General features: G+C 47.8%; 1 protein-coding gene across 2 annotated transcripts; it reads right to left on the reverse strand.

The window, feature by feature from the left end:
* Positions 1-3,045: 3,045 nt before the first annotated feature.
* LOC104015363 (gamma-aminobutyric acid type A receptor subunit theta) lies at positions 3,046-77,422 on the reverse strand. 2 transcript variants are annotated; one of them, XM_009468095.2, is made up of 9 exons: positions 76,487-77,422; positions 72,631-72,719; positions 49,528-49,595; positions 26,020-26,240; positions 12,859-12,941; positions 8,859-8,996; positions 7,095-7,247; positions 4,087-4,331; positions 3,046-3,589 (listed from the first exon to the last, which is right to left on the reverse strand). In XM_009468095.2, the coding sequence occupies exons 1-9, from the start codon at positions 76,564-76,566 to the stop codon at positions 3,212-3,214; spliced, it is 1,455 nt and encodes a 484-aa protein (XP_009466370.1). In that variant the 5' UTR covers positions 76,567-77,422; the 3' UTR covers positions 3,046-3,211. The 2 variants fall into 2 exon arrangements, with proteins under 2 accessions (XP_009466370.1, XP_009466369.1); XM_009468094.2 differs by having other exon boundaries at positions 4,075-4,331.
* Between the last annotated feature and the right edge of the window lie 41,722 nt (positions 77,423-119,144).

Consider the following 119,144-nt stretch of genomic DNA (forward strand, 5'->3'; position numbering starts at 1 on the left):
TCCTACCACACATTTGTCAGGCTTTTACTACAACTATCAAATTACTGGAGTTCCTGAGTCATCTCCCTCAGCTTCATAATTTCTTACCACATGGCCATTTGTTCTCCCTCCAGTCTTAATAGGCTTCTTATAACTGCATGTTTTTTTCCCTTCTATTGTTCTGACCATCCTTTACATTGCAATCACATATATAAAGGGTAAGTTCTTAGATATTTTATTTAATCATCAATCAGCTGGTTAGACTCCCCTTAAAAACTGAACCTGTTGATAGGCAGCCTCCATCTGGGAACTGCAGTCATCTGACATGCATATCTACCTACATTATACTGCTGATGTCATAAAGCACAAATTTATGACTTCCATTAAAACATTTAAAAGCCATTTCCAAATAGAATCCCTCTGGAAAGCGTAACTTTCTCCATTGCCCAAGCTTTAACTTCCCTCATATCAGGTAGACAAAACTACCCAATCCAACCCTAGCCCAGCTCCAGTCCAGCTCCATTCACTCTTCAGAGTCTTATTCCTATACAGACACAGCCAGACTGTAAGGTGCAAAAACATTGGGAATACCCATTTTCAACAGTATCGCTCTTGAATGTGGAAGCCAGCAAGAGACTATTCTGCAGGGCAGCTGGGAATCTAAGTCTGATTTAACAATTGTGCTAAAACCTTGGTGAGTCCAGGGAAGCCTGGACCAAATGTGTGCATGCATGAGCATGAGAGAGGGAGACAGAGATTGGGGGCAATTGAGAATGATGGATTCTCTATTTTATGCTTAGGATTCTATTAATGGAAGATGCATAAGACACATTACTGATATGAAAATAACAATACTTATTACTCTTATGAGCCCTGATCCTGCTTCATCCAAGTCAAGGTAAAACTTTCCATGACTTCAGTGTTACTAGGACAGGCCTATAGTGATTCACATTTTCATAGCACTGTACAGACATAAATTAGTGAATTAAAACATATGCATTAGACGCATCTGTCATCTGAAAACCAGGAGTTTCCCTGGTCTCAGAGGACCAATCTGCTCTCCTAAAGAATGGGAATCAAGGAAAAAGGAAGAGAATACTATCAGGAAAATAAAGGGATGGTTGGATTCAAGGCAGTGTATGCCTGTGTGTCTGGCATGTAAAAACCTCCATCAGGTAAAAACAAGATTCTCATCATTACTCCAGGAATGACAGAATGACCCTAGGGTTAAAGTTTTGCACTTGTGAATTTATTATTTTCATGGCTTTTATTAATATTATAAGGGAGATTATCAATCATCAGTGATTGCCAAAGTGGCCAATAATTCAGCGATTTTCCTGAAAGTCACTGGCTCCTTTGGAAAAAGTTGACCTTGCTGTGCAAGGCCAAGTTACCCTTCTGTACCTTTATAATGAGTGCATGTGGATGGAAGCTGCTACAGACTTAGGGGCTTCCACAAGCACTGACAAGCTCAGCATTTTCATTGCAACCTTCACCCTGCCCAGTCTCACCCATCCCATCTTCCAGCGGGATGATGCTTCATGGAACTCTACCGCATTGTTAGTTACATCTTCTGCAAGAAGGGACACAGGGTGCTCTTCTCTACACTCTACATGTATTAACAGACATAAAGCAAGGACTGATAGAAGCAGTACAGCTCAGAGGGTGCCAGCCCACCATTTGCTTCTGAACTTCTTAGGAAAGGGGATAGTTTTCATTTCCATATTTTTTTGTTCTGAAGCACAACAAAGTTAAATGACATCTACCCTTTCCTGCACCTTGCTGTAGGCTATGGTCACTCAGTGGGCTGGAGTGTGAAGTCCCTTGTCTGGCACAAGAAACAGGTAGAGGGTGGGAAGGGTTGAGTTTTCAGAGTCCTGCAACTGCTTTTCTCCTCAAACTCAGTAAGAAAGATGCAGGGTGGGAATGATTAGGAACAACCTCTCCTTTCAGGACTGAATCAGCTCAGTCTACTGGAGATCAGATGCCAGCGGTGAACAGCAGTACTGTCCCACTGCTGATCCCAAAGCTGTCTCTTTCCTCAGCAAGTATATATTTGCACAATGTACCTCTCCAGCTCTGTCTCTCTAATACAAGCTGGGAGTCCGACCTCCAACCTCACAAAGTTGCAATGAGCAAACAAAACCCTGCTATTCCCCCCCAAAACACTGCCAGTTAAATGTCATCTGTGTTCTCTTTCTACAAAAGACGTTACAAAACCCCCCTCCCCAGCTCCCCTCCCCAGAAAACATGCTTGCGCACACACATCCATATCTACATACATGCGCACATACACACACACAGATGCGTCGCGCACACACACACACACACACACACACACATTCATACAAGAAAAACAGCTTGCAAACTCCTGAAGGTGGAAAAAGGCAACTTGCAAATGTGCCTTTGTTTTTGATAAGCTCCCTCCTCCCCCCCCCATAACCCTACATTGCCCCTTCCCTCCCAAATAATTGCCTTGTCCTCCCCCCTTCCCAGCTCTTCCAAAATAAATATTCTTTTTATTTGTTGGTTTAAAAGATTCTTTTAGGCTTGTAAGCAAGAGAGAGGGAGAGAGAAAAAGAAAAGAGAAATCTCATAGCATGAGAATGAAACCCCACCATCTCCTGAATCCATGAAAGAATAAACATGAAGGGGTTAAGAGCAGCGACAGAAGAAAGATTAAAAAAATATAATAGTACTGAGAAGAGAAAGATGAAATTCAGTAGTGAAATGGAAGTGAGGATAGCGCATTAGTGAGCACAGCCAAAGATAACCTATCCCCCCACCAGTTTTTGACTCAATTTCTTTAAATCTCCCTCCCCCCCTTTTTCTAAACTTGTGGTTTTTTTGTTGGGTTTTTTGTGGTTTTTTTTTCTTTTTTTCTGCATTTTTTCTTTTTTTTTTCCTTTCTTTTTTTGGTTTTTGGTGGTTTTTGGTTTTTTTTTTTTACAATGGTTTAAGTCCTTCAGCAGGAAACCAAAATTGAGACAAACACATCCCTCCCTGAAACCAAACCCCCCTCCCGTATACCCTTCTCTCCCTTACCCGCCCCCCACACTCCGTGGTTCTACATGTGCTGAAAAGAGAAGAGTAAGCTTAGAATAAATCTAATGAATCAAAGGAATAAATGATAATGATAGTAAAGAGTAAAACCCAAACCCAAAAGACCACAACACTCCTGTGTTGTCATTGTCTGAGTGTCTGTCCCTATCTCTCTCGGAGGCTGCAGGCATCAATTTACATAGTACAACCAGTAAACAAGGTTGAAGAATCCAAAGGTGATTGGAAAAATGATTCGTGACCACTTGTCAATGGTGCTGACGTCTGTCAGGTCTGGGATTTTGAGCTTCAGCTTAGATGACCGCCGGCGGAGACGGCAGTTGGCACGGTTGCGGGCCGCGGCGTGGTGGGTCAGCGGGACATGGCGGTCCAGGGTTGGGTGGTGACCAAATCCATCCCGAGAGGCCAGCTGCTTGCGGAACTGGATTCCTGAACCTTCAAAGGACATGACAGAGTTTCGAGAGTCACCAACACTGCTCATCATGTCCGTGGCCAGCAGCTCGTTGTTCATCTCCAGAGTGCTGAGGAGGATGTTACCATAAGGGTCAACCTAGAACAGGGAAGACAGAGAGAAAGGTAGCAGGAATGTCCTGTGCACAACGCATACAGGGCCACACCATCAGGGATGATTTGAACTGTATTCTGTGTAATAATACCACTGATTGGGTTGTTTGTGAGCTCTGAACCTGGACTTCTGTATTTGAAAATGTTGTCCACTGATGCTAGAGTTGAAGGACTAGCCACATGTGCTTACAGCAAAATTTTGGGCGGGGTAGCGTGATTCTGCCAACACCCTAGGACCAAAAGCCACAGGGGTACTTTTGGGTACACCTGCCCCATGCAAGAGGATGGTCCTGATGAGACTGGCTTGAGGATGATGACAAAATGATCAAGGAGAAAAAATTCCCATTAATCACCAGACAGGGGAACTGGAGTTCACCTCTCATGGAGAAAGGCTGCTCCACAGCTCACCCAGGACTGAATGAACAGTGGATAGTCTGAATTCTCCTGCCACAATGAAAGAAGGGGACAAACCTGCTCTCTCACCCTCTTCTCCTCATAACGGTGGCGCTCATTATTGGCCTTGCTGATCCGTTCACTCTGTTTCTTTTGCTGCCGCGGGCCTCGCCCAAAGAATATGTAGTTGACAAAAGCATATTCCAGGAGCGCCAGGAACACGAAGACAAAGCAGCCCATAAGATAAACATCAATAGCCTTGACGTAAGGGATCTTGGGGAGAGTCTCCCGCAGATGGGTGTTGATGGTAGTCATTGTAAGTACCGTGGTGACCCCTGTAAGGAGAGGGTAGGTGCTCTGTTACCAAGGTGGGATGGTTTCCTGAAATGCCACTCTCATCTTCCCCATCCCTCCTCCCAGCTGGACAACCTCAAGGAGGGATGGGAGCAGTGCAACTGGGAAGAAAATTGTTGTTATTCTAAGCCCAGCTGCCCAGTACAAATTGCTGCAGAAAATAAACCAGCCGCCAACAGTGGGAGAAACTGTCAAAGCTGAGTATCATCAGGACGATGGGGGCCAATATCCTCTGGACCTTGGTTCTTTAAGTTCTCCCTGATCCTCCTTTTTTCCCTCAGTGTGGTAGGAAACATTCAGTTTTGCTCTCAGTCTCTCAGCCTCTTCTCCTCCCTTTTTTCCACTTCATGAACTCATCAGGCTTCCCTGGGCACTACTGAATGCCTCAGTATCCGTTACATGAATTTATAACCTGCTGTGTCTTTCCAGTGCCATGAATAGGAGGAAGACTGAAGAGATTCCCTCTTCATGGCACGCTCTTTTTTTGCCTGCCTCATAGGCTTTTGTCTACATCCTTGACCCCATCAATTCCACCTTCCTCTCACCAACTTTACCACTCACTACTTCAATTATCACCTGTACACACTCTTCCCATGGTTCTCACGCTCTCCTTTTTAGGCCTACTCATATTTCCTGCATCTTAAATAAACATTTCTTGGCCTCATTGAACACTTTTTTCTCCATTTGCTCAGACTCCAAGAGCCTGGTGCACCATGATTACTCTCACAGCTTCAGTCCTCTTCGGTTTCTTCTCAGCCTCTTCCCTTCTCTGGACTGTTAGAGTGGCCTCAGATCTGTCTCTTTGACAGTCTTTTGCCAGCTTCAAAAAGATGGCAGTGAACCTTCATGCTTCTTTTGGGGGCAGTAGCTTTTCCTTTTCAACCTAGTCTTTTTTTCCTGCTTCTCTAGCTCAGCTGTCCTGCTCTTCTTACTACCTCACTGAGCTCCTTTTCTTCTAGTGTCACTCCTCCTCATTTCTCTGTTGGCAGCTCTCATAGTCTCCATGACCCTAATTTGCTCCTGTGGTTTCAGCCCTACCTCTACAGTGACGCCTCTCAAACTTCTCTATGCATCCTGGACCTGCTTGTCCTGTTTCCCCTTCACACTCGTCATGTCTTTAGTGTCAGTCCTGATAAAAGATTTAAAGAACTAATAGTCTTCAGTTCACAGAACAGTAAACAGAAGGGAAACATATTTATATACATACAATATATTATATTGTCTGTATTTAGACAGTAGTCTAAATATTCAGAAATCTGGGGCAAAGAAAGGGGGAATAGAATGTTCTCCACGTCTCCATTAAGAACTGGACAAATTGCAATGGAGACTTAGGACAGAGGCAAAGAAGAGTTTTTTGACTGTATGAGCAGGTAAATCTGGAGATAAAGTGCCCAGAGGAGGCTGTGGAGTCTCCTTCTTTGGAACTTTTAAGGATAAGTTAGATAGAGAGCTGTCAGGAATAGTTTAGGAAGAGCTGTTCCAGTTTTGATCTACAATGTTTTTCTTCTGTCTTCTCCTTTGAATCCAGATGTCAGCAGAAATTCAACAGCTGTGCATCTCATGTCCACCCTTCTGCTTGTACTTTCACTGTGCCAGCAATGTCTGCTATGGTCTCTTTTTCTTCTCTCACTGATTATACTCTTGTCAATGCAACTTACCTTCTTAATTTACCATGTTCTTCTAGTTACCCCTCTGTCTTCCTATGCCAGCCTCTCCAAGCAAGCACAGCCAAATCATCTATTTTGTATCTTTGTACAAACCATCCCTCCTCTGAGTCTTCTCAAACTCTGTCTTCTCCTAGAGCTAATTTAAGCCTCCAACCTTTTCTGTAAGACCCAGCCTCTACCTGTGCTCCATTGCCTCTCTGAGCCTTTTCCCACTCACAGATGAAATCCTGCTCCCTCCTTGGCTCTCCTATTTCCTCTGAACTTTCTATCATGTTGCACAGCCCCATTCTCATATGCCAGCCATCCCCCCTTTCTCCTGTTCTTTCTTCAAAATCCTCATCTGCAATCCACCCCCACTTCCCTTCTGTTGCTTAAAAGACCTCATTTTTTTCCTCTTATAGGAAAACATTCCTATTTAGGGGAGCATGTGCTTAAGAAGAACTTGGACTTTAACTGCTGTCCCACATTTGCCTTGGTTATGACAGTCTTCAGCTACAAAAAGTGTCTGTGTGAGGCCTAAACTATCATTGTGTAATGTCGCTTCCTTTATTTTTTTCATCTTTTCAGCCATTCACTCATCATTCTTACTACTTTTTGGCCACCCACCCTCAGCATTTATCATCCAGCTAACCAGTCCTGGCACATCTGTTGACCAAGAGGTGCCCAGATGTCTCTTCTTAAGAAAACAAGTACAAACCAGAGTGAAGGAACTGGTGGGCTTGTGGCATGTCAGAGTCTCACATGTCTGCAAAGCTGTGACCATTTATGCTTTTGTTATAGAGTTTAAACTTGCACCCACAGAAATCTGTGGTAGAACTTTTACTGATTCAAATAATACAGACTCAAGCTTGGGAAGTACTGATACTCTGAACAAAAAAAGTAGTTCTTCCGGCTGAAAATTTGAAGTTTGTTCTCAGAAAAAAAGTCCTTCATTTGGGACAGCAAGTTTGACAGACCTGTGTGGCTTGCTTAGCTGCTACCTCATAAAGAAAAAGGTACATTTTCTTTCTTACAGCTGTCCTAGATGATCTCCCTCAAATGAACACCTTCTTCAACATATAATGAAAAGGTACATACCCAGCGCCACTCGTGCAGCAGAAGCATCGTAATTGATCCAGAAGGAGACCCAGGACAGGATAGTGATGAGAATAGATGGCATGTAAGTCTGCAGGATGAAGTAACCAATGTTCCTCTTAATCCGGAAACTCAAGGATAAGCGCAGGTATGAACCTGTCAATGAGATATTAAAAGGAGATGTTGTTTGAGAGGAGGGAAAGGCTGTATTTATGGTAAGAGCTTAGGTGAGGAATTGAAATTTTATTTGGAAAATGTTCTCAAGAGGCAGGGATAATGAGAAATCTCTCTTTTTTTTTCATTTGGTTTTGCAGACTCATCAGTTTTTGGAGGGGAGCTCTTCAGAGTCTGCTCAGCTGGCTCAGAATATTAAGGAGAAAGGAAACTCTATATAAGTTACGTTATTATATCAGACATCACAGGAGAATGTCTGTGCAGTGCTGAAATTGCTATTATGGTATGTGCCAATTTGAGACAGGCTTACACAGGAGACTTTAACCCTATATCTGGATGCAGTGAGATGATTTTCCAATTTTTTCATGTGCTAGCTTTTTCACCAAACAGCAATGAAGATCTGAATCATATTTTTCCCATGCTGTTCTAAAAATGGGTTATGGTCAGACTGGGCAAATTCATATGCAAATAGAGTACTGTTAGTTAATCTGTATGTCTTTTTTTTTTTTTTCAAGTTGTCGCAACTTCCTCCTAATCTTTAGCAAACCAAATGGGGATAGTGACGACAATAAGTGCTTTTACAGTCCTTCCACTGGAGCAGGGTCATTTTGACCGGGACAAAGCAGGGCCTTTCTCATTGCTGTGAAACAAAGTCCAAGTATTTCCTCCTTCCCACCTCCATCCCTTAGGCAACATAGCAGCCTGAAATATGGGTGTAATTGTGGGTTGGCAGCCAAATAACAAGAGAACAACAATCTTTAATGATGAAGGAGGTAGACTGGGAAAAAGGTGGTTATGTTCTCTCACCATTATGTGCCATTTGAGTAGCTTGAACAGACTACTTCACCAGTCTTTTTTTGAAGGTCTTACCTATTTAGACTGCAAACTTCTTTTGGAGGAATATTGCCTCTTGTTGTGGGTCTCTAGATTACCATTGCAATGGGACCCTGCTCCCAGCATGCCCCCGAGGCACAATTGTAACAACATCACCATCTGCCACCACCTCTGATAGACTCAGGCTGTGATTTCATGGCATTTCGAGAATTGTCCTATATAACAGGCGTGTGGCATGCTGTTTTGGCAGTGAACTCCATGCCAGATCAAAGTGAAGACAGCAACCAAAATCCAAACCCCTCCAACTTTCCAACTGTTAGTATCTGAATCGTCCCAAGGTATTCTCTCCAGATCTTTTTATTGCCGTGTACAGATGGGTTTGCATCATTTCATAGACCACTTGCTTTTCAACTGATATATACTTCTGCTTACTACTGCACCTACATTAACTTCGAGAGCCAGTTGCAAACCACGTAAAAATAAAGTAAAGGCTGAGAACCTTCTAAAGAGGTTCTGTTTTGAGCTCAGTTGGTGTTTTGACTAAGAAATGAAAACAACTGCAGCAAAAAAAATGATCCCATAAGTCTCTGAAGAGAAGCAGACAAAAAAAGCACTCGGTGGGCACAGAAGATGCCTCTTTCCAAAGGAACAGGACCCTAAGTTGAAGTGCCTCAGCATCTGAATCAGAGGAATAACCACACTGACATTGATCAGCAGAAGGTTCGCACATTCCATTGCATCCCTTCAGCAGAGACTCACCGGTGGTGAAGACCACTTCCCTGCTGACGAGCCTCTGCTCGATAATGGTGAACTGGGGCAGTTCTAGCACCTCCATCCCTGTGACAGCAGAATCATTTCCTTGCCAGAAGAAGACAATGTCATCTACTGTGTAACCGTCTGCAGAGATGAAGAAGAACAGAGAGAGAATTAAGCTGACAAGAAGGAGCAGATGACACCCCCATTTTCACTAAGGTGGAAGAGGATCCAAAGGAAAGCCCACACCATCAGATAGCAAGCATAGCCCCTCCCTGCTGACGTACTTTTCTTCTTCAGCTGAGCTTGGCAGTACAGTCCTCAGGAGAAGAGGAAAAAATTGGTCAGAACTCCCACTTCTGGCTAGAATTCAGGAGAAAATGGTGAGAAGTGGTCTGTCAAGCCTTGACTTGCGCTACATAATCTCCATGGTTGACATGACAAGGACTTGTGCATCAGAAGCCTCTCTCAAATGCACCAAACACGGCATTTTGCTTTTCAAAAACTGCCTCCTTTTACCAGAAGGGGGAGACCACACAATACATTCTGGTGGGGACTAGGTAAACACAGCAACTAAGTATTAAAAATTCCCAGAGAAAAAAAAAGATTTACAACAGCAGTTGAAAGAAATTTGAGCATCAGAGTATCTCTCTCTTCTAAGTACTCTCAGTCAAAATTTGGAGCCGGGAAGTGGACAGCTTCTCTGAGATTGAGGGCTGCTTTTACCAAGTGCTGGCTGAAAAGAGCAGTAATGGGAGAAGGGAGGAGAGGGAGTCAGGTTGGTAACAAATATTCATCCTTTGTGCTTCAGGGTAATGGATTTGTTAACTCAGCCAAGGGTACAGCCTCTTACTTTAATCCCAAACTATACATGCCAGACAGGGCTGCATAGGCTAGAAGTGCTGAGAAGTCCAAAGCCACAGTCCCAGGAGAAAGACTCCCCACATGCTCTGGACTTATGGGTAATGAGGCCCAGGGAACAAAATCGTGCAGCTCCCCTCCCATCAGTGAGATGTTCACAGCCCTGCCTGTTGCCCTTGTGGGCAAGGATTCATTTCCACTTGAAAATTAATGCTGCTTGTGGCAAGCTGGGTTTTGAAGCACTGTGGCTGTTGCTACACAAGGGGTGGCCTCTTATTCTAAGCAAAGTGCAGAGCTGCATGGGAGAACCTCTGTGTAAGGCTTTGCTACGGCATGGTGCAGGACTTCTTTTACAGCATGAGCTTCAACTATGCCCACAGACAGCTTTTATTCACAACCTGCACTGCAGCACAATAGCCTGCCTTGTCCACAAGCCCTCGCAGCAGGGGCAGTTGGCTAGCAATACCCAGCAGGGCTAACATCCACTGCCACCAAAACCAGCACCAGTGTATGAGTGGGATCAGGGGAATGAAGAGCTGTTGAATGTACCATGGAGGAGAAATTCTTCTACCTAGCCTTAGGGGCCAAGGGTTACCCCAGATCACAGCTGAACCTTTGAGGATAGTGTCATCCTGCAGCTCCCGAGTGGACAAAAAGCTGAGCAACCTGGTCTCATCTCATAGTTGACCCTGCTTTGAGCTGGGGGCTGGACTAGACACACCCTGAGGTCTCTTCCCAAACTGAATTATTTGATGACTGTGTAGTTTCCAAGTCCACATCCTGTGGATGGAAATTTTACATTTTAATTCATCTGGCTCAGACTTTCAGACTCTGGTGGTTATTCTGAATTTTTTGAGGAGGTTACCAAGCCCTTTCCACCCAGTGCTCCCCCTCTGCAGAGGTGCATCCAGCCTGTAAACAAGTCACCTCTCCACATCCTTTGCAGTAAACAAACCAGATTGAGCTATTTAGGTTTCTTACTGCAAAACATCTTCTCTAGCCCTTGAACCGCTTTTTAGCATCTTTTCCTAACCTCTTCTGATTTCTCAACTTCCTTTCTAAATTTTGGAAACCAAATATAGACAGAATCCCTTTCCCCGTCTCACCAGCGACACATTCAGAGGCCAATCAATTCCCTGCTCTGACTCATGGCTCCCCTGGTTTATATAACCAAGGCTCATTCCAGCCCTTTCTGTCAGAGCCCTGCTATGAAACCTCCAGCAGCGGTGCTCGGGGCTGCCATCCCTTCATTTCCCCTGGTTGATACCCATGCGGGTATGAGTCCCTCAGTCTGGCAGCCTTGCCCGCGCTCCCACACCCAGGCACAGACCTCCGCATTTAGCTATATTCAAATGCATTCTGGATGTATTCAAATTGGGAGGTATTCAAACGTGCAGCGAGCAAGCCACGCAGACTGCTATATCTTCATCATCCACAAATTTAACAGCAGTGACTTCAAATTTACTTCCTGATCAGCAATGAAAATGTCAAATTACAGTAACTAATTTTAGGAGATCTCACAGTTAACTAGCTCTATTCCATTTATTCTATGACCTGCTGGTATTGGGTACCAATTTTTGTATTTTTTTTTTTATTATGGCATTATGCAATATGAAAGCAAACATGTTTATTGGGAAGCCATTTTTTAAAGTGATTCTAAAGGGAAAGGTTGTTCAGTCTAAAAAGAAATGCTTCACTTTGATTTCTAGCTTTAAAAAGAAAACCAAATTTCTGTTTTACTTTTAAAAAGTAAAAGAACTTTCACAAAGACAAGTAATTTCAACCTGAAATATCATAAAGTATTGATACGACGTCTTAAAACATCAGATTAACAGCCTGTTTGCTGCCTGCCTCATCAGGTTTTCAGTGAATCCTGGCACACAGCTAGGCAGGGGTATGCACAGTGAGGGCTATTTTCGGGATGGAAGGATGGGATCAACAGGCAGTGCCAGCACTGGCTTATCTCCTGCAGGTAGGTGCCCCGAGCTGCTGTAAGGAAGGAGACCCCAGCTGCCTGCTGCTGCTTTACAAACCCAGCACCCCTGCACCACAAAAGGGCTATTATGGTGGTTTGTTTTAGGGGTTTTTTTATATACTTTGTTTTTTAAGCCAGCCATGAAAGGACTGTTATTCCAGAGTTGTGTGGACTTGGAAGCAGTGGACTTGGAAGCAAACAAAATGGAGCCCTGCAGATTTCAAACGTGCAAGTGTTTGAAAGACAAAAGCTCTGAGGAAAGAAATGATTGAATCTCTTCATCTCTGCATGGATCTTAGAAATATCGTAAGGAAATGTAGCTTCGACTAACAAATTGGCTTGACATGTCCCATTAAAAACAAAATTGCAACATGGGGAACTGTGGGTAATTCTCTGCCTTCTGTTTTCTTGGTTGTACCGTAAACTATTCTCAAAATGTTAAGGAGTGCCAGAAATGACATGTCATTAGTGTCTCCAGCAGGACCTAATTTACATCCCATTACCCGCCACACCAAGCGCTGCGATGGCTGCGCATCCCAAGCAGTGAGCGAGAAGGGGGCTCCCAGGCGCAGGCAGGGCTGGGAAGGCGGCACGGCGCCTTCCAACTATGGATGCTGTGGGACCTCTTTTATGAAAAAAGCAATTCTCTGATAATCACCACTGAAGCTGCATTATCATTACTGTGAGATCTGCTGCTCTGGACCGCTGCTGCGGGGATACTGCGGTGCATTTTTATGAGGGAGAGCCGGACCTCCTCCACCAGCGCGGTCAGGAGAGGCTTTCCATAGGAGTCAAGGGAAGATCCGGGTGGGGAGGAACTGCAGGAGGGCTCAGGTCCCACCTCCCGTGCAGAGCGGGGCCAGCCGCAAGTGAGGGCAGGCTCCCAGGACTTTCTTAGGGCTAAAGGAGGCTTCCACCACCCTTCTGAGGGTGAGAGTGATTTTAATGCCTAGCCTGCTGTTAGAGCTCCATTTTCCTGGGCATTTCACCCACGAGGTCCCCTCAGGATGGAGTTTGGATGAGGGAGCCTGGTCCTGCCACAGGGGACATCCTCCAGGAGGCGTAGCCCATAACACCCCTGGGAGGCATCCCATGAGCGGGAAGCTGCGGTTGGGGTGGGTGGCATCAGGTGGCACCGTGTGGCAGAGGACGGGTGTGAGGCATACGCACAGCTCTCGATCTCCAGCGTGCAGTTCTGCTGGTCCAGGGGGTACCTCCGCAGGTCCATCATGCAAGCGGCTGTGGTGGTGATTCTGAAAGGGGAAGGGAGAAAAAAAATCAGTTGTATGTTTTTTCTTCCTAAAAAAAAAAAGGAGAAATGAAAGGCAGACATGAAAGTCAGGCAGCATTTGGGGCCGCTGTTTCCCTGGAAACCAGGGAGATCCGTGGTGGGAGGTGTGAGGGGCGGGGGGCTGGATGCAGCTTACCCTCAACTGCACGGCTTAAACCCTTCGTGACTCACATCAGCAAGGCAGTATCTCTATTAACAGGGTGGGGAGGGATTTGTGTTCCTCCTCTGTCTCTCCCTTGAGAGAGACAAAGGAACCAGGAGTAGGCAGAGCTATGGGCAGGTGATGAAGAGGCATGTCAGTTCCTAAGAGGGAGACAGCTGACACGTGTCTGTAAAACCTATGGAGAAGAATAGCTGACCACAATATCGCCCCCCTTTCCTCCAGAGTTGCCCCAATGACCCTACTAGCAGCTCCCCACCCACCCATGCCCCCTCCATTGCACCCACTTTGGCACTGCCAAATCAAAAAGCCTAGACCCCACCAATGGGGCCCTTCCACTCCTGTGGGCTCATGGCTCTGGTAACAGAGTCACTCTTGCGCAACTGACTACATGATCAAGATTCATGAAAGACGTGTGTGTGTGTGTGTGTGTGTGTGCATCCCCCTGAAAAATAAATATGGGGAGAGAATGAGGGTCGGTGTTGCTTTGGGGGTGTCAGAGCACGGGGTGGGGGCAGAGCGGCACGGTGTCTGCAGTGGGGTTCACTTGAGGGTGCAAGGAGGGTTTGTGTGTGTTACACATTGTATATGAAGGAGCATCGCTCTCTGGGATGGGGAATTTTGGGGTGGGATAGAAGAAGGAAGAGGGCAGGAAGCAGGGACAGAGCAAATCAACAGCTAAATCCCCAATCTGGCAACACCGCCCTGGAGTTAACAGGCTGCCCCTCTTTTTCAAATATATTGCTCCCCTCACCCTTTAATGCAGTTTTCTTCCTGTGCAGTGTATGTGTGCAGAGTGCTGAAGAGGGGGGAGAGATTGGTGCATTCCCCCCTCTTTTTTTCAATTAACCATCTGGAAGGCATTAATCAAGCTACACATTTTTTACTATGTAGGCATAACCAGTGAACTGTTAACAAGAAAGCTTTATCTTCTGAGCCCTGTGGCCTGGGAGAGAGAGAAAAGAGACGAAGAAAAGAAAAACAAGAAAGCAGAGAGGATGAGATGGCGAACCAGCAAAAAAAAGAAGGAAAAAACAGAAAAAACATCAATGAAAGAAAAAGAGACAAGAAAGGGGTAGAGAATGGGTGAAGCTGGACAGAAAATTGGGAAGGGGGGGAGAAGGAGGGTGTAAGCACCTGCAGGACAGGGCTGCCCCAGTGCAGGTATGAGGGTGGGGGCTGCAGCAGGGCAGGCGAGCAGCCCCGCAGAGCTGCTGGCTCTTTAAGAAATCTCGTGTGCTAAATTTATCTCTCTGCTGTCTGTGAAGACTGTTTGTAGGAGATGAAGCCTTGAGGAGAGCCTTTGCCACTGCCTGCCGTGCTATAAATAGAACCGAAGAGACGGAGAGAATTTATATATATCCTCACTGGGTCTAGATACAACATTGTAACTGCCCTCTCTCCGAGCAGGGGGCCCAAGTGAGCTCTTAACCCTTTTATCTGTAATGTGGTTGGGGTGGAGGAGAAAGCTCAGAGGGGGAGAAGGATAACAGGACAGGAGCCACTTAAAAATTATCACCATAGCTTTGGGATTGCATGTATTGCTTTTACAGCTTCCCAGCTTGGCATCTCTAGGAGGGCTGCTGGAAACTCAATGCGTCTCCCACCCTAATCCTCCTGGACCAGGGTAGATGGGCACAGGAGACCATGGTGGAGGAGCAGATCCGAAGCACACCTGGGGGCAGCTGCTCCTTGCCAGGAAAGCCCAAAGTGGCAGGTGCAGAGTCCATCCTGGCCAGGCACTGAGACCAAAGAGTCACGAATGGGTATGACTCATCCCCCTATGCCGCACACGGCGTATACTGTATATATTATACTGCACCCGTGGGAAATAGCAGTTACAAATGCGTTCTCCTGTTTTCCCTAAAGTGTGAGATGCAAAAATGTATTAAATGAAAATTTTCCACCCCATTTGTGGGACCCTGTGGGCTAAAACCTTTCCACAGTGTCCGTCCCAAAACTGCAGCCTGGCTGGCTCACTTGGCCACACAAAGGACATCCAGGGGAAGCCTTTTCTGGTTTGAGAGGGACCCTCTCGCCTCTTGACAGGATTTGCTTATCACCTGCAGTGCTGGCTGGAAATGCAGAGCACGACACAGTGAGCTATGGCTACCACACTCCATGCGCCAAATCCTGCTCACACTAACAGCCGGCGTAAATCCAGAGCCACTCCAATGATTTTTGCAAGATCGCACCAATTTATATCAGCAGAGGTTTACAGCAGGGAATAATTTAGCCCTGTTGATTCAAAAAGAAGAGCACCTCAGGACAGGCAGGACAGAAAGGAGAAAAACAAGATTAAGAGGGCATCTGTCCTCAAAAGTCAGATAATTTCTCTTTCCTTCTAATTAAAGGATGGGTGTATCCACACTGTATAGTTCAGCATCCTGCAGAGATACCCCAGTTGGCTGCAGGTCCCAAACCCCTGGTGATCTGCCCATGTAACGCTGCTCAGGCAGGTGAGAAGTGGGACCATGTAGGGTGAAGGTTTTGTTCTGTTTTCAGAGTAGAGGTAGCACAGCCGCACATGGCTGTCCTGGGCTGTAGCCACCTGCTCATCTGGAGCATTCACAGCTGCAGTGCTGTACCTATGGTGAGGTCGCCCAGCAAGCCCAGGGACACCAGCACCACAGGATCACCTAGATGTGGGGCTCCTGCAGCACGACAAGATGTGAGGGGCAGCTGGCTTGGGGCACCAGGTTCAGCTCAGGTACTGCCTCTGGGCTTCCTCAACCCTGATAAACCAGCCCTACTTGGGATAAAGCAAGTGGTATCCCAGAGAAGAAGCGGGTGTTTAATTCTTTAGACTTCAGATCTCAAAAAGCATCCTGGACACCAACTTCCTTTTGCCATACCCTGCTTGAAGTCCATGGGTGACCCACAGCATCACAACCCTGTTATTGCTTTATAGATCACCTGTCACTGTTGGTGAAATGTCCACCTATGACCTCTGTGACTGAGTCAACATTCACTTGCTCCTAGAGAGGCCAACAAGAGATTTCTCTAGCTCCTTTGGTGGCTGTGTACCATGGGCAGGTGGGACTCATAAAGGGATGAGAGGCTCCACTCATGTCTCGCAGCCAAAGGGGAATGGGAGCAAAACTCAGGCACCCCAGCAACCTTGGGAGGGTCACAGCACATGCCATCTCTGGTCCAGAAGGCCACAGAACCAATCTCTGCCTCATGGTTTGATGGGTATAAATATATTACCTTGATATGCTCTGAGCTGTTGTGTGAAGAGATGTGTTTGCTTGGCACATAGAAGACAGCATGGGGAGGACTGGATGGAGAGATAGATGGAGGGATTGACATTAAGGAGTTCCTGTGTGTCTCAACAAGGTTAACAGGCAATAAAGGTGGAAGGAAAGTAAGAGGGGGAAAAATGAGGAGAGGATCAGAGTGATGATGGCATGAGCACTGATGGGGGAGGCAAGAGTGGAGATGAGAGATAGGAGAGCAGATAGTGCAGGACAGGAGGCCACTAGGGTATGGGAACAGAGGAGACGGATCAGGGGAAGCAAGCGGTAAAGCAGCCTGGGGAAGGAGAGCTGGAGAAGAACGAGAGGTGAAAAGACAGAAAGCAGAGGAGGAATAGATACTCACTCTGTGAAAAAGGAGATGAGAAGACAGAGAACAAACCATTGCCCTGTAAACAGCTCTAGACAGAGCGCACTGCGCCTCCAGGAGACCGACCAAAGTGAAAGGGAGCAGGGAGCGCGGGGGCTGGAGGGAATGCCGGGGAAGGATGCCACCTTCCCCGTGGCGTTAGCAAGAGGCGCTGGCTCCCAGCCAGGCTGCGTCTTCTCCCTCCCCCTCCTCCTCTCCCGCTTCTCTACCCACCTCCCTCCCCTTTTAAATTCAAAAATTTGTGTGGTGTGAAATTTCATCTGCTTTGACGGCGATTCACAGAGACACTGCCCATCGGAGGGGAGAGGCTCGCCTGCGCTTTGCAAGATGTGCTCAATGAAGCGGTCCTGCTCCCTCCAGCTGTGGAGCCCGGCCACCACCACCATGTCTCCAGCTCCCCCTTCCTCCCTCAATCTCTGCCCACCCCGTGGGCCTCCAGGTCAGCACCCTCACATGTCACAACCTTTACACCTCCTTCCCCACAAAAAAGACATTCATGCCCTTGCCCTAATTGTCTCTCCTGAGGTCTGTAGGCAGTCGTGTTATCAAGCAGCAAAGTCCTCACTGCCCTGCTACTCCACTGCACAGCTGGCAGGTGAACACAGTTCATCTGGGGGGAGACAGGTCTGTGGAGAAACCACCATACATCTCAAAAAAAAGGAAAAAAGGGACACGCATTCTTGAGATGTCTAGAAGCTCTGGCAGGCTGTGGGCTGATGGAGATCTCCTTTCTTTGCCAGCACCCAGTGGATCCAAGCAGAAGCCAAAGTAGCATGGATACCTTGCTCTGGAGGGCATCCTTCACCCCAGGAGAGGTACACACTATCTCTAGAAAAGCAGCCATGAAGCTCTAAGTCACACAGGGTGAGTGCTAGGTCTCTATTTGTTACAGTGCAGAAAGTTCTGCCCACCTGAAGCTTGTATTAACAAAGCAGATGCTGGCACAGAAAGGGTAATGCAACCACACCCTGCTGTCCCTCCACTGCTGCCTGCTCAGCAAGCTGAATCCGGCAGCAGCAGAGGGCTGTCCTACCACAGCTGCAGCTCAGAAGGGAATGCTCAAGTTTCTGCAAACCATCAGTCCTCCACAAATATTTCAGTTCTCTGACATGAACACCACCAGCCATTTCATTCCCTCTCTGATCCTCCTCATCGCTGTTTACTTATTAATGGCTTCTTCTGTCTTATTTAGAATGATTATATAAGTTCACAGACACAAAGCAGCATAGAGCTCCAACCTGCTATTAAAACCTGCCGCAGCTGAATATCTTCTTTCCATCTCCTCCTTATCCTGCTGCTGGCCGCCTCCAAGGTAGCTGCCCTTTCAGTTCCTGCTCCAGTCAGATCTCCCTCTACCAAACTTCAGCTCTGAAGGCTCTCAGCTATCCATTCATCCTCTAGATCATCTCCAGTGTGTTGGGAGAACCAAATTCACCAGCTAAAAGTGTAAGGGAGAAAAATAATTTCCCCCCAATACCATCGGATTTCAGAAGGAACAAGTCCAGACTCTCTAAGGAGGACTGGGTGGGAGAGAGGGGAAGACTATTACTTTTGAGGGGTTTCTAAAGCAAGTGGGGTCCCTTTCCCCTTAAGCTCATCCTTACAAAATAAACCAGTGCACTGTCTGCATCATAACGGTGTCTGTAACAGCAAACTAAACATGCCTGGCATTGGTTTCTGGGACCACTGTCAATTGGTATGGAACAGTCTGTCTATACTTAAATTCTTACCCTCCAGAAAAAGGGTCTGGCTGCATGCAAAATGCCTGTTGAGAATGGTCACCAGCCTCTGCTTTGCTCTAACTGGGAAACACCCAAGAGACTGTTCATGGATACAGACCAAAACCAGGAAACAAATTGACTATGCGGGCCACTGGTATCCACTGCCCAGGAATGTTCCCTGATACCTTTGGCTTTGAAAAGATACTGCCTAAAATTCAGTACAGATCAGAATAGGAGGAGTATAACACAAATACTCCCATCATTGCCTTCCTAATTCAAGGGGAGACAGAGCCAGCAGTTCAGGCACTTACTATTTTGCAGGTATGGATTAAGTGTCATTATGCAGGGACTAATACAAACACTCTCACAGCAAAAGATAAACATTTTTTTAAATTCCTTGTTGCAACTTTTTGGATTTCAGATCTCCCAAGAAGCTGAAGATACTCCTTTCCCCCTGGGATACAGACTCCCAAAGCTCACAGCAGTTTGCAGCAATAAGGAGAATGGATGGAAGCAGCTTGGCTTTCACAGGACTTGTGCAGGCTCACCCCATGGGGCAAGTTAGATTCATAAGGGAATTCTGGTGACTAAGAGTAGAGAGAGAGACAAAATTGCTGTTTTGCTGAACACGGGAAAAAAAAATTGAATTTTTACTCTGTACATTCTCAAAGTCAGTCATAAAAACATGCTGGCAAATGTCACCTTCTGCCTGGCAGTAAGCACAAACTTCGAAGGGCCTGGAGGGATTTATAAACCCGTGGTGAATTTTGCCATTCTTTTAACACAGTCTGATCTTTGAAAACTCCTGGAGGTCATGTTAGAACCAAGAGCAAGGCAAGGGTATGGAATATTTTCCCCTTGTGTCTGTTTGCCTAAAACTGACTCCATAAGGCTTGGCACAATCCTGCTAAGGTCACTCTGTTTCCAAAAGCATCTGTGCTTGCATAGGCATCCTTTGATAAATAACAGTGTGCACTGCACTCAGATGGGGGAGAAAAAAAAAGCTCTTCTAAACTAGTACTCAGGGTACCAGTCATCTAAATCAACTGTTTTTCCACCCTGGGAGTGTACAAAGCAGAGTTGCCTTGGCTGCAAGGTTTTGCTTTTCTGCCTCTTTATTCTATTCCAAATGCTCTGTCTGGCAAGTTGTCAACTGGATTGGGGGACAAGAGAGACCCAAGTGGAACATGTTTAGAGATTCATTTGTTACGGTTGCTTCAGACACCAGTGACCTGCACTTAATGGTGGTGTCTTCCTTCACCAACATCAGGCTGGGATGAAGTTGAATTAATAAAACAGTAAGCCATAACTTAAACCTGTGGGATTTGGCGAAGAATAGACAGGGTCTAGGGATGGGCTCAGACTGGTGGCTGGGATAGGATAAGCAGGAAGACTAAGAGGTACTGCCAGGGTGACCCAGGGGTTCAGGGCACACAAGCTGTTTCAGTGATCTGTGAGGACACAGTGGGAATCAGCTGTTTGTGGATACTCCTTGACCTCTATTTTTGCTAATAAACAAGTCAGACTTATAGGAGATGTAGCACAGACAACAATTCCAGCCCGGCCCTGATGATGCTTGCCTCTGTTCTTGCAACCTTAAGGATGGAGAAGCAGCTCTGGCTTGCTGCTTTATCCTGTTTTAGTGAGCTCCAATTTCTTCCACAGCTTCTAAGATTATTCCGAAATTCCATATTATTAAACTTCCTTCCAGTGTTCCCAGCTAAGTCCCTCATCCTGACCCTAAGAGGCAAAAATGCAGAAGGGGATCTGTCCTTAACCACCACTGGGGAGCTGAGCTCCTAATTAAATTCTCATTTCCCCTCACTCAGCTAATGAACTCTTCTGCCACTCCCACATCTTTGTGCTAAGGAGCTAGCCCAAAGTGGTGGGAGCAGTACAAGTCTGCAGGACTAGCTCCAAGGGGCCAGCTGGATGGACGTAAGCCCAAGTCTTTGCACACAAGCTGCCAAAGGAGAGATTTCTGTTGCCTTTGCCTAACCTGCGGAGGGAGCAGGCAGAGCTACTAGAGACAGGGCAGAGCCTGAATCATCTCTCACATTTCCAGAGAAACCTCTCTCGGAGGGAAGAGGAACCAAAAATCACAAATTTCTTCCCTTCTGGCCTGTGAGATGGGAGAAGAAAATTGCTCAGTGGTCTCAGTACAGAAAAAACTCCTCTGTCTTAACACATCAGGCCATCTTCTCTGCAGGAAATCAAATAACACTCATGGAGAGAACAAGGACATGGCTGAAAACAGCAGGCTTCAAGTGAGACAGGAGCAGGAGAAACCTTTCTACCAGCTGGAGAACCTAATAACCCCAGTCTGGGACCTGGGGAATGTAATACAGACAGGGTTGGGTCCTGATCAAGAGGCAGGCTGGAGATGGGAGCTATGAAGAAGTCCCCAAGATGAGCTCCAGCAGAGCCCCAGCCTTGGGGAGCAGGCAGGGTAGCCCTGGAGGCACCGCACAGCAGGGTGGCATGGTGGGTTCTAACAGCATACCTGGTGTTGGATGAGCAAGCGGGTGGGATGCTTGACATACGTCTATTAACCTGCGTTGCTTCCGTATGTAAGGTAAGCTAGAAGTGGTGCTCTAGCTGCTGCCTTGCCCAGGAACAAGGTCTGGTCCACAACTGGGTCAGCAGTAGCTTGCTGCAATGTGAGGGCTGACATCCCCCAGGAGGCGCTACCTTGCAGGGAGCAGCTGATTGATGGGAACTTACCCCCGTGAAAAGCAGAAATTAAGTGCTGCCAAAGCAGATATGGACAGCTTCTTTCAGTTTAAAACTGCCAGTTTTGAGTTGTTTGAAGTATGACAATTCTTTCCCCCTTGCTTTAAGCACTGAATAGGTATTTACACTAATGAGGTTAGCAAGGGTCTGCTTCCCCAGGAGAGCACTCACTGGGCTCAGAGCCCCGCTATGTCTTGGCACCTTTGCATGCATCCAAACTGCCTCATCTCTGAAATACACCTCATTGCAGTGACTACCATAGACAGGAATAAAAAACCCACAAAACACATGCACATGCTCCCCACCACCACTATCACCTTTGCAGGAGGAGATCCCTTATTCTTTCTACACAGTATTTAGTCTCCATCATCAAATTCCTCTGCAGTTTTTCAGTTGCTCAGTTTACATTGCCTGGGCTCCTTGCCAGCCAGGCATTGCATCTCGCTTGCTGTCCACCCAGCTTCACACCTGCTTCCCAGCATCCCAGCCTGCCCGCTCTCCCTGTGAGCTCAGGGATGCAGCCTGGGCTCCTCAAAGCACCTGTTTTGCTGGAATCCAGTTTTGTCCCTAGTTACAAAGAAATCAAATAGCTTCAAGATTTCCCTGAAGTATGTTTTAAAGCTGGTTTCAAATATGATTTCAAATTACCATATGAGAATTTCAGCATTGTTAGAGTTGTTTCTATTTTTAGGTCTCTGAAAACCGATAGCGAAATACTGATGACATCAGCATTTGACAAGTGTCAACTCGTTTCACTACCAGCTGGATGCTACATGGTCTAGAAAAAGAAATAAAAATCTCAGACTGTAATGTATAGCTTGTATGTGTGATAATGTAAAGCTTATTGAATATTGTGGCAGGGGTGGACTAGACAGTCTCTAGAGGTCCAGAGAAAGCCTTTGATGGTTCTCCGTGTTACTCTCAAATGTCAGTAGTGGTAGTAAAGCAGCTTGAAATAATGAGGGAAATATTGACATAAGTGAAAAATTCTCTACATAAAATTGGGAGTGAAACATCAACATTCTCTGAAATGCTTTTTCTTAAATGAAAAATTTCTCCCTATTTTTTTATTTAAAACTTGATGAAACCAAAGCAATTTCTGACAAAAATCCATTAGGAGGAAAAAATATATTGAATTCAGCCAGTGCTATCCAGCTCTTCCTCACTATTTTATTTGCCTCCATCCACTACCCAATAGCTGATTGCTTTCTCTTTGTGGGTAGCTCCTTTAAGCCTCCCTTCATATTGCAGACTTTCCACATCATTTTAGCACTTTCCTACTGCGTGCCACAGGTGACCAGCTCTCCTGTGCTTCACATGCACTTAAATTCTGCAAGGTGTTTGGGGGCCAGGCAAGTTCAGGCACCATCATACCGGGTTACACCTCCTAAAAACCCTGTTAACTCTGCCAGTTTGCATCTTCCCACTGCAGACCACACATCCCGCTTTATGTTTGCAGAGATAAGAGTACCCTCTGGGCTGGATCTGGGCTCCAGGCCCCTATTTGGCCTTCTGGGATTTATGCCATATGCTAACTCATTGAGGAAGAGGGTAGGGAACACCAGTCCCGACTCCAGCCCCGCAGCAGCCCAGCATTGCCACCCCGGCGCAGCCCACTGCTGTTTATGCATTCCTTTTGTTGGAGACCTGGCAACCAGCTTTTAATCCAAGCCCAGTGTGAATCAATTCTGGAGTAAGCTTTTGTACCAAACGCTTTCCTAAGATGTAGCTATATTACATCTGCTGCACTGCCTTCATCCACTAATTTGCTAATTCTACCAAAAACAAGCATATGCTTTTCTGACACACAACTTTCATGATGGAGTGGAACAGAGGAATAAAGGGCTTCATTTACTCATGCAAACAAGTTATCTGAAGCCTGATCTTGTTCTCACTGAAGTCGGAAACAAAATACCCATTGACTCCCGTGTGAGCTAACTTGGACCTTGGAGTCTGATCCAGCACTTGAGCCTGATCCTGCCGGTTGCTTGAACACTTGCTGAAGGCAGGGGCCTGCCAGGGTGTCATCCTCCCCAGTCTCTGACATCAGAGACTGCTGGAAAGAAAAATGACTGTTGTACCACAAATAGCACGATTGAGTCACTTTGCTACAGGATCAGCTCAAAGGAGGGGGAAGTGACTGGTGAGAAGGTAGCAGGAGATGGAGCAGAGCTGTGGTATCTCGCTCGGGGAAAAAGAAACAGGCAAACAAAGGAAAAGAAACAGAAATTGCCTCCGTTGGCCTTCCTCCATCAGGGCAACTCCATTTTATGAATCCTTCTGAAAAATGCAGGAAAAGACAAGAACACAGGGAGGACCTGCACTTTTCTTCCTGTTTGCAGGACAAGCATGGGTGCATTTTTACAAAGATAAAGGGAACACAGGTGAATATTCGATGACTGTTTTAGTACCTGCTTACATCTGCTGTGCACGTGACTATGTATTTTTGAATAGGATCACAGTTATTTGCACCTGCAAAACTGCACCTAGCACTTCCATTGTCAGCAAAATTGCAGGTGTAGGAGTCAGTACAGAAAGCAGCCCTAAAGAAAACATTGCCCATACCACTATGAAGAAAGCTACAGGGACTTCAAGTATTCAGGGCACCTGGCTTGTCCCCCAAAACCTCAGTGCTTTCAGGATAGCAAAAGCCAGCCATCCTGACCTGAGGTACAGTTCAGGAACAGGAGCCACAGTTGCTCAGTGCTTCATTTTTGGAACTGCCATTTTCTCCAGGGGCACGAGAGCAGCTCCCAGGAAAACCAGCCAGAAGTTAAAACAACACAGGCAGCTCTTACTATGGCCCTGGAAATAACAGGGGCAAACAGCTGTCATTTTCTTTCTTTTGGCCTGGGTGCAATTTTACTCATCTCACCCATTTACACAGGTCACGCAAGGGAGCTGAGCTCCCTTTCCCACACTGCTGGGCCCCGCCGGAGGGGAAGAGAAGGGACAGTGCAGGAGGTGCTTGCGCAGTGTCCCAGCCTGATCCAGCTCGAATGCAAACCCTCCAAGGACTTCCACTGGCTGTCACCTGTGCTGCAGCGTTCATACTGCTCATTATTTGAGCTGACTAAATGGCAGCTGATAAAAATATACTAGCATTTCTGCTTCTTTTGTCGTGCAGGTGTGTGCAAAGATTTCCCACCAGCCTGGGGGAGGCACCTATACACTCAGGTGGGCTGGCTCAGCAGCAAAGAGCAGCCTCAGCTTAACAGCACTCTTTGCCTCCTCCTTCCCAACAGGCTGAATTTATGCTCCTACCTACCCCAAATCAAAGCATCTTCTTGCCTAGCCTGCACTCTTCTTTTAACACAACGAAGAAATTTGAGGTAGTCAGCTGTGGGAAGGCTGCATTCCTTCTGGTGGGTCAGTAAAGCTGGCTCAGGGCTCCCTGGCGGTATCAGCTAAACAACATCAGTGGCCCAAGGTAGAGAGATGGATGTACCTGTTCTGGGAAGGGAGAGGCAGAACTGGGACAGAGTCACACAGTTGGGCTTGTTGCACCTTTTGCTGTTTCTGGGCCTGGAGCAAGAGGTATCCACTAACTGGAAGGAAAAAGTAGTATATACATCACCCCATGTACCACAGCCTGTCCCTCAGCACCAGCAGTGACTGCTTCTCTTTCAGCTTCCCAGGGCTCTGCCATAGGGAAAGCACTGGGCATAGCCACCTTGCTGCCCTGGCAGGACAATGTCCTGGGCAGCCTCCTACTTTGCTATGCCTATATTCAACCCCCCCCCAAAACACCCCTGCTACTTAAAGAGGAGGAAAAAAAATCATAAAAAGTCAAACTTTGCCACAAAACACGAAGCAGCAGGGAGCTGATACTGTAAATGGGAAGGGTGGGTGTACCCTCTTTGAAGGAGAAAGGTCTTTCCTCCTCCTTTGCTGCACTGGGACGTAAGCCCAGAGCTGCTATCGCAATCATTTGTGAATGTGGAGGCAGGTCTAAAAAGCCAGCTGTGAATTTCGGTAGTCGAAAAGGAAAAAAAAAAAACGGGAGAAAAGCTCAAAGCAGACAAATACAGGATTGGGAAAATCATTGCCTAGATTTCAGCTACATCATCCAAAACCTGCACTCTTACCTATAGCTGCAAACTCCCCTTTTAGCCCTCTGCCCCCTCCATTTGCCTTTCTTACCTACCCTGGCATCTCCACGTATCCAGATAATACAGTAAGACCAACTTTTGCCACCTCCACCGCACACAAATACAGCACTTTCAAAGGCTGTGGACTTGCCTGCGTTAATTTATTCCAGACACCACAAAAAGTCTCCTCGCTGAGGACCATTCCCCTACTAGATATCAACTTTCAAGCCCCAATCTTCAGAATCGCTCTGGTAAAGAGAAAATTTTTTAACAGTACAAAAACATGTCTCCTATCTCATACTCAAAAATGACTAAAGTGATTTGACTCAAATGCTACAGAAATTCAGCCTTAGATACGAGAGTAACTAAGTCTCATCTCCATAGGCCAAACTTGCAGAAAATTATAAGCAACTGAAAAAGAGTGTTTCAAATGGAAGTGTTATGCAACATGAATGACAGTGACCTGAAACGCTCAGAGCAGACTATTCCCATCTCCAACATTTGTCTATATGTACAGGAAACTTTGGAGACCTGAAGGAAACAACCATTTCCAGCTTGGAGAAAGAACAGATACCTAACACTGTGCAACACTTGAGTACCTTTTGGGCTTTTGGGTCCTTGCCTTACCAGAATATCTTCGGAAATGGGGGAAGTTTAGATGAGACGTCCTTCTTGACCGCAACCAACAAACATTCCCCTTAGACTTACCTCAGGCCATAGAGGACAGTCCCATCAGGATGGAGCCGAATCATGCGATTCTTCACTGTCACCCCATGCAGAAAGGACTTCTTGTCATTCAGGAAATAGGTGTCAGGAAGCCACAACTGGTCAGCCACCCGGTTGTCCAGGGTCAGGTTGAGAGGAAGGTCGTTATACGCGAGGCGTTTGTCCCGCCAGCTCTGCTGGAAGTACATGGTGATGGTATAGTCCTGAGAGAGAAACATGCAAACGTCAGCCTGGCTCCAGGGTAACTTAGACCCTTCACTACTGCCTCTGCCGAGACCTTTGGTGGGTCTCCAAATTCCTTGGCACCCAAATGTTTGTGTCCACACCTCCACTACTGGGGAGACTGTGCTTTGTTCTCAGAAAATGGAAACAAGCCTGAGCTTTGTAGGGGACAAAATGACATTACATGACTCCAATCAAACAAAACTGCATCCCTCTCATGTTGTCCCAGCCTGCTTAGAGTTTGGCTGCAAAACTAGTAGTAGTTAGGACTATGGTAGCACTAAAGGATGTCAACCAATAGTGAGCTACACTGCACCAAAAATTTCAAGGACTGATCTCCCAATAAAGTCACATAAAGGTATCTGGACACAATGCAGTCACGCTCAGCCACTGCTTGCTACCACACAGTTGGTAAAAGCCAATTTTATTTTGAGCAGAAACTCAGGAGATTCCCAAGGGCAAGCAGAGAATCTCACCTCGAGGCCAAGGTTTCAAAGTCAACCCAGGCCAGCCGTGACAAGCTATTAGCACTTGCCTTGTTATATGAGCTAAGTTGAGATTACATTGTGATTCTCAGGAAGGGACATATGTGGAAGAAATCTGTCACTAGTGGAGCATGATCCACTATTAAGGGGCAGTTCCCTAACCATCCCCAGTTAGCATAATGTCATACATGTCTCCCGTTCCTCTCCTGTTCAATAACAAAAAGTTGACACTTAAAAACTGCTGCTAAGACAAGAATTTTATAGAAGGCAGGGAGAGTTTTAGCTTTAGCTAGCAGCTTTAGCTCTGCAGAAACCATACTAGTTGCTGGACAGTAGCAGCACATCCAGGGGAGATCCAGAGGCCCCAGATCAGCTTGTTCAGAGTCACAGTATTGTGGCCCCATAGTAGAAGAACAATTATTTCTTCTCAGGTAAACAAATAGTACAGGAAGAGGTCTTGTACACACTAATGACAGAAAACATTCTCACAACAGGTCTTAAATACACTAGGAGCCAAGATTTTTTGAGGGTAAACCAGCTAGCATTAAAATAACAGGATGTTAATTAGGAAGTGTGCACAAGTGACCTTACAGAAGTCAGTGTTTTTTCACAAGTCCTTAAATAGAAAACATTTTTGCAAATGCATGCAAATGATCTAGAAGAGGTGGGGCCAGAGACGCATTGTCTCTTCCCAAGCAGATACCTACCGTGCCACAGGAATCCTCCTGACCACACAGGATGCATGACAGCCGTTTCTGCTCTGCAAATTCCAGCTCTATGCAAGGGGCTGGTGAGGACCTTGCTCATGCACTAACATCTGGGCTGAGCACAGAGGCATCCTGCCTGCCTGTCTTCTCCTGCTGACTTCACTCAAAGCCAGGTTTGATTAGCACCTCTGAAAACAAGCTCAAATAATCCCACATTATGGGTATGCCAGCTTTTGGGTATCTAACTATGATTCAGAAATCTAGACCCACATGCATATCTGAAAGGTCACAGAGTAAATCTGTGGTGTAGACTGGATACAAAAGCTATATCCGTCACTTTCTGTGTTATATTGAAAAGAACAAAAACACAGTGACAGTTTTCTGGCCAAGAAACTGTTTTGCTTTGCTTTTTAAAGGACTGCTAAACTCCTGCCTCAAAAGCCTCACAGTCCATCTCTCAGGGGCACATTTTCATTGTGGTCAAGACCTTGCAAAAGAAAATGTTCTCCCTGGTATCCCTCCCAGGGTGTTTGGACCTGCATTGCAATGAGAGCACAGAGGAGCAGAGCATCTGAGTTCCTGGAACCTCTTACCTCTTGGTAACAAACACACTCTTTCCCTGCTTGTGGGAAACGCAGCTACAGAGGCATCGTTTCCATTCTCCCCCTTTGAGAACTTCACCCGCACATCTTGGCAAGCTGCTTCCCTGACCTGCATTTTCCTAATCCTTGATAGAGTCTTGCAACACCTCACCCCTAACCAGGCCACCCTGCTGTCATTGCAGGCTCCTGCCAGCCTTCAAGGAGCAGCAGGCAAGAGGTGGCATTGATCTCCAGAAGTCAAAAAGGGCAAGCTGCTTACAGAGTGAACAGTCATTAGCACCTAAGAGATACACCTTCTAAACATATCTTCTCTATTTCCAAGATTGCTGGGAACAAACTCAGAAGGGTGCAGAAATAAAAGCCTTACACCCTAGCTATCAGGCTTATGATGTTCTTCAGGAGCAGAGACCTTTCTCTGGTCAGGGCTGAGCTCTATTCTTCAATCTTCCTGGGCTTCTTGGCACAATAGATTTCTTTGGGCAGCATCATGGAAGTCTAGAGCACTTGATAATCATGGTTCATCTAGTGCCTGAGGTTTCCCTCATCCCCTCTCTCTGCTGATTCCTGTGCTCCACTTCTTGTTCTGTTCTCCCTACCCCACCACATCGTTGAACAGTGGGCAGGATTTCTGGACAGAAGGAAAAGAGCAGGACAAGTGTCCACACCACAGAGGTCGGTCCTCCCTGGGAAGACAGGTGCTGCTGACATACGGATGAGCACAGCACCAAACTATGCGGAAGAGGGATGGTCTGCCTCCAGGCCCCTTGGAGAGGGCAGGGCACAGACCAGGGGGCTGGAGGAAGCACTGATATGGCCCACTACAGCAAGTGAGAGGGACCAATACTCAGGAGAGAAAGTAGTGAGCTTGCTCCCCTTTATACCCCATAATCTGGTCAGGCAATTATGAAGTACCTGCGTGACACCCTAGCATCACCACCTGGCCAGGCTCCAGAGCTGATGAGATCTTAATCATAGCCTTCCCTTCAGAGACAGATAAAATAATGACCAAGGGTGATATCGTTCTGCAGAAGCAGATTGGCCAGATGGAGCCAATGCATGCAGTGGTTCATAAGTTCAGGAGTCAGAGGTAATGAGCCTGATTTTCCTCCAAGTCTTGAACGACAATCCCTTTGTTGTAGGCTTTCCCAAACCTCCCAGTAACCAGTGACATTCACAAGCCTACTGATGCCACAGATATACCACAAGCTGGGTTTCCCAGCAGCACCAGCAGATAGACAGTTGGCCCATTTACCAGGCTCAATTAAGAGCTTCAGAACCAAACACACCTGGAGCCCATGCACCCCTCCAGCTCTTCCTCCCAGCTCACCACTGAAGCACTTTAGTGGGACCAAACAGCTGAATTTCCCTGCCACCTGTGCTAGGGATAAGTGAGGGGGCTTTCTCTGTGCATGTGTAGCCAGTAAGCAGCTTTCTCCATGGCTGCTGCTGCTGGAGGAGGAAGCAGGTGGTGCAGGCAAATACGACTTTCCACTTGCCTCTAAACTAGCAGCCTAGACCATCTCCACACTGCACCAGTGCAGCTCCAGTAGCAACAAAAATGCTTCCAATTTTCCTGTCATGGATTCCACTGGGTTTTTCTGGAGGACTATAAAATGTTCAGGCAGGGACAGAGTCTGGCCAAGGCCAGTCACTACTGTGGCAAGGATGGGAGAACTTTGCAGAGAGCTCCCAGCTCACCCTGCCAGGTACACCTACTGCACCGTTGAGAAAAGGCAGGACCCATGTTGGAGGGAGCATGCATGTGCCAGGCCACCCTGTGCAACCTCCTGCTTCGTCTGGTGGCTACTGGGGGAGGAGACGCAAGCATGGAGGAAGGGAGATACCACTCCTCATCAGAAACTCCATGCAGGTTGCTCTGCAAAGACCTTTGAAAATTGTTCAGTGTGAACTTAGATTTCAGTTTTTAAAAAACACAGGCTGGGACAAGGGAAAAGGAGCTTCTTGAAGGGTGGACATGACCAGAAGTTATGTGCCTCCACCTGGTCCTCTGTTTTCCACCCCCAGGAAAAACAAGCTTTCCAAAGGTACCTGCAAACTTTCTCTAGCTAGGCTTTGCTACTGTAGCTTAATGGGCCATGTCAGCCTGTATCTACCCTGACAAGCATCCCACTGCGGGAACCTGAAACACTGTAGTCAACATCACCGGCAAGGGGAAAACCTGTTTCAAACCCAGATGAGCCCTGCCGAGTCTCACTGAACTACAAATCATATGCCCCTTATGCCAGAAGAGCTTGTGTGTTTCAAAACAAGCTGTTCCTCTCTCCTCCATCTCTACTAGCCCAACGGTGGCCAGATCCCTTGGTTTGTCCCGGAAGTCCAGTACCCAGTAGCTCACAAGTTGCACAGTTCCAATGCTGCTTCCAGCCCTTTTATTTACTGCGGTGCTCCTGCACTGCCCTCCCTGCCTTGCAAGGCAGACCTCGTGGCCCAGCTGCGTGCAGGACTGCACTCAGCACTACAGCTCCCCTTCAGCCCCTCACAAAGCTGATATGGCACCTGAGCCTGCTGGAAAGTTGCTCAGCATGACCGTCCCGGTGGGACCCCCCTCCACATGCCTCCATTCGGTCTGCTCTGCTGAGCAGCTCCTTGCGAGCTGTCAGTCCCAGCCCCCCTCGCCTCCTCCGCTCCCAGGTTTTGCAAAGGCTTTGCTCTCTTTTTCTCTTCTCCTTGCTGCGTGTGACGCACACAAAACAGAGGCGAGAGCAACACGTGGAGCCGGCAGACACTCGTGTTGCAGAGGTGCCTCCCTGTGAGAAGAGAGGACAGCTCACTTAGAGGTCCACAAAAGCCCCAGAGAAGGAAGAGGAGCTTATTTGGGGGCCCCACAGGCTGAAATGACAGTGCATCCTACCAGATACTGAGGACATGGCTGCTAGCATCCATCTCCAGACAAGAGAAGGAGACTGATAATTACAGCCTTTCCTGAAACTCAGCAGAGCCCCCAAACCAAAGATGATGTAAGAGGACTGAACAGTGAAAGGCTGAAATGTTGACACAAGAGGGGCATGGATGGAGGAAGGTATTTCCTGCAAAACCCCAGAGGCAACAAATTCAGTCAAGCATGCACAGGGATTCTCCAGTTTCTCAGAGGACAGGGCAGATAAGTCTAAGGGAACAGCAGCTGGGGCACAGCAAGAAAGGAAATAAGCTGGCACCATTAGTATGAATCCAAGAATGAATTTCCACTGGCTCATATTCCAAACACCTTTATTAGCATCTACTATATAAGCCCCTCTACCTCCATCTCACAGAGCCCCTTCGGGAGTGCAATGCTCACCTATCCTTAGAAAGCAAACCTGGACTCACCGTGGACCCTTCCCCACTTGCGCTGGCTCTGTGCAGTCTGGGAGCAGAAATAAGCCCACCATCACAGGAGACCACAGCTGCCTCTTGGAGCAGAAGTGCCCCAGGAAGAGGATGCCAGATCTGAGCCTAATAGGAACAAACCCACTCGGGCAGAGGAAGGCCAAGTTTAAGGAGGCCAAGTCAGTGGGAGGACATGTGGGTCCAGGAAAGGGGACTAACACAGGAGAGTGGGTCGTTCTTGGTGCTGTGAGCACAGGTTGGTTGTCACCGAAGCACTGACAAACTGGAGGGCAGGAGGAAGCTGGAGCACTTGGGGGTAGCAGATACTATGTGAAGCCACCACAACCCAGTTGAGGACATGGGCATGTGGCCAGTTGCTTGTGAGCCAGCCAAGTGCATTGAGCAGCATGCAGGGATGCACCCAGACCACCAAGGGACACAACACTTCCAGGAGTCAGTTCAGGGTGGGAACGTGAACTTCTTTGTCTACAGACCAAAGAACAGCATGGGGTAGAGCAGGACCAGTTAAGACACCTCAGTAACAAGGGGAGCACTCTGCAGAGAGCAGCTTCAGTCTTTAACTGGAAAGCTACCTGAGGCACTCCTCCTTTGCACGCAGTGGCCCACTGTTAGAGTCCCTAGGCTCAAGGATGCCCCTTTGGAGGACAGCATTGTGTGTACCTTTCTGCTCACTGCAGTGAGAGAAGGGGTCCAAAATTAAGGAGCCCCTCTTTCCCAGAAAGAGCTGCCCTTCTCCTGCATAGTCTCATGTCAGGATGAAGAACACAAACATGGTATATGTCCCAAGTAGTATTCTTACGAGTGTGCTTGTGCTGGTTTTGGAGACACAGTTGTACTGTGTCAGACTAAAAGTCCATCTGTATTAGTACTCTGTCTTCAGTAACAGTAAAGAGAATAGCAGGGAGGAATATAAGCAAAACAGGGTCTCTGTTGTGATACTTAATTCTCCAGCTATTTGAGGCTTAAGGATCTCCTGAGCCAGAGCTGGTACCTTAATTGAAGATACTCTGTTTCTCTTCTGAGAGTTTGTGTTATCTCTCAGAATATTCAGCCTTTGGCATCTGCAACCCTGTGGTAGTGAGTTCCACAGTTTAGGTCTCTACTGCATTTACATCACTTTAAAACAAGTACAAATCAGTCTTACTCTCTTCTGATTCCCTGTAGTGCTTGCATTAAGTCAGTAAATAATCATAACCCTATGGTACTCAAGCTTACAGGGTCCCACCCCCTTTTAAATACTTAAGGGTTACTGAGCAGAACACAAATAACTACATGCACTATCAAAAGTAGTAGAGGAGGGGAGAGGAGGGCAGCAAGGTGGGGGAGAACTGTTGCAGGGGTTAAACACAGAACAGAGCTGTATGATGAGAGTATCTGACGTTCTGCAATGGGTTGTTGCACAAGAACAGACTGAAGGAAAGGTAATGGAAATAACTTGCCACAGAGCCTGTGGAATTTGCTGTTACAAAAACATGAAGTCTGGAGCTTAATAGTATTTTGGAAGGTCCAGGCGTTAATGTGGAAAATACAGTCCAAGTCATAAAAGGAAGGGACTAACAGGAAAGAATAGCCCAAGGATGCAGAGCCTCCTGCTGCAAGACAGAAGCTCCATCTTCCAACAGAAAGTCACCAGAAGCACCCCTCCTGGGCAGGCTGCTTCATAAACCCTCAGCACAGCTCCTGGGAGACGTGGATCATTGGCAGGTTGGGGCAGATCATTTTCCTTTGTGCTATGACCTATAGAGTCCCTAGTACTAACTCATCCAGAGGCAGAATTGTGCATGCTCATTGGAAGCTACACTAGACTCAGAAGCCAGGATTAGAAATGGAAGGAATAATGTATGTGAAAGGGTCAAATCTTTCCTCAGAATACAGTATTTCTGGCAACGTGGATGTCTCCTGTGCCTAGTCCATTTTTGTGGATGACAAATGACTCGGATACCTTTTGGAGGGGCTTTGAAAGTGAAGGTGACTATTCCAGGCTGCTAGTGGAGGTTCTGTTTCACCAAGCACTTGTAAGGTACTGGAAGCAATAACATTTCTGCAGGGGAGAGTGCACACTGTTCTGCTGCTGCTGCTGCCTGACTTTGGGCATGAGAGATAAAGGATGTTTTGCAACTTGCCTCTAGCGCTAGCTGTGCCACTTGACTTTTTTCCCCCATTTCCCCTCCACACCAACTTTGATAAAGCACCTCCTTTTGGAGAAGTGACCAAATAACTGTCCTTCCCCATATAAGCAAATGACATATGGTCTCCTTGTCCAAGATCACAAAAGAACATTAGGAAAGCCAAGATGCTCCAGAAAGAGGGAGAAAAATGGAACATCTGACTTAGTAAAAACCAAGCTGCCACTGCCAGAGACTAATGAACAGTTTGTTGGCTTCAACTTCTTTGATGATTAAACACCAGCTCCTGTTCCCGTCATTCTTGGGAGGAAAATTAAAGGACAAAGTAGTCTTCAAGTATGTTTCATTTTAAAGAGGGGGTAGGGGAAATAAGAGGAATTATTTTTAAGGGGAGCAGACAGGATGTGCCTGCAATCAGTTGCAAAGAATTGGAGCAGCGTAAAACATACAGGAGAATACATGAAGGACGGAGCAAGACAGCCACGGTTCTTCCCTAGCAAGCTTGTTTAAGAAAACTACTTTGCCCTCATAAGGGATTGTCCATTTCCATGCAGATAAATCAATGGGTCCCAGACCTTAATGAGCACCAGTTAATCTGACATAAGTAAACACCTGATAGCAGTCTTTCTAGCTCTAAGACAGCACAAGGTCTGTTCTGACCCTCACCTTTGCTTAGGGCAGGAGGCAGCAGCTCTTGTACTTACTGTACTTTTCATGAGGAGAGTATTCTGCCAAAATGCTGCTTTTAATTTCTCTTTTGGTGAAAGCCAGTGCCCAGTTTACAAGTCAGAAGTTCTGCGTGACAACTGTTCTACATAAAGTGACAACTATTTTAGATACTGCCCTTCTCCCTGCGTTTCAGCTTAGCAGGTGAGAAAGACACAATCTCTTTCCACCTCCCCTATTTTTGAATAACCAGATGTCAGCACTGGCTTGGGCATCAGGAAAAGCACCTTCCACCTGCAGTCTCCCTGCCAGTAATGTAAGGGGACAGGAATGTTTTGGCTTCTAGGATATGCCCTATGCCCTTCTGTGCTGCAGGTCTTTGTGCTCTTGAACTCATTTTCTTTAGGACCTGAGAAGTACTTTGCATGGAGATGTTCCCCTCACTAATCTGATCTACTTTTGTAGTAATTTGCATGTGTTTAATTGCTGAATGCATCTCCAGAAACTGGGACGGATATCAGCTATATCCTCAACTAGGGGTGTGCAAGTGTCACTTTGTTGCCCTATTTCTCTCCTGCCATGCCATATCTCTGCAGCACCTGGATTAGTGCTGGTCCTGCAGGTGTAAGACAGAGGACATACCTAGCTGGGTCCTGAGCCAAAAGGGCATTGACCTGCCCATGACAAGGCTTTCAGACTTCTGAGCCTGTATATCAATGCCCTATCTGAGCAGGAGGCAGCTCCATATGTCATCTGCTTAATAGCCCCAGTCATGTTGGAAGCAGAGGTCAAGAGGAGAAAGCCAGAACTGATGGGCACAGGGATGAATATCATCTGCTCTGTGAGCACATGCAAAACAGCAACCTTGTTCAGTGTTACAGGCAGCAATCCTCAAATCACCACCTGCAGCATGATATCTTCCTCAAGCAATCTCTTAGAAAACAACACCAGGCAGTTTCTATTCTTAAGCCATAAAATCTGTGAGCTACTGCATACCATTTCTGCTGGTCCGGTCTCCTCACTCAGTTTCCCATGAACTAGTAGCTGAGCAAAACCTGGAGCCCATTCTACCCCCAAAAGCAGGATTGTTTGACTTTCCCATTTCTGCATCACCAGCTAGCTTTCACTCCAAACCTCATCGTAACTTGACAAACCGTCTTTGCCACAGATGAACCACTTAATGAGAAATGGTCAAACTCATTTTCAGTTCCTATACCGTCTCATGCCAAATTAGCACAGGAGGGCATGGTTTGTCCATAGAGCCAACTAAGGCCAGAGAAGCAAGGGCATACATTAAGTTCAGAAAAAGGTGATGCATTAATTTGACCAGTTTTTAGGCAGAAAGTCAAAGGTATGGTGCTTACCCTATCTTCTCACTGATAGATGGGCTGGGAACTGGTAAGGACTCATTGTAGTACCAGGAGAGCTAAAAACAGGTAAGATGCTCACTTAAACAAGGAGGGAGCTCAGGCAGCAGGTCCCCAGCTGAGTAATTTCTTACAGGAAAATGGCAAGTTAGAGGGGTGACTGGCTTGAGATAGTGCAAGGAGGGCAGCAAGCTGACACACACCCCACCACCACCCCCCCCACCATGAGAAGTATGATGTATGTTTTCCCAAGTGAAGTCTGTCCCAGAAATTACATGGGTCCCAGACAGTGCAGGTAACGTGGGTTCTTCCCCCTCCTGGAGATCCTTAAAGGCTTATTGCTTACATCTATATTCTGCTAGTGCATCAGATGTCTCCAAATGGCTTCACCAAGTCTTCCCAAATCCCTTCTTTCTCTTACCATATTTTCTTAAGGCAAAATCTTAACTTAGCCCCTTTTGTTGATTCTCTTAACCTTTGTCTAGGTACACACAAGGTCACTCATTACCAAAGTGTGAGACACACAAGCATTAATGCATTATCTCTGTGGAGTCTCAGAGAAGTGTTATGATCATGTATTGCATAGCTGGGAAAGGGAGTCTGAGGGCATGCTTATATTACAACAAGCTTTCTGGTTTGAAGTACTTGGTCATTTAAAACAGATTATGCTGCCATAGGCTTCTGCTGACCCATGACATGAAAACATGGTCCTTTCAGAAAGGCCAACTTTACCTTCCACTTTTTGCCTGCACTAATCTAGTATGCTACACAACTGCCTTCTGCACACCTACAAGCCATGGGACAGTGCTGGTGCCTGTATCTCACCTCTTCTCCCCTCTCCCACCTAGCTTCTCCCAACTCATCTTTTTGTACTTTCCCAGCACTACCCTTACTGCCTTACAGCATGTGTTGCCAGTGCCCTCCTGCATACACGGGCATATTTAATATACAGCCATTAAAGCTCAAAAATGTTTTTAATAATCACTTTGTATTTAATTAAACATGCAAGAACTAGCCTATTAGAGTCAATTAAATTAGAGTGAGACATTTGAACAGTGACTAGTGAAGATATCAGTTTCTAAAGCCCACGGAAGGATGGGGGAAGAAAGCTGGATTATGCCAAGGGAAAGGTGATGCTGGAAGACCAGACCTTTTCAAAGCAGTTTCACAGCCTCTGCATGTATCCTTATAGAATTTTCACCTTGTAGTGACTTTCTTACCTCTTGCTTGCTGAGAGATGCTCACTTCAAGTGGTTAAAACTCAATAGGTTTTCTAGCAGGAGCAACCTGGTAAAGGAAAAATGTAATTTCTCCAAAACATTGCCAGAACTCTTCACTCCTCTGTACCTTTTTTATATTTAAATGAAACATCCGCTTCACCTTGTCAAAAGTTTTATTGGACACCAATCCAGTCAGATGCTACCCCAAGCAGGAGAGGTTCTGCAGCCCTCCACATAGACACTGACTAGTAGAGATCACGGGGAAAAAAGGCTGGGGGAATGCAGAATTGAAGCAGCTAAGGGTCTTAGTAGCCCATTGGAATTAGGTACTCTAGAAAACACCTCTGGGTATCAAATTCAGCTCACTCAATGATAATTCCGTAGGAGACTTTGGACACTTTCACCTATGCCTCATTTTTTCTTAGCTGTAAAAAAAAGACACTGATGCTAACTTGCCTTCATGCTGCAGTTTGGGATCCCTGCATTTCTAGGCAAGTGCCAAGTGTGTAATGAACAGAAATGACGACTTCTCCCTGGGGAAAAAAAAAAATTAAATAGAGCTTGTGGCAGTCAAGACCACCAATGCAGTTTGGGGCTGCATAGGCAGGGAATCACGTTATGAATGAACCAATATTAGTACTTTGCACGGCAGAATAAAATGCTGTATATACAGCTCTGAGCACTGAAACCATGAGACTCTCTGCTGCGATATCAAGGCACACGTTGCTGCAAAGACACTGTTTTAACTTAGAAAAGGAAAATCTGATATTCCAGGTTCTGAAAACTGCCACAAAGATGCCATTTCCCTGGAGGTAGCCAGAGGCAAACAGATCCTTTAAATGATGTAAGATGACTAAGATGTCCTGGGTGGAACAATCACCTCAACTAGGCTGGCACAGATTGGCTTGACCAAAAGGTTAGAATAGTGTTTATTTCCTACAGGAAGCAAAGTTTGATCATGTAGGAAGAATAATTGGGAGTAAACAGATAAGATGGTGAAATGCAGAAGAGCAGAACATATTTCTGGTTCAGTTAGGTCAAGGGAGTCTCCTAAGGGTAGAGGACAGTAGTCCCGTGGTTTGAAAAAACAAGGCCTACTTTTCAACAAGCCCAAGCAAACTGGATGCAAACTACTGCACTTGAAAAACCCCCAAGACTCCTGCACACAGAGACCCAGTTTTGTATCTGGGGTGACTGCTTCTACATATGGATATTATGCATAGCCGTATCTGTGGCCCCTAAGTCAATAAACTCATTAAGATCGAGTTATTGTTAGAGAAAAGGGCTAGCAATCAACTGTCTCAACTGTGGTGTGAACAGAGCACTCTATAGTCATGCTGGGACAACAAAAAAGTACAGGAGTATCAACTGATCCGTTCTAGGAAACAATTTCTACTGTCAAGGGTACTGACCAGATAATGTATCATCATGGATTTAGTCTACTTCTGCCTCCATCCATGGGTTAGTCTGCCCTTGGTTATGCCAGGGTAAAGCCAAGGGAACCAATCCAGGCTGACACCAGCAGCAGTGCACACAATATGGCCTACGCTATCGTTCTTCCACTTTAGCAATCCAAGTCTTGGCTGCAGAACCATAAACCTGATGGATGGGTGCAGTGTAGTTAACTGACAATAGCATTCAAAATGCAGCTGTATGAAACACTCCTGATTCTGCTGAACAAGTCAAGCTTATTACAGGATGCATGAAGAAAAAGGAGATTTCAGCAGACTGTGGAGGTCCACAAGCAAGCAGACTTTGACTTCACGGCCAACTGGATGGCAGAGAACAAGCTGCAGTCTCTGTCCATGCTGAGTGAGTGCTCTCTGCAGTACCAGGACCAACAGTCCTGGAGCCAAGGAGCTCTATTTGCAGAGCTGGCTGAAAGTTATTGGCAGGGAGCCCATGTGAGCTCGGTAAATAAAGTATCCAGATAATAAAAATACCCAAAGGCACGGTTTAATTTTTCTGAGGGTTCTGATACAGCCAGTAATATTGAGAGGGAACAGAAATCTTGCAGACAGGAAGAGGAGCACAGGGCAAAGCCATCCTTCCAGAAGACTGGACCACAAGGCACCTGGTAGGTCTGATGGCTTACAGCCTGTACAGCTAAATACCCGACACTCATTTATGGGGGGAACAGCTGAAAAGGAAGCAGGTTTGTATTCAGGAACTAGACTGGGACTTAGCAAAACTAGGCTCAGACAGGAGCTTGTGTATTGTAAAACCTCACATCCCCTTGAACCTTAGCTGCAAACTCTTGATGGATAAAAGGGTCAATACTTCGTGTATCCATGACCTAGAAATGCATCAAAGGGGATGGACAGGGAGATACAAGCCACAGGCTGCCTTCCCCTGCAGTCACCCTGAAGTTGAAGGAGATACTGTGGTAGCAGGTTGCTGCAGTGGAAAAGGGAGATGAGGTCCAATCTATAAGCAATGAGTATGTTTTGGGTTTGCTTCCCTCTTCAGTAGAGCCTCGGATGGGAGCTCATTGTATCCTGCAAAAAGTGGGCAAAGGATGTATAAGAGGGCATACTCCTGCCTGGTGACCCGCTGCACACTGGCACAGACCGTAGCAGGCCAGCTGTGCACACCTTGCAAGCAGTGACGTGGAAGGGGCCAGTGGATCTTGCCTTTTACACTGTCCTCTGCCATTTTTCTGGCTAGAGCTGGCCTGAGACTCCACTTGTGTCAGGGCAGCAGGGACTGCTCACATTTCATCCCACGTGCATGCACACCCTCCTTCCCCAGTATGATCCCTTTCATCTGACCAGAGGACCTTTCTGGATATCCAAACAGCTCAGTAGATCCTCTTCCTTTTACCATCCCTTTTCCTTGAATGTTCATTTTTCTCTGTAGCCTAGCAACTCAGCACAGACTCAGAATATTAACAACTCCTGTCCCCACACATGATCTTCTCCAGAGGCCTGAAAAATGTGATAGCAGAAAGGCTGAGGGGGGTAGGAGCAAGCACGAGAGATGTAGGGAGCATGCAGGGAGCCTCTACCAGCATTGAGAAACAGCAAAGCTATTCAGCTGTCATATCTACCACCTTCACTTAACATGTACATAACATATAGAGCTATATATAGCCCCATTTATTTACATATTCAAATAGCAACATGACACGCACATGCTTGTATTTGGATCTAGGTTCTATATTGAGGTGCTGGCACTCTTGCGCACATGCACTCTCTATTGCTAGATGCTTTAAACATATATATGACAGGATGTCAGAAGGTCAGATTCTCAAGATCTAATTTGGTTTTCAATCAAACCAGATGAAGCTTTCACTTGTGGGAAGGTACTTTAGCATTCTGCAGTAATCTTCTCCAATGCTGCAGCATTGCTATTGAAACAGGTGGCAGTTTGGAACATTGCTCTCAACTACAGACAGCTTTTTAAATATATAGATATAAAAAAAATATATATAAAGGCTGTGGGAGTTCTGCCTATGTAAAAACCTGAATAAAAACTTAAGCAGGAAAAAAAAAAAAGACATTTTTATCCCAGGCAAAGTTTTCTGCAGTAGCAATTCTAACTACTACAGGAATGCTGGGGTGCAAGCTGAAGTGGTTCATACCACCACCATACAACACTGACATGTTCAGATCTAAAGATAACTTGGCTTATACAGGAACAGATGGAGCACTGCAATACATAGCACTGTTCAGCTGAAAGTATGCTGCAAACTATATAGCCATGGACTCTTATCCTCTCCAACATGACTTCTCTCCTGACGTGCGGCGGAGTCACCTACGAAATGCAGAGTGAACTTAGCCTCTTCAGTGAGAGCACAGAAATGTTCTCATTTGGGAAATCGCCTAGTGAGCAAAACATGTGAACTCTTTCTCAGTACTGGAGCAGCATTGACTCAGCCCTCCTGAGGCTTGAACTTGTGATACTGGAGGACTTGCAGAGCTGCTCATTAGGGATAACAGCATCATGGAAAGATGCACAGGGGGAATCATTTGCAACAAGCATTGCCACCACATTTTATTCATGCTGCAAACCCCAAGGTCTAGGCTAGGAATCAGCCAGTCTACCCAACAGCTTTCCCATAACCAAGAATTTTCATTTATGCAGACAAAGAGTTTACAGAAAACTCCCCCATTAAGATATCATGTGAATGCTACAGGATCCCTAGAAAGAAACCAGCACGGTAGAATAGAAAGCCTCAGAGGCAGAGAGTCATTCTCTAGTCCAGCAGTTCAGTTGTTCTTCCACTGAGAGCTTGTTTCAACAAGGTTTCCACAGTTCACCATTTACTGATCTTTGTACGTGGCAAAATCATGCAATTCAGCCGACAAAAATATTTCATTCAAGGACATGATTAATGTTCAAAACATCAGAGTCCTTCAGCACAAGCATAGGAGACCCCTTTATAGGGGAAGCCATGAAGCTCTCTCACATAAGGACACCTCCAGGCAGTACAGTGGCAGGGACCTGGCAGGACTGCTGCTTTACCAGGCTGCTCTCTGCTACACATGCTGAGTCCTTGGGACCTCTGTCTCAGGAGGAATTGCTGGTGCTTTGTGCAGATCCTAGCTTCCAGCTGGCCACAGCATTTGAAGAGACTGTATAGTGATCTTTGGGTTGTTACCTAGCAACTTGACTCTGAGATGTAGTGAATTTACTGGGCTGTCTCTGCAGTCAAGCAACACCAGGACCAAGGGCATAGGGAGAATTTTGTCATGGGAATGGGATAATCTGTGAAATATTATGGAAGACAGATAAGATTTTTCCCTTCTACAAGTTGCCATAAATGCAGTAAATATTGACATCTGAGTCACACTGACCTATTTTCTAGTTTTTAAGCCGGGACAATCTTTTTGCAACCAATTTCAGAACCAATGAATGGGGAATACTTCAGGCCCCTTCACAAGTTTGCTTTATTCTTAACTATTTTGTGCAAGAACCCTACCCTTTTGTGGAATGACCATTCCTGTCTTTCAGGCAGAACGGAGACCACTGCTTGTTTAAACTTGAGCATCCACCCCCCCATACATTCATACTGCAGAGCACCCCTGAGGCCTAATGCTTTCCTTGTCCTCACGCACTGCCTTAGTTCAACGGATCTTTCAGCACAATCAATCAGTGGTATTTCTGTTAAAGAAAAGCATAATGCGGCATGAGCAGATATCCACATCTGACTCTTGACTTTTTAGACTGTATCAGTGCTAATGAAAGTCACCCTGAGCCTCAGCAGTCACAGGATGTCACCACTGCAAGGATAGACAAAGTAACCTCAAATCTAGAAATGGCAAATAAGATGGGTCCCTGACATTTGCTTTGTTGCAAAGGTGTTTCTAGGAGTTCAGTAGATTTCTACTCTTACTATCCATCTAGATGAGCCACAGAACAGGCAGTTGTAGCTCTTGCCTGTAAAAGAGACCAGCTCAAAGCTACTATGTCTAGAGTGATTTGGAGGTTACTCTCCACTCCACTACAACCATCTTTTATTTCTCCAAATATCCTTCTAGCAGAAGGAAAAAACATCAAGATGCTGTTGCTTTACTTCAGCTAGCAAGGTAGTTATGTGTTTATGCACAAGCTACTTCCTATTGCTGGAGAAGCAGAGACATGAGAAGGTCACCGAGGTGACTCTATGTAACTGATGGCAGTGTGCACAGGACACTGCACACAACCGTTGTGCAGGACTGCCCTTTGCATCCCCTGGTAACTCTCCCCTTCAGGAAAATGCTGTTTCACATGTACAGAACTGCCACTGTTTGATTTCCCAAGCAAACAGCTATCCAATGCATTGCAGCCCTGCACACCAGGACTTGAAGTGACAATAGCTGCATGACCTAAGTTGTACTGAAGCAATCATCAGCAGAGGAGAGCGCAGACATGTGCCAGCTCTGAAGAAACCTTCCATCTCAGCTGCATGTTTGCAATACCTTAGCTTAAGTCACAGCACACAGAAGCCCCTAGCATGTGAACAAAGCACATAACCCCTACCTGTCTGTGCCAGCACAGAGCCTGGGGATATCTCACCCCAAGTCAGAGCTGTGCCATTCTTACCGTGCCACACTGGTAGGATCTGACCCTTCTCCAGCACCAAGGCCCCACAGAGTCCTCTGCTACCTGCAACACTACCATCTCAGGAGCCTACAGGACTACGGCCCCTGCGGTACCATTACAGCACACCATCATTAGCTCAGCACCAAAGCTGCCTCTTAGTTTTACCATATTTTGGCAGTCTTCAATATTCAGCAGCCTTAAATACCAAGCTGTAATGTGCACACATGCTCTCAGTTTAGATACCACAGTGTCACAGGGCTGGAGATAGATACCCTAGGCTACAGGGAAACATTTACAACACTGGAGTGTCATGTCATATTTGTATCTCATAGCAGGTAACTCCAGAAACCTCTGACTGTGGGATTTTAATGCTTTAACCTTTGCTTTTTTAAAACCTTTGGATATCCAGGGACATAGAATAGACTGACTGGGGAATATCTGTATGTCATTTCTCCATTGCAAAGCGATGGCAACAAACCAGAACACTTTCAGTTAAGAATAAGAAAAATGCTGATATATTTGAAGAGGATCTATGGTAGTATAAGGTACAGAATAATAGTAGAAAACTCTTCTTAAAAATCTTGTTTTGTAAAGCTCAAGACATCTATACCAATGGAAAATCCTTTTCAGGGCATATTGCAGCAAAGTAGTTTCTGTCCATTAGTGCAGGCACACAGAGGATCTGGTGAAGGTCCTCAAAGGCTACTGCCAAAGCTGCATCAGCCCTGAGGAAAACAGGGTTTTGCATACGTAATTTCACTGTCAGAACAGTTCGAGAATGGATTGGACATCATGCATCCAGATCAGCAATCCCACATGGATATACATTTTCCTGCCTTTCCCTTCCCTGAAAGGGCCCAAAGGTCAAGAGCTCTGACCAGGAGAATGTACAGCCTAAGAGGCTGCTGTGTTGTGTACCAAAGAAAGCCTCTTATACAGAGCCTAGCCATCCACACCGCCTTCTTTCATCAACTACACCCAGCATACAGCAGAGTCAGGCACATATATTACTGTGCATGGGTTACACTGAAATCGAGATTCAACTAGTCAGTGCATATTCATACTCCAGTGAAAACAGAACTGCAAAGCCTGATAAGGACAGATGTCACTACAAAGGCTATTTTAAACATGCCTAATAGATGGAAAATTTGATGTAGTGAGAAGAGTGATGCCCCACTGATGGTGACATAACAGGTTGTAATATGAACTGTCCTGGTCAAGAACACCCTAACACACAACCTAATCCACTTTATTTTGGGTTAAAAGCCAATTTAAAACCCTTGCAGCTCATTGCTGTCTTGGGACATGCCTTACGTTAATGCCTTTCCCTCATGAACAGGGAAAACTTCTTTGCCAAACAAGACAGCTTGTTTTTCAAGCAAGCTTCGGGAAGTTGGGAAAGAGCAGACATGATGCTTTCTTCCATAACCCCCAATAGATCCAGTGCAGTATGTCAACGCGAGCGCAGCCAGTCCGACAAGACAGCAGTGTGACAACAGGTGATACAGGAGTAGACAGCAGGAGGCAATGAAGCGAAGCATCAAGGTCAGCTTTGCCAAGCATCCTGCACCAACCTCTAACCTATCTGCACTGCAGACTGTCCCGCAGCAAAAGGTATTGCCAATCCCACAGGCATCGTTCCTTTAGCACATATATTCCTGCAAACATTTCTATTTGGAAGCCTTGTTTCTTACACTAGCCCTCTACAACAATCCTCTTGTAACTTTTCAACTTGTCACCAGGTTTATAAAACTTTAAAGCTAGTGCTATAACAAACTGAAACAATGTTATTGCAGATGTAGGAGAGCATCTTGGGATAAATAAATTATAGGACCCACAAAGAAATCACAGTTATAACGGCTGGATGCTCCGAGCTCTCTACAGTGTGCAGATACACAGGAGGGAGCAGGTTTAGGACTGCACAGATCATAGGGCAGGAAAATTGAAGCGTTATGAAGGGTAACCACCTCTTATTTCAAATACATACAAAACTTCTGGTTGTTTTCCTTATTGAAATAGTTCACTAATGCTTGAAGGGAGTCTGAACTGTCTGGTACTAAAAAAATATGTCCCCAAAGATTACCCAGAGAGAAAGAAGACTACAGTTGGGAGTATTAGCCTCTAGTCCCACCATGCAGCAAGTACAATATACCCTGAACAGGCCAGTCCTCAGCTGTCTGTTGAAAGGACATGCAGGAGTGGGGGAAGATTTCCAGCTCCTTCTGAAGCCATTGGTACTGGATAACATCAGAATTGGATCCACCAAAGCAGGTTGGTTGAACCAGACCATTAAACTGATAGTGACTTTGGGCAGCATTCAGTCCACGTACCACAAGGACAGAAACCTGCATGCTGCTTCAGCCGCAGAGTGACTTGAGCTCCACGCTGCCAGTGCTCTTCATTCTTCCAGGTCTGAAGCACTGCTAGACTCCTCAATACCTATGGGTACCATACCAAGAGGTCTGAACATAGCACTGTCCAAGTACCACTATACACCAACAAGCATCTATAAATACCTGCATGTTGTTCCATTCTTACTGCAATTCAGCCACCTGTAGCAAAATGGCATTTACCAGGTAACTTATCCAGCCCATTTCCTTTAAGGAGAACTAGGAGATACCATCCTTCCATTCTTTACAGGTCATCTGAGCTACTGAACAACATTATGAAGACATTCCTTCTTTCAGCCTGCCTTTAAATCTCCAACTTGCAAATTCATACAGGATATGAAAAGACTCCAGCTAGGCCTTTCATTTTCATGGATCAGCACTTCCCAGAGGGTCTGCCAGTCAAATGTGCCCTCCCCAATACCTATTTGGCCTGGCCCCTGGCATCCTTACCCAGGCATTTCAATTGATGTCACTGATCTTGGCTCAGCAAATAATCCTTCTAATCACTGACAAGAACAGAGGCTGCAGCTCAGCGTTGCTTAGCAGGGCTAAGAGGAGTACACAGTAATAAAGCATTACTCTAGCAAGTGAGCTTGAAGACACGGCTGACCACACACAGGCAGCAGCTGCAATGAACAAGGTACCTTTTTTTTTTTTTTTTCTAAATAAGAACTGTAGTTTTGGTCCCTCATCATTGGGACATCATTACAAAGCCAGCACTGTACAAATGAACATCCTGCACTCTGGCATGACTCCATCTTCTGAGCTGTGCCATGGCACAGTATCTGGGCATGGCCCCCAAGAAGATGGAGATGCATCGCCTTTGTATAGCACCAGGAAACACATAGCATATACAAGCAGCTGCAAAGCATTCTGTACATCAGAGTGTCTGGGAACTTCCAGCATAAAGACATAACTGTGTTGCCTTTGCAGAGAGCCCTGTATCCTCCAGGATTGAAATGTCACCACATCATCATTTTAGGAATACAGTTCCCATGGGAGTGAAGGCAAGGAGTGCTCCTTAGATCACGGGTGGAGCTGTATTCTTCCACAGCACCACATCCAGCTGGACTCCTGTGGAAAACAACTTTTTGAATCATGCAATGGCTAGTCACTGACAACACTTGTTCCCTGCCATCACACAGCCTGCAGATGCCAAGAGTCCCAGGGAAAGGCATGGGAGAGCTGGGGGCTCTCCTCAGCCTGCCCAGCCCCAGCACCAGGGCCATTGTTCCCAAAAGGATGTCTGAGGATTAATTAATTATCCTACAAGGGGCAGTAAGTAATAACACTCCTTGTGGAACAATAGAAGCTATTTGGTTGCCATGGCAACCCAGCTTCACTTGTGTGCCTTTAATTTATTCATTGCACAGTCCCTTTCCCAATCACACATGATGCCAAAAATTGCCTTGTTTTTCTTGCCAGTATCCATGTCCAGAGCAGGGGTAAGACACAGCCCTTTCTGTGGGGCATCTGTCACACAGAAGAATGATGCACATAAAATCCCTTCAGCCTGGAAATTTACATCACATGATAACTCTTCTGCTCCCTAAATGTTTGTTCTTTAAGACGATTCTGATTTTTTAACCCCTTTTTGAAACTGCCTCACCATGGCACTTATAGATCTTGATCTTGAGTACGTTCTCACATTTAGCCACTTTGTCCCCCATTCCCCCCCACCCTGCCCCAGCATATGTAGGAAGGATGGACAGGAGATTATGCTTGTCAAGTCAAAGAGAGAGCCAGGAGGGATAATCAAAAGCCCAGAAGTGACATGCCTTTGCAGTATCAACAGGAGTGTGGCTTGGACAGTGCCTGGTGCCCAGCCTGATTATAGCCATGCCACAACCATCAAAGCACTCAATGTCCATCAATAGTGCTGCCCAAATTCTGCAAGATCCAGAGCAGCATGTGGATGAAGGTCCATGCCAGGAAACCTGCTCTCCCATGCGCCCCACAGATATTATTGTCGCTGTTTCTGCCCAGCCCTGAGCATACACATTTGCCCCAGCCATCCTGCGGCAGAGGGAAGCAGGTGTTCATTGGAGAGGGGAGACCATCACATTCACATGACAAGGGTTGAAAAGTATTGCTAAAAGAATGGCTACTAGCCTAGGACACAGCATGCCTGGCCACAGCTGCTCACAACAGGTGTATGACAAAGGACTTGATCAACCTTTATAGTCTATGGACACATCTCCAGCAAGAGGTTCATCCTGAACCAGCCTCTGCAGTGCTCAGCTATCTTCTCAGGTCTACAGAGGAAGAACAGGGCAGTTGTTACAGGTAAGCTGAGAACCAAATCCCTCACTCCTTCCCAGTTATGTTTGTGTCAGCTGGGGTCTTAAGCTACAGGCCCAGACCCCAGATTGTTCATGCTGGCTCTAGCAAGGAAGGTGACAGCTGGTTCACCACATCATAGGAAAATTCAGGTCGAAGTTGAGATCGGGGGAGGAGATGACTCAAAGTTGAGCTCTGTCCTCACAGGCAAGATAGATGGAGCTAGGTTAAGCCATCTGGCTCTTCTAAGTTGAGCCTAACCTCAAGCACAGCTATGCAATGCAATGGGGACATAGGTCTGTACCTGAATTTCTGATTGTACACACTGCCCAGCGTCACTGTTACTAGACTGAGAGGTAACGTGACATGCAGATAATTATGGTAATGGTGGGATAACAGCAGAGAGTCTGCAAAAGAAACTGTTCCATATGAGAACCTGAAGGTTCATGGTTGGCCCTTCACCCTGGGTCATATCAACATATGCATTCAGGATTTTCAAGCAGCTTGGAAACCAAAATGACTAGTCAGATTGTCTCACTTCCCCTCCTCCCCCCATGCAACAGCAGAATAGCTGGTGGGCCAGAGAAACAGGGCAGGAGAGTCCAGAAACAGATAAATAGGACAGGAGCATTGGGAGACCAAGGTTTTAATTGACTTGAACAGCAAGAGCTCTAAATTGGCCTAGGATTTTCTTGCATGGGTCAGGAACTGAGGAACAGGATAGCTGCTGCCAGGAGGTCCCCACCAGCCTTCCACTCCACTCAGCCTCTTGGAAAGAAGAGGTGTTTGGAGGAAAAGCCTCTGGGCAGGAGGGAGGAAGGCAAGGTTAGGCAATGATCAGTGCAATCCATGTCCTCTGCTGAGTGCTAAGGGCTTCTGAGACACAATAGCACAGGCCTGGATGTGTACCCAACACATGACCAAAACAATTAACAAATTTCACCTCAAACCATTGGTATCTGAGCAGATAAATTTTTTCTTCTCAGTGGTATGAAAAGCTCCAGCCTATAAATGCCACCCAAAACCAGATCTCCATTAGATGCCTCCCTTTCCAGTACAGGTCGCCAAAGAAATGGCAAATTACCACCAGCAAGCATGAAAAGCCAATGACTGTTTTTCAACTTGACAGGCACAGGCTGACTGTAAAGCCACCACTGCCTTTTTGTCAATTGAAAAATACAACTCGTGTCTACTCTTTTAAGGCATAAGCATTAACGGCTCAAAGAGGTGACTGTGCAACCAGCACAGAACGATAAGGGATGAGAATCTACTCTGGATAAGATGTCACTAGTTCCAGAGATGCCAGCAGAGATCCTCCATCCACATGTTCACAAATAACACCAGGGACACTTCAGTGTGCTGGTATAGACACTCACTAACCCTACTAGAATTTACCCCACATTAGGAAGTGAACTACAGTTTTTCAGCATGTTCAGCCACATCACAAGTACCATCAGCAGGGGTAGGCGTGTACCACAGAGGTCCCACATGCCAGTCCTGTCTTGCAAGTGTTGTTTCAGTGAGTTCAGGATTGTTTCAGCCTGGGACTGGGCTGAGGCTGTGGGGACAACTGACAGGCAGTCCCAGTGACACAGACCACTCAGCAGGTGGAAGGAGCAAGGTGCAGACTGAAACCAGTATGCTGAGAAAGAAATTTGGGGAAAAAAAAAAGTCATTTTCTACAGCCCAGTTAAGTGTTTGATTTTCGTTTTCATCACAGAGACATCATCCTTGAATTCCTTATGCTTTAGTGAGGAAGAATTCTGTCTTATATCAGAGTTCCCATCACCTCTCAAAAGTCTGTGTCCAAAGCAGAAGAAAAAAAATACTTCTTCAGTACCAGGCAAATATCCCTCTTCCTCCAACAACTTCCCAGCTGCAGGGAAGATCTGTAGTAGGAGGCAAAGGAAGCAGGGGTGTGACTACCCTGCTTTTCAGAAGTGTACCCTGAGATCTCAGGTGGCTCCAAGGAGCCATTGTCTTGGAAGCACATCTCAACCAGAAAATGGAAGAACAATTTATTAGGCTTCTCCCCTCCCCTCAAACTTACCATGTTGACTTCAGAGATCTGGTCAATGCTGGAGATATGGATGCTCATTCCCACTGTGACAGGGTTACCTGAAACACAAATGGACTGGGTTAGGACCGTATTCAAGCCCTCCTCCCTTATCTCCTATTAAAGAATTGCCTAGAAATGCATGGATATGATTTGCAGCAGCCTTACATTCCCCATGTATCAAGGATTTCCAAGTCACATGTGCTCAAATGATTAGAGAAGAATAGATTTTTCTAACTCCCATCCTTACAGACTCACCCCTAGGAGCAGTGCAGCCTAAGCTTGATTCTTTAATTCCTGGAAGTTAATTACCCCCTAGTTATACAATTATCTCTGGTTATGCCAAATAATGCCTTCAGAGACCATCAGTAGGCTCCCAGTGGACTTGCATAAGGTGTTACTGATTGACCATACCAAGAACATAGCAATCAAGCCCATGCAACACATGGGCAGGAAAGATACTCCAGCTCACTCCTCCATCACTCTGTCAGCTCTGAGTGCTCAGTCTGAAAACCCCAAGTGAATTTTAATACCCAAGATACCAGACAAGTAGAGGGACCAGATCTATGAAGTGAGAAAGCAGCATTTGTATATTGGCTTTTCAGAGCAGAGCAGCGCTTAGATTAAAGAACAGATTCCCCATTTTACCATGGGCATCAGGGCACACGTCACCCCACATTCTCTTGCCTGCAGCCATGGAGCTGTGGTAGACATCCATGCACACGTTTGCTGGGAAATTCAGGTATTCCCTTGCCCAGTGACCAAGCTACCCTCATGCATCAGTGCCACTAACTTCAGCATGCAAGATGAACTTGTGAAGAAACACCACACGAGCAGTCACATCCAGACCTATTGCCCTCTCTTGCCCAAGTGCAGTAAAAGCTGTATTACCACTTCCCACAAACCTGTAGAATCAGGGCAGAAATGAGCCATTTCAGCCAATTCTTCCAGATGTGTGGGTATCCCAGCTAGATCCAGACTCATACCCAGTTCTACCCAAGGCCCTCTGACTAGCAGCTCCCACAGCCAGGCAACAGGACAGCCCTTTCAGTGGGATTTAAGCCACATAAAACAATTTGCAGAGATACACATCCACTACCAAAACCAGCAAAAAAACTCCTGGAGCTTGAGATGGAGTTTGAGTGCTACCCCTCTCCTGTCATCCCCACAGCCAGAGCACAAATCCATTCTCACCACAAGCAAAGCCCCTCTTCTTGCACATGCAAGGTGGAAAATGATTCCTTGCAATGCAGCACTAGAAAGGGAATGGCAAGCAGTTATGCCACTCAAGGTATTAACTCTTCCATGGACTCATTAGTAGAACTAAGTGCTGAAATATTTACAGATAATCATGAAATGGCTTAGAAAGTAATTAGGAGATTGGGGGAGAGGGGAGAACCACACAACTGGAAATGAAGTGATTTTTTAATTATGTGTTACCAGAAGTAGGGAAGTAGTGTCATTAGGGCTGCCTTGTGATTGGGTGTACTGTTAACCGAGACCCTCTGCTGCAAATTAAGCGGCATTATCCTTTAATGGAATATGAACAACACTGAAAACATCAGAATCAACAACTGTAATTAGGCCCTGCTATGTAAATCTCCTTAAAGAGGCAGTGCTCTTCTCCAGCACTCCTGGCTCGCTGTCAGGGGTGCCGGAGGCAGGGGTGCTCAGGAGACCTTGCAGAGCCTCTGAAAATCCCTACACAAGCACACTCCTAGCCACATCTTTGCTGTACTGCTACGTTCATCTTTCACAAGGGAACCAGGTGGGAAAATAACCAAGAGTCACTCAGGGGAGAGCCAATTCCCCTGCATCCTCCCTTGCACCAGAGGCTGACAGTGGCACAGGAAACTTTTTAAGGAAGTCTCAGTTTGGTAGCTTGTCTTTTTCTGACACCAGGGGCTTGTGATAGAAGCCGTAGCAGGAGGAGGAAGTCACTGCTGCCCTGAGGATCTTACAAACTAATTGGTTACAGGAGGAAAGACGGGACCATGAGCAGGGCTGCAGCAGAGGTGGGGAGAAGCCAGTCCCTGACCCCTGAGCCTTTCTGCCATGCAGTGTTGTTTCCTCCAAGAGTTGCCCTACTACCTGCTTTGCTTCCAGTCTGTCACCACCAGTAATTATGTCACTGTGGTTATGTGTCCCCTCCTTCCTCAGTGCAAAAAGTGGTTCTTTGCCCCTGCTGTGTAGGAGACCCACTAAAACCACGAGGCTGGGTGGTTGTAGCAGGGGAGCACTGACAGTGGTCATATACAAATATTTGTCAAATACAGAGCCTATCCAATCTAATCTGTCTGTCTAGACATTTGTGCTGTGTTCATCACCATGGTATCTGAGTGCCTGAGGTCATGCAGTGACTCAGTGTCAGCTGTGGATAAGATCCAGACCTCCCGACTCCCAGCTCCAAGACGAACACTGGAGTGGAGATCAGCCACACTGCTCCCCGTCAGCCTGGGTTCAGCTGCACCCAGCTCCCATGCGCAGTCAGCAATGTTCCTCTTGGCCACCCTGGGCACTGCCAAGACCTCTACACCCCATCTATCATGGCAGGTGGGAGGCTCCACTGCCTGCTTGCAGCCCCTGAGGTGTGTGCCTATCAACCCACAGGCAGAAGCGTGTGATTGTCAAACAAACACTCCAAAGATGAAGGTATGCGAAGTCCTGCCTTTACTGGACCTACTCTTAGCTTGATCACAGTGAAGCCACTTCACCTTCTCCATCCCTGTTGTGAAGACTGGCTCACAGACTCCTCAGGACAGGGATGCAAGAGAACATACACAGCCAACAGGAAGAGCATGCCCTACCTCTTACTGCAGCCCAACAAAAAACTAGACCGGCTGGTGTCCAACATTCAGGCTGTAAGTAGTACACAAATAAACAAAGGACATCAATTCTGCCAATGTTAATAGCTTCAGGCAAGAGGGATACAAAAGTAGGGTATTTAAAATATGCGATAACGTCATCTGTAAATTTGTCCAAAAGGCAGAACTCTGCATTTGTGGATCTAAGACAAGGCAAAGGAAGCAAACCTGCTATTAAAGGTCCATGCTTTTATCTGTGCCTTGCCAATGGGTGCAAAAAACTAGACCTTCTGCCCTTAAAAAAAAAGCTTATGCCTAGAAAAGATTTGGAGGCAAGATCACGAGTGAGGGAATGTGAGAAATTCTGCCACTTTCACCAGTGAATGGCACCCTCACACGTCCCCGTTTCTCACCACCACTGGAGAAATCACCAGCATTTTGTCCTGAAAGTAGTTTGATGCCTGTGAAAAATGTACTCAGGAAGTTGGAAGGGAAGCAGACAAAAGAGTTATAATAAAACCTGTGCTTTTTCTGCAAGTGATACTTGTCAAATATAAAAACAGTCAAGGTAGAGAACAAGTTGTCCTAATCTGCAATATTTTCCCAGCAACCAGTTATTACTTTCATATTTTATTTTATAATGCTTAAAAGCCCCAGAACCTAGAATCGTGTTGCTACAGAAGTAATTCCTATGGCACAACTGCAGAGGAAAAGTCCTGTATCCAAGCCTGTGTCTGCCTGCACTACAGCCAGAGGTGATGGCAGCCTGGATCAGGACATCTCTTCCAAATCTCAGCCTGGTACCTGGGCTGCAGAGAGCAGCAAAGACAATAGCATGAAATTCAGTGTAACAGGTCTCCAGACAGTGGATGCTTACTTGGGCAACTGCCCTGTACTAAGGTCCAAGCTGCCTTCTCTTCACTCCTACCCAAGAAAGTTAGACTAGAGCAAGCTTGGGTTTCTCTGCCATCAGATCTCCAACTGCAATACAGACACAGCCAAAAAGACTCAGAAACAGTGGGCAGAGAAGCAGAGCTTACTTTATATTATTATCCACTGAAGCCACACCATTTTTATGAACTACAGCCGATGCTTTGAGGAGTCTGGTTCATGCATTTCTGACCACATGAACTTGGCAATGCTGGCAGAGCCAAGGCTTGTGGTTGCTAAGGGACAGGCATCAGCCTCAAACCTACCCTTTAGCCTAAACTACAGGAACAAAGGCACTAACAGGGATCTTGGGAGGTTGCACAGTCCATATCTTTCATGGAAATGGACCACAGTTTCTTTAAACCACCAGTGTCAGAAATTCCACAGTTCCCCTGGACAATCTCTTCCTGCATTTCACTGCACTGAAGGTTTTTCCTAAATATCCAAACTAAACCTTCTCTGCAGTGTAAAGGTAGTTTTGCCTCATCATTTCCCCCCAACAATAGCAAAAGAATAAATAAATCATCCTTCCTTAACAACAGATTTTATGTACTGAGAACCCAATTACATCCCTCTCCCTCCCCCACCAATGCTGTCTTGCCTAGATTAAATGCACCTGATTTCTTCAACCTCTCCTCAGAGGTCATGTTTTCTAATGCTCTGACAATTAGTGCTGCTCTCCTCTGGCCTTTTGCCAATTTGTCTACATCTGTATTTTAAAGCATGGTATCAAGAAACCAGCCACTGAGGCAAAGATAACATGTCACGAGTACAGAAAAAAGAAAAAGCAACCTCCCATGTACAGCATTCTCATAAAACCACAGAAGCCTCTCCAAACCCACTGCACCCATCCTGGGAGCTGCTCACTTTATGTAGGAGGTTAGAGATGTTATAGGGGCAGCCTAGCTCTTGCCATTACAGTGCATCATGCATGCAGGAGGAGGGAGTGCAGCACTGTCTCTTTAGGACAAGAGGGAAGATTATTCAAGACAGCTTTGTGCATAAGCCCCACCATTCCCTGCTTGCGCTCTGCCTGTGGCATCAGCGGTCCAAGATCCCTGCAGCAGCAGGAAAGCTGCTTTAAGGTCTTCTACTGGGTAAACAAAGCCAACCAGAGAACATTAGAGGTTTCAGCCACTAAACCTACATATAGAACAGGTCTGTGCCTTACCCTGCAATGGTAAATACCCACGTGCATAAGACTCCATCCATGCAAAACCCAACTCTCCAGAAGCCAGAGGACAGCAGTGGCACTACAGCCCAGAAACAGCAAGTCCCAGACAAGGTTGCCCTGCACTGGCTGGCAGAACTGTTTCTGCAAACACAGGGCAACACAGGCAGGCATGAAGAGGGCAAGATTTGCTGATACATGTAGCTACAGGACTGCAGTGACTTACTTACATTTTCAATGACCCCCACACCAAACAGGATCAGCAGTTAGGATATTCTCAGGCTTGCCAAAGGCATGGCCAGCACACAGATTGTAATTTCACTCCCAGGACTTTTTCCTTCAGTCTTATCCCCACTTTTCTGAAAAAAGGAGAACTGTTCAGTATCCACTTGCTCTTTCTGCACAAAATGGTTTGCCCAACCCGCTGCCTCTGCTTTGTTCACAGCACTGAACCTCAGGGCACCCTGGCTTTATGTTTACAACTTAAAACCACAACCTACGTCACTGCTACGTGCAGCGATGAGTTGGTTACACAAGGGCTGACAGACGTGGTTAGTTAGGAGGCAAGAGCTCCCAGGTAATCAGAGGTGCAGAAGGCGGCACATTCAGCGCGAGGCCTGTCACTAGCTGAGGAGCTGCTGCCTGGATGTAACCATACAATCTCTTAAGAAATCCCACTCTGTCCCTCCCAAAACAGATAGCCTTAAACAATTTTCAGCTGATGGACTAATTAGTCCTGGGCCATAGTTTTTTAAACCCACCCAAAAGATAACTCAGAGGCCAGCCGACTATCAGGACACCCAAATTCACTGTGGAGGAGTCTATACCTACCCTCCAGGACAGGGAGAATGGAAGTGCTCCTGGGTTTTCACCATATAGGAGGGCTGTAAGAGGAGTTCACAGATTGCCACCTGCATAATAGCTCTGCTTACAGATCAAGGCTGAGGCTCTGCTACAGCAGTTAGCAGAAGAATGCCTAAAAGGTGCAATCCCAGCAAGCTACACAAGCCAAATCACAAAAAAATTTCCCCAACACTAATTTTTCTCTTCCTCTCCTTTTTTTTAGCTTAGGTACAGCATCAAGCACAAACTCAGTAAGTGTTAACATTGCTTCAGGAGCAAGAAAAGCTGACCATGTATCTTGAAAGCAGAAGTGTTTTGGGAACCACTTTCATCCAGCATCTCTGATTTGCAGTGACATCTAGAAATGCCAAGTTCAGCAGTGTCTCTTAAGAACCTACTTAATTTTTTCCAACAAAATCTAGGTATAAATACCCATTAAACACTCTTCAACCCTTTTTCCCCTTGGTTTTTTACTCTTATTTCTATGACCTCTCCCCCACTCGCAGCCAATGCTGTGCACTAAGCTTGCCAGGCTCAGCACAACAGCCAGGAACAAACACATTCAGAGGCTGATATCAAAGCTTTCCCCCTACTCTTAGCAGGTTACTCCATGATATCCATTGGATTTAAAAGAGCAAAGCATACCATGACATCATGCATTTGGCCACTGCTGTACATTACCAGAAAGAGAGATGGTCTCATGGCAAGTCAGCAAATACGACATTGCATTCTTGTCTCTGGGGGAACAGGGAGTATGAGAGACTTGCTGCTGCTGAGGAATCTCTTCCACATGAAGCAAGCATGGTATTTTGGAGCTGAAAGACAGGGCCCTGGTCTCCAGAATATCTGGGGCTGTCAATGCCTGCTACTTCCCCACAGACTCATTGTTCTGCAGGGGCAGGAGGGGTATCTGCCATCACTGATTCTCATGGAGATTGAAGCTAGTCTCCAAGTAGGTCTGGCAGAAAACAGTTTCTTCTGCCTGACAGGTTTCCTGCATTTTGCCATACTTCTTTAGGGAGTGCTCAGCACTTTTTAAGCTGCTGAGCCTGAGCACAGAACGAGATTGTGCCTAACCTTGCTAGGCTTCCCATCCATCCACATCAGAGCAGACACAGCAATACCCTGTGCAAGGACGCTAATGAGGATTTCCAGCCTGTATCATTCTGCTCTCCTGGCAGCCTGGTTTTTCACCTCATCCAGTCAGATGACTGAGTTTGCACTACTCATTTAAGAAAGGGGAATACTAGGGACTTCCCAAGAGAAAGGCGAAGTTAGAGCAAGCTCTCACCAAGATGGAGATATCAAGGGCAGCACACAGGTGTGATGGAACAAAGAGGGTACAACCATAGCATAGCTTTTGAGCAGACCTTTGGAATATCCAAACACTGAACAAATCAAGAGCTTCAGTAAGAGACAGCCTTTCTTCCAAGCAAGCAATGAGGCCAATTCTTCAGCAAGGAGCCAAGAGACACAGCACTTGCAGAGCAGGCAGTACTGCTATCCTGTGATGCTCTTTGCAAACACACAGGTTAACCCTGATAATGGCAGCCACATTTTCAGCATGTTGTCAAATGAAGCTGTCCCTGTAGATCCGAATAGATAAAGAGGATTTTCTCAAGCAAGCTGTGCCTGCTTGTGAACCAGTGCTGAGGGACCCTTTTGGAGGAACAATGCTTTCCTGATGCAGATGTAGCACTCATTCTGTGACTGTTTTAGGGAAAGCAGAGAGCTAAGAAGCACAACCTGTGAGGCACAGTGGATTACCTAATCTATCTCATGGCTATTTTTAATGGATTAGTAGGTATTAGAGTGGGATATTGCAAATATCCCATGGAAATTTGAAAGTGAGAGAGAACAATCAACTGGCTGCAAAAACAGTGTAAAGGTTGTCCCTGAGGTATTGAAGGATTACGGAGGAAGCTAAATCAAGGTTGATTTTAAAAGGTGTTGGTAGACAGCTACCCAAGCTGAATAAAAACAAGGTCTCAAATGTATAGGCTTAAAAATGGAACAAGAGAGTAGACACCAACCCTGTACTACTGGTAGACTCGGTTCAGCAAAGCACCTGTACATACACTCAGGGCTTTCAGCATTAAGAAAAATCACTGACTATTCAGAATACCATCTGTTCTTAGGAGAGGCCTAGGTTAATATTCAGGAGACAGATTTTTAAAGCTGTTTCATCCTCAGTGATGAAGATCGTCTTCCAAAGCCTTCCATATGCATATCTCTCAGCTGGGTGATGCACACTTGGTAAGGTTACAGCAAAGCTAGGGGAAAATAAGTTCCCAGGTTTGTCAAACTGCATATTTGCCCTCATTTACAGACATACACAACTGTATTACCTTACCAGACCTGATCATTATCAACCTGGCACCACTGGTGGATCCCAAGCAATCATCTCTTAACAAGTGACGTTGTCAGGAACACCAATTCCCAACTACCATCCATCCCTTTAAGTAAGCAACACCTAGCTCAGACCACAGACAGTTTGCTTTCCAGGGGTGCCACAGCCATCAGTTTTTTTGTCAGAGCAGGGTGGCTGCAGAAGGCAGATCCAGATCTGACCATCAGGAGATGAAGGCAATGCCCTGACGTCCTGGTGCACTGTGCTGCTAGAGCAAGGATTGGTTACCTGCCCTCCCCTTCCAGGGACATTCCTCCCCGCATCCTCCAGGGCTTCCACGCAGACCAGCTCCCTGGCTTTGCAATCTGCAGGGCACACACTTTGTGTTTTCATTTACATACCTCCCTGAAGAGCAGGGCATTTCTATGAAACATTACATTTCCCTGTGGTTACACTAAGCCAACTCCGGGAAAAGCAGAGCCACTGAGCATCCCAGATCCCTTCAGCTCTTACTCTCCACCAAGAGTAGCAGCAGGAGGACAACAAGGCTTCCCAAGCAAGCGTATATTGTAGACTGACAGCAGATCAACACAAGCCAGGCATTTTTTTCCCAGCAGCAATGTGAAGCATCAGACCCACACTGATCTGCCACCCCCACATTTCTCCACCTGAGAAGACTTCCCTCCTACCTCTCTGTCAGGATCCTGGCAGGCAAGTGCATCTCCCCTGTGGGCCCTGCCAGGGCAGCTGTGGGGGACAGCTCTGCCTGCCTGGAAAGCTGTGGTGGACTCAGGAGGACTCCAGCCCTTTTGATTTTACTCAGGCCCTCAGAGCTCACATTTGCTCCATCTCCTCACAGCCAACCTGGGCACTTGTCTGCACTCGCAGAGCCATCATCACCCTCCTGCTCCCAGAGCTACCACTCCCCCAGCTCAGGCAGGCTTAGAAGCCTTTGGCACCCTGCTGTTCCTCATTTCCTAGCCCACTGCCTGTTACCCTGTTTTTCAAGGCACACAAAAGGGGACAAATCTTCAGAAAGAATTGTGCAAAGACACTGAGTATTTTGAACCCCATAGATAAATATGCAAAAGGGAGCAGGGTATTTAACCATCTGCCTACAGCTTTCCACCAGAGCAGACTCACCGCCAGCCTCAGCACAGGCAGCTGCCCCCTCCTGCCTCATCTCCAGCTCACCAGGTTAGTCTCAGAGAAGACACACTCCAAGGGCTCCCTCGGAGCCTGGAAAACACTTTTTACAACACAAAATGCTGGATTCCTGCACAAGCTCCAGTGCTACAAGGTCCACAAACACACACAGATTTTTAAGCAGGATTAGGACTGAACCCCAAGTGCCAGGACCCTCACAGCACCACAACCCTCCTGCAGCAGCCCAGCAGGTAGCAGTGCAGCTAGGGAAACCACAGCACCATTCCCCTACTCACAGCAAAACAGGTCCCAGTGACAGGAGTGGTACTGTATGTGGGACATCCCATCCCACCTCATCCTATCCCAGTGCTTGCTGGGGACTAATAGAGGACCCTCCACCCACCTCACGGTGCCAGGATGGCACACAGATGAGGCCATTTAGCAATTTTTCCTGCATACCAGCTGGCAGTTGTGGAAATTTCTCCCATGTTGCCCATCAGCCTGTCTCACTTCTCATCTGCCCACTCAGGGCACAAAGGTCCTGGCCCACCTTTTCAGTGCTGGGCTTTTCTGGCACATTACCAATAAATGTCTGCTACATGGAGGAGCCTCTCTCTGATGTGCACTGGAAATATCATCCCTCAAACAACTGCAGACCTGGCCTGTACTTGAGTATGTGACCTGTCTGGGAAAACACTCTCACACATTACCAAATCCTGAAACATCTAATTCCCTTAGCTGAAAATGAGCCAAACCAAATTAATTTAAATGGGTTAATACAAGCTTCTCTGTTCATATCAAATCCATTACTTCGTCTTGGAAGTATTTGTAACAACAACAACTGGACTTGTCATTTTTATCAAAGTGACAACAAGAAGGTGTTTTCCTTTTTTTCCCCGTTTTCAATTTTTAATGAGTTAGTCACACCTCCTCATCACTGTTTACGGACTCTTGTCTTTAAAGGGTACCACGGCATCTAACTCCTGGATTTAATCCAGTCGGACATGCGCAGCATGTGGGGAAAAAAGAAAAGAAACAAGATGGCCAGGTCAGGACATGCCAAACTTGCACAAATAGAGAAATCAGGGCTGGGACATCCAGGAGCATCAGGGGACAGCCCTGCTATGGCTCCCTTGCCATACTTCCATGAGGTGATTTTTTGACAGTCCTTCATCCCCCAACACAGCGCAAGGTCAATGGCTGGGGTCTCCAAGGGAGAGAAGGTCACTCCTTTCTTGTTACCTCTGTCAAGTCCTTTGTGGAGATATAGCCCTTTCCCAGTGCCCACCTTATCCTTCCCCATAAAGCCTGCTATTAGGGCTTTTGTTAATGCTGACTTCAGATGCCTCCCACCACCACCTCCCCATACTGCGCACCCTGTCCTTTCCTTATCCTACGAAGGGCACGTGGCCCTTTGGCTCAGCTTGGAATCAGAGCTTTGGGGTCGCATAGCGCCCAAGGCTTATACTCAGTGACAGTCAGGACAATTTACAGTGCAAGTATTGAAGAAAAGGAGTGAGTCAGGCCTGAAAATATCATGACATTCACATTAAAAGCATGAGTCTGAGTTAGAAATCATGAGAAGCAAAGCACACACACAAACAAGCCTTTCCAAATTTTATACACGGGATTATATGTTTTCATCTCCCAGTTTCTGAGTCTCTTGGATGTGCCTTCTTCAGGTTGTTCTGCTTTTTCTCCACAGTTTCAAGACAGAGGAAATCTTACAAAATTAATTGATGACTGAGAATTGCAAGAATTTTGTAGGAAGAAGAATTCAAGTTTGTAAGTTGGTCACTTATGAAAGACTGACCCCTGTGCTGGGGTTTCCATCATTTCAATAATGATCAGTTTGCAAAAGTGTCCTGGAAATTCAGCAGGACAAAAGTTACCAAGTTACCTTTTACACCAGCACCTCTTATTAAGGGATAGAACTAACTGCTATTTGTTCACCAAAATAATTGCTTTCACTCAGGATGCATGGATGAGCGAATCTTGCAGAGCTTTTACATATATATTCATCTCCAGCAATTCATCAACATAATAATCACACATTATTAACTTGAGTACTCATCAATTTTTTTCTCCAGCTTCAAATACTAGCAAGGAGCTAGTGTGCAATAGGGAAGAAAAACATGTAGGGGAACTTGTGATGAATGTTCTATTTTTGCTATGAAAGAAGGATAAGAAGAAAAATTCAGCTCATAGCCTACCCTCTCCCTCACTTCCAAAAAATTCCTACCAAGCTGAGACCCTTCCCCAGAGGCCAGCAGACTGGGCTTTCCTGCAGACCTTCTCCCTAGCTGGAGGAGTTTTCTTTCTTCAGGTGACAATGTCCCACCAGTAAGCTCCCACCCATAACCTGGGTGGTCTCCTCTCCTGGTGTGACAGCCTCTGAGGGGTGTGACACCCAGAGCTTTGCCATCTGCAATGGGGAGCCCCTTTCTTTAGGCATGCCCTCTTGAACTGCCCGGTGCAGGCCCTGAACATGGCCTTTCCCATGGCACAAGTTTCCCCCAACCTGGAGGAGTCACCTGCTGTGGTCTCTCTCACTAACACAAAGCTCCTTAAAGAAAGAAGCCTGCAGGTGGATTATCTTACTGTGGCCAACGTGTAAGAGAAGAGCAAGAAGAACACCAGGAAGCTACCTGGTAGCTGAGATGCGTTTGGAAAGATCTCCTGATCAGAAAACCCATCCTGGTTCTGTGGCGCAGCTGCCGTTACAGCCTGTGGAAGAGGAAGGGGCAGTTTGGTGTTCTCACTTCTCAGCTGACTGATGAGCCTTGGTCCCAAACTCAAGCACAGGATGATAAACTGTCATAGGAACCAAGGAAGGCATACTACTTCTGGGTCATTGTTCTTGGTAGGAGTTGGTCTGCGTAGCAGGTAAAAGCCTACCATGGCTTTTAGTGGCTGAAATTACTCTGTGGGCTCAGAGAGAGGAGTCTCACACTGGGACAGGGAAGGCTCTGGTGTCCCTTCTTGCTAACAGCCCATGATGAGATTCATTACAGAAGCACAAGAAGAGTGAAGGTTGGAACTAGTGCAATAGCCAGGACACCCTTCCCACTTTTTCTGCTGTATGACATGCTCATACATAGTGAGTATATTATCTGCCACATAAAATTTTTTTAAATATTCAGCCAATGATCAAATTTTCAAAATTTCAGTATTTCTGAAAAGGACAGTGGGGAATGCTCTCCTGCTCCGTCCACCAGAAGGCAACTATTTGTGAACAAAATTAATGCCCATTGCCTGTGAGAGGCTATACCTCTTCCATTTCTCTGCAGCAAGAAGTGGGCCCACCTGCCTGTTCCCTTTGGAGATTTCACAGGTTACTGCAGTCGAAGGAAAGGTCACGGTTTGGTGACCAAGCAGTGGACCAGAGCACCAAAGGTGCTCAGGTCTGTTCTCATGAATGAAGAGCAATGGCAGGAAGCAAAACTTCCCAGTGCTATTCCTTACGCTGCCACGGGTTTTCTGTGTCATCCACAACAAGCTGCCCCCTTTTGGTGTCCCCTAGATGTAAAATGGACCTAGTGGTGGCCCATCATCCCACAGGTAGTGGGGAAGACTTGTTAGTCAATGTTTGTACAGCACAGGAGCCTTGCTGCTATCTGTCACACAGAGCCTGTAATACTATCTGAGAACAAATTATATTCGTGCATAATCAAAATCACATCCAGCTCAGTCCTGATTCGAGAATCCTTTTTGGCTGGTGATGATGTCCAGAGTAGAGAGAGCACAGCTTGATTTCCAGAGCCCAGGCTGAGCTGGCAGAGCTGGCAGGTAGAAATATCTTGTTTTGACTGGTAAACTGAGCAAATTTGACATGGAAACCACTGAGGGAGAATAAATATGGAACAACAAGATGTAATTTTTACAGAGGCTCTTTTCCAACTATAGCTGTACTCAGAGCCATCCCAGACTTGAACTAAGAGGTCCTGAGGTCTGGGAGGGAAATTCAAGCCATGGTAGGTTTGGCTGAGGCTGAACCCTGTGACAAGCACAGACATCTATAAGTGCACAATTACTTAGCAGCCACTATTCCTGCAGGACTGCAAAGAGCAGGAGAAACAGGAAGGGGAGGGGGGAAAGATCAGAAAAGAAAATGAGTTTTTAGCTCTGACACAGAACCAAGGATAAATGCCAAAACCAGAAGAACAGCCTATAGGAACTGCATGATCACTGTTCCCCAAACCAGCCTCAAAATTCATACCCTGCTCGAAGCAAACAGCGGCGCTCCTACAGCCTGGGAGGAAGGGCTGACTGAGAAGAGCTATGTTTCTTTCCATTTAATGGGAACAGGATCAATCACTGGATCTCCAGAATACCTGTTTATTTGACCAATCTGTTCGTGCAATAGGGCTCCACTGTCCAACATTTCTCTTTTTCATATGTGATGTGAATTCCTTTAATGGGCTTTATGCCATCATTAAGCACATCATTTGTCTTGCCCATGTTTCTAGTCATGTTTTAACAAGTGCATAATATTTCACATGAAATATGAAGATATAAATAGACACTTAACAAACCCCACCAAGGGCTATCTGCAAGAACGGATCTTACAGACTTCTGCACCAAATGCTGTCACTACTGGTGAAGAACCATCTTACATCAGTTCAGCCTGACACTTTAGTAGCCTCCAACTTTTTTTCTTTGAACCAGACATAGGTGAGAAAAGTGACATGCACACACAGTCTGTCTTTCATGTAGCAGTAAAACTACAGCATATTCCTTGGCTTTTATATTTTGTGCTATGTGGGTTACAAACATTTTTCTGCCTAACTGGGATATTGGGAGTCTTAGGAAATGAACGATGCAGATATGTAAAGCTGCTCTGATGAACAGCTCTAGGGCTGTGGGAATATATTTGGAGTAATCAAAAGGACTTGTACTAATGGGTTTTACACTCTTTTTACATTTTGCTTTCAGTGGCAGTCCCTTGAAGGCAAGTTTACCAGCAGGAATAATCTCAGAAATGGTGAGTGTTATGTAGATGTTAGTCAAGGAGGAAGATGGGTCCAGGTGAGGTGGCAAACATCCTCCAGGGTGGCTATAAACAACAATCTTCTTTTAATCAGTTAATTAATTAATAAGTATTGGAATTATTATACTAATCAATAACTTGAATGCATTGCATTCGGTCACAAAAAATCTATGACTAAGAAAAGAGGCAAAATTCATGGAATAAATGCTTTGTTAAAATTATTATGATACCTTTCTTTTAGAGAGGTATCTCAGAGCCCCTTGCTAGCCATGGTGCACTACGGTGGACTAGCTCCAGCAGCACTGGAAAGCAGCTGTGTCAAGGGTCAAGCGGAGCTGCAGGGAAAGACTGCACCAGCCAAGGGTGAAAAGGAAGGGGGAGGGCAACCGGCTGCAATTATCCGACATGGGCTTTGGCACAAACATGAGAATCAACATCTCCTCCAGTTCCTGTGGAAGTATACTGGCTTAATGGATGACAGCAAGACTTCATGTCCTCCACCGGATACCAAATCCAGAAAACAATGCTTGGTACTACCAAGCACAGCTCTAGGGCAGGCACACAGATTGTTCAGAAACCCAAGTCCAGTTTAACTCTGGGCTGAGACTCAGGGGAACTCATCTTCATTGCTGTCTTTGTCACGCTACCCAGAACTCCCTCCACTGCTCTGTGTCAGAGCTTTCTGTCTCTGAAGGAGGATAATAAGGATCTTGTGGGGCCACAGATGAATGCACAAATATGTTCAACATGCAGCAAGAAGTTCACAAGCTCTGTCATACTGGAAGAAGAGTTTAATATTCTAAAATATTATTGCACTCAAAAAAAATGCATGAGAAAACAAAATGGATGAAAGTTAGGTGGAAGGATGCCCACTGCTGAATGGATGTTATGGAGCCAGTTCTTAATTAAACAGTCCACAGGATCCCTGTTCATTCCTTTTCTTTGTTTGATAGAGGATGGATTTGCTCTGAGGATGATGCAGGATTATATACTGGAGGATAGCGCTGACAGTGGGGTCCCTGCCTGATTTGCTGAAAAAAGCTGATAGCCATGCAGTGAGTGAGAGGGAGGCCTCCAGGAAAGGAAAGAAGATGTTTGTGTAGCTGAGTCCTGTTCTCCAGGACTGGATGTGTCACAGGGGTTCCTACATGCTCCTTCCTATGCAAGTCACCTTAACCTCACAGGTTTTCGTGAACTCTGTGTGTCTCCCTCTTGGGGCACTGTGGCTGAGCACTCACAGCTGTGGCTGAAATCAATAGGAGCTGTGCTTCAAACATGCAGTGTGCTGACTACAATGCTGCTAAGTATTCTGGAAAATCAGGTGTTTTGACTGGGCCCCCCACAGCAGGGGATACCTTTAACTCCTCAGAGGGGAGGTGTGAACATGTTCATGCCGTACTGATGTGCTTGACAACAGTTATAAAACCAACTAATTCTGTGTTGTGAGCAGGTCTGAATACAGAGCAGTCAAGAAAGCATGAGTCCAAGATGGTCTTTGCCTGCTCAGTCCCAGGCTTTGCATCAGATACGCATCTCACTCAAGTCTGGCTCAACCTGTCCTAATCACTTGCTGTGACCACTGTCATGCTCCCAGCCTGTCCCACTCTTGAATGAAGGGAACAAGAACGATCAGCCCCATGTGTAAATGAAATCTCTTGTGTGCTCTGTAGAGGTGTTCAGGAGGAAGCGACTGTTGGACCTTGCCTCCTGATGTACCCTCACAAGGGCACCAAATATAGATCCAGGGAGAAACCCCACTTCTGGCTTTTCCAAAGTCCTGAGTGTCTGACTTTACAGCCTCAAAGTCCTTTTCACAGCATGTATTTCCTATAAAAAGAGCAAAGTGAAAAAAATAGAAATTCCATCATGTGGCAATGTGTTAACATCCACATATGTCCCAAGAAGGACTGGATCCTTTCATTTCCTGCCACTTCAGTTAATGAAGTAAGACACAACAGCAGGAGGTTGTCATCTTCCTTCTGGATTAGCCCTAGAGAGGATGTGACCCATGGTCTGGAGCCAGAAGTCACGTAAATGGGGGAGGAAGTGAGGGCTGCACAGCTGCAGCCAGTTTTAGTGATCAAGAACATCCTTTTCTTAACACCCTTTTCTCAGGCAGGAAAGCGGGACTACTGGCAGCCCTGGTAGCATATCCACCTTTTCTTTGGCCTCGGGTGACACTGAGGTTTGTAGACTTCCCCAGACAGCTCCGGCCTCTCCTTCCTCAATTTACTCTTTTCCCCAATCTGATGCATATTCACCCCTCTGCTTTTAAATCCAGAGCTACTCCTTTGCCCTGCTGGGGTATAAGGAAGGAAGGGTGATCTTTCCCACTGTAGTAAGGCTCTGTGAAGTGCAGCATTTCAGGTTAACCATGTGTCCAGCTTTGGGCAATTTCTTTTATGGGCAGGGAAGGAGATGGCCCTGGGGGGAGGAGTGCCTTCCTGCTAAGTTTCAATTTCCTGCCCCAAAGCATGCAAAAGACTTGACTCAAGGCATCTCAGAAGCGTAGGGAAAATTGAATCTGTCTGCTCTGAGATTTAAACATTTCTGCCACAGAAGTGGAGGGGAAGAGAGATGGAGAGCTGAGGACTAAGCCCTAGACAGGCAGGTTTGCAGCTCCTACTGCCCCCAGGACAGGCAGCCCAGTACCAGCACCCACCACCCCTGCTGGGCTGCCCCCTTCCCAGCCCCACACCCTGGTCCTCCTGCAGCACCACCACCATGCTGGGATGCTGCACCAGCACTGGAGGTGGTGGGGCCACAATGCTTGTGCCAGCCGGGTCACTGGCGGCCCCGGACATGTGCCTGCTACACATGCACCTGGGCCAGCCCTGCTGGAGGTGCTGCCAGTTTCAACCCCCAACATTTTAGGAGAGGAAAAAAACCCAGTATGCACATGCCTCGGCTTATCCTCAGAAATGTCTGCATCATTTTGCCTAAATTTCCCCCCTCCCCTTCGAAAAGTCAAAGCAAGGTAGCTGCATGGAAAAAACACATCCACTGTGGCTGAATCTTATACGCAGTGGAAAACAGGGACATTTTTAGGAAGTCTTAATAATGTGCAATACCACCAGCCTTGACTACATAAGAAACCAAATTCCCATTCCTTCCAGTACAGGACGACTAAGACCAGCTGTTTCCCAGCCACACAGGGTTGGTGGGCCAGGGCTTGGGCCCCCCTCCACCTCCTGCCGCATTTGTGCCAGCCAACGCAGCCGCTCAGCCTGCCAGCCCCGCCAGTTTCGGAGCCCTGAACTACTGACGATGCTTCACTGCAACACTTTATGCATCAGCAATCATTTATTTTTACAATTCTGGGTTTCAAGTGATGCTGTTACGCAGGGAAGGGCTGAGGATTTCATCCCCAGGTCCACTGAATTTGCAGTGGCCTTTGAAGGAGAAACGCTGGGGAACAAGCAGGAGGTGGGGGCAGGCTGGGTCCCCAAGAGGGTGCAGGTGTGATGGAGCAGAGAGGGGCTGAGGGCAGGAGGGGCAGGGGAGAGAAAGGAGGGAGGCCAAGATATTCCAGCTAAGGAGGGGTTTGGGTGTCAAAGGAGAGGGGTGAGACTGAGAGAGGGTGACGAGAGCTGGGAAGCCAGGTCCATGCCGCAGAGCAGATGAGGAGCAGGCTCATTTCAGTCCAAGACCCCCTAAGTGCTAATTCTCCTTAGGGAAATTTGAATTAAAAATGGGGCAGGGAAAGCTGCTGGATCCACAGGCATGGAAACATGAGATTTACTGTGTAATCCCCAGGGCTTCCCAGTCATTCCTTTTTCACCAGGCATTTTCAGACACTGTGCACACCACCCAAGAGAAACCTGGGAACCCTGCACTCTAGCTGGGCTGGGGGCAAGGAGCAGAGAATGCCCTCACCTTGCTTTTGGCTAACAAGATCTGTAAATGATGCTGGGAAACCATAAAGGGTCCCCTTTCCATCCACTCCTGGGAAGGAGAGCCATCTGCTTGAAACTCTTGCAAAGTTTTGGGCTGGAAATGTTGCACCAACAGAGAGCAGCTGAGTCACTGAGCGCAAGTGGGATCCTCCTGCCATTCCTTCATTGACTTCTCTACCCTGGGGCAATACAATCTTCATTTGCTTCCTTTTTTTTTTTTTTCCCTTTCTTTTTTTTTTTTTCCTCCTGTAAAACTAATGCTTCTGAAAGTGAGTGCCTAAGAGCACTTACAAGAACCAGGGTGCTGCTCTGAAAGCTCCCCACCCGTGGCCCTGCAATGCTTCCCAGACCTGATCTGCATCATGCCCTGCTCATCCAGTCCTAAATCATGAGCATCCTGCTTGCCTTACTGTGGTCTGGCTTGCAACATACCGACCAAATATTGCCCCCCATACTGCCCATCTCTCCTAGGCCAGGGCCAGCTGGATGACACCGACCTGCAATTTGATCTCCCTGTGAGATATGCTGCCCTCCTCCTGCAGAGCTGAGCAGGCTTCCCAGCACACCCTGCCAAAAGACCTCACTGCATCTTGCTGATCTTGCAGTACCAGGACAGAGATCTCCCTCTTCAGCAGACCAAGAGCCCTGGCTGGATCTTCCTCCTACCCTGCAGATCCTTCCTCCAAGGCTGTTCCTGATCCCCACCACAATCCTGGCCAAACCCCTTAGACCCACTTTGCAATGACCCCCTGCCCTTTCAGTTCCAGACCATCTCCTTGCTCAGTCTATGAAAATCGGGCTTTGTGGTCCCTACATGTCCCACCCTGCCACTGTCCCGCATCAATCCAACCTGGTGTGCTACTCTAGGGCCTGGGGGACTGTGGCTGAGAAGTAAGAGGGGACTGTCCAGGGCTCCCCAGGCTGGAAGCGTTTATCACCTCCACCCCAAGAACTGATGTACCTGCCCTTCAATACGACCCCCTCCACTCCACCTCACCTGGTGTCTGACCCCCTTGGCCTGCCCCCACTGAGCCAGGATGGCTCTCTGGAGGAGTTGCTCCCACATTTTTCCATCACTCCCACATGGCTCCAACTCCCTCCCTTTCTCCCATGTGTCCCCCCATTCAGCCCAGCTCCCCAGATGAGCACGTCACACTCATTGCAACAGCACCACCCCTGAGAGCCGACCTGCTCATCGGCCTAATGGGTTTCCAGGGGGGTGGGGGAGAGGGGAGGAGAGCCAGTGGCTGATGCTTCTCAGCCACTCAGCTTGGCCCAGAGCTAACGAGGCATCTCAAAATTAAAAAGTGAACTGCAATCCCCAGCAGGCCTGTCCTCCTTTTGGCATTAGTCGGAGTTCTCTTTCTCTCTCAAAAAAGAGGACTGGGGAGCCGTGAGTTGCCTTTGGAGCCATTGAAGCACTGCATCCCAGGGATGGTGGGGGTGCTGCGATGAGGAGGGCAGCCTGGGGCTGCTGTGCCATGGAAGCACTGGCTCTCTTAGAAAGGTTGAGAAGCGGAAGATCTGCCTCACCATGGCAAGGAGAACAAATGGTATATAGGAGCATGCTCTTCCAGTGCCTCTATACCCAAAGGTCCCCAGCTCCCTCCCGCTCTGCAGGCAGCAACTGTGGGTGCATGGAGGAGTCCCAGGATGCAGAGGTGGTACCCTGCCCGCAGGGCTGAGCGAGTGGGGGACAGTGCAGGGGTGATTGCCACCAGGCGCTAATGTGGGGGAAGGATGGCAAGCAGGAAACAACACTCCTGTAGGATGAAGCAATGGGGAAAGTGAGCAGGGAAAGAGCAGAGAAGGGAGAAAGGGGTGGCAGCCTGGTTTATTGCTTTTGTGTGGATTACATTTCTCACATGGGAATCTGTCTGGGAAGGGTCTTTTCTGTCTACACCTCTGGGGTGCCCAGCACCAGCTGCTCTGATCTTCCTGCCCCCAATGCCCTCATCCTTGAGCTGCGAAGGGCTAAGGGCTCTGGCTTGTAGAGGTGCTCTCTGGCGCAGCTCAGCCTGGCTCACAGGAAACTGAGTGGTAGCTGCTTGGCTCCAGTCCTGTCCACTCCTCCTGCAGGCAGCTGCCTGTCCAGCCAGACCCCTTGGTCACCGCTGGGCCAGCCCAGAGACAGCCCCATGCTACTCCTCTGGGGCAGATGGCTCTAAGCAGGACCTGCCACCCCTCCAAGATGCTGTCTCAGGCATTTGCAGCCCACCCTGACTGATCTTCCTAGGGCAAGAGCACAAGTGGGTGAAGAGTGATCGCCTCCCCCAGGAGAGATGGCTTACACCCATCTTGCCCAGCTGGAAGGCAGCCGAGGGGTGCCAGGACAGTCTAAGTGGAGCACGAGGGGGGCTGCGGGGCAGTCTCCTGGGGAACAGCCCAGTCCTCAGGGTGCTGGGACTGGGGTTCAGTCCAGTCCCACACATCCTTGAGAGATGGCAGGTCTGCCTACACACACCTTCCAGGACTTTTCCCAAAATGTGCCTTTCCCAGCTGCACACAATTTATTGGGGGGAACTTTGCCGTCTCCACAGCAGGGCTGTGGATGAACTAGAAGCCACAAAGGGCACAAAGCCATGCATCCTGGCATGATCCCACTGGATTTCTCCTAGGAATGGATTTAGCCCAAAATCTCAGAGAACTGGTGAGCTCTGGGGACAGCAGTGGTGCAAGGAAGCTTGCATCCCTTTCCCCTGGGCTTGTAAGGCTAATGATCTCCAGCTTTCAGACTCACCTCTCAGCCAACTCTTCCCTCATCTGTAAATGCTGCAGGGGCAATTTTGTCCAGATAAGCTTATCCTCAGGGGGAGGGGGCCAGACATGCTGAGAGCTAGAGCACCCCTGCATACTGAGCACCAAAGGCACCATCACTGGTGCTGCCAGCCGGGACTTTGCACTCACGAGCAGAGGGAAGGACAAGAAAGGGTGAAAGGCACAGTGAAATGAGTGCAGGAAAGAGGGTTACCATCGTCTTTCTATTTCTCTGCTTGAGTGAAGGAAAATGCAGTTTACACTTTGGGAATTCAGAGTAAAATCAAATGAAATGCAATGGTTGCCCAAAAACATCCATTTTACAGTCAGGAAGGACGCAGTGCCTGCTGAGCCCAGCCTGTGCACCACACAGACCTGGCAGGGTCAGCAGCACCGCCTGCACCAAGCCCCGTGCTGCCTTGCCAAGGCTGAAGGAAGGGGTGGTCTGTGTCCTGGGGACACGGTAGGATGCCTGGGGACCTGGCATCAGAGTACACAGGCTGTGAAATGGACCTGGGCTCCTGGACCTCCAGCCCCACGGCTCCCCACTGTACCCCTCTGCTCTGTGCCTCCCTGGAGCCAGATCACCTACTGTTTTACTGTATCATAATCATCTCAATGGCTTACAGGACAGTTTCCTTGCAGTTTTTATGTCATATCTGCAGTTCTCACCCTCATAAAATGTGACTGCACCAATTCCTGTGATTGGGGCTGGTCAGCTAATAGGGGCATTTCATGTTTCCCAGACATGTCCCATGTTCCCAGAAGTCCCATGTTCCCAGAAGTCCCATGTTCAAAGGAGAGGAGGGAGAGGGGGAACCCCTGTTTCCTTGCAGAGCACTGCAAGCCTCCCTGAAGCGTTCCCCACTGCATTGAAGTGACCTCCCAGATGCCCCCTGTGCACTATGGAGGGATGAGCATCTCCCCCACCCCACAGTCCTCCATGAGGCCAGGGCCCAGCAGCCCTTGGCACTGCTGCCTAAAAGCCCCTGCTCCACCCTGGGGAAGAGTGTGGTGGTGAGGGCAGTGGGAATGGTGTGCGTGGGGAGGGAAGGCAGTCTCTGCCAAAGGGTAAGGGGCAGTGAGTGGATGGGGGCAGTTTTGGGTGAAACCAGAGGTTTCAGGGAGAGACAGGTTCATTCATGGGGTCACGGGAAACTGGAATACACTGAGGTGACTTCAAAACCTGATGTAATCAGTGGGGATATTCCCCCATCTCCAGCTTCAAGGAATTCTGGATGAGGCTCTTTGGGAGAAAACTCCTCCCTTGTATCACTATGGACTCAGCCCTGGCAGCTCTCCCCCTTGACAGCACAAGTATGAATGTGCTTCCCAGCAGTCATCTGGAGAAGGACATCTTGATGTGGTTCCTGTCCTCCTGCAGGCTGAAGATCCACCAATCCTACACATCTCCTCGTGCAGAGGAAATAGCATTGCCCAGAAAAGACAGAAAACAGCCAAGCTCAGCAGGCTGAAGCCACAAGCTCTCCAAATCTCCCTCCCCGTGTGGTCAGCTGTGGTTCTCCACTGCCTTCTCCCCTCCAACAAATGGCCCTCAACTGTACCCTGGAGTACGACGGTACCCAAGGATTATTTCATGTTTCATCTCCACCAGGACAACAAAGAGAAAGCTCTTCCCATTCTCCTTTTTGCTCACAGGACGCAAGAGAGGAATTGCAGATCCTTGTATGTCCTACTGAATAAGCAGCGAGGCCACCAGTTCCCCATGGAATATTTTATCCCATATTGTTGCTGAGAGGGCAGCCTGTCAGACCAACTGACAGCCCTGCCAACGGACACCCCAACCCTCTGCAGGAAAAAGAGCTAAAAACTCTGTCATTAGGAACAGAAGTGGAGGAGTGTGACCTGTTGTCTGTGATGAAGGAAAGTCTGGAATAGAGGAAAAGCAGAGTGTCTCTGTCCCAGCAAAATGTCCCCAGAAACATTACACCATGGACAATGCCCAGCTGCCTGCAGAAATTGGTTATGGCAGGCGGAGAGGAGCTGGTGAGAGGAGGAGGGAAACCGGGAGGCAAGAAAGAAATGTGAGGGAGAAGGCAAGAAGGAGACGGGGCTAGCAAACAGTGGCAGGGGGAGAAGTCAGGTGGGAGTGTTTTGCGAGGTCAGTGCATGTTGTGAGCAGCCGAGCCAGCAGCACAGATACACAACGGCCCCTGTGCTCTGCTCCCCACGACCGGCCATCGCCATACCTCCAAAGTCAGGCCTGAGGCGGACGTCATAGCCCTTCAGCAGCTTGTCCACAATCTCTTTCACCACAGAAATATTCCCAGTGGATGGGCTGAAAGACAAAAGAAGAGAGTCCTTGTCATCCCATGTGCCACCGGCCCCACGGGAGGGGATCCTGGCTGGGCAGCACCACCAGAGCATCCCTCGTGCCCCACAGCACCAAAGCGCCTGGGTGTGCTACAGACGCCCACACATGGGCGCAGCCTCCCCATTTCTTTTCTCGTTTGTGTTTTCTGTCCCTAGTGCAGCTCTTGGCCCCCAGCCTGCACACGAGCCCCGCGGGTCTGCCAGGGGTCCTAAGCTGTCCTTGGGGGTGGCACAGGAGTCTCAGCAGGTACTTTGGCTCCTCTTCTGTGGCTCACCCTGACTCCTGGGTACTCCAAACTCCATCACCCCATGCTCCCACCTAGTGCATGCCTGCATCCCAGTGGTCCCGCCGGGCTGGTAGCCCCTTCAACGCGGGCACTGCTCACCACGCACACCCTCTCCCTGGCCACTGACCTGCACACTCGGGACGCCTTGCTGCGCCCTGCCCATAGGTGGGTGCACATCCGCACACACGCAGGCAGAAATTATCCTTTCTGTTCCACCAAGGCATGCACAGGGTGGCTGCAGCTTCTCTCTTGCAGGGCTCGTTCCTCTTCTCCTGCCACGCTGGGCATTTGCTCCAGGTCTCACACCGCACTGCACTGAGGTCCCTGCTACACAAGTCCTCCCTCCAGCAGGCGCCCTGCACTGTAACACATCCCAGTGCAACCCCTGCTTCTCAGTGCACTCAAGTATTTCTTCATATTATTGAAGTAAAGGAAAAAAACAATACCCCTTTTTTCCTATGGCCTCAACATACAGCTGATCTTTGGCATGCAAAAATTCATTTTCTGTCACTCAGCATCACTGTGACTTCTTAGACACACAAATCAGGAGACAGAGACAGGGAAGGAGAGTCCATGTTTCGCTCTCTGTGCCAGGGCAGTGATCCTTTCCCTTCCAACCCTCTGGCCTGCACGCATGGGTAGCAGCTGTCCTCCCTAACATTGATCCAGCTCCTCCAGCCATTTCAGCAAGAAGGGAGCTCCCTCTAATAACAGCCCAAGAGCCAAAGCAAAACTGAAGGAGGGAAACCAGAAAGCAGAGGATGCTAAAAATATTGAACCTATTCAGTGCTGCGGGGTATATAGGTTTTCTGCCTGAAAACCCAGCCTCTGTGCCACCCTCGTCCCCTGCTTTGCATGAGAATAGAGACCCTGCCGCCGGTGACAACTGCTGCTCTTTGCAGTCACCCACCAGAACAGCATGTCTCCCTGTCAACACCGCCTCCCACATCCATCCAAGTCAAGCTGGAAAGCTGCACCATAGCACTACCTCTGCCAGCCAGCCCCGTGCCTCACTGGACACGGGGGTTTGCAGTGACATGTCCTTGTGTCTGCACACACACACACACACACACACACAGACATGCAGGCTCTCCTGACTGTATAGAGGATGTATGGACTCCCTGCCTGTGCACACAGGCATGCAGACACATGAAAGCGCTGGAGCTCAGGGGTACAGCTGTGAAACATGCACAAACACGTGTGTGCGTGTGTGACCACATGCAAGTCTGTATGGAGGTGACTATGGGTGCAGATCTTGCTCCAACAGCTTATGACAAGACACTGGGCTATGGACACATTTTATCCAGGAGCACAGAAACAGGCATTTGTAGGTGCCTGAGACTGGGTTCCCCGGTGCCCAGATTCTCTGTATAGGTGTGGGTGGAGGCATGTGGGACCACTGGGGAGTCTGGGCATGCGTTAAGGCTCTCGATGCACAGGCTGTGTATGTGCAGGGATTTCTCAACCGAACAGGGATGTGCAAATGTGAGACAGCAGACTTCCCAGGCCCAGCTTTGGTGCATGGGCAAACCGTTCAGCACTTGTGCTGGGGGGGAAGTGTCTGAGCTGTGCTCCTGAGCATGCACCTTACACGGGTACAGCTCTTCATTGCATTGCTTTATTCACTGTAAAAAGGCCAGAGAGGTGTGCACAGGTGGACATTTTCACAACACTGTGCTGAGGCTTGCAAGGTCTGCTTGCACCAGTGGATTTCTATGCAGGTATGTGAGGTTTTGCAAGATGCTTATGTATATATGCTCACCGTAGATTGATAGTGTGCACCAGCATTTGTTCATCCTAGACAGTCATTCCTAGGTACATAGATTTCCATATTCATGGATTTCCATATTCATAATATAGACACTATGTATTTCTCAAGGGATTTAGACACTTCTGTTTAGCTTTAAAGCTTTACTTAGGACATAAGCTCAGGAAGCAGTGTTACTTCCTGAATATAGGCAAGGAAGTTGAGGCAGTGACAGTAACGGATGGGCCAGGGACCCTGACTCTGTGTGGGTGTCCATGTGTTTTGCATATACATGTACACTTGCAGCCAAACATCTACATCTATGCGCATCATGCTGCTGGCTGGGATGTGTGGGAGTAGCTGAAGGCATGTGCACATGGGAGAGTGTTTTGTCTCTGAGGTGTGCACAGATATACATGCAGACTATAGGTGAATATCATTCCGGGACATAAGCAGATATAAACACACATGCAAGGATACATCTGAGCAAAGGCTTTTGATATGGGCATTGCTCTTTACACATTCGCTTGGACACTGCCTCTAAGCCTGCCTGAATATGTGTCCATACACAGTGGAACCATGCATGAATAGTCTGGGTAAGGTAGGCATGAATCTGCGCATGTGCATGTTTATAACTATGGGAACATAAATCTTTATATATACAGATCTGCAAGCCTGTGCAGGGACCTGCATGTGTGCATCGGGAACGCACTGCTCAGTGTGCGTGGCTGAGCGAGGAAATGCCACAGCTCCCTCCCCAGCAGACTTCATGCACGCCGTCAGCACAGAGGTACAAACCCACCTGCCTGCATGTGTGAGAAGGGAGGGTGAGGAGGAGTAGGCAGAGCTACTCCTGTGTGTGAAGGCAGAGGATAAACGCCTGTCGGAGCAAACAGGTGTGCTCAGTACACCTTGTCCAGGCTAGATGGGTGCCTGCACCTCTGGTTGCTTGGATCACTCGGAGTGCCCAAGGCATATACCAGGAACAGCTGCAGCTTGAGTATGCAGGGTTTTAGTGCAAACATTTACATGGCTACACACAGAGCAGGTAAAGCCTGCTGTGCTCTGTAGGTGTGTTGTGTACACGTGTGTGCACCCAAATGGGCATGGATGAATGTGCACATGCAGGGAGGTATCTGAACGGATCGCACCCACAGATGATTATGTTGCATGCCATAAATCTGCGTGGAGGCACAGACGTAGGCATTGAATCCCGTACACCGCAGAGTCAGGGCTTTGGTACAGGCACAGCACGCTTGGATGTGAGTGTGGCTGCCTGTGTACTGTGTGTGTGCAGACACAGGCATGATCAAGGCAGCCTTGTGCCGGGGTGTGTATGCACACAGCTCGGTGCCATGCACTCCATCGGCTCCTACGGACACCATGTTCCCCAGCAAAACGCTTCATTTTGCCATTTTCCCCCAGGTCGTGTACAGGGGAGGGGGGACGCGCTGCAAGTGGGCTGCAAGGTGGGCTCCGTCTGCAGAGAGCCTGCTCCACATCTCATGTATGAGCATCCCTCCTCCCCCTAAAATGACAAGGGCTGGGAAATAACAACAGCAGGCAGCAGGGGAAGTAATTTGGGGAAAGAACCCCCTCCCCTTTCTCACATACAGATCGATGGAGAAAACCCCAAACAAAACAAACAAATCCTGTGTCAGCCCCCCTGTCCCTGCAGCCTGGGATCGCAATCCTTACCTTTGCGCACAGCAGGCGAGACAAAGAGCTGCTAAAGCAGAGACAATTCCACTCAATCTGTCTGCCTGAAATGTCCACATTTCCACAAAGACGAAGGATGAAAAAAAATCTTTGGAGGGGAGGGGAAAGAAGGATGGATCTTCTGAAATCCCCCTCCAAAAAAAGGGGGGGAGGGAAAAAAGAAACCAACCCCCCCCCAGTTAATGATTTCCTAGAGAAAAAGAATAATGAAAAAACCTAAAAAATGTGGGGGAAAAATACCCCCCCCCTCCTTCAGTGCCAGTCAAAGAATTCGTTTCTTCTTCCTTTCAGCATCCTCTCAACAAGAGACATCCTCTGGTAATGGAGAAAATCCCAAGAGAAAGAAAAATAAAATGCCCCAAAATGGGCTCAGCAAAATGTGAAATTGAATCTCACAGGTACGCAGAAGAAGGAGAAGAAGAAAAAACAAAAAAAAAAAAAAAGGAAAAAGAAAAAAGAACTCAGTGTCCCCTGAGCACTCCAGTTGGATTATTTTTCCTCCTGCTCTTTTGCCATCCGGTTCTGCAGATGTTGCATGGCTCCTGCTACCCACCTTCAGAGAAGAGGAGGAGGAGAAAGAGTGTGTGTGTGTGCGTGTGTGTGTGTGAGGGGGGAGGTGTGAGTTATCTAGCAATATGATTTTATTCTGGATTTTACCTACTTGCTCCCCCCTCCCTCTTTATTTTCTGAGGGGGAAGGGGAAGCAGCCCAACCCCACTGTGCTGTTATTTTATTTTAGAGAAATCTCAGGCTCGTCACTTTGGGGCTTTTCTGAAAGGGTTAAAAAAAGGAAAAACAAATGCAACCCAGTAAATAAATAAATACATATATGCATGTGTAGAAAAAAAAATAAATCCCTGTCTGCGGAAAGAGCTGCTCTCCGAGGGAGGACTGGATGTCTCCCTAGTGCTGTTGCCGCAGCTCCTGTGGAGTTTTGCTGCTCATTGCAAAGTCACAAGAGGAGGGGAGGAGAGAGGGAGTTTGTGGATGGGGAGGGGGACTCTCCGGGCAAACTGGGATCCTGACGTCATGGCTGACAACATTAACCCCTGCTGGCTTGCAGAGGGGATTTTTTTTTTTCTTTTTTTCCCAGGAAGGTGGGAGTAGGGGAGAGGATGGGAAAGGTGATGGCATTTTGGCAAGCAGGGATATGTGCCTGGACAAGAGTGGCTCAGCTGCAAGCGCTGATGGGTGCTGTGGTTGCCCGAAATAGTGTGATCAGCAAAGGCTGAGCTTCTTCCTTCAGCCACAGAGATTAAAAAGAAGGTGATTTACTGAGGCTCTCTCCATGCCATGGTGCAGAGTGGCCTGGTAGCCTCCTCCTGGGGCACTGGGGAAGATCTGAAGCCTCTGGTGGGGCTGGAGACTTCCCTAGGCCAGGGAAGCCCAGCTCAGCAGGGATGCTCAGCTTTCCCTGGAGGATGCTGTGTTATGGGTACAATACAGTTTGTAGGAAGGCTCAAGGAGAAAATGTCTGAGCTCTCATGCCAGGACTGTCCCAGATGCCTTCTCCTCTGTGTCTGCCTGCTAGCTCAGAGCAGACCCTCTGAGCAGGTAAGTCTCCCCTCCCCTGGCGCTGGCTGACACCTGTGTGTGGATGGTCTCCAAAGCCCCCTGGACCAAGAGGGCAGAGCAGATGTGTCACTGCAGCTGGGCAGGATAAGGTCCAAACGCCTCTGAAGAGGCACAGGGCAATCCACAGCACCCTCATCCTGCCCTTCCCTGCAGGGAGATCTGCCGCAGCCCTGGTTGGGCAAATCCTTGGCTCTGGAGTTCATAATGCTCCCTTTCCTCAGGCTTGGCATGGCTCTTTGCAGTTTCCTCATCAGAGGCACACCACACTCTGCCTCCCCTTCTCCCTGGGATGAGCTGCCCCAGCTCCTCTTAGGTGCCGGCTGTTGTACAGGTACGGTGTTTACCTCATCTGCTGCCGGTGCACACGTCTCCCAGCAGCAGTGTGTTTCTGAAGCACTTATTCTGAATTAAGCTGTTGGGTACCAGGGAGGAGCTCTGGGGGAGATGAGAAGCATTTGCCTCTGCCAAGGCTCTGGGCACCAGAGGCCCCATTTAGCCCCTCCTGGGCCTTTCCACCCCTCCCTTTTCTGGCCCCTTAGCACTGCTCTCTCCCCCCAGCTGTGATTGCATGTCACTGGCAAAAAGGTAAGTGGAAAGCAAATGTCAGAGGCATACATGAAGAGGAAAAATTATGCTCACAAATGCTGACATTTGTGCTTGCAAGTTCACCCAGTCGGGAGCAGAAACCGTGTCACATGAATTATCTGACCACTCAGCCACAACGGGAAGCTTAGGAAAGCCGATTGCTTAGTGGTGAATGTATTCAAAGAAGCCGTTGTGTGCTCTTGAATAATCTACCTGAAGCCATGTTCATGAATAAAGGACTGCTTTGGAATTAGTCACCCATCTCTGCTGAGTCTCATTGAGGCTGATGCACATTGATATGTGATGATGCTCACTGAGGTGTTTGTTTCTTGCCCTCCGGAAGATGGGGGTCCTTGAGCCCCTCCCAGAATCCCAAATGCTGGGTCTCCCTCCCCTGCTGGGGGCTGTCTGTTCTCCCGTGAGAGCCCAGCAATGGGTTTTTCTGAAGTTCATATTCTGAGTCCGAAATGAACTGTGAGAGGCTGCTGGAGATGACATGCTGTGGTTGTAATCACCCTGACGAGGCCATGGAGAGTTGTGTTCGTGGCCATTTGCTGTCCTCCACTATTAAATCATTCATTTTCACTCCTTTCTTACTTGTTGCTCTGCTGCAAGCTCAACACCCTGACCTCCCTTCTTATTCTGTGGCCACCGCTGACTCCAAGTTGCAGTCAGTGTGACAGTGTTGTGCCAAAAGCCTCTACAGATCATGGCTTATGGTCTACAGCCACCAGAGACGGTGTAATTTCCTTTTTTTTCTTTTTTCTTTTTCCCCTTTTTTCATTTTTCTCCACGGTGTCTAACAGTTGAGCACTTGCTGGCTCTTCATCTGTGTGCTACCTCCATCTTCGGGTTCATGGCACAGGAGAGAAGGATTACTGCTGTTCTGAGGGGTTTGCACAAGTAAAGCAGTGAGGCAGTGAATCAGATTGTCTCCACCTTTTAGCAAAAACAGAAAGAGGGAGGCTGAGCTTTGCCAGCACCAAGGCATGCTTTAGACCTCCTCTCCAAGCATGCAGATGCACTCAGCAAATGGATTCTGGGTAGATATTTCAGTAGAAAGTATCCAACATTAGGAAATACCACATTTAGAACTAGTGCTAGGGAGCATCCAAAATACAGGTCCACCAGTACCACTTAGCTGTGTCACCTCTGGCCCCAAAGAGGTGTCATGTGTCCCTTTTGCAGCAGGAGGCAACGAGGAGTTCTTTCCCTTACCATCACGATTATCACATCAGCGCTGCTTTTCCCAAGGGCTTGCCATCAAGGTGGAAAATCTTCCCGGTCCCCTCTCCCCACTGGCAGAATGGCTGGCTCTTCTGTCAAGCCAACAACTCCCAGCAGAAGATGGTTGTTCTTCTAAAGCAGAAAAAGGACAAGAGAAGAGAAAGCAAAACAAACCAGGCAGTAAACCAGGAGTTCAATAAAAGCCCTGCAGGAAGGCAGAAAATATTCAGCCTCAGAGCCAGCATTCCTGTGTGGAAGGTGGAAAACACCCCGAAAATAAATGAAGTGTACCTCATGAGGCAGAAATAGAGAAGGGCAGAGGCAATGGAAGCTTTCCCACCTGGTGTAGTGCACAGCCTCTGTTTCCTGCTGCAGCTGCATCCAGGACTGAACGCACCCAGCCGGAGACCCTTTGCAATTCCAGCTCTAGGTTCCAGCAGGAAAAGTTTTCCTTCAAGCTATCCTGCAGGACAAATGCTCCACCAGCAATTACAGGGCCACCTAATAACCCTCAGGCATTGGCAAGAGAAGACTACGAGTCACCGCCCGGTGTACTGATGGGGCTGACAGCCACCAGCAACTGCTTGGACAGCTGGGACTGTTTTTTCGGCAACTCTGTGTCCTCTAACTCACAAATCACTCCTAATGTATTAGCCCGGGAGCCCCTCTGCTTGGACACACCATATGCTAGATGTTATAATATTCCTGAGGAAATATCCCAAAGACATAGCTTATGTACAGGGTCCCCATGTTTGCTGAGTTAAGGATCCTTCATCACTTTGCAAGATAGTGCAGACTTCTCCAGAGTAAGTGGAAATGTTGATCATTTTTAGGAACTGTGAATGGGTGAATTGGTGAGCTGAGCTTTGCATGAAGTTGTGTATCTCATCTGTGCTCATATCTAACTAGAAGATGGAAAGTGTGGATGGAAGGGAGAAAGGATTGTCCATGGAGATGGGTTCATGCACCAGCTCCCATTCCAGCCTCTCTTTTAGCTTATAAGGCTGCAGACATAGTTTACTTTGGGCTTATCTTCACTTGAAAAATGGTATGGCCAAGTGAAGGTCCTATGATTATGAGAGTGCAGAAGTCCTGAGATAGCTGTAGTTGTTGAGAAGGTTTAGCTCCCACATCTACAATGAAAGAACAGCCCCTGTGCATGCCAGTCTCCCCATGCACAGGGACAATCTGCTCCAGCCATACCTAAAGCTGGGTGATGGGAGAACTGGGTGAGTTGGGTCCACAGGGCAGCCTTAGGGCTGACATGCAGCTGTAGTGTAGCTACGGTACCCCAGGAGGTGTGAATTTGGGCCTGCATGCATGTTGAGGGATGTAGAGCTTTAGTCATCTCATGAATGCATGTATGGCTGTATGTCCCCTGGCTACTGACTGCCGCGGAGATGGGGCCAGCTCCTCAGCAATGTCAGTCTGCCTGGCCCTGCTTACTGCAGTGGCATGTCATCGACTTATCCAGCTTGCACATCTCACCTCAGGGCTGTAAACACAAACTCCTGATCTGTGGCAAAGGCCTGCTCAGGTTTGAGCTTAGCACATAAAAGGCCCAAAATTTATTTTCTTTTTGCATTTCCACGATGGTAGTTAGGAGGGACAGCGATGCCCTTTGGGACTGGCATTTCTGATTGTATTACGACTGTCAGTGTGATGGGCCCAAGGCAAGGAAAAGGCCCTTCAGCCCCTGCAGACAGTTAAGAAGTGCCAAAAAATGCCTCCCTGCTCATTATTGTTAATGATGGAGATCTGACCTGACACAGAGTGTGTCTGTTGGGCCCATGTCTCCCACGAAGCACCCCCATTTCAGAAGGTGTAGCACCTCTTGCTCCTAGGGATGCTCCTTCCCATTTATGCCAGCAAAGAAGCTCCCTTCTGAGTCAAAGCTCCTGGTTTGAGTCATGGAGATCCAACAAAAACTGCTGGAAGCAGCAGTGAAATGGATTACAAGGATTGAAGTAAAAAACTCCACTCTTGACCACTACATTGAGGTGTGGATGGTTTCAGCTCCTCTTTCTCCTTCTGTCCCCACAGCTCTCTTGCTCTGAGGAGGGCCAGGGCTCAACATCATCACACAGGAGGCAGGAGGAGCTGAGAAACCCAATTGCTGGTCCCTGCTGGCCACGGGGACAATGTGTTCCCAGAGCAGGTGCCACGTGGAGCTGTTTTCTCCCGAAGCCCTGCAGCATCCACCACCTGCACTGAGGGGCCACAGCAAATGTGATAAAAGAGATCATTCCTGCACACCATGGGGCACCGGTGCTTGATTCCCCCATTAGTCTCAGGGAGGTCAAGCCCACATCTCCTGTGTCCCAGGCATGTAGGAGAGAGCGAGTCCTCATCTGTATTTTATCCCATGACAAAGCTCATGGTGATGTCCTCCACAGGCAATGCCCCAGTGGCTGGAGACAGCTGGGGCTCTCTCCCATAACTTCCCTGCTCAGCAGGGACTGGCTGGGCCACCGGCTCGAGGCTTGCTTGCAAACAGAACCCCCTTGCACAGGAGAGGCCACACATAGGGACTCGTAGGTGTCACCCAGGCAGAGTCACACTCTGGAAAAAGGCAGGGAAAGATGTCCAGTGATGTGATCGGTAGAGGGCAATGTCAAGTGATGATGTCACGGGAGGAAAATATAGAAGGTGCCCGAGCAAGCATATTGCTGAAGGCAGCATCCCAAAGATGTGTGAGCTGCAGAGAGAGGGGCAAATGCATGAAGTCCCCAGGCTGTGACACCAGTGAAGGACACACACATCAAGGTGCGCATTTGGGCTTTCTATTCTAAGCAGAGCCAAAAGAGAGAACATAAAACTGCATTCAAAGTTTCCAAGACTGAATGCAGCAGGAACAACCCTACTCCCTTGTTCATCATAAATTCCTGTTTTTATTTTTCAGGTGGGAAACTGAGGCAGATACTAGCTTAATTACCTGCCTACGATGCACAATTTCAGTTCTCTAAAACTCCTACCTCCTTTTTAACTATAAGAGTATTCTCTTTGTAGAAGACTTAAAAACCCTGGACCTTTGTAAGATTGCATTTGAGATTAACAGGGAAAAAAAAGACAGTAAGAAAGAGACGTTTTCCCCAAGTTGATGGTTTAAATTGAGAGTCAGGAGGTTGCCTGTCCAGGGGCAGCTCTGTGAAGGACCAAGAACCCAGGAAAGTACATCCAGAGCAATGCCACATTGCAAGAGCATCTCAGCCCCAAACATGATGGACTTGCGCAGTCAAAAAGGGAAAAGTTAGTTCTTTGGGTCTTTCAGTCACTGGAATATTTCAGCTCAGAGAGGTTTTTAATATGTAGTTCTGGTTCAGAATGAAAAGTTGACACTTCTGGTGATCAGATGTACAAAATATTTCAGTAAGGAAGGAGAGGCAGGTGCCATGTCTGTGTCCTGGGGAAGGCCAGGTTTTGTTCTGAGCTACAGAGACTGGGCACAGGTGATTATTTATGTGGGGGGTGTGCAAAACCGGGTGGGAAAAACTCCCTTTGTGTCAGGTGCCACCAATCCCAATGACCGTTCTCTCCAAAGAGGTTTACATTCCTGTATCCCAGTGTCTCACTATGCTGGGAAGCCGCTCTGCTCAGTTGCTTCCTTGGAGCAGACCAGGTCCCCCTTAACTACGTGCTGGATAGAGAGGTCCCCGCTGGTAGCGCAAATGCCCTGTTCCCAGTTGGGAGGTCTCTGATTTCCCAAATTTGGTCTCTCTTAGTTTTGTGTGGACACTTAAGCCAACTAGCAGGCTTGTTTCTGTGATGGAGACAGTATACTGAGTCCAGTTTTTAGTGTGGAAATGCAGGAAAACACACATGAAATGTGCTTTCTGAAGGCATATGCTGCTTTGGGAAAAGCATGCTTCCTCTAGGACTCCTCCTGCCTGGGACAGGGTATTTGCAATATGCTTTCACTGGGAACATGATGTGTGTTCCTCATTAATTCAGCATTTTATGTCAGATAATACTCATGTGTCCTTTCCCATGGTGTTTAACCACTGCAGTGGTTGCAAGGGGCTTTGGCTGACAGCTCTAAAACAGGTGGCTGAGAGCTGAGTGACTTTTATGACCTGAAAAGGGTGATAATTGTGCAGAAATTTGCTCTCAGGAGTGTTATATGGCTGTCATGAAATGCAATTTGTACATTATAGGATGGAAGACTGTGAGACATGTGTCTTGCTCCTGAAATAGATCTGACAGTCCATCAGCCTGCTGACAACAAGCTCATGTCATGCCTCAACTTCTGAAGTCATTTTAGCATTCACTCTGTAGATGTGAAAACAAAACTCCTGTGTAAGTGTACAAAGCCCCAAATTAAAGCTTGCAGACTGTCAGTCCTGTGCAGGCTGAAGGTGGGGCACCTGTTAAACAAACCCCTGTGGGAGGCAAGGATCACGCCAGTGTTTCCTACCGCTTCCAAGTGTCTGGCTTCCAGCTGCCTGTGGGGTTGTGCCCAGAGGGACCTGCTGTCTTCAAACAAAACTCAGTGTGGGACTTCCCAGGTGCAAAACTGGCAGATGGGAAGGTAAAGGGAGGAGCTGTGTGTTAAGTGTGCCTCCGCCTTGGAAGAGAAAACAACTGAGATGGGCTCTGTGTTCCCTCTTACATTGGTAAGAAACTGCCTTGATCTGAACCAGTGTAACCAAAAACACAGCACTGGTCCCACAGGTTGGCAGAAGTCTTGCTGCCCATCCCTTGTGACTGCAGCACGGGAGGTAGATGTCAAGCATGAGCAAGCTGCACAGGGGGACAAGGAAATCATGGTTGGGCCCAGCAGGAGTTACAGGTGTCTCGTCTCTGCCTTCACCATCCCACTCTGTCCCAGCTTTCCTGCTCCAGGAAGAGCAGCACCCCAGCAAAGCCAGCAGCCAACAGTGACTGCTGGAGACCCCTCACCCTCTCACACCTTCCAGTCCCCAGGCCTGCGAAGTCCCTCTTTGGAGGAACATGAGGAAAATCCCCTATACATACAGTTTCTTTTGGAGCTTGGGAGTGAAATCCATGTGATGCTGTGTTGCCTGGCAACAGGCCGGGAGTGATGGAGCACAGGGCAAGTCTTCTCCAGGGCTGTGCTGGAGAGGAGCATCTCCAGCCATGTTGCCTGCACATGTGTGCACGTAGCAGAGGGAAGGGGAGCATGCTCCAGCAGAGAGGGACATGTCTTGGAGCAAAGGTACAGATACAAAAACGTGAGAAGAACCAAGAGGGAGATGAAAGTCTAACTAAGGGTAGTAGAAAAGAGAGAAGTCAGAGAGGGAGAGAGGGAAGGGGAGCCCAAGGAAAACATCTGGGCACTCACTGCACTACAAGGGCTCTTGGCTGTCACCTCCTAGGGACAGCTGCAGTCTCTCTTCAGATGTGTCCTAGCTTTGACCCAAAGAACTGCAGGAAAATGCAGTTTTCTTCTGATCATCAGTAGTGTTTCTTCACCTCTAAGGGATTCACATCCTGCTGCCCTCACAACCCACAGAGATTTCAGACAATTTTCAAAGTTGATTGCACTGATTTGGGGTAAGGGACTTTTTTTCTGAGCAAGGAGCATCCACATAAGGCTTCACCGGGAATAACACCACCTTTTGGTCAAATCCCCAAAAGGATCCCACCCCCCAGTTCATCTGTCTCAAAGGGACCACACTCGGGCTAAGGGGTCAGGCTTGGCCAGCACAGAAGGTGTGAGTCTAATCTTCATTTCCATTACATTTAAATGCTTGAAAATAAAAAAGGAAGGAAGGAAAGAAGGAAGGAGGGGGGGAGGGAGGGATGAACAGGGTAAATGGACATGGAATGCAATTGGTTTCCATCCATGCTAAATGCTTTTTGTCTGTTTAATCCCTCTCAAAGCCACAGATCTTCCTGCACCTCTGTCCTTCCGTTTGTATCCACAACAACTTTTGGGGATCCCTTTCCCCACATCAACATGCAGACTGGAGGGGACTCCCTGCCTGGAGCTGAGCTATGGCTCAGGGAGGGATGTCAGGGAGCGGGTACAGCCAGCCCACAGGGAAGATCACTGGGGAAGGCCACCGTGCCAACTGAAGTGACACTTGGTCCTTTCTCACCAGGAAATCCCAGCCTGTTGGTAGGTCACTCATTCACCACTGCTGATCCCTCCCCAGGGGTTGTCTGTAGTCCCCCCTTACTTGGAGCACAGCACCATGAGTCCTGGCTGCAGACCTCTGCCCCAGACATCCCAAAGAAAATTTTTGGACTGCTGTTTTGTCCCAAGCATGAGGTTTCCCCACCTCTCTCTGCTTGTGTTTCAGTTGGTTTTCAGCACTGAATTGGACAGGAGCCTGACAGCTCAGCCCTCCACATCAGTCCCCTGATGCCGTACAAGACTGCCCCTGTACAGAACACATTGCAAAAAGGACATCAGCCATCCCTTTGGCCACCCTCTGGCTTTCCCTTTTGTTTTCTTAGAGTAACCACACTATCTCGCAGTGTCCCCAGGAGGAATCATTCATCCATGTTGCCTCTGGGACACATAAAACAAGGTATCTTGTTCATGCTCATACAGTGAGGGAGTAGTAGGGTTACAATAGACTGTGGTTTCCCTGTGCTCAGCTCTATAGTCTTAATAATTAAGATAAACCTTTTAGCTCAGTTCTTTCCATCTTGATGCTTTTCCATCCAGCCTGACTGAAAACAGTGTTGTAACAGGACTTCGACCTGGCAGGAAATCCCAAATCCAGTAGTTGATTTATCCCAGTTTGGAAAGATGAGCAAAAATACTTTTTCTAAGTAGAGCTGATTCTGAGATGTTTGGGATAAAGTTTTGTTTTAGCTGTACCTTTCTTGTCATTTCTAATATGAGGCAACACTAAATTTAAACTGATAAGGACTGCAACACTTATCAGAACAAAGTCTATTATAATCTTCTATCATGAGTATTGAGGAAAAAAAATCAATCTCTCTCTACAGAACATTTCCATTTTGTAACGTTTTCTGAGAAAATTAATCTATTGCTTTCTCTTTAAAAATTAAGGTTCCACACAGCACCTGAGAGCATCAGGGGAGGCAGCATTCCTTGGGCTCTTGCTTGCAGGGTGAAGCAGCTATGAGGCCAGGACAGGCACTGGTAACACTGAGTTTGCCTGTGTCAGCTGTGTTGCTAACCATGTCTGTCCTTGCCATAGCCTGAGCTTTGTAAGGAAAAGAACTTTTTTTTTAAGAGTGATACCCAGAAAACTTCACAGAGAGGAGGGTTACAGCATGTTCCCTGTGCAGGGTGGAGACGAGCTATGAATCCTTTCTCAACCATCTTTGTGCTAGGCTGCTGTCCCTCTCACTCCACTGCCTTTTTCTCAGGCAGAAAAGTCTTTTCTCAGGAAGAGCTATCTATAATTGAAGCAATAGCTGAAACATCTGATTTTCCACCAGCCAACACCTCCTGCTGCAGCTAGCACCAGCCTAAAGTGAGTGCAAAGACATAACACTTTAGTAGCATGTTACATTTGCTTTATGCTAGTGCCAGCTGCTGCAGAAGGTAGTAGAAAGTGAGTTGAAGCTAGCACAAGAGCTTTTGGAAAGCTATTGACATAAATTTAGGCGATATCTCATGTGTACTGTGAACTGAGGCATGGATATAGGGGCGCAAGCTTTGTCAGTGCATGTCCATTTTTCTTCATCAAGGTGCTTCAAATTATTTCCATTCAGGTTCCAAACTGATGTTTTCTGTGCTTCCCAAATCCATTGAGGGGAAATGTTTCCATCTAAAGAAAGTCCATAGGGAAAATTAACTTTTCCAAGGAAACTGCAGGGATGCAAGAGAACAAAGCAAATGGAAGGGGAAATATAAAGCATTCCTGCAACGCTGCTCAGTACAAACCTCCTCCGGGAGGGAAAGGCAATTTCCTTTATGAATGGGAAACAGGAACGGCCACAGCGCTCAGCCTTCTTGTGGGATGTGCAGGCAGGGACTTGCAGGGAGGAGCGGCAGCCCAGGCAAGCAGGACCTCTGGGCTGTGCTGGCCTGGGACCCAGCAAATCCTGGCTGGGTCAGTGGTGGGTGCCGACACCAGGGTCTCGCTGACCTCTGCCACACTCCCACAGGCTGCTGTTTGACCCTGAACTCCCAGTTCCTGGAAACTTCATCTTTCTCTTTGTTTTCTTTGGAGTTTCTGGCCCTCATTTGCAAACCAAAAGGCTATAGGAGGTGACCTGAGGCTAGGCTAAAAAACAGGCATGGTGTAGTCATATATTTGGCTGGTCATGATTTTCCAAAGCCATCAGCTAGCCATACTGGGCTCGCAGATATCAGTGATGCATTTTGTTTTGTTTCTTTAATTGAATAAAAGCAAATCCCACTGCTGCCTTCCCTGGTGGCCCCAGTGGAAGTGTACTGCAAAGCCTAAATAACCCACAGCTCAAGCTAAATCCAGACCTTCACATCTTCTTGGATCCTCTTCAAAGGAGGACACAGCACAACGCTGCCCACGCTGAAGTGAGGTGACCTGTATTTCTGCAATCCCCTTCCTCCAGTCTCTGTTACCCAGAGGAGGGGCCACTTTTCTTCCACAGTTGGAGAGGGCAAAGCACTCTGTAGATACAACCATAAGGGACAGCCTCCAGAGGCAAGCCCAGGAGCAAAGACAGAGCTGGATGCCTGTGTCCCCAGAGAACCTGCACCTAGGGTGCCTCAGCAGCAAACTCCCAGGAGAAGCAGCAGCTTCCTAGCCCACTGTTCCAGCTTCTGGCTGTGAAGTTGTTTTCCAGACCACCAACATAACAATTCTTCCAGCAACAGCTGCCCAGTTCTGCAGAGAAAACTGAACCAACATGTTGGTGATGCCCAGAGATTTAATCATAGAAACACTGGGGAGCTCTGGAGATCATCTAGTCCAACCTCCTCTCACACTGCAAGCCATCCACACCTTGTAACCAGCAGGCAAAGCAAGGGAAACTCCTGATCCAAGGGGATTCTTGTTTTCCCAGTCTCAGGTAAGTGCTGGTTGGCATGCCAATGCTTTCTCTTCCAGCACAAGCCTTGTACGCCTTCCCCACATTGCCTTGCTGACACTTCTCCCTGCCTAGGGACAGAACGGAGGACAGCCTGGTGTAAGCTTGGGACCAGGCAAGAGATGCACTGCTTCTCTGCCCTTGGAGTCAAACAACACCCTAGGGGAGGCTGTTATCTCCTGGTGGTGGCACTTACATTCACATCCACAACTCTTCCACAAGCATCTTCACCCCAGTGAAAAGAAGCAAATCTCATCAAACTTTCTCTTCTTTGTTTCCTGACTAGCCCTACAGGACATCTCCCTGGGAAGCTGGTGCTTTAAACACGCTCTAAAAGAAACCATGCTGGCACGAGGCTGGGCAGCCTGGCTCTGAGGTGCCTCTGCTCCCCACTCCCGCAGAGGAGGAGAGGAGAATGCAGAAATAAGCGGGCAGTGGCTCCACAGCCCAGCCCTATCCACAAGCTCCCTCCAGCCCTGCACGCTCCCATGCAGTGGCAGTGAGGGCAGGAAGGCAGCGAGGCATTGCAGGGAGTGGAAGAGCTGTTTGCTTTATTATATCTAATTCGCAGTGGAAGCGCAGGGGTCAGGAGAAGGATGTTTTTCATGCCAAGATGTCCTGATTAAGTCAAGCACTGATGATAACATCTTAAAGGGGCTGATGAGGGGTAAAGCATCTCCTGGCACTGGAAGCTCTGGGGAAAAATTACCAAAAAATGTCCTGGTTAGGGGTCAGCATAAGTCGGGCACATGCACATCCCTCCATCGCCAGCCCGTGGCCCCCAGGAAAGCGGAGCGTTCCCTCACGACACAGGGGATGACAGCCTCTGTTGACATGGCAACGCGGGATGCTGCGGCGGGAACAGCGGAGCAGGAGTTTGCAATCAGCAGAAGGGGGAAATGTTTGATAGATTAAAAAAATACCAACCACACGCACTCTCCCTCTCTCACTCACTCACTCCACCTTGTGCTGCCAGGTTGAATAACGATGTTATTGTGGTGGGAGAAAAACAGCATAATCTGTACCCCGGCTGTCAGTGAGAGGGGAGAGAGAGGGTTTAACCACTTTTCTTCTTGATATCCCCTATTTTCTTCCCAGCATCTCTCCCTGGGGAGGGAAAGCCAGGCAGTGGACAGGGATCTGAGGTGCAAGCAGGAGACTCAGGCTCTGTTTGTGCCGTGACATCCCATGAATCTCATCACCACTGTGGACTGCTTTACCCTCCCCATTACAGGATGGAGAGGGTGACTCTGAACTATATTTTTTTTAAAATGGTTCAAGATCCTGGGCTTTTCAAGCATTAAATAATTCTTGATCACTATTAGATATCATGCAGTGTTCCCTAAGGAGTAAAGAGGAGTGAAGAGGTAGAGGGGTTAAAAAAGCAGGTCCGTCTGCATTGCCGAAAACTTCACTGCTTCCGCACAGGATCTCTGAGATGCTGGAGAAGATACCAGGACTCCCCATGCAAATGGCAACCGCAGCAGTGCCTGTTCCCACCCTGGAAGCGACCTCCCAAACCAAAAGGGTTTGTCCATGCACCTGCAGCAGGCAGGTATGTGTTACCCTCATGCACGTAATTTGGGACAGTGTGACACACCACACAGATTCACACAGTTTTGGCTAATGCCTGGCTAAACATTCTGTGGCTTTTTGTCTGGGTATGTCAAGGGGATATTTCAATCTGCTTCTGGTTTCTCCCTGGCCAGGACTGCAGATTGGTCCAGGTTGCACTTCAGGTCTCTTGTAAGGGTTCACTGAGGTTTCCCTCCAGCCTCTGAGCAACATCCAGCTCTGCAACGGTTCTGTGACACTTTTACTTTACACCAGCGTTTCGCATGCTGCTCCTTCCCAAACCACAGACAACAGCATAAAGCAAGATGTGATGAGAAGAAAAGTCACCTGCGACACCAAAAACCACACAACCATCAGGACACCCACCCCTGGAGACTTTTGCCTTATGATGTTGCAGCTGTGTCAGGGCCCTGAGTGCACCACCAGGCCCCGATTGCCCCAACCAGCCCTACCTGAGATGTCCACCAACACCCACCTGCCCACCCATTGGGCCATGATTCCATTTAAGCTCAGGCCCACAGTGCTACTCCTTACTTTGGGCTGTGCTGTAGCTGTTTATGTTTCTTACACATATTTTGCAGCCTTGTCTCTGGCTGGACTCTCTGGATCTGACCTGTGTGGGAGACTGCCCTACCACGTTCAGGTACAAGGGGGCTGCACCCCAGTTGGCAAGGGCACTGCCTGTGCCGTGGTCACCTTTGGCTCCTGGTTTGCTCCCCCTCATAGAGCAGCCCTGCTCTTGCTGTTTTCCCAGCACTCAGTGGGAGCAGCTCTCTGAGGACCCTTCTGTAGCTCATACCCGAGGAGGAAGGCAGATAGCAGATGTAATCCTGGAAAGAAGGTACCAGTTGAGTCCCCTACACTGTGATTTCTCTTGCAATACTTCTAGCTCGGCAGAGCCCTGCATGGGACTGGGCAGAGCAGGAGCCAGTTCCTGAATAAGTGTAATAAGTGTAATGTACCTGAACAAGGTAATAAGTGAAGAAGATCTTTCCCTTGCCAAGCAGGCCAAGAAAAGAGGAGTGTCCTAAGGTCACTCAGGAGGTCTATGTCAGAGATCAGTGTTTTGTCACTGAAACACAACTTGAACTTAAGGTGGGGTTTTAGGCTGTAATATTTTGCACTCAGACATGGTTGGGCATGATCCTGAATACATGTGCAGACAGTTGTGTACCTTTTTCACAAGTGGGAAAAGGCAGAAGGGCTGGTCAGTAGGAAGCATGCACCCCAGGTGCAACAACCCCTGGGCTGCCTTGCTTGCACCTTCTGGCCATGCAGGAGCATAACAGCTTTGCAAGACTAGTTGGTGTCTGGGTATCTGTCTCTGTGTGGACAGACAGGACCCTAGCATGGCTGTGGTGTTGGGGAGGTGTCTCGGTGCCAGCAGCAGATGGAGATGTCTTGGCTTTCACCAGGAACTGAGCTTTTGAATCCTTTCCCCAGTGCTCTGCTGGCACAGCAACCTTTCCCCCTGCATCTTGCAGACAGGCTGAGCACAAACCCCAGTGGATTTCCTTGAAGACAGGTCGTGTAGTTCTGTGTGAGTGCTCAGTGCTGGTGCAGAGCATCCCGTGATGGTAGAGGAAGGAATCCTGCTTCTCTGGAGGGGAGCGGGGCCGGGGTGGGGGGGGGGGGTGCTGCTGTTTTCCTATAGCTCTACCACATATGCAGGGAAGAGAAATCCACTCCAGCAGCAGCTCGTCACTGCGCCAGGACCAATAGTGGGTGGCAGAGGGGGAATCCCTTTGCAGGGGGAAGCACTGCTGAGCCCAGCCAGCTCCTGACAGGGATCCTCTACAGAGCCCCAGTGAGCAGCACCCTACCTTCTCCCCCTCATCCTCCCTAGAGGAGCCTTTTGAGTTTCCAGTCTCCTCTGTTCTTTTGTCTCCCCCAGCACAGCCACCTCCCTCTCCTGCATTTCTTCTGCCTCACTCCACACTGCTCTGCAGTTTTCTCTGCTCAAAATAATTTCTGCTCAGGGAATTCCTCTCCCTCCCTCTCTGCTCTCCTGCAGTATTTCTCCCTGGCCTTTGCCCTAGGAGATGTAGCTGAGCATTAGCCCAAACATCATCTCTCACTGGTGATCTGTAGCAGACTAGATGACTTTAAAGCCCTCCTGCAAAAACATCTTGTTGCAAAACCAGGGCATTAGAGAGGAAGGCTTTGCTCTCCAGGTGGGGTGTTTGTTGAGGAATTATTCTAAGCACTTAGCAAAGTGCTGTGTTCACCTAGGGCACTCCCAGCCTGAGTAGGAACAAAATCTGAGCCTGGGAGCAGCAGCCTTGCCACTGCTGCCAGCATCCATCTCCTCACCAGCCACAGGGAGGTGCCAGCCTCCAGCAGCAAACCATGTCCACCTGTGATACCGTAGGGAGTCCCTGTATCCACCCCACAGACTGCAGTAAAATCACCTGAAACTAATCACCTGCAGATCACAACCAGCATATTTACTGATTGGTAGGTGCTGTCTTTCTCTAGAAGGTCTCACAAGTTGGACTTGGTTCATCCTCACAGCAGAGCTGTGGGGGAGAGTGCTCTGGATCTTGGTGAGGGACCCAGTGCCAACAGTGCAACCAGGTGCCCTCAGAGGCAGGGGTCAAAGGCACTGCAGAGCCTGATTTTTTTTTTCAGTCCCTGCTCTAATTAGGTACTGTTTCTTGCTTCTGCCTTTTATTTTAGCCTTCTTCCTTCTGCAGTGAGTTGCTGAGTTTTGTGATTCTTCTGCAAAGTGTTGAGAGGATCTGAGCCATTACTGCCCCATAGTAAATGTGTTAGGTTTTGCCTATTGAGCTGGACCTAATACTTGATGAGCCCTAAAGGCAGAATGGTTGCCAGGGTGCTGTGCATGCTGTAAAGTGCCTGTGATCAGCAGCTGCTGATCAGAAATTTTGTGAGGTAAGAGAAAGGAAGCTGTATGTATAACCTTTCTTTTAAAATACTATAGCAGTCTAACACAAGCTTGTGATGGGGTAGAGTAGCTATTTTTAGCAAAATGCTTCAGGTGAGTTGAAACTTCCCCCTTTGTTGCCTGTGTCTTCAAAGCACTTCTTTCAGTCTAAAGAAACAAGGCTAATAAGCCTCTGTTGCTTTTCAGTTCTCCTGGCAGTGAGTCTACAGTCTCTTAGATGCTGCTGCAAATTTGGGCATGGTGTTCCAGCTACAGTCTGCACTGCTCTGTGTCACAGTGCTAGGTAATAAAATGAAGTGATATAAAATTATCATGGATATAAGAAAGCTGGCAAACCCTGTATGTGGTTGTTCCTTGAAAATGGGCTGGGATGTATTAGCAGCTACTGTTCAGGGTTTCTATGGAGAATGACCTGGATTAGCTTAACATATTGCAAAGGAAGGTGATGCTAAAGCTGTAGCTGCCATGAAGATGTGGGCTGTGGCAGGGGAGTTAGGAGGGTGGTAGCCTTATGCCTTTTGTTGTGGTGTGTGCTCACCCAGCTAGGATAATGCACAAGGGGGTGGAGGGTGCCATCCCCCCAGCTGGTGCTCCCAGCTGAGGAAGAAAACTAGGTTGGTAAAGGGCCATGATCTTAAATGCGTTGGGTAATACTGAGGGTTGTTTGTTTTTTCCTAAAAGATACTTCCCCCCCAGGTGAGTGGCAAAGCCAGCTCCCTAGGGGCAGCAGTCTTGTCTAACCCAGTTTTATACCATGCACTTAATGTAATGAATCTCCTCACTTTTCTCAAAGATCTTCACTTACAACAAGATCCCTTGGCACCCTTTTTAAAAAAGAAGCCTTGCTGACATGTCTTTATTGGGCTGCTCTTAAACCTGGCACAGATAAGCAGCACAGATAAGAGCTGTTACGCAGTTTGCATTCAGTTAGTAAATATTAATGCTGACTTTTTTAAGGTGGCTGGTGTGTTCCTATGTTGTTGGCAGTTAGCTAGTCTGGTATAAGAAATGGCTTACAGTGCCTCAACTTTTGTTAAGGATTCAAGAAGGTTTGAGCTCTTGGAGTTTGAGGCCAGAAGGGGTAATTTGATAAGTTGTTCTACCTAGGGTGTTCTGAACTTTCATCTGGTTAACACTCCTCAGTTGATGAGCCCAATAACTTTAGCTGGATGAAGGCAGAGTAGGTGTTTGGCAAGGCCAGCTTGTTAGAAGGGTTGTATTTTGATTTGCAGACCTCTTGCAAACAGAAGCTCCTATGTAACCAGATAGACAAGGAATGTAGTTGCAGGGAATGCAATACTTAATTGCCCTTGCCATTAAAATGCTGGGTTTGTGACCTTTTTTTCTTTGCTAATTGCAAACTCTGAAGGTCACTTATTTCTGATAGAACTGACGCAAGCAAGTCTTGTTTCTCACCTTCTTCCCCCCTGCCCATGGTTAAACTAAACCAGCTTTCTGCTGAATTTAGAGTGCTTTTTTTTTAATGATGGTGAGCACCTGTGGTCTCCTAACATGGGTGCAATGTGTGGGAGTTGCTTAGCTGGGAAAGCAGGTCTATAATGCATGGGAGTGTTTATTTGGCATTTAAGCTTTCCTCACTGGTAGCTGACTGACCTGTGTTGAACTCAAGTCCAAGGGATTACAAATGATCCTGTGGAAGACCTAGGGTGAATGCCAAGTAGTCTGTGCTGTCAGTGTGATGGGATATTACAAATGCAGCTTATCCTCGCTCCAAGACTCTGTCTGGGCCTAATGGGTCAGGTAAGCACAAAGGGGCTGAGGAAATTTGTGGCTAAAGCTCTAGCTGGAAGGCAGATGCTAACTCTCAGAAGAGTCAGAATCAGGTCCTTACCGGTAGCAATCCTGTGCCCTGTTTGCTGTGTCTCAGCTTTAGGCTGCCAGGGAGGTGTCAAAGGTTTCTTGGCCCCTCTTTGCAACACACCTCCTTCATCAAGTTCTGCATCTGCAGAAACCAGTGTTACTTGGGCCCAGTCAAAAACTCACTGAACAAAAAAAAAAAGAGGGCTTGGCTGGTGAGACATTGTGTTGTGACACTTTCCATGGAAATATATATAATGAAGGCAATTTATGCACCTCTATCGTACCTGGTAATGTATATACACATTTAACATGGGAGAAATTGCATGCTCCATGGGGACGAAGGGCTGTTTGGCAAAGTAAGCACTCTGCCATCAAATGAAGAGATCAGCTATGCTTCCTGGAGCCAGCAAGCCTTTGTTATATTTAACCCAGCAGTTTGCACACTGGGTGAGTAAGTACACTCTTTATATCTCATTTTTGTGCTGGGTGCCATGTTGCGCTGCAATTGTGACAGAGGTGATACGTTCCCCATTAACACCTTTACAGGCTGCTTAGCACATCTGAAGCTCCCAGAGGGTGGGCGAGAGGAGAGGGAGGCAAAAGCAACTGCAGAGCTTGGAGCCTCTGGTCCTGGCTTATAACCAAGCTCTTTTCCTTTCCCTGGCTGGCTTTCTGACCTCCTTTCAGCCCCGCAGGTAGTGGAGCAAGCAAAGAGTTGAGTTCACTCTTGGATGTTAGGAGCAGGTGAAGAGACTAAGCAAATGGAGGAAGAGGTGCAACATCCCCACCTAAGAAGTCTGGGACAGCTCTGGAGGCTGAAGAAGTGCTGTCCTGCTCCTTGTAGGGCTCAGCTTTGGCCAGGGTGGTCACCACTTTCTCTCAAGCCACCTAGTTCAGACTGGGAGTGACCTTGGTAGACCAAGACTGAACCAGAGCAAGCTGAGCAGGAAGCTCTAAGCTCTGTAGTTGCTCTCATGTCGTCTCTCTCCTCCACCCTCTGGTAAGTGCTGTTCCACTGATGTGGTGCCCTGTGCTTAGCAGGGTTGGGGACAGCACTCCTCCTCTAGGGAGCGTTTGGGCTCTGCTCAGGGGCTACTTTCCCAAGAGCAGACAGACATGAGAAATGTGATGCCTCAGTCTGGAAGAGAGGATTTTCCAGGTCTGGGGCTGAGTGCTGGAGTAGGGAAAGGAGAGCAGTTAAGGCATGCGGATGCTGAATCCTCTTCTCACCCCAGAGGTGAGTTGTCCCCTCAGGCAGGGCTTAGGCACACTGCTGGAACAGCATAGGCAAAGGGGACCTCAAATGTCATGCTGCTCATTATTTCTCTGTGCCCTCGGGGAAGGTGTAGCATCTGAAGTCTTCAATTAACATTAATCAACACCCCTTCTCATGGAGAGAGCCATGAGTGGAAGCTGGCAGGGGAGCAGGAGCAGAGCTGGAGTGTGCAGAGCAGCTGCTGCGGCTGCACGAGGGGCACTGAGCAGTGTGAGGCAGGGGCTTTGCAGCCCACTCCCCCATCCCTGGGGCAGGTGGTGAGGAAGTCCTGACTGTTGCAAGATTTCTACTGAACTATTAACTCTACTTTCCATCTCTGGCAGACAGCAGAGTAGCCCTTGCAGTTATCTTCTGCCCTGTGGAGGGTCAAGGCTTCCCGGTTCCTCTGGTCTGTCTCAGTCCCATGGGATATCTGTCATCAACAGCTCTGTTTACAGGTATGCATGGAGAGCTCAAAACGCTTTACAGGAGCAGGCTTATAGCACCAGACCCTTTTAAAAAATAGGGGAAACCGAGGCATGCTATTATAGCAACATGTTCAGTATGTTAGCAAGTCTGACAGTTGAGAGTATAGACCTTGCAGGCTTTCCCCATCCTAAGCAGGGTTAGGGTGGCAGTAGTTTTATGAGCAGAGTGTTTTTAGAGCAGGATTGGAAGAGTACATGGGGGTTAAACTTGTCACTTTTATAGCAATGGCAGTATGTGTGCCTGCTGAGGCCTAGGGAGGGGTGTGTATGCAGATGTGGAGAAGCAAGGTAGCAGAATTTGGAAAATGCTGTAAATGGGAGGCTGGCCAGATGCATGTTGCAAAGGACAGCATGTGTCCTGGCTGACAGAGAATAGCTATCTGAGAAATGGGATTTGGGGCATGGGTGGGAAAAAGGGGAATGCTGGCAGTTTCATTTCAGGTTAATGAAAATATGATTAACAGTTGTAATTAACTGATGAAATGGTGGCTAGTTCTCTGCCCCCTCCTGATGATTTATGAGGTGCAGAGACTGCCTGTGTCCATGGTTTCTGCTTACGGCAGCACTCTGCAGCGTCTCAAACTTTTTGTCTCTAACTGAGGCCTGGAGGGGGGTTTCTGTGGCTCTTGCTGCTGAGACTGGTGTGTGGAGATCCTCTGCACCCCAGGGTTGCTGACCCTGATCCCAGCCCTCCCTGGCTGGGAGGTTTAATAGCAGGGAAGGGAGTGCTGAGGCAGGGATTGAGAGGGAATGTTGATCTGTGACAGAGCAGCTGCTCAACAGCAAGGCTGAGAGATGCAGCCTTGACCACAGCTCACAGAGGGCTGGGGGTTGAGGTGATCAGGCATGTGGGTGAGATGGCATTTCCTGATGTCAGGGGTTCCATGTGGATTTTTCTTGTGTGCCCTAGAATCATAGAATCATTTAGGTTGGAAAAGACTTTTAAGATCGAGTCCAACCATAGTGGTGCCAAATCCACCACTAAACCATGTCCCTAAGCACCACATCTACCCGTCTTTTAAATACCTCCAGGGATGGGGACTCAACCACTTCCCTGGGCAGCCTGTGCCAGTGCCTGACTACCCTTTCAGTGAAGAAATTTTTCCTATTGTCCAACCTAAACCTGCCTTGGTGAAACTTGAGGCCATTTCCTCTTGTCCTATCACTTGTTACTAGGGAGAAAAGACCTACCCCCACCTCACTACACCCTCCTTTTGGGTAGTAACAGAGAGCGGTAAGGTCTCCCCTCAGCCTCCTCTTCTCCAGACTAAACAACCCCAGCTCCCTCAGCCGCTCCTCATATGACTTGTGCTCTAGACCCTTCACCAGCTTTGTTGCCCTCCTCTGGACACGCTCCAGCACCTCAATGTCCTTCTTGTAGTGAGGGGCCCAAAACTGAACACAGGATTTGAGGTGTGGCCTCACCAGTGCTGAGTACAGGGGGACGATCACTGCCCTAGTCCTGCTGGCCACACTGTTCCTGATGCAAGCCAGGATGCTATTGGCTGCCTTGGCCACCTGGGCACACTGCTGGCTCGTATTCAGCTGGCTGTTGACCAACACCCCCATGTCCTTTTTCGCCAGGCAGCTCTCCAGCCGCTCTTCCCCAAACCTGTAGCATTGCCTGGGGTTGTTGTGACCCAAGTGCAGGACCCGGCACTTAGCCTTGTTGAACCTCATACAGTTGGCCTTGGCCCATCGATCCAGCCTGTCCAGATCCCTCTGTAGAGCCTTCCTGCCCTCCAGCAGATCAATACTCCTGGCCAACTTGGTGTCTTCTGCAAACTTAATGAGGGTGCACTCGATTCCCTTGTCCAGATCATTGATAAAGATAATTAAACAGGACTGAAAATATTAAACCGGACTGTAACACATGCCAAGCCTCAGAGACCAGAGGAGCTTAGGGTGTGCTCACAGGTTGGAGCTGATGTCCGAGGTTCACACTGTGGGCTGGGCTGGCTGAGCTTTTATAAGTGATTGCCTCCTCAGCAGGTCTTCCAGTCTCTCTTCCTCATTCCCCCAGTGCTAAGGTTATATTGCCTGAGGGGGTGTGACCCAGCACATGCAGGTGGCATCTCACCAGCCACAAAGTGCTGGACTAATTCTGCATCATCTGCTGAATTAGTGCTCCTCTCCTCTTGATGGCACATTTGTGGCAAGGTCACTACTGCAAAGTACCAAGAGCGATCCTCCCTGCCTCTGTCTTGTCCAGGCAATGGTTAATAGACTGTATCAAACAGGAATAAAAGTACCCATGGAGCTGAACTTGCCAACTTAAAAATTTAGGTAAACTTGTACAAATGTGTGAGAACAATAGTAGAGGAAGGCAGTGCATGCGTGAACTCCTAATACGAGTATGGCAGCTGTATGGGTGACAGGGAAACAACTTACTTTGGTTTATTCCAATATGAGGGTAGCATTCATCCCTCCAGTGAAGACAAATGGCACTTCTGGTGCATGTGCCCAAGGCAGATCAGAAACTGGTGCTCTGTCCCATCTGAATAGCTATTGCTTTTTCTGGAGCAATTGTTAGGGATGTGCTCTTTGCTGTAGAGGGGAAGAACAGGGCAGGTGAGCTATATTTTGTTTGTCTGATTGCATATGCATGATCTAAAAAAAAGTGACTATCCATTTCTCTAAGGATACCTGATGAGCATTAAAAATACAATTGCAAAAATAATCAGGTCAGACTTCAAACAAATGCAGGGAAGCAGTTCTGTTGAAGAAACAGATACCCTGTTATGTCACACTGTCTGAACAGTTCGTAAAAGCTGATCTTCCTCTTGGAGATCAAACCAAGGTTTTTCAACCTGCTTGCCCACAAGCTGTGAGTAGCCAAGGAGTTCTAATGGGAAAGAAAAGCAAAACCCATGATTTTATGGGGCCTCTCCAGAGCTTACAGCAGTGCATGGCAGGTGCAGGCTTTCAGAGAGGGCCTGTGCCTCTGTCTTACGGTGGGCGCAGACACAGCGTTAGGACCACAGTGGGTTGGTGGGGAGGACTACCCTGAGGGCAGTGAACTGACCTGTCTTCCAGTGGGCCCTGCTGCCTGCTTGGCAGGGAGAATTTGAAGGAGAGGCATCGGCCTGTTGCAGTGAGCCTGTGGTATGGCTGTAGTAGCATAAGCTGGTGAATGTTGGTGCTCAGTTGCTGTCTGGCCATGTTTGAGAGCTGCAGGGGTGAAGTGTGTTTTTGCTGAAGCTGTTTCTTCCAGCAGAGCCAGGGTTAGAGGTGCTGCCACCTGTCTGTGGGGTATTATTACATGTGCGGGAAGACTGAATTTCCCTATCTCTCAAAACCCAAGCCAATGATTTCTCAGATGTCCCACTGGGACAATTGTGTAGGCAGCAAACTTCTGCAGATCTGCAGTTGCTGGGTAGGGGTTTAGCCCCCTGGCTTTGCTCCTTACCTGGTTGGGTGGGTTTACAGGCTGGGGTCTGCCCTGTCTGGGGCAGTGGAGCTTGTAGCTCAAACTCTAACTCTACTGAAAAGCAGTAACTTGAAGAAGGAACTATTGATAGCTCAGCTTGTTAATAAAGAAAAAAAGTCCAGATACATGAAAATGCCATCTTACAGTCACTTTACCTGTAGAGGGACACTTTCACGCATGACTGGGATGCAAATGCTTGAATAAGCTTCAGTTTAAAATGGAAGTTCATCTGGGAAAGCCTGTGGACATACCCACTTACCAGACATGCACCAGTTGACCTGAATGGCTGTGGCACATGTCTGCACGTGACACTATTATTGCTTTACAACTTTTCTTAGCATGTGAGCCTAGCAAAGACACTCTGGGAACCATGTGTTAAGGGCTGCTAGAAGTGCTGTGTAGAAGTGGCAAGGGGCATGGAGCCCCTCTGAGAAGACAGGAGTACATCCACCTAACTAGAGAGCTTGGATTTTCATAGAATCATAGAATCGTCAAGGTTGGAAAAGACCCTTAAGATCATCGAGTCCAACCGTCAACCTATCACTGCCAAGTCCATCTATACCATGTCTTCAAGCACCACGTCTATCCGTCCTTTAAATACCTCCAGGGAGGGAGATTCAACCACTTCCCTGGGCAGCCTGTTCCAATGCTTGACCACTCTCTCAGTGAAGAAGTTTTTCCTAATGTCTAAGCTAAACCTCCCCTGGCGCAGCTTGAGGCCGTTTCCTCTCGTCCTATCACTTGTTACTTGGGAGAAGAGGCTGACAGCCACCTCACTACAACCTCCTTTCAGGTAGTTGTAGAGAGCAATAAGGTCTCCCCTCAGCCTCCTCTTCTCCAGGCTAAACAACCCCAGTTCCCTCAGCCGCTCCTCATAAGACTTGTGCTCTAGACCCTTCACCAGCTTTGTTGCCCTCCTCTGGACACGCTCCAGCACCTCCATGTCCTTCTTGTAGTGAGGGGCCCAAAACTGAACACAGTACTCGAGGTGTGGCCTCACCAGTGCTGAGTACAGGGGCACTATCACCTCCCTGGTCCTGTTTGCCACACTATTCTTGATACAGGCCAAGATGCCATTGGCCTTCTTGGCCACCTGAGCACACTGCTGGCTCATGTTCAGGCGACTGTCAACGAACGCCCCCAGGTCCTTTTCCGCCAGGCAGCTCTCCAGCCACTCCTCCCCGAGCCTGTAGCATTGCCTGGGGTTGTTGTGACCCAAGTGCAGGACCCGGCACTTAGCCTTGTTGAATCTCATGCAGTTGGCCTTGGCCCATCGGTCCAGCCTGTCCAGATCCCTCTGTAGAGCCTTCCTACCCTCCAGCAGATCAACACTTCTAACCAACTTGGTGTCATCTGCAAACTTACTGAGGGTGCACTCGATCCCCTCATCCAGATCATCAATGAAGATGTTGAACAGGACCAGCCCCAACACTGAGCCCTGAGGAACACCACTCTTGACTGGCCACCAATTGGATTTGGCTCCATTCACCACCACTCTCTGGGCTCGGCCGTCCAGCCAGTTTTTAACCCAGTGTAGAGTGCACCCATCCAAGCCGTGTGCAGCCAGCTTCTCCAGAAGAATGCTGTGGGAGACAGTGTCAAAGGCCTTACTAAAGTCCAAGTAGACAACATCCACAGCCTTCCCCTCATCCACTAAGCGGGTCACCTTGTCATAGAAGGAGACCAGGTTAGTGAAACAGGATCTCCCTTTCATAAACCCATGCTGGCTGGGCCTGTTCCCTCGGTTGTCCCGCACTTGCTGCATAATGGCACTCAAGATGATTTGTTCCATGACCTTCCCCAGCACTGAGGTCAGGCTGACAGGCCTGTAGTTCCCGGGATCCTCCTTCCGACCCTTCTTGTAGAGGGGCGTCACGTTTGCTAGCTTCCAGTCATCTGGGACCTCCCCAGTTGACCAGGACTGCTGATAAATGATGGAGAGTGGCCTGGCCACTTTTGTTGGAGTCCAGAGAGTAGCTCTTGAATCAGTCTCCTTCCTTAGGAACAGGTGCTGGTGTTGCACCAGGGAGCTCCCTGCCTGCTCTTTGATCACTTCTCTGCAGGAACAGATATGCATAAATAAAACAAGCTGTATCTTTGTACACCCAGATCACTGCTGCTTCTGCTCTGCAATGCTCATCTGGCAATCTGCAATCACCAGTGGAGTTGCAGAGGTTTCTGTCTAACAGGTGCTTTGGTCTGAAAACCAGATGAGTGTTTTGTGGCCTGGCTGAGGTGTGGTTCTCTAAGCTCCGGCGCTTGCAGGACGGGTGCGGAGGATGGAGGTCTCCATGCCGGATGGTGCTTTGAGAGTCTGTTCTTGATTCACGGGGGGGTATTTACACCTGCCTGTGCGGAGCCATGGCAGTCCCTGTGCAGGTGTCCTGAGAGCCCCTCTCCCGGCCCTGCCCTGCCTCAGCAGCGGCGCTTCCCTCCCGTGGCTGGCAGAGGGCAGCAGAAGCCGCGGAACCGGCGGCGGAGCCCCGAACGGGCCGGGGCCGGACGGCGGAGCGGCGCCACCCGGGCTCTGCCCCGCTGCCGCCCGGCTGCCAGCCCGGGGCGGGTGCTGAGGCACTTTTTCCTGCAAGGGTGGTGGGGACTGATCGGAGCCGTGGAGATGGGCAACGTCTGCTGCGGTTAGCTGTTTGGTGAGCTCCTCCACTGGATTCATCCAGGCTCCCTCCAGGCTCCTTCCTTGGTCAAGCCTGCAGGCAGATGTTGTTGCTGCTAGCAATACCTCTTACCGTGATCTCTGTGCCTGCTGAGAGGGTCTGTGCTATCTGCAGTGGGCCTTCTGCTGATATGTAGGCACAGAAAGCAGCAGGATCTCGACTGGAGCAAATGCATTTCTGTCCCATGTTAAGAATCAGCCTCATAGCAGTGTCATTCCCCAGCAGGACTGTGGCCTGGCTGACCCCTCAAGCATATCTGTTAGTGCCATGGCTCCCGATACAGCTGCAATTTAGGGAGTTTTCCTTGCACTACAAGTAATTCCCCCTTCCAGCCTTGTCTGGGGACTGGGAGGGAAGCAGCTGGGTTTGGCAAAACAAACTTCCCAGACTCTGGTCAGTCTGTGCAGTGATGCCCAGGAGGTGGTCTGCTGCGCCCTTGCAGGCAGCACTACAGCTTGCTGGCCACAGGCTGCCCTGGGACCAAGGCACAGTCCTGCCCCAGGTATAGGGATGGAGTGTGACCAGCAAGGGCTATGGGTAGAGCCTGAGAAAATAAAGAGGAAGTGCAGAAGGGAAGTAAGCATGGGGGGAAAACTCAGTGCTGTGGTGAAAGGAAGCTCTTGGAAACATGATGCAAAACCCTGGGCTCCCCTTGGTGTGCTGCTCCCTCACCACAAGCTAGGCAGGGCCCTGGGACATTGCCTCTTGGCTCCAGGGCGGCACAAAGAGGTTGGCCTGGCCTTGGCTCTGGATGGAGATTTTTCTCTCCAGAGTAGTTGACTCCAGCCTTGCATTGATTTCCATTTGAGTCAGACACTTCTTAAAAGCCCCAGAGGGAGCTTGCACAGCATCTGTATCTCTGCAGTTTCCAGAGCAAGCATCTTGCCAAGTATCTCGGTGTGTCAATAGCTGAGGGAATCCCTCAGTAACCTCCTTTTTACAGATGCCTCTTTCTAGGCCTCCTGCAACAGGGTATTCTGGTGCTAGTCATTGACAAAGGCAATGACTTAAAAAGTCCCTTTTGGAAAGAGGTCCTGATCTGCACAGCCCAGTGCCACCCCAGATGTGGCTTTCCTTCCCTCAGCATTTTAGGAAAACATGCAGCTATTCTCATGCAGACTATAATATCCCAGTATCTGAGTAACTTTCACAGGTGTTTAATCCCACTGTAAAGCACCTCTTGCGGATTGTGGTGGTGTTCTTTGGCCCTGTCCTCACGGCCAGGACCAGGTCCGAGTCTGTTCCTTGCAGTGCAGCAATCAGTGCGCAGAACTGCCTGGCTCTGGAGGCTCTGAGGTTTGTCTGTGAAGGGGTGAAGGCAGCTTTACTGTTTCTCTTTACTGTCTCACCACACGGCTTTGTTGTGCAAACCAGTTGGTATTATCAGCCCAGGTTAAGTACCTTTAGCAGTAAGTACTACACTTTTTTTTTTTTTTTTTTTTTTTAGAGGAATGTCTTAGCACAAGAGATCAAGCTGGTTCAAATGGGTGGTTTCTTGGTGAGAAGTAGCCTTTTCTTTCTTTGAATTTTCTCATCTATTTTCACCTGAGAAAGCTCTTTTGTTCTCGTTTAATTTTTTTATTTTCTAATAGGAAGACTTATCAGGCCTTTCCACCTTCCTCAAAGTGATGGAAACCCCTCATCACTTTTCTAGTTGGTAAAATGGGAGTGAAGAAAGGAACGAAGTCAGTAGCTACTTGCTCAAATATTCTGACTTCTTCATTGCTCAGGTGAAGATAGAAGGATAAAAAGGAAAAAAGAACTGAAAGAGATTGTTCCATTTCCTCTGAAAAATTCATCTTTCTTACTGCTGTTCTGGCTGGTAGAGAGCTTAAAATGGAAACGTAAAACCTTGAAGAAAAATGTAGTTTTTCAAAAGATTCATTTTGCATTTTTAAAGTCAAAGTTGTTTTTTAAAAAAAGTAGAAAATCCAGCAGAAACTATTTTAAAATTAAAAAGCTGCCAGCATCACATCCCTGTAACTCTGGCTCTTACTAGCAGGGCAGTGCTGAAGTCTGGTGCAGCTGATGTGCAGTGAGGTCTGTGTGGTTCTCAGCAGTGGGTCCTCAGCTCCATTGCTCCTTTGCACTGTGTCTCTTCCTCCTAATTCCCCTCTATCTCCTTCAAAGGGATTTGGAGCACTCTCACCTGCTGGCCTTGTCTGTGTGCCCCAAAAGCAACAGGACAGCTGACCATCTGCTTCAGTGCCATGCCCCATGGAGGTGATTTGGAGATGGAGTCAAGACAAAATGAAAACTAGCCCAAAAAAAATCGTCTAAGCTTTGGTGTGGAAACTCACTGTGAGGGGGGGAAAATAGGTCAGTTGTACCTCTCCTCATGCCAGGCAGGAAAGAGGCCTCAGATAATCCTATTTCTAAATGTGTTAACCAGCATTGAGTGCAAGCTTGAGTTCCCTCATGCTAATGGATAGCAGGTGAGAGTGAGGCAAAGAGTTTTTGCTGGAGACAGCTGTAGATTGTGCTGCCATTTTACAAATGTGAATGAGGACAAGGCTGCTATCAGTTTCTGTGGGATGAACTTTCTATAGGAGACAAAATACTGGAAAAGGAAGTGGAGACATGGGCAAGATCCTCTGAAGCTGGGACATAAAGCCAAAGAGCTTTGGCTTGCATCAAACCAAACCACCTGACAAATGATTGGGATGGAAAGCAGTCTGGCTCTGCCTGCAAGAGACTCAGATGGGACAGACTAAATTCACTGAAGAAACAAAGACCTGCAAGTGGACCATCCTAGCCTGTTGCAGTGGCTTCCAGGCACAGAAATGCTATATCCAGGGCAGAGCCCAACCAGCTGCCTGCATAGGTGACCATAAGCGTGGCTGTCTTACACTTCCAGTAAAAAACATCACATGGAAAGCAGTAAAGTAAATCCACATGGTGAATCTTTTCTTGGCCAACAGCAGTTTGCCATCTGCAACTGTTCCAGATGTGTTTGCTGTGGGCTGGAGGCCAAGGACAGCTGGCTGCTGATCTGTGAGGCTCAAGCCACAGCAGCAAAATGCAAGACAAGCAAAGGCATCAGACAGCTGAAAATTACTCCTCAGAGTCTGTGGTGAGACCTCATGGGTGTTGCAATCGTAGGAGGGGTTAGCAGTGCTTGCTGAGTGTGCTTTGCATGGCTTTTAGGATGCCTGGAGTCACTCTGATGGCCCTGCTTTCACATGTATGCCTTGCAACCAAGAGACACAAACCTTTCTACTTGCCCACCTTCCCTTTCCCCTGACCTCTACAATCTATCTATCTTTTCTTTCATAGATATTGTTTTTAGAGTAAATGAAGTACTGGCTTCCTTTTCAAGAAGTCGAGCTTCCTTGTAAGCAGCCAAGCTTTTTTTGCAAACCTGGTATTCTCTACCTTGATTACATTAGTCTTTTTGGCCCAACTTTTTCTCTTGTTTTTTTTTTTTTTTTTTTTCCCTAGCTTCATTTTTAACTTTCTGCTCGTTACCAAGCTTCTCTGTACTATGTATGCTGATGTTACTGAAATGTTCAGACAGTGAAGCCTGATGTTCAGGAGTTGGGAGATGAAAATTGAATCTGCCTCTTTTACCTTACCCCACCCCATGCTGTGCATTTGCATCAATATAGCCCAATTACCTGACCCCATGGATCTTCTCTGAAGCACCTCTGCCTCATTGAGTGCACAGGATACCCAGTGCTTGCATTCAATGTGGCTCTTAGGTTTTTTCTTTTGCTTATTGTAGGATCTGCTTCTTTGCTGCATGGTAGTACTCATCACTATTGTATCAGACTGCTTCACATATGGTAATGAATTTAATTTCACACCACCACTGCTGGAAGACAGGTTATTTTTATCCTCTCTATAAATTTGTGAGAATTGACATGCAGAGCTTAAAGCAGAAAAGCACCGAATGCTTTTGGCTGTCAAGCTGAAGATATCTAGGGTCATGATTTTGGAATACTTAACCCCAGAGGGCTTTCTGCAGCGCAGCTTCTCCTGAGTAACAGTAGTGGGTGCCTGGCACATCTGTAAGGCAGACCCAAGAGATCTCATATACCTCTGGGAACCAAAGTAAGTAGCTCCCTATGGAAACTTGGGTTTGAGTGGTTCTGTTGGTACTCTGTAAGAGCCAGAGTCAGCACCTGCTCCCACTGTGTGCCTTCACAAGATGAGCACCCTCTATCTTTCTGCAGCTTTATGGCTATCTGCTATTTGTCCCTCATTATCTGCAACAAATAGCAGTTCCCTGTAAACAGGAACTGCTGCTACTTTATTGTGCTAATTCAGTCTGGGATAGATGCATCTGGCTGGCTGAAAGAGCTGGAGGTCCTGTAGTGAAGTAATAGGATTATATAATTAACAGTATCATAATTTGCCACTTTTATATCTGTATGTAAGGGCATCAGGGCTGCTCTGAATTCTGGCACTTCTGATTTGAGTGCTTGACTCTACAGCCTTGTGGGTATTGCTTCTGGAGAGGCTTCAAAGACTGTTGGCAGTGGGCACTTGTGGCCATAGCAGTGTTTATGGACTTTGGTTCCCTCCCCACATGCTTTAGCTGCTGTTTATGGTCCAGGGTCCTACGTCTTCAGCCCAGCATTTGACCAGTGTGGCCTTGTTTCAGTTGTTCCTACCTCCCCAGCCAGTCCCAACATCCCTGACTTGACAGGTAGAGCTGTCAGCCACTGAACTCCCTTTTGTCCTTTTTAATCTGAAATTCCTACTGTGAATGTTCAGTATGTACTTATGCCCTTGCTTTTTGAAGGGCATTCAGAAAGGTTGCTTGGGAGCTGAGTGGAGTCCAGCTCTCTGCAGCAACATGGGAAATATTTAGTTCTTTGTCCTTTGCATTTCTGCTTCTGTTAATACTGATGTTGGCCAACACTCTCAGGGATGATGATGAGCAAGGCAAATATGGACTTTAAGCAATACCATGTGATCATTTTGCTTGTGGATAGACGCTCAGGTTGGCTCAGCAACACAGCTACAGAGCATGTGTGTGAGCAAGAAATGGGAGAGGAATGGAAGAGAAAAGGGAGGTGGCAGTTCCTGCTGGAATATGTGACTAATGTCTGTGCTTTGAATTCAGGGGATTTGAGAAATGCCCAGGACAGAGGCTGATTAATTAGTAGTGATGTCATTCTGTTAGCAATTCCAGGGCAGGCCAGCTGAAACATCACCTTTTGATGTAAATATAATCTTCAACAAAGTAATCTGCATTAAAGTAGTTTATAATGTGTAGCAACTTTAAGACAGCAATAGCAAAGCTGGAAACGCTGCCACTGTCAGGGCAGGGAAAGGGAGTTTGCTCTTTTGTTTTGCAACTTAATAGAGGGGTATGTGTCTGTGCCTCTCTGAGGGTAGTCAGTTGGGCTCTCTGAGTATATCTCTGTCCTGGAGAGGTTGCAGCTTCATCCAGTTATCCTGCTGCTCAGCAAAAGCTTTTCTGCAGCATGCCACTCCCTGGCTTCCTTGGCATCTGAAGACTGCTTCACTAAAAGCTTTTTGTAGCTTTTGAACTTCTCAAAGAAACCCACACAAAAAAACCCCAAAGCTCCAGGTTTTCATCCTTAGGAAGAGGTGAAGTTTTGCAAGTGTCTAGTGTTGGTCTGTGTGCAAGGCTGCCATGCTGTGCTTTATTGCCATTCCCTGCAGCAAGAGGCTTGAATTTGGATGAATCTTTGCAGGTTCCCCAAATGGCGCTTTGCTAAAAGTGGGCGAAAGTTTCCCATCTTATCTGGGACCAAATCTTCCATCATTCCCTCCTAATAGTGCTGAAGTAAAAAATTTGAGAGGACTTGTCTTCCTACACTGGTGTGCCAAAGTCCTTTCTGCCTGACGGCTGCTTTGGCTTTGTGAAAAAAGGTAGAGATAATCAAGGGACTTCTGTGGCTATTGGGGTGAGGTAGGGTTGAACCTCCTCCTCTCCCCCCAGCCTCTTTTTAGTGCCTTTTTGTTTGCTGATGGGTTCCACTTTCTTCTCACCTGATTTTTTTTTTCCTCTTCTTTATACGTTTTTTTCAGTTTTGTTATTGGCAGCTCCTCTGTTTCACATCCTTTTCAAACTTAATTAATGTGCTGCTTATTCCTTCTTCCAGATCGGTAATTATTATATTTAATAAAACCAGATCTAGTCCTGATCTGTGCATTACCTCCTTCTCTCTCAACACTTTTCAGTTTGCCATGATGTTACAGCTTACAATAATGCAATAGCACATCTGTCCATGCAAAAAGGTCCCTACTAATCTGGTCAGAATGGCTTTCTTTTCAAGTACGAACAAAAATATATCAGACCTAGGAAGAGAGACCTCTGCTTGTGCTGTGAAACAGAAGGTGGAAAGAGAAGCTGCTGTAGTGGTACTTTTCCTGCCGCAGCTCCTGGCACCTTGGATGGCTCCAGATCTGCAGTCCACAGAGCAAAGTCCTCTCTGCTGCTCCTGGCAAAACCTGTGAGCCTGCTCCCTCTGCGAAAGCTGATTGTGGGGTCCTGCAATTTAGCAAAGCTCTTTCTTTTCTTTCTGCCTTCCTAATTATCACCTCTGCATCTGCAAATTGTCAGGTTTTCATCAAAATCTTGGGGGTTTGTATGTGGAGAAATTTCCACTTATGAAAGAAAAAAATGCCCTATTGAAAACCTCTGGCTGGGGACCTTTCAGATTTGCTCCAGAACTACTAAACACCACTTCCACAGCCTCCCTCCAGACAAGGGAAGCTATCTGGGGGTTGCATATCTAATGCCTAATGCTTCCCACTGATCGCTTACCCTTTTGTATGAAATGTAACAAAGTAGCCTGATTAACTGGGATTGGAGGAATTAAGCCTGTGTTTGTGGAGATAATGATCAATGAGGTCTCTTTTAACATACTTGTTACTCTGGGCTTCCTTTGATTGGCATATCAGCAGCTACACACCATAAATTACCTTGATGGATTCCCCTGTGCATCTGAATTTAAAAGAGATGAGACAGAGGGTTATTTTAGTTAATATTCCAGTGTGTGATTTGCCAGGTTGCTGTGCAGCTTCTGTCTTGACTTGTAACCTCTGTTCTTTCACTTCTTAAGTCCTGTCCATGGAAATAGCACTGGAGCTGTCCTTGAACCTGCCTCTGGGCTTTCTGTAGCTCCCATATTCCTTGACCCAAGAGTCCTTTCTGCCTGGACCATTCCTTAAACATTATATGCTCCTGATGCCTTGAGGAGGGAGCAAGTGCTGTGAGGCTGAGGCAGTTTAATTACTGACACAAACCCTTGGCAGGACCTAGCAGGTTCTCCCAGGTGACTGGCTGGGGTTGCTGGCATGGATCCTAGAGAGAATTAGCTAAAGTGTTCCTGGGTACATGTGGGTCCACAGCAGAAATTTTGGTGCCTCCCCACTGCAGCCCATTAGCAGTGCAGTGAGAGGCTGCCTTCCTTGGATTAGAAAGCACTTGAGGATGTCATTTACTCAGGCAGATTTCCCAGCTCACTGAGCATTCTTATTCCACTAATTACAAATCAAGAGGGTGGCGTGTGCAGTGGCTCCCAGACAGGAGGAGCTCTCCTCCCTAATGGTGGGGCTGGCTGGACTGGGAAAAGCAGACTGGATCCTGCTAATTATTACCCTCTCCCTTCCTATCAGTTGGAACAAAGTAAAGCTTGCTCTGGTAAATCCTGCGAAGTTTAATGCTCAGGTGCTGCAGCTGGTGCCCTCTAACAGCTGGGGTCCAAGCTCAGCTCTGCAGGTGAAGTGTATCAGCACTGGGGGTAACTCAGAGCCAGGACCCTGGCTCAGACTGGCTGCTGCTTTGGCGTCACCTGAATAGCCCAGGACCTGGGACTAGGCAGGCATGTGAAGGAAATAACTAACCTGAATCTTTGGTAGGTGTTTGACCAAGCCATTGTAGGACTGTCTTGTTCTGACTGTTTTCAGCTGGTGTGGGAGGGAGAAGACTTAGGAAAAGTTGCTGTTTCAAATTTCCCAGTATTGGAGGCTGGTGTGCTTTGGGATATGGGGCTGAGTGGAAGCAGTGATGCTCATCACAGTCCAACCAGACTCAGGGCTTCCCTCTGTGTAGGGCTGTTCTGGGTCATGCAACTTGGCCTGTTATGAGTATTGCTGGTTTGGGGGCAGTTACAGAATCTCTTTTCTCATCCTGAGTGTCCTTTGATTCCCTGGGCCTGTGTTTTCCTATTTGGCTGAGGCTAACTGCATTTCCAGAGGCTCTATATCCCATTGCCAGAGAGCTGACAGCAGCAGCTGAACATCTGCCTGTCTCTGTGCCCTCTGGCTCTTCCTCCCGTGCCTAGCTGCTTTGCTCTGCCGTGTGCATTCCTATCATCAAATGCACAACTTCTCTTGCTGCTTGTCTCTGATCTGTTTACACTAAAAAACCCTCCTGAAGCAGACAGGCTCTGGGAGAGAATTGACTATTGGTGGTACATTTGTAGTCACAACTACAGCTGGATTCTCCAGAGCACTGTGCCAGGAAGGAGTCCCAGCTGTCTGCCCTGGGACCCATAGCCTAATGTCTGTCTGCCTCAGTGTTGGCCCAATTCTGGCAGGCAACTAGTGTAGTGGTGTAGTGGTTTCCAATGCACATGTCTGAAGGTGTTCCTGAGAGTGGAGGTCACCATCAATCCTAATGAAGTTAGGGATGAAGGGGACCTGGACTGATGGAGAAGCCAGTCCTCCAGCATGCTTCCACCTGCCATCAGCTGTGCACATGGTGTTTGCATGAGAAGCTGTGTGAGTGATAGGGAGACAGCCCTTGGGCTTTGAACTGCCCCGGTTTTTGTGCTTCAACACATGCCAGGACAAGGCTAACACATGAACCATTTCTGACCACTTCCTCCTTTCATTAACTACTGAGCTTCTGGCTCAGCCTCAGCTTCCCACGCGGGTGCCTCCAGGAGCCAGCAGTTGGAGTGTCCTGCCTCCCGCAGCCACCACTCACCTTAATATCATGAAGAGCTCTTATTACCTGGGTCTCTGCTGTTTTGTTTCAGCTAATTAGAGCTGATGCGATCCACTCAGTGCTAGGCAGTTGCCTGTCCATCAGCTTCCTGTGGTCCTTGTAAAGTTTACCAAACATGACAAGATATTAATCCTTTCAGGGACCATAGCACAGGCAATGTGGCGACATTTAGAGCTCTTGTTAAAGTAGCAGGTTCAGCTGAAGTCTTTAGGAAACTTCTGCTCTCCTGCTGACAAGCTCTATCTACAACCATATTGCATGGCTAACTATTCTGCTTGATGGAGAGGATCCTAAAATTGCTGTTTTGATGAAAGTACGGTCAATCTCCAGATGTAGTACGGTCCTGAGTGCACCAGGCTTCATACTTCCCTTGGGATTTATTCTCCTAATGGCCTTTGCACCTGAAGCTCAGAAACATCTTTGTTCCAGGAGGCTCACTGCTGTTTGGTGTGCAGCTGTAAACAGAGTTCATCAAGCTATGATGAGACCAGGGTCTCCTCTGAGTTGACAGAAAGCTGAGGAAGGTATTTGGAGGGGAGGCAAGACCTGGAAATAACATATTCCATGTAATATGAACATAGGGCATTTTCCAAACACTTCCACTAGTGGTGTCAACTCCTGCACTTTTTAGTGTGAGCCTCCTCATATTTGGCCCTGTTTCAAGTTCCAGGTTTTGGCTTCATGCCACTCTCCACTTCCTTTTGAAACAAAAAATGAGTTCACAGCTTTGTGGGTGCAGAGACAAACCCAGAATGACCCTGGAAAGCAAACAAACAGGACTCTTAAAGCCAGCCTCACTAAGCACTTGATTTAGATGAGCATTAGGTACCTAAATTGCTTAAGCATATTTGGACTTGTCAAGCATGCGCAATGTTAGAAATAGAAATGCTGAGGCAACTAAAACCTTATGACTCCACAGGGGGATTTTTTAACTGATGCTGCTATTGTAACTGCAGAAGAGAGAAGAAAGAGTATGTGAACAGGTCTTTCTCTCCAGGTTCATTTTTGCCCTTGCCAAGGAACTGCAGGACAAATACAGTCTCTTTCAGGCCCATTAGCTTTTATGAATTTGTTCCACTGCCAGCATATAGTTTTTGAAATTCGGGACAGCTATCCCTGCTAAAAGAGCTACTTCTCCATGTAGTTGGACCTGGCTTCTGGAGATTTGGATGGACATGTTTTGTCACAGAAACAAGGCTCCAGCTCTTTGCTTTGCCAGGATCTGCCAAGACAGATGCCAAGCTCTGCAGTGTCCTGTAAGAAGGGTTTTTTTAGCTCTTTGATTTGTTGTATGGTTATACATGCTGAGCATCTATGTAAAATGAAGATATATAGTTATCCCAATGCCCACTTCTGGATTTCCTTGGGCATGTCTAAGCTATGGGTAAAACCCCAGATATACTGGAGCCCTTATCTAAAGCAGCAAGGATTATGTGATCTTGTATAGAAACACTGCATTGTGCCTCAAGCATCCCTTGGGATTATATATATAGATCAGTAGCTCTCAGGGAATGTGGAAAGGTGAGGAAAAATTATCATCTTTTCCAATAGTGCACATTACACCTGTCTGTTTTGTCGTGGATGGTGTCTGTGACCTCAAGTGAGCTATTTGATGACTCTGCCTTAGCCCATCACCTTCCTCTTCCCACCAGCACAGCCCTGCAATGCCCCAACAGATTCTAAAGATGATGCTTCCTTTATCGCTTACTTTGTCAGGCTTTGGTAGACTAAACTTCTGGTCGTGGGAGCCACCTTTGCATTTGTATTGCCAAGATTTAGCCCCAACATTATCAGGTGCTTGAAATGTATGGATGAAGTGACAAACTGCATAATATGTGGGATACAAATAAAAAGCTCTCTCCATTTTCTAAGTCTAAGGTTTAGAGGTGGAGAGTTTCAGCAGCAAGAACGCATTTTTTTTTTCTGTCTGTTTGAGAGAGTGAAAAAGAGCAGCATGTCCTGCAGCTCCTTCCCAGTGCCACAGGGAAAAAGTGCGTGGGAAAGTCTGCTTTTGCGGGGACCAGCAGATTCTTACCAGTCACCTACTTTTAATTCACCAGCACATGTGAGATAACTCACCCACATGTGAGCCAGTGGGTTTACTGGTAAGGTGGTGCCCAAAAGACAGTCCTGATGAGACAATACTTTGAAGGGGAGCCTTGCCTTTGAACTGTGCTAGCAGAAAGGTTGCTCTTGAGCTGTTTCTGGATACCAGGGATAGCACAGCATTTTAGGTGGCTCTTTGTTCCCTCCTGGCAGGCTTTGAGGACTTCACCATGGACAAGGAGGGGAGGGGGCTACCTTACCACAGGGCAAGGAGATGTTGTTTTCTGCCTCAGCCCAGTGCTATGCCTGTTTGCTGGGGGCTGGCCCAGGACTCTGCTCCCTGCTCAAAGGAGAAAGAGCACCAGCTCATTGCTGGTTTGTATGTGCTGCTCCAGTTTGCCTGCAAACTGGGAAAACCACCAGCTTTTTGATACTCTTTCTTTGGATGACTATTAGACTTTGCTTGAGGGATACAAACATGGTGCCACAGAGGGCAAACAGCAGCTCTGCCATGCCTGCTGCCTGCATGGGACAGCCCCAGCAGGGATGCTGGGACAGTGGCAGCAAGGCTCCCAGCAGCATGCAGGATGAGTGGTGACCCCCCTCTCTGACCGAGGATGCAGGCGGGTGGCTGATTTATGGCCAAGGCGAGACAGGGGTCTCTCTGAGTTAAGCTGCAGGCGAGTTGCCATGGAGATGGGCTAATAAAGCAGCCAGCTCTGATGCTGCTACAGTTGCAAGGAGCGGGTGGATGGGGAGAAGGGGCAGCTGGCCCGATGGGGATGGAGAGTGAGTACAGGGTAGGACCAGGAGAGTGGGGCAGGAGCTGGGTCTGTAGGGCTGTTGAGATGGCCCTGGGTGCTTTGAGAGAGGAAGAGGTGTTGGGCCTGCATCAACCACCTGTCTGCTTAGTGACTGTGGGCTGGCTGCTTCCCCCAGCAGCATGAGAGGGCCTCAAAGCGGATGTGGATGTCAGCTTGCAGAGGCCATCTCATGCACGACTGATGCAAAAGACTCTGCTGTGCTCAGGGTTAGCTTATGTGTGGGGAAAACAGGACCTGTTCCATGCCAAGGTGGGTGCCTGCACACAAGACGGTCAGGACCTTCCAAACTGCAGTGCCCTCCCTGTGCTGATGAGCCTTCAGCCTCAGAGCAGGTCTGCACCACCCAGTGCCTCTGGGGAGCTGTGTGTTACCGGGGTATGTCTCCCTCGGCACACTGCCCTTCTGCCTTTCAACACTGGGGAAGGTCACCTCTTCCCTGGCTCAGTCCTCCATCCCAGCCAACATAACTGCAGCCAGCTCCCTTGGATGCAGAGTATGGGTGTTGGGTGGGATGAATGGGGATGGCATGGACTTGCCTCCAAAGAGGTGGGTGTACTGGAGCTGTGCTGCACATCCCTAAGCTCTTGCTCCAGCCTGCACCTTCACAAAGTACCCTCCTGCTTTGCTATAGTAGGGGTTAAGTCTGCAATCCTATTCAGTTCAAGGGCACTGTAGCATGGGCCTAAAACTAAGCATACTTTTATTACTTTTATTCTGGCTAGTTGAGCAGGGTGATGGGAGGGAAGGGCTTAGCTAATTATTAGCGAGATATTCCTAGGCCACTGTACTTCCATTTTGAGAGATTACTCTTCAGTAGTACGGTGACAGCCATATTTTAACCTTGATCACCATAAGAAGGGTTTTGCCTCAAAGCCATCTCCTCCTGGAGTGTGCCAGAGTTCAGGTAGGTGTTCCAGCAGGTAAAGGAGAGCAGACTGGGGGGGAGGGAGGTTATGTATTTTAAGAAGGAAATAAAAAGTCTTATGATGGACTGATGCATTAAAAGATAATTGCTTACAGGTTTCACAAGATGTTTTTATGCTTCCTAAATTAATGGATGTATCCACAGAGACTGATGCTCTTAGTGGACAGTTACCTTTCTTTCTGAACAGAGCAGAGATCAAGACAATTCCAGCTAGCTAATGCCAACTATTGATAACACTACCCCTATCCCCAAAGAAAAGGTTGTCTAAAGCTGGACTTCTTGAGCTAGCTAATGCCTTCTTCCCTTGCCAAAGCCTCTCCCCCCCCCGACAGCATCCCCTGTTGTTCAAAGCCATCCTGTGCTACTGCTGAATAGCCCTTGTGTCTTCAATCTGTCATTGTGCACTAGCCAGATGGTAGGAGTACTCCCCTCCCTTACGGGTCAGTTGGCTTTCGGCGCTGGCTGGGATGAAGGAGGAGTTCCACTGCCTCCATCGTTAACAGGGCCTGCCTTGATGTCTCTGCAGGCCTAGGTGGTGGCGTGAACCAGCCAGCCCTTATTGTTGCAGCCAAAACATACGGGGCACAGATCATGCAAATCTTTGGAGTCTGTCTGGTGTGGCCTCTATAATCCAAGAAGGATTTGACTGGTGGAGATTTTGATTACTGCTGTTTGGCAGCTAGAAGCAGGCCTTGCTGTGGTGCACAAGTGCCTGCTCTGCCGAGGATTTGCATGAGCTGATACGGTGTGGATCAGCACATCTGGAGGGGCAGAAAGGTTGCAATGTGCATGTCCACTGACCTCCTCATTTAGGGTGCTTTTTAGGTGCTATATCTCTTGCTTTGCTCTTAGCAACTCACTGTTTGTGTGACTACACCCTTGTAATTTCTTACCTTGTACTTTCTTTTCTGTCTGACCCCAATTATGGTGACTTCCCCCACCTTTGTAAGGAGAACTTGGTGTGTGGTGTGGCTACAAGGAGAGGGATTTCGTTTGATTTTTAGGTTCTTGGAAAAACTTTTCCAATAAAAGGCCTTGTGCCTAAGACTATTCAGGCTGCTGGCAGTGTCAGAGGAGATCTCTGAGCAGAGGAGGCAGTCTTTGGAGAAGGAATCTCAAAGTGGAGTGAGATATGTTGCTCCTGGGGAGGTCTGTATGGCTGTTGCTCATGGATGAACAGGCCTCAAGAGAAGCATGCTTTCCGTTGCCTGTGACTATTGTTAGCACTACTTAAATCTATAAATCTTGGAATGTTCCTCAATATGAGCCATTTGAAATCCTGAGTCATTTCTGTCTCCGGATATGCTTGTCTCACTGATTCTGTTTCATGCCTGTTATCATATCCAAGGCAGTTCATGCCAGCAGCTGAGTCAGTTTGGAAAGGAGGAAGAACAAGTATTAGGGCCTCTTCTGCTCTCAGCCTCCAGGCAACCAATGTTCTTGAGTTAGCCAGGTCCTGTGTCTAGTTCCACCTTTGGGCACGGTCACCTTGGTGATATTCTCCAATGGAGCGTCACCTTCCAGTGGGAAGATGGTGGACCACATCCTTGGGGCTTTTACCCAAGTGAATGGCTGTGCCTTGGGACTCCACTCTGAGCTCTTCCCTTTTCCCTTGCCAACACTCTTGTGTTCACAAGCATATAAATCAGGAACGGAAGATGTGCCTTGGAGGAAACTTAGATGTAAACAGAAATTCAGCATGAATAAGTATGGCCAACTTGTGCTGCTCACGGGGTTCTTCCTTAGCTGACCGTGCTTTGAGTAAGAGGTTGGACTAGATGATGGCCTGAAATCTCTTCCAGTGTGAGTTTTATGATTTGCCCCAGTTGTGGAGACCAGCAAAAAAGCTCCTCTGCCGGCATGCACACACAGCTCTTGAGTGATGCTTTAGATTATGGCAGGAGGAATTCAACGCAGAAACAGACTTTTTAAAATGAGAACAGCTCCACACCACGTACTGGTTCCTGTCATTCATGTATGAGCAGTCTAAGGACAATTAAAATGTTAGCTGTCCACATGAGATCTCAAAAGTAAGGTCCCTGAAGCTCAGGCAAAGTATCTTTCAGAGACCAGAAAATAATAACTTGAAGGCCTGGTTGCTGATGCTTCAAAATTGTCCTGTGAATATTTAATCTCGATTGGTGAGAGCTGGATGTGGTGTTGAGGGCTGGAGAAACTTATCTTGATTACATTATGGTTTGTGGTAGCCACAAAGTTCCTGTAAGAGAGCCAACTGTTGCAGTAACCCTAAGGACTCTTCCTCCTCTGGTCTGAGAGGTGTCAGATTTGATTGTGGGGGCACTGTGTTGGACTAAGCTCAGTTTTTGCTCAAGATGTTCATCTTCAGGTCTTGTGAGGCTCATCAAGTCTTGCCTATGGCCCCTATCCAGGAGAGGAAAGCAGAACTCTGCTGACATTTGAACTGCTCCTAACAGATAGAAGACTGCATATCTGGATTAGTAAAGACCATGGTCAGATCATAGGGAGCTGAAATTTTGCTTTGAAAGAGAGCCTATGTTCTCTTCCTACTGTCCAGAAATAAGTCATGATGAATGCTCCTGTCTCACCAAAGTCGGGGTGGCTGTGGTCTGTAGGGGTAAGGTAGAACAGCGATTGCCCCTAACTTTCTCCTGGAAGCAAGAACTGGGTCGTTTTCTGATATCAAAATGCAGAGAACTGACAGTTAAACTGGATTTAATCACTCAAGCCTTGAGGGCCCTTGCCCTGAAGTACGTTTGCATATTATTTTAAGTATTCAAAATCAAGAGTATTTTAGAGGAATTTTGGGGTGGTCAGTAATGCCTGCAGTTATGGTCCTTTATCTCATCCCGCATCCTTAGTGACGGAGGGATAGTTATGTACCTTGGAGTCACAGCTGCGGCTGAGTCTTGCAGTGCGTGTTTAACAAGGAGAGCTCTGCAGGGACAATATATTTTGAGTGCGCCTTACTGTCAGCTTTCGCCTTCCCAGCTTCACTGTCGTGTGGCTCCGCAAAACCTCCAAAGCCCAGCCAGCTCTGTCCAGCACATCCTGCATCGCCCTTCCTCTGGGATCCCCGCACTGCCACGCTGAATCTGCCCTTGTTTTCACTACCTACTCCTTGCTGCGTTTTAACCTCTCCTCCTCCTCCCCCCTTCTCTGCATTTGTTTTCTTCTGCGTGCTGTTTTATTGCGATATATACCTCGGCAATTGCAAGTTGCAGGCCAAACTTCCCTGCCCCACCGGCAGACACGGGATTCGGCCAGGCCTTGCAGCGAGGAGGCAGGTTGGCAGGAGCTGGGGCGCAGCGCACCCCTTGGGGTGCTGGCCACCTCCTTGCAGAGCACCAGCGCCTTGGGGAGCTCCCCCCTTCAACAGGTAGACGTTGGGAGCAGCCAGCCTTGCTCTGCTCATTCTCCTGCGCGGAAAG

Source organism: Nipponia nippon, unplaced genomic scaffold (assembly GCF_047370975.1).
Source record: "Nipponia nippon isolate SJK-2023a ecotype South Korea unplaced genomic scaffold, ASM4737097v1 scaffold_12, whole genome shotgun sequence".
In the NCBI taxonomy this organism is placed as follows: Eukaryota; Metazoa; Chordata; class Aves; order Pelecaniformes; family Threskiornithidae; genus Nipponia; species Nipponia nippon.

What these genes read in the sequence shown, in the direction of transcription:
- LOC104015363 (XM_009468094.2), bottom strand. Translation starts at nt 76,566, where the DNA reads ATGTGGACATTTCAGGCAGACAGATTGAGTGGAATTGTCTCTGCTTTA. An exon ending in AGATCTCTGAAGTCAACATG is followed by an intron (nt 26,241 to 49,527) that starts GTAAGTTTGAGG and finishes TTTCTCTCTCAG; the next exon opens with GACTATACCATCACCATGTA. An exon ending in ACTGTCCTCTATGGCCTGAG is followed by an intron (nt 12,942 to 26,019) that starts GTAAGTCTAAGG and finishes TTCCCCTTTCAG; the next exon opens with AATCACCACCACAGCCGCTT.